The sequence below is a fragment of the Mauremys reevesii genome, linkage group 10 (assembly GCF_016161935.1).
Source record: "Mauremys reevesii isolate NIE-2019 linkage group 10, ASM1616193v1, whole genome shotgun sequence".
Classification (NCBI taxonomy): Eukaryota; Metazoa; Chordata; order Testudines; family Geoemydidae; genus Mauremys; species Mauremys reevesii.
Window position 1 is genome coordinate 3,349,133 of NC_052632.1, and position 144,179 is coordinate 3,493,311.

Sequence of the window (144,179 nt, forward strand, 5' to 3'; positions counted from 1 at the left end):
CTGAAGCTCCTTTGCCATATTGAACATGTTACCTGCTGACATGACGTTATTAAATGGGGATTAAGGCTTTTTTCCTTCCCCCTTTGCAGATAAGAGCTCTTGCGCTATCTTGTCTGTTTGTGCACAGAAGAGGAAAAACCAGCTCGTGATGAAAATAACATTCCGTATGGTACTGGAGGGTTAAGAAAACACCATGCCACCCAACACACACAGGCAACAAATAATCAAGCAATTAAATACCAAACATGTTCTTTTTAAGTCCGTGCAGGCTATGTATATTTACCATTAAAAGAAACTTAAAGTAAACCATCGCCATAGACTCGGAGATATAGTCCAATGGCAAGAAACAGTAATGCAAGAGCACGGTTAACATGAAGGGACCCTGATTCTGCTCCCACTTACATCAATGTCTATCTAAGGGCCTCACTCCTGCCACTGGATCAGTGCAAGAAAACACTTGCATTCAGGCGCTGATCCAACTGCAGGATCGGGGCCGAGGTTTCCACACTCGCAGCCCGGGGAGTAGCTGAGCAATCTACGAAAAGATAAAACAAGAATGTGACTCTTTGCTGCATTCTCTCCTCCCTGCCAGCTAGTGACTTCATGCTGTGCAAGTGAGAACCGAGGGAGAGCACAAACAGGCCTAGTGTTTAAAACCATCTTTTGATACATTCCCTGATAAGCTGCAGCCTCGTCTCAAGGCATGAGCATAACTGCTGTTAATGTTAGTGTGTGTTATCTGAGCAAACCAATGGGAGAAGAGACACCAAAGCCACGAGTCATTTAATTTAATTTATTTATTTATAGTATTAAAATCAGCTCAGAGAGTGAGGCAAACGAGTTCTGGGCCTACACAGGAATGTAAGAAGAATAATGAAAAAATGCTGGTGCCAGAGAAGATAGTCCACATCTCAGACCTTACCAAAGGCCGTGAGAAGGTTAGAGTCCTGCTAACGTTTCTTATTACACGTTAGCAATTGAACAGAATGAGTCAAATCCTGCAGTCCTTGCTCTAGAAAAATTCCAAGTGACTTCATTAAGAGCTGTGCCTCAAAAAGAAAAGAGGGAAGGTTTGGCTCAGTACCTGCATTCTCTCAAATACCATTAAACACCATAAAGTACAGATTCTACATTAGTTTGGCAGGATAGTTTTGGGCCATATATTTTATAGTGGACTGGTGGGCTCTATAGCAAGGGTCCTATTGTGAAGTCAGTGATTTTAGAGAATGGACCAGCATCAACACAATTAGCTCTACAATGTAGCTGTTAGCCCTAAAATTAGATACATTTTGAGTATTAGTTTTAATTCCAATGAAAGCAGTTTTGTTTGGGCTGGATTTTTTTTAAAACAAGAAACATTCCCTGTAGGAAGAACAGGAGTACTTGTGGCACCTTAAAGACTAACAAATTTATTGCAGCATGAGCTTTGCTACAATAAATTTGTTAGTCTCTAAGATGCCACAAGTACTCCTGTTCTTTTTGCGGATACAGACTAACACGGCTGCTACTCTGATTCCCTGTAGGATTTGCCATATCAGTTAGGAAACCAAGAAGAATTAAGAACTGAGAGTGAAAGTGACTAGAAACAAAAATAGAATGGTCCTCATTGACTTTGGTTGTCTAGGCTGAGAAAATGGGGAGCGGGGGGAGCAGCAGCAGCAAACATACATCGAGGAATGAATAGTAAATGAGATTTTAAAAATTCCTTTAGCCTTAAAACCCCCAAAAAATGGACGTAAGGAAATTTGTTTGTAACTGTTTGTGGCCTGATTCATCACCATCCTGTCCCTTCAGGAGTCCCATACACCTGAGCAAATTGGGTGTAAGACGCTACCAGGTCTGAACGTTACCATTTTACACCTACTTCCCACAGGTGTAAAGAACAGCACAAAGTGCCAGCCAGGCCGGGTAATATTTAAGTTGACAGTGTCCATTTAAACTATTATTGTTTGTATGATGGCAGCACCTCAAGGCCTCTGCTGAAATCCGAGCGCCATTATGCTCGACACGGTACAAACACACGTAGGAAGAGACACTAGCTGCCCTCAAGCACTCACAATCTAAGCGAGGTCTTTGGGGCAGACGGTCCTTTTGCACAGTGGGTTCCTGGTCTATTCCTAATACAAATAATAGACAAGACAGACAAAGGGTAGGAGGGGAAACAAGGTAACAGAACAGGTCAACCCCACAGCCCTGGTCTGGGGACGCTCAATCCAGTGCCCTAATCCACTGGACCCCGCCGGCCTCTCCAGCGGTACAAGTGTTTAACAGCTACATTTCCAATCTGCAGTTCCATTTTTTATAACAATAAACCACTGCCATTGTTTGAAGTTCAAGAGAGTTCATGGGAAAGCTCTAGGTGATGACATCTGTAAACACCAAGAGCTAAAAATAGAGAGAGAAATAGCAACGTGAACAAAGAATTTGAATCGTGCAGATTTTAATAAAAAGTTGGAACACTGGCCAAGGGTTGGTCAGTTTAAATATTAAGAGAATTCACATACTTTACTAGCTCCAGTTTTGCTGTGGGACACTTAAAGATATCCCCACCTATTCCATCTCTATACCTACATATAGAGTTAAATGTTCATTTCATTCTCTATCCAGCCGATATCTGTCCCAGCATTAAATACAGCCCAAGGCATACAGCAGTGCAACTGACCTCAAATGCTTTCCCAACAAATCCTTTCGGTGTGTTAGACTAAATATTTAACAGCTTTGTCAAATAAAAGGGTAATATCATGCCTAAACCGAGATTGGTCACAGTTTGCTGCACTCTTAATTGGTTTGCTGCTTTCCTATGTCCAACCCATAGAAAGAAAAATAATTTCCTAATGAAAAAGTGCTGCGTTAGTCAAGATTTGTCCCTTCGGTTAAGGTGAGCAGTAGGTCAGCTCAGAAAATGAGGCAGATTCAAATTCCAAACCCAATGCTATGCAAATACAGTAATGATAAATGTGAGAGGCTGTTTAGGTAGCAAGGACGTGCTGAGAATCATTTGTTTGGCTTTTTTAACTAGCTAGTGGTAACTGCAAAAACATATCTATTCACAGATTCATAGAGTTTAAGTTCAGAAGATCATCTAGTCTGACCTTCTGTACATCACAGGCCACTACATTTCAGCCAGTGACTCCCATACTGAGCCCAATAGTTTGTCTAACTAAAGCATCATTTGTTTTTGGCTAGAACATATCCTTCCAGAAAGGCATCCAGTCTTGATCTGAAGACATCAAAAGATAGAGAAACTACCATTTCCTTTGGTAGTTTGTTCCAATAGTTTATCATCCTCACTGGTAAAAACATGTACCTTATAATGTTGAAAACATATCGATCCTGGTGAATAGATTGCTTTCCATGTGGCAGGAAGGCGACTGCAACACACAAACACTGCAGGCACGGTTAGTTAAAGAGCTATTTTTTAAAATTATGAAATGACTGTATAGCACCTTGGCAGTATGGGTCCTTTATAAAGGTTGTGTTATACATGGTCTGCAGTCCAGATTTTGAGTTCCCTCAGCAGACTAGGTGCCAGGACTCAAGTTCTAGTTTTGACTCTTGTTTCTGACTTGCTGTGTAACTTCAAACAAGTCACTTTTTTGTGGCTTATTTTCTCCATATGTAACATAGGTACAAAAATACCTGCCTCACACAGCTGTTGAGAGGCTTTATTATTATTTATAAAGTGCTGTGATAGCCACAGATGAGAAGCACTTTGTAAGTGTCTAGCGCTAGTCTTTTAGGCTTTTTTCCGGGTAACTTTCTGCCCCAGACGCTCTGCACAACACTCCCCATTAACGCTTCACGGAGGATAGGTCCATCAATGGCTATTGGCCACGATGGGCAGAGACGCAACCCCATGTCCTGGCTGTCCCTAAACTTTGAGTGCCAGAAGCTGGGACTGGACAACAGGGGATGGATCCCTTGATGATTGCCAGTTCTGTTCATTCTCTCTAAAGCAGTGGTTCTCAACCAGGGGTCTGGGGCCCCCTGGGGGCCACGAGCAGATTTCAGGGGTTCCACCAAGCAGGGCCTGTGTTAGACTCGCTGGGGCCCAGGGCAGAAAGCTGAAGTCCCACCGCATAGGACTGAAGCTGAAGCCTGTGTAACTTTAGCTTCCTGGGGGGCCCCGTGGCACAGGGCCCCCGGCAATTGCCCTGCTTGCTACCCCCAATGCCGGCCCTGGCTTTTATATGCAGAAAACCAGTTGTTGTGGCACAGGTGGGCCGTGGAGTTTTTATAGCATGTTGGGGGGAGGAGGGGGCTCAGAAAGAAAAATGTTGAGAACCCCTTGCTCTAAAGCACCTGGCATCGGCCACTGTCAGAAGACAGGACACTGGGCTAGAAGGACCATTGGTCTGACCCATTCTGGCCAGTCTTACGTTTCCGTTTTCTCTTTGCTATTCTGCCAGTCATAACACACTACTTAGTTCACCTATGGCCACTGGTCTATTTGCCACCAGCTTCATCCTCTTTTTTATTTGTAACTAGCATATAAATGAGCACAGGCTTACTCCAGGAGTGAGTATCTCAGCTCTCCTGCAGACTGCATTTCCCTATGTGCGCTGGAGGAATTTACTTGTATTGGTCCAGTCAGGCATGCAGGTAAAGAAGACTGATATCGAGCAGAATTACTAAAAGCTTTAAACCTAGACAAACACACTGTTAGAGGTCCCTTATGCCCACTAAACTCATTTAGTCCTTTCAGCTTAGGACAGTAATTATTCTAAATACTGAAAGCAATATAGACTCCCTGAGCCTTGTCATCTTAGAAGTGCCACGTTTCCTACAAACCAGAGAAAAAGTGAACCATGTTCATTTTAATTGAATTGTGTGGACAGTGCTAGATCCAATTAAACTAAGGGTGTTTCAATCACAAGCCCCTTCATTCTAATAACAGAACTCGCATGCCCCCATCCCTATCTTCCAGCCCTTCTGTCATGCTACAGAATCTAGCCTAAAAATTGCAGTTCTACCACTGATGGTGGAAGCACACAACAAAATGAGAACCAGCAGTTGCCTATGAGTAGCATGGCAGTTCTGGGGCAACCTTGCAATTCCAGCTCCTGCCCTCAGAAACCTCAGCTACTTCATGCAGATTATGTGTTGGTTGTCCAGTGCACTTTACTGTGTCCCATATAATACACAGTGTAGCTTGGGGGTGGAGCGGAAAGGAGAGAGATAACAGAGTTGGCATTGCACTATGTAGCAACCTGCCATAGATCTAGAATTGACTCAGGGGATCCAACCCCAAACGCAGCATGTAATGCTATGCTGGGATAGTCGGACCTACCTGTGACAGATACCTGAGAGGTGTGATTCGCTTCCCCCCGCTTTTTTACACACACTTTGGCAATATTCCAATAGCTTGCCATGCCAATCAAACCCCACTGAACTGAGTTGTATTGCTGAGGACACAAGATGCTCAAGCATTTAGAAAACAGAATTGCTCCAAGACTGTTCAACCCTCAGTTTTCAATGCAGAAATGGCAGACATCCTCACAGGAACATTAAAATAACTACACATGCTGACATATTAAGCCTTTTGCATTATTTTCACCAAGTGCCAGCTGTATAATTATCAGGTAAAGAGTGTCAGGAGGGGACCCGTAATATAAAGGCGGGAGGTTGCGTGTAGCGGTACTGAAGATTACCCTTTGACACAGTAATTTTCATTTTAGCAGTGGCAGAATAATAGTGCTGCCAGGCGTGGAGAAATGCCATTCACTGAGTGATGTGCAACTGACAACCGCCGCTGACCCAAATTCAGCCCTGGTGGGTGTAATTCCAATGAGGTTAATGGAGTTATACCAGCTGCTAGCTTGGCCTGCTCAGTCTACTCCAAGTATGTGAGCATTCCCTGGCGTTTCTCCAACAATTATTAGAGGACAAGTGTCTACAGAGAGACACTATTAAAGTCTTGACTCAACACTCGATGTCTAGTTATTTGCAATAGTCACCATGCTGTGCATTAAAGTGCTGTAACCAAACAGCGCCTTTGCCCATGCTGTGCACTGTCACCGCCACAGGGGGAAAGCCACACAACTAATGAGGGGCTCAGCCATGGGCCCACGTGTACGGCCCAATTATAGGCCCAGATTCTGATTCCCTACCTTGCTCCAAGTAGCACCTTACTCCATCAATAGTTCCAGTGATGCCAGTGGACACACCATTTTTGGCATAAGCCACTATTCAACCTGGCCGAGGCAACCATATGCTAGCCTCCCAATGCCTTTCTGCACAGGAACGGTCGGGGAGCACTGCGGGACTGACTCTATGCCCCACAAGCTGGAAGCAGCCTCCAGCCAGGTACTAACTACCTACTGCTGGTTCAGGAGAGGAGAAGTGTACGTGACCCACTGCCCAACCTCCTATAGGGTTACCAAGTGTCCAGTTTTCAACTGGAAAGTCTGGTCGAAAAGGGGACCTGGCAGTGTCCGGTCAAATGTACTGACCGGACCTCAAAAGTCCAGTTACCATGGGGGTGGGTGCAGGGGGAAGGCACTGGGTCATCCACCCATGTCACCCCTCGCTTAGCCGGGACCGCCTGTTACCTGCATCTCACGGGCAGGCAGGCAGCAGGCTCCATGTCAGGCTGCAGCTCCTGTCCCCGCCCCGGAGCAGAAGGAGCCCAGTTGTGGGGAGGGAGGTGGAGAAGATCAAGCAACAAGGAAGGGGGAGGGGGAGGGGAAAGGGAAGTGAGCAGGGGCAGGGCCTAGGGGGAAGAGACAGGGCCAGTTTACAAAAATTAGAAAGTTGAGAACCCTGCTTCCCATGGAACTGTGGCTGTATGAAAGCCCACTGACCATACTTCTAGCATTCTGACCCTGAAACGAGCTACGAGGTGTCTCTCTGGCATATGGGCTGTTCAGAGGCCTCAGCACAGGGTCTATGTTGCCTTGATCTCGTACTTTCTGCATCACAATTAGATGCTCTTCGTTCTTCTGAGCGTGGGAAAGGCACCTCAGGCTTTATCTCAACAATCCCCAGCCTCGGAATGCTAGAGCTGGTTGGGAATTTTGACAGGGGTTGTTTTTTTGTTGTTTTTTTTGGGGTGATGAGGGTGGTTTGAATGCCAATTTGTCAAAACCAAAGCTTTTTCACAGGAAAGGGTCAGTTTTGACCCTTTTTTATCAAAAATTTTTAATAATAGTTTCAAAATGATCAAGAATGAAAAATTCCAATTTTCTGGTTCAACATGACTTTTTGTTTTGAAATTTAAGATAATGGTAATTTTTAAAATGGTTGAAATCAAATGTTTTGATTAGCCCAAACTGAAATTTTGTCTGCATTTTCAATTTCTGAACATTTAAAGATTCTGTAGTTTGGCCTGATTCAGGACCAGAAAATCTTTTGATATTTCAAAAATGTTCATGTTAAAGGAAAACCATTTCCCATCCAGCTCTACTAAATGCTTCCTACGGTGGATCAAAGCAATTACCACAGTATGTCAGACCAATAGTCCCGTAATTCCCATTTCCTTCCCCATAGTGGGACGTACCAGATGCTTCAAAGAAAGGTGCAAGAAACTTCATAAGTGGTCAAGTGCAAAATAACCTGCCCAATGGTAAAGTTCCTTCCTGACCTCAGGTAGGTAGGTGTTGATTTATGCCCTGAAACATGAGAAGAAGCTGATGGCATCTGGACATCATTAAGGTCAAATGGACTATGCTGGGTCTTGAAAAGCAACAAATCAGGGCTAAAGCTACACTGATCCTGTACATCGTTATCTTGTATATTCTGCATGTTAACGTTAGCTAATCTGCACATATGAAAGGAAACTCAAATCACAGAATGTAATTAAGATATGAATTCTGATTTATAGGCAAGGAGGAGGAAAATAATACATGGCCTTTCAAGGTCAAAAAACAAACCTAGACAAAAGTATTATCTCCAGTGTTGCATAGCTGATTGCATCATCTGCATATGAAATGAAATATAATTAATATTTGTCATGCATAGTCTGTTACAGAGTCCCCGCCTTCCCTTCATTAATCTGTTAGTGGCATCCACAGAGTTGCATATGGTAATAAAATACCGAGAACTGTCTCCAGTGATCTGAATTGGAGATAAATCTATTCTCTCGTCAGCAAGTCTAGAAGGCAGAAACTGTAACTTCCCCAGCAGTCAGCGACCTAGCTTGCAACAATTTGCTTAATTAGGAGAAAACAATATTTTTCACTAAATTGGGTGACTAATGTTTATCATTATAATCTGCCAAGGAGGTAGATTTGCCCTTCTCCAATGTGCCAGGAAGACAGCTGAATGTTATATTTACCTAGAAAGGGTCCCACAGCCCTATGTTAAAGAGGATGAGAGACAGATTATACCTTCATATTAATGGATGATGATTCTCTTACTGCATGCCTGGGAGGCCTCTTAGGTCTTACTTCCCTAAGACATAAAACAATTATTTGTCCCAGGTATATTTTTCATCAACCCCATAAAAACTTCCAGATGATGTTAATGGAGGATGAGTTTATCTCCAATGGGTCCCAGGCAAGCTCCTATGAAGGATGTGCCAAGTACCAATTAAACAATAAGACATAACAGGGCATGTGTTAGAGTGCAATCATGACACACCTAGTTGAGCAAGAGTGATTGCACTGATGATTAGAAAGGATTTTTCTAAATCGGTTTCATTCTGAAGATAGTTTTGTTGTTGTTGTTGCTGCTGCTGGGGAGGAATGGGGGGGCTTTGGGATACACAGAAGGGCCCCGTTGATTCTAGTTCTGTGCCTTTAACATCTCCTGCTCACAGAAGCATCGAAGAAAGAAAATCATCAGTGGAGACCTGGCTTCCTGCATCTCGCTCAGGTTGGGCCACACAGTCCAAACACTGAGACTTGGTGTCTGGGCCGCAGCACCATTTCACAACCCTTAACACGGCAGGCCCAGTTGCGTGTGGCACTTGTGAACCCTTTGGCTCTGGGGGCGTGTGTCCAGCGGCTGATTAGCATGACACAGAAACAGTGCTTTCAAAGCAAAGCATTATCGATTCCGTCCCCCACCGGTAGCAAGCAGGTAGCGCTAAGGGTTAAACACCAACAGACCTCTAGGCCTGGGTCTGTCTTACACCTTCCTCTCTGCAGGCCGACTTTCGTATGCTCCCCAGAGCCCAGTTAACCCCCAGCTCCGGCTAGGAGAAGCAGGCTGTCCTGCTCCTTAGCCCACTCTCTGTCTGCATGGCCTCTCGCCAACTGGGCAGCTTTTGCAGACGCTCCCTAGGCCGCCTCTCTCAGCTCTCTGCCCCCCCTCCCTTTTCTAGGTCCAGGGTCCTGTAATGGCTAAGAGTCTGTCTACACAGCCTGGCCTGATAGAGACCTACATTAGTGCTCTAAAAATTGATGGAAAAAACCACCCCCCGCCCCGCGTCTGTAGGCTTCAGAGCCCAAGCTCCAACCCGAGCCACAGCTTGAAAGCGCTGTCTACACAGCTATTTTTAGAGTGCTAGCACAATCCCCGCTAGCCCGAATCTGTCAGCCCAGGCTGGGAGGCTGGCTGCTGCAGACCCAGTGTGTACTTACCCTGAGCGCTCCCTTTGGTCTCTGTTCTCAGCCTTGGCTAACAGCTCTGTCACCAGGCGTGGGGCCTCTTCACAGCTAGAATCCTGGCTATTGCATCGGAGTGTTTGTTGGGATGCTCCTTATCTAGGCCATGGTTTTAGCTCACCGGCTTGATTCCTTTAACAACCCTTTTGATCTAAGGTCTGGTCTACACCAGGAAATTAGCTCGATTTAACTACATCAGTCAAGGATATGAAAAATCCACAGCCCTGAGAGACGTTGTTAAACTGACCTAAGTCCCTGTGTAGACAATGCTAGATTGATGGAAGAATTCCACAAATAAACATATAAGCAGCAGCAAAATGCCTTCATCAATGACCCTTTAGCCTTCCAGTGCCTTAACTGGATTTTTAGAAATTCATTAGGTTCAAAGGTCTGTTTCAACCATGCCCCTGGCAAATCATTGAAAATTTAGGGGTGACGGGTGTCACATAAGCCCAGCTTTACACTACAGACTTATATCGGTGTAACTACGTCGCTCAGGGGTGTGAAAAATCCTTAGCAATGTCGTTAGACCACCCTAGCCTCCCATGTAGGTGGCACCTTGACAACGGGAGAGCTTCTCCCGCCGCCACAGCTACCACTTTTCCCGGAGGTGGATTAACTATGTTGACAGAAGCTCTCCTGTCGAAATAGGAGCATCTTCACTTAAGCACTACAGCAGCACCGATGCAGCATTTTAAGTGTCAACCTCCCCTAAGTACCTAGATGGATTAGATACCTTTTTTACTTGGTCATTCTTTGGGTGTATGTTGAAGCTTCTGGCAGTCACATGGCACATCCCACTGAAGTCTATGGCAAAACTCCTATTTGGTTCCATAGTGCAGGATCAGGTCTATAATTCCCAATATCAACTGAGTACTTCAATCACTACAGTACTTATCTGTCGAACACCATGAGCTCATGTGTGAGGGTCTGCAGGGGAGCTAGACAAGAAATGCAGCTTTTTCTATAACTCTTTCCCTAGTTTATAATCCATTCTTCTGTGCAATTGGATTTGAAATTCCTTCCTGGGTTATTTTGACTGTTTGGGGAGCCTCATTCTCATTTACACTAAGAGCCTTTTCCGTGGCTCTGGTGGTGGAAAGGGACCACACACTGGGGGTACATGTAATTTAGATTGATTTTAAGGCCCCTTTCCACTGCTAGAGCAATGAGAACCAGGCTCAGGAACTCTACTTTCTTGTCCCAGTAGAGTACAAAGCATGCCCAAAGAGCGCCGTGCTTGTTTTCCTTTATAAGAGATTCCAACAGTGACATTTGTTCTGTGATTTGCAGTCCCCCCGCCCCGTCCCCAAGGACCTTCTTTTGAGCATTTTCTCAGTACTAAATCCTGAATTCCTACCTAGACTTGCCTTAGCTCGAAGTTCAGCAAAGCTAATTACTATTCTCTTCTTATATCAAATCAGAGAGCTTTAGAATTCTTTCATCTAATTTTCCCTTGTGCAGTGACTCTGTGTTAATTAGCAACTTTACCCCAACCTATATGTAACACTGAATTTTCCTGGACTGTGAATTTTCCACCTTATTATTTTTCAATCACACACACACAAAAGTTAACTGGACACATCACAAAAAATAGTCAAAACAAGATCCCTGCCTAAAAAGGAGCTAGAGCAGTCAGAGTCCCTGGAGCATTTACCTAACCCAGTAGTTTTAACAAATTAAAAAAGGCCCTCAGATTGAGGGATTTGGGGCTATGGAATGAAATTCCAGAGAGGACATGGCTTTTCCGGAATCTGATCATCTTCAGAGCATCCTGCAAGACCCTCCTCTTTATCTGCTAGGAAGTGAGGTTTGCCACATCATATCTCCCCTGATTTTCTGAGCCACAGATTTGAATTTTGTTCTGATCTTCTCTAAAGCTGACAGGGGTCCATATCTGATGCTCTGGTTCAGACCCACCTCTGAAACATGCAGGGAAATGAGCTACACAAGGGTTTTTTGCTTTCAGAAGGCCCACTTCCATTACATCTTTTCTTTCTCTTCTTCTATCTTTTATTAGCCCAACAAAAGCATTTGAGGTTTGGAAGCCATCACAGCAAACTTCTTATGGCGGAGGTTTAGGCAGGGAGACGACCTTTTCCTAGTGTTTCCTTTCTAACTGTCGCTTAAAGCCCAGAAAATGAGATTCAAATCCTTTTGAACTTGTTTTCTAATTTCTCTTCCCTCTACAAGTAAAAAAAACGGGTATTGCCCTTTTGTTACCACCTCATTTCAGCTTCTTTCAATGTAACTTATATCTATGGCCTCCAACTGACCAGCCCTGCAATGCTGGAATTACACACATTTCCTCAGGAAAGCTGGCATTTAACCAATTTTCTGCAGCCTTCCAGCTATTGCGCACACCCCCGTGTCCCCGGCCTGTTGTTGTGATTTTAATCCAATGGTGAGGAGCTGGGCAGGGGGTTACTAGTTTTAAGCTAAATTTCATAGTCAGTAAAATCTGAGCACCAGACATTCAAGGCGGAATTCGCAGCCAGCCTCAAGTTAGCTCTAGATTTTATACGCCCGCTTTGCATAGACATCTGATTACACATAACACTGCACCACTCTAGCAGATGGGCCCAAGTACCTGATGTGTGCATGGACAAAGGTGCACATCTGCTACTCAGAGCAAGATTCACTGTGTGTACAAAACCAGTCTAGGGATGTAAGAGGATCCAGTTTTATACCAGCTGGGACAAGCTGGGTGGTAGCTCTAGGAAACTCACATCAATTTTATTGTGTTGCAATAAGACAATGTCGAGTGCCTCTAAGCACTCAAAGCTTATGCATTGCTGTATAACCTCACTTCCTGCCGTGTATTTCAAGAAGACTAGGCTATCTATTCCCGTCTTGTTCAGGAGAATCGTTAGCCAATCAAATCCTCCCAACACAGTATTAAATTAGCCATGAACTCAACCCTCATTGCCTGGAAGATTAAATTTACCTATTTTAATTCATTTACTCATTCTACTAAGAGGCCACCAACAGCTTGGCTTTTAGATTCTAGCATGTTGCATTTTGCTGGTTCACAAGGTGAAAAAGCATCAGAGGGCGCAATACAATGAATGAGAAGCAAGGTTCTCTGTTCATTCAAATGGAGCTAGATTATTGCAAACTCCTCCACAGTGTGTACAAAGTGGAGGAAAGGGTCCTTGAATCTTCTCCCAGTCACAGAACCTGTGTTTGTGGGGAGCAAAGCACCCCAAAGGGGACCATGGGAGGAGACAGGTTCATAGCCCAGTTGCCACCCCAAAGCTTGCCAGATGTGCTGACGGAGCAAGGTAGACCACTTCTAAAGGCAAAGTGTTTCTTACTGCGGAGCTGTGGCTAAACAGCTCAATATAAATCATGAGCAGCATCCAGTGTGACCTGAATCCTGCATGTGATCTAAGGAGAAGATGCTTCCGGGTCAGTTAGAAAGAAGTTTTTCTTTTAATCCACAAAAAGCCAAGTGTGTATGGTCAGCGCATGCATACTATTGCTTTAATTCTGTAGCAGGGAGCCCCAAGGGAGGGTGATGGGGGAAGGTTCTAGGCAGAAGATCTACAGAGAAGCTGATGGAGAGATCCAACTGGAGTGTGCGCACATGCAAAACCTAACTTGCACGTGTGCATCAGGATGCATGTAGGTTTGGCTCTGAAGTGTGTCCTGCTCTTGTGAATCTCATCAGGAACAGAGACATATTTGTCTTCCAGGCTTCTGTGGGGGTTGAGGAGGAGAGGTTGAGGAAGAAAAATAAGATCATCACATCACACATGATTCAACAACACACATGTACCACTTCTGTAGAGAACAGGCCAGTTGTTGTTTTTTGTGGGGGAGGAGCAGGAGGCTTCCTTGTCTGTATCTGGCCTCTAACTCGGATTTAGAACAGAAGACAGTGCGTTTGGGGGAAAGATCAGAGAAGAAGATATGCCAAGGCAACCAAGTGAATTTCCTGGAAGTACTGAGTACCAAATGGAGATGCGATATTATGGAGAACCTGCAGCCTTCCTTTCCCACGTCACGTAGGAGAGCTAGATAAATAAATGCAATCCAATCACTTCCCGAAGGAAATGCTAATACTTTCCATGAAGGTTTTTTTTACTAAAACGTTCCTTAGGGCAGGTGATTCAGTCAGTTGGTGTCAAATTCACCCCTTCTTTATCCTTCCATTTTTGGAGTGATTGCATACCATCAATTTACCCTGAAGTTGGGCACGGGTCATAATAAGCTTTGCTTACTAATGATAGCACTTGGCATTTTTAAAGAGCATTTCAGACCCAAAACTGCTTAACAAGCTAGCGCTCCTCTCACTGATGAAGCAGCCATCAGTGAGGTGAAACACAGCAGCTATTTCCTAGCATGACACAGGATGTTGGGACAGGAAGGAAAGAAAAATAGCTTATTCAATTCAAACTTCAGGCAGAATGTAGGTAGGAAGAATGTAACACAGTCCAAGACCCCTTCTCCTGTCAGATGTGCAACTGGATCGTTAACCATCACAAAGTGTTCAATTTTAAATCTCGACTGAAAGACAGCACCCTTCAGCAGCACAGTGCTCTCTCTGTAATGGAGAGATGGGGGACACCCACTGAATCATCAACACCAATGATGGCAGAACCAAATCAAAGTGTTCCTTGATTGCTCTCCCAGCCTTGTACTCTGCTGAGTTATGAGGTGTCAGAGGAACACAGCACAAGACCTTTTTCCATTATCGTATTCTTGCTACTGTAAGAGGGAGGAACATCAAAGACCAGAAAAAAAATATAAGATGACCTAAGGAAATTGAATGTCAGATGCTGTGCTGAAGACACACCAATCCCGGGAAGCAAAATACATTGCAGCCTAGGATCTGTGTTCATCTATGCTGTTTGGAAAACACCTGATTGTACTGGATAGGAATGTGGGGGTTTTGAATGGCTTGGTGCTCTCACGGTCATTGTGGACCATCCAGAGCTAAAAATAAAATTGTGAAAATAAGATGAAGTGAAAAGAAAATATGCAAGTTCAAGAGACTTAGTGAAAAGAAATATCAGAATGAATTCAGCAGAGAGTTCACGCTTACAGATAAGCAGCATAATAGGGAAGGAAATTGAAAATGGAATTCCTTGGAAAATAATGTGTGTTCTAATCGGTTCCCTCTGTGCCGATTGGACAAAACCTCTCTCCATCTGGATCTAATGTCAGTGTTATCGTAGCACCGGTCCTGTCCGAGGCAATGACCTTCTCTGAACCAGTTTGTTTTGGCAGGAAAATGAACTACACAAGATTAATTTCCAGTTTAATAAAACTTCTGCATCTGACAAGTTTAGCTGAAGTTTTGGCCAGGTTCTCCATTCTGGCCACGTTACACTAAGCACAGGATCAGGAGTGGGGCACAAGTGGCTTTCAGCCCCTTTGAGACCTCCTATGTCCTTGACCTTGCCAAAGGTCAACCCAACCCCAGAACTGCTCTGAGCTCCAGAGCTGAACAGATTCATGGGGACATTCAGCAGCCAAGAATACTCCTGCCATGCCCCCTACACTGGGGTGGGGGCAGAACCATGTTCTGCCACATGGGCAAAATTAGCCCCTTGGGGCACAATATATACAGAACCAGTTCTACCCTGGTTTCTGCAAATCAAAACACTCTGGGTCTCTTTCTGACCAGCAGCATAAAGGGGCAGTGGAACAGAGGATCTGGGCTTTTCTATTTATCTTAGTTATTTCTAGGGGTCTTGTCACCATGAAGTCTCCAATAACCTGGACTGAATTCCTCCTTCTGTCACAAGCAAGTGACACTGCCTCTTCGCCCTTCGTAACATTAGAGCATAACAGAGAACAGACGTTATTTTTCATGCCCTATGTGACTGGACAGTCTTTCCTCACTACAGGATTCACTTGGAACAGTTCACTACCTGGTTTGGGGTTCTGTTTACAATAAGCGCTTGCAGGTTCATAGTGGAAATATATTATGGACTTGCCAGGTGGCAGACAGGGTCAGAATTTGTACTCACAATTTATCATAACAATAAAGCATGCAGTTGGGGTCCAGATAGGAGGAGTTGACATAACGTAGCAGCTTTACAATTAAAGGAAACACATACAGAGTATGATAGAAAATGTGCAATTTACAGGGTAATGGTGACATGGGCAGCAGCACTGCTTCTTTGTAGCTAAAATTATGACATTTCATGATCTAGGCGGAGTCCTGGGTTCGCCAGAGGAGGAAAATCGGCGTTTTCACAATGGCAACCTATTTAACAGCACAGGGGCCATTTTCCAAAATGCTTTTACTGTTGTTTTATAAGATTCCAGATGAGGCCAAAGAATGGAGCCATGAGGTTTCCCTGGCACTGGGAAAGGTGGGGACATGTCCGTAATCATCGCTGATAAGTGCAGGCGACTTCCATTCCCGAAATACATCTTTCAACAACCCTTCTTTACCATCAAAGTCACGTCAGTAAGTGCTTCTTCTTGACAGTTCTGAAGCCCAGCAACATAAAATGCACTTTGTCTGCCAGGTGATGCGCATTGAACAGAAGATGGTTTTTGCGGTAAAGACAAACTCATACTTTACGATTTTTGTATCGTTCTAGTTTGGTTGCCTTTCAAGATGCCCTTCCTGGGCTTGCGGGACAGTGCCAGAGGTGCTGGAACTAGGGGTGCTGCCACACCTCTTGGCTTGAAGTGGTTTCCATTATAGATACAGGGTTTACAGTTCGGTTCAATGGCTCTCAGCACCCCCACTATCCAAATTGTTCCAGCACCCCTTGAGAGTACACGAAGTAGTTAACATTAATAAAAGATTAAACGAACTATGGGATCAGAAAGGCTTTCAAGGAACATATAATGTTATACTAATCCCAGATTTATGGATTATTACACATATTACTGGATTTAAAAATTGAACTGAAACCAGAGAAGGAAAAAGGATTAGGCAACATCTGAACTATCCAAGCATGACTGTTACCCTGAGAGAAATAAATATTCTCAGCCCTTGAAGTCATCTCCTTTGAAGGAGAAGGAACACAAGTTCTTTCCTATTTAGCCAGTTCTGAACAGGGACAGCCCAATTGTCTGGCATAAGGCTCTGATCCAACTCTCAGAGATGCCAACAGGACTTTCCATTAACTTCAGTGGGTTTTGGATCAGGCCCTTAGTAGCAAATCCAGAAATGAAAGCTGCTCCTTACTAAGGCACAACTTAATAAATGCTACGATGAGCAAAGAGCTTACACCCAGGCTTCGAGCCGAGGAGCTCCGTGGCTCCGACGTACAGCACCCAGCATTTCAGGGCTCTGATCCTCACTAGGGCCTCTCAGCACTTCCAAAATACAACTCACTGACACACATTAGTGGAGCTGAATGTTGCAGGGGGAAAAACAAGCTTGTCAAACCGGGGTGTGGCAGTTTTCCTTTCGGCATGTCTGCAATCATAACTCTCAAGGGCAGGCAACTTCCACTCCAGGAACACATCCATCAGAGGTCCCTGACAGCTTGTAGCAAGGACGAAAAAAGCACTGGCACGAGACTGACTCTATGCACACGTTGAGCCCCATGTTAAGGGCCACATCTTGAGGTATTAAATTTTTATATACAGCAGCAGCACAATGCAGCCCTGGGTTAGGCACAATTCCCTGTTAAAGTTAATGGCCCCCGGCCCTGCACTCATTCCTTAGCGTATGCAGCTTTTGAACCCACCTCCTCTGGCGATTTTCTCAAGTGCGTTTTTTCATACTAACCAGGCTTTTCACATTTCTGCATGCTTTGTTGGGAATAATTGCCAGCCTACCTAAATTTCACTTTCCCCTCTTCCTCTTCCCCACCCATCCCCTGAAAAAAGTCAATAATTCCGTGGCAGAAAATTATGAGCAATTAACCAACACATTTTCCATACAAAACTTTCTACCTCCAATGCCCATGCTTAGCTCTCCCTCAGCGACTGTCATAGCTGGGTTAATCAGGACAGAGAAAGTCCTCCAAGATACTACATTAGTCAAAAGGATCAATTATTTTCTCCTGTTTTTGATTGTATCTATTTTGTGTGCAAGAAAACAAGAACCAGGATATTATCTAAAACGTTTCCCCATCTATCTATCGTTTCAAACAGATGGAAGAGAACTTGTGTCTAGGGCCTCATTTTTCTCTTTTACGCTAGTATAAAAGAGGAGTAGCTCTGTGGATCAGCAGAATCGCACTGACGCAAGACAGGAGCTAGTTAGAGGAGAATAAGGCCTCTGATCGGCTGGACATAGGTCAATGATTTTCTGGTTCCATTCATCTTTCATTGCCTTGCTGGGAAGCTTTCACTAAAGGACAAACACCAAAGGGTGGTAATTATCGTTTTGCGGTACAAAATACACAGAACTGCAGCAGTGCACCAGTTCCTCTTGCTCTCAGCAAACCAAAGTATTAAGTTACACGCTGAACTCAGATTTGGTGATGGTGCAGAAGAAGGGCTTCCATCTGGTTTTTATGGCACTTCATAAACAAACATGTAAATTCTTGCAGCACACTGACATCTTATGGAAAAAATATTTGTTACAGTTACAGAGCTGAAGGCCCAGCAATGTTATGCACCACTGTGCATCTTCAGTGTGAATATTCAGAATCGAATTTACCAAAAGGAGTTGAAAATCTGCCTTCTAAAAATATTGTCCCAAATTCTACCCTCAGTTTACACTATGTAAATCCAGAAAAGCTCTATCTTCAAATGGAGTTGTTTCCAGTTACACCAGCGTAAATCATTTGAGATCAATGATGTTCTCTGGACCTACACAAACATAACTGGGGCCGTAATCTGGCCTCCTCTGTATACACCGTATAGCAGAAAAAGATATAGGAGTTGTCATCTCCTGTACAAGTCTGAAATTTAACCCCAAAATATATTTCTTCCAATGCTTTTATTTAAAAAAAAAGTCTTTCTGCAAATGTCCGATCATTGTAAGAACCAAAATCAATTTTCAAGAGAAAAATGTAAGGAAATGGGATAGCACTGTAATTCTATATGTATGTGATGGTGAAAATATACATAGAACCTGAATGCAGCAGAGCTCATTTTCAAAGGGAGAAACATTGTTCGTCAATGTAAAGAAACAAGAATACAGATGCAGAAAATCATGCACTATGGAATAGTGTTGAATATTTTGTGTTATCAATTTCCCTGTTGAATTTCAACTTTATATCTGGGACACTTTCATGGGGGAGTGGGAATATCCTATCCGCTAGTAGGAATGCAATTAAAATTACTAGGAAATGTTTATCTAATTCCACTAGAATGCTTTGAAAACCATAACCGATGAGTAATGATAAGGAATAATTCACAACATTTAGCAAAGTTTATCCAATAAATTATTCAATGTATACTTTTGTAAACTACCCAATTGATAGATGAGTGTGCATCACCAGTGAGAATCTCTCTTGAGTATTTATATGGTCCCCTATTTCAATAGTATCTGGCTGCCTCATAATCTCCAGTGCATTTATCCCCTGGGTGAGGCAGGGCAAGGCTGTTATCCCCAGATAGGGGGGCATGGAGAGGATAAGTGACATACCCAAGGTCACACAAGATATCTGTGGTGTGGCAGGGAACTGAACCTGAGTTTCCTAAGTCCTGAGCCCTAACCTCTGTTCCAGGTATCTTCCTACATATCGTTACCCCTTTTGACCTGAGCAGCTAGCCAAAATATTCAGGGCCTAGTAGGCTGTTCTGGTTAGGAGGAGAAATTGGTGATAAGTGTTTCTTTGACGTAGTTTTATTTATCTAGGAAAACAGGACAAAGTCCCATGTCTTTGAATGCAAAAGGAATTAAACAGCAGGAAAGAATTTGTTATGCTCACAGCACCAAGAACCTCTCTTCAGCCTGCACCTGACTCAAAAACCTCTTCCCAGGTTTTTTTTCCAGGGTCAGCCATGGTGCTTTCAGCTGTTCCTTCAGGCTGCCTGTTCCCAGTCTCTCCCAGATTTGTTTTTGTCTGTTCTGCCTTTCCCCTTTCCTCCACACCCCTAGGCAAAGCAATACTAAACAAAAGCTCCTGGGTGGGATCACATACCCCTTTTCTCTTAGGTGAGGAAACATCCTTACAGTTACGTAAATTGAAAAGTGAGTTCATACCTATCAATTTCAATGATGTTTTAATTCAACCCATAATAAGGTTTCACCCAGCACTTAACCATAGTCATACCTCAGTGAAGAGCCAAGTGGGGAGGGTTTTCTGCGAGCCACTGTTTAACAACATGCACGACAAAACTCCCAAAGGCCGACAATGACAGATTTATGCAGTATTGTTGCAGCCATGTCAGTTCCAGGATATTAGAGAGTAGGGTGACCGGACAGCAAGTGGGAAAAATCGGGATGGGGGTGGGGGAGTAATAGAAGCCTATATAAGAAAAAGCCCCAAATATCGGGACTGTCCCTATAAAATCGGGACATCTGGTGTCCCGCTCACCAACAGAAGTGGGTCCAACAAAGATATTACCGCACCCACCTTGTCTAACAAGGACTGTGTCCTACCACATTTGAGGACACACAGCATGCACGACTTCTCCATGCCATCTAGCCGAAACCTGCACCATGCCCCAGCCAAACTGAGGTACCTGGTTGGTATAACATCAACTCACATCAGCTGTGCCATAGTCTTTTAAGCAGGCAGACCTGTATGCAACCTGCCAGAAAGTGCTGCAGTTTCTACTGCTTTCTTCTAGAACCCAACCTCAGTGTAGCAGCATACGAAAGAATGCAACAGAGGTGGTCAGAATCTTTCCACTTAGATTCTTTCCTCGTGCTGTCGAGCATAAGGTACCTGCTACCATTTTTGGAAAACATTGTCTGGGATTAATCTTTCTGATTAACTGCTATGACTATGAGAAGTACCATCCTAAGTGTGCTTTACAGAATGTTAGTTCCACTTAATTAATATTTGTGCAACAATGTGAAGATGTAGCGGGCTGCATAAGCACCAAATATTATTAGTATTAGTTGGGGGTAATGTTCTGTCTGTGTTCAGCTGAGGGGGGGAATGGAAAAGTGTAGTCTGAATTTGCCAGGCAGAGTGAGGAAACTTGAACCAAGACTACACTTTTCAATCTGGTCCTATTGAGTGAATGCTGACCATGTGCTCAGGGCAGGTGCAGATCTGGGAAGCCCTTCCACAGTCACACAATCCAGGGGGGCAATGGAGAATCTGCGCCTTCCACAATCACAGCAGTTAATCAGGAAGATTAATCCCAGACAGTGTTTTCCAAAAATGGTAGCAGGTATCTCATTCTCAACACCACGAGGAAAGAACCTAAATGGAAAAATTCTTAACTCCTCTGTTGAATTCTCCTTCAGGTCTCCTATGCTGCGCACCAAGGTTGGATGAAAGCAGTAGAAACTTCCTTGTTGTGTGTATTGATTTGTTGACTTTGGTGTGATTAGCAAGTACTACAGATTGCCTCCAACAGGAGAGAGACAGACATTTGTTATTTTCCTTTTGGCAAGAACATAATGGCAAATTCATCCCTGCTGTATTTCCAAAGCTGCACTTTTCCTTCAATACATTTACACTGCAGGTTTCCAGTGAGATAAAGCAGAAGAGCTAGAGTAGCACCTGACCTCAGACGGCAACGAGAGTTGTGTTACCATGCAGCACCGAGAGTAGAGGCTGGTATTGGACAGTGATTGCCTAAAGCCTTGTTCCAAACAACTCCCAGTGGCACCCAGCTAGGACCTCCTAGCAGAAAGGACGGGTAAACAAAGTGGAAAATAGTTCAAATACAACTTGGACTAACTTACAGCAGAATAAAAACTCCCTGTTAGCTTTGCCCACTAAGAACGGCCAGACTGGATCACACCAGTGATCCATCTAGTCTAATATCCATCTCTGACAGTGGCTGCAGTGAACGTTTATATCCTCCCACTACAATGGCCAGCACCAGCGGAGATCGAGGAAGATGCAAGAAACCCCAAAGTGGGCAATTATGGAATAACATGCCCACAGGGGAAGCTCCTTCCTGACCCCCACAAGCTAGAAGTCAGCTTGTGCTCCTCTTTTAAACAGGATGGTTTAACAAAAGAACTAGCAGGTCACCTCCTATCGGCTCAGTGTTACTGTTAACATACCTATAGCATTTCCAAAGACACTTTGCCTGAGGTTTTCTGGCGTAGTGAGAAAAAAAATTCTGGGGGTGGAGGGGAATAATCAAAAGGGGATGGAAGATCTGGAGGGAGGGCAAGCTCCTTTTTGTAGCTGAATCTCACAAACTCCAACAGCAAAAAGCTCTGCAATGCAGTTCTTAGCATCAGGATAGTTTTCAGGTGACTGGAGACTTCTAGCACATAGGGTACTGACTAGCCCACTCTATTGTCGCAACTTGCTGCTTCGTGTAAAGGGCTGAATACCAGCTAACAGGCGACCTACACGACAGTGGCACAGCTCCCTGCAGTGCTACAGCTGTGCCACTGCAGCACCTCAGTCATGGGAGGCACGTGATTGGAGCCTCCCCAAACCTCATGGCCCCGGGGTGGAGGTAGTGGCAGACTTGAGACCCCCAGAAAAATCTCCCCCTGCCATGGCCCCGGGGCTGGAGAAGATCTTCCCACTGGGGCATTTCCAGTCTCAGGGCCTCAGCAGTGAGGGGAGGTGCTTTGGAGGGGGAGAGGCAGAGTGGGGGTGGAACAGAGGCGGGGTGACGGAGGAAGGGGCAGAATGGGGCGGGGCTATGGGCAGGAGTGGAACGGGGAGGGGCTCCCACCCTGGCCAGGGCTAAGCTGTCAGCCCCCCACCACCCCGCTTGGGGTCATGGGTGGGGGGAGGCACTGGGCAGCAAGCGGGGGGCGTGGGGTCTCAGCCAGAAGAAGCAGAGCAGGGTGCTAACCTCCCCAAGGGGAAGCTTCGCCTGCTGCCCATGACCGCAGTATAGACGCCGCCTACATCCCTGGAAGGGGTTTTTCGGTCTCTGTGGTTAATCCACCTCTCTGAGAGGTAGTAGCTAGGTTGGCGGAAGAATTCTTCCTTCCTGAATCGACAGCGGGGGTTAGGTTGTACTAACTACATCACACGAGGTGCAAAAATAGTAACAGTCCTGAGCCATGTAGCTAGATCAATCTCATTTACATATGTAGACCAGGCCTACGTCTCAGTGCCTCAGCTTGGCTCTCGCTTGTAAAGGGCACTTGAGAGAGCAGACAGACACATGAAGGATGGTTTGAGGTGGAGAGGCCAGTTTCAATAAACAGAAACGATGGAGAAGCTAGCATAGCAAAGCACTGAATTAGCCAGGCCTTCACCAAGAGAATCCCAGCATAACATGGGTGTCTACATCACTTCTCTGGGGATACACGTTCAGTTGGATAGAAACAGGCAGTTGTATGGGCATGGATACAGAAGTAAATAAATAAACCCAGCCACCTGCTAATTAATGCAGCTCTGTTTTCTAGCTCTTCCGAGTCTACAGCTCGATGTCACAAACCAAAAATGAAAGAGTTTGCATTTCTGTAACACCTTCCATCCGGGGATCTCACAGAGCTTCAGAGTCACCAGATAAGCCTCAACACCTCTCATGCGGAAATTCAATACCATTCCACCCATTTTACAGCTAAGTGAGAGTTTGTATGATGTTTCCCCAAGTGGGACACTGAGTTGATGGCAGAGACCTGCCAGAGCTCTGCCCTAATCAATCACAAGGCAATGCTCCCTCCATAATGAGAAATTAAAGACAGTTAAACAGTATGTGACCAGCGACGCAAATGCCATTGGAAGCTAATCAGAATTGGGGATGCAACTTCCCTAGTCTGCTTTGAAAGTCCTAGCCTACAAAAAGAGATATTTTAACGACACTAACAATTTTCCTGATTATTTTTCAGATCCTGTGGCGAAAGCACATGACTTTCTTTTCTTCTGTCTCCTGTTTTGTTTAATACCTTCCATTTATATATAGGATCCCAAGCCTAGAAGATATTATTGGCTGGATCAAAAAAATATTGAACTGATGCAAACCATCTGTGAAACATTCCCTGAAAAAAATCAAACACTTGGGCCAAGGGCTATAATTCTAATGTGAATTATTTCCTCCTTTTCCGTTCACACATACACAGGAAATGGAAGGACAGTACAGCACCAGACTCCAGCAATGCTTCTATAGTCCTAGTGCTACCACCCTCCGGGGGCACCCCTGCCAAGGTAAGCAAATAGAGTCAAGTTCATGTCCACGACAGCCCTTAGATCTCCAGACCAACATCTCCCCAAGGCATTGCAGTTACATTTGCCGACACTCACAGAGACGAGCCTTTGCCCAAGGAAGGAAGTTTTCCTCCCATTCAATAAATGAACAGTTGTCACAGCCTCCCAGCCATTTTTGCAAAGCTTCGTTTCTTCATTTTTTCCCCCTACTAGAGTGTAATAGAAAAATAAAAAACTCAATCCCCCAGCTGCTGCTGCTGCTCAGCAGTGAATCCATTATAAAGATTAGAAGAAAACACTTCTCTCTCGCTCCGTGTTAAAAAAAAAAGGGGGGGAGGGGTGGATTTTGGGGAGCTCTTAATACTTGGTAGTTAGGGTTGATAAATGCTGGGGGTGAATTCCTGGCCCACTGACATCAGTGGGAGTTTTGCTTTCAACAAGGCCAGGATTTTATGTGCGGGGTTTTCAACAAGAAACATGTCTCAGAACTGGGGCCAGTCAGCTGCAAAGACATGCTCTGGGGTTCCCTTCATCACAACAGCCTTTCGGGGATGCCCTGAGGCACAACTCGCGGCTGGGAGTTGGCCCTGTGTAACAAGAAGTTTGCAGGAGAGCATGAAAGGGCACATTGTGTGCGATGCTCCAGTCACAAGGTGCGTCAGGTGTGCTGTGGGAAGCTAATGCTCTGCCTGAGCGCTACCATTAGCCACGAATCGGCCAAATGCCCAGACTGTACAGTTGCTGTCGGTGTATGGCTTTCCGTTTATTCTGAAATGTATTGGTGGGGAGGGGAGGACTTTGTTTCTTTATTTTATAACTTTGCCTCATTTCCGATGACCGTACATCTTGCTATCAGGGAGAGATTACATTTATCTGGAAGCTTGAACACCTGGCTGCAGCACTGGATTCTCTCCCTTAGGGGCCAGGCCTCAGTGTTCAAATCTGGGTTCTCCTGGTCCAGGCACAGCTCGTGCAAAGTTAAAATTGGGTTGTGTTCTGCGGCTGTCTGAGGAGGACTGCTCAGCTCTGAGGCGCTGTGCTCCTGGTGCCTTTCACCTGTGGGCCTTCGGTTCAGTTCTGATCTCTACTGAGCAGAGGGATAATTGAGGACTTGGCTGGTCTGGTGAGCCACTGACCGGGGGTGGCTTTTACGATGTGGACACCTGCTATGAGAAACGGAACTGAGCCCCTCTCTCATCTTTTCAGACAGCCTATTGCACAGCCACCAGAGGGCAGGGACTTCCAGCCAACACTCATGATTGCTTCCTACTTTTGTCCGATGTGTGGTTGGAGGAGCAACATCTCCTTCTCTGAGAAGCAAACCATTCCATATCCTGGCTCTGCTGGGTTTTAAAGCACTGCACAAACTCTTGTCAATCCACCCACCCCCAACTGTGAGGTAGGCCTGTATTAGCCCTGTTTCACACATGCTGTGCCAAGATTCAGATTAAATGATTTGCCCAGGGCAACAGAGGGAATCAGTGTCACAGCTGAGATTAGAACTCAGGCAATCCCCATTTCTAGTCCTCTGCTCACATTAACATGGCACATCACTCTCTAAAGACTGATTCAGCACTTCGGGCCTAATCCAGCAAGCGTAAGAGCACTTCCATTGAGCTGAACAGGAACTGGGGGCCCTCCGCATCTTATCTTGGAAGCTTTATCCTTGTCGATTGGAACAACTTGCTGTACTAGCTGCAGCACCAGCTGAGGTTTCTTGTGACACAGAAGTTCCCACTTACTGTATTTCTAGAACGTTTCCAACCCCTGTGAAGTTAATCCCTCCGATGTCATTTCTTTTCTTTCACGGCACAATTGCTTTTATTATATTGCAAGCCAAAATTATATTAAGATGTAAATATTTTGGGGCAAAGCTCCTTAATTTAAGGCAACAACATTAGAGATATTTGCAGTCTTACAGAGGATGGAGGCGGCAGTGGGGAAAAGAAGCCATATTTACCCTAAAGATAGTGAATGTTTCCTTAAACCTGAGTTATAAAAAGTTATCATGCAACTGTCTCTTTAGACCAGGATTGCAAAGATATAGTGACATTGCAGTTAATATTCTTTCTAAAGATTATGTCAACAATACAATGAGTCATGAAAAGATTCTGTTCTCAGATGACCAAGTCTCACAAGACAAACTAATGGACAGAATCTAGTCCAATGGAGAGCATTTTTCTCGGCTGCATTTGCAACCGCAGGCAACTGAAATTGCAGCCTGTTTCTGAGAGGTGAGTAATATACATCAGTGAAGAAAGCATCACAACTTTGGCTATGCCATGACCCTGCTAACCAGTGGGACAACACAACCTAAGTGTCATACCATGGTTAAAAAAAGCATACGTCGGTGAAACATCTCTCACTTCACTGACATGTGAGCATGCCACACAATATGAGGTTTTCCTGTGTTCTCAGTAAGCCAAGTCTTCTCTGCTGCATTTAGTCATGTGCAAGAAGAAGGGTGATTATGTTGTTAGGGCATATGATAGGAAGTCAGGAACTCTGGGCTCTCTTGCTAGCTCTGCCATGAACTCTCTGCAGGCAAATCACTGAATGGGGTTAATACTGCTTCCCTGTCGCACAGGAACTTAATTCACCAGGGACAACTTGTAATCACTTCTCTCACCCAAGCAGGCCCCAGTGAAGCAAACAGAACTTGCTCACATGAGTCACATGATACTAGTCTGGTTCTTATGGATGGTTTGCCAAGCACTTTGAGATGCCACTATGCAAGAATGATTATGTGAGTGGGTTAAAAAAAATGGAAGAGCGATTAAAAAGCTGTTCTTCCACACACACGCACACACCCCAAGGTGAGGTGGGAAAAGAAGGTGACAAATTCACTGCCACATTTTTTCACAGTTCATTCATGCCTAGAGAAGTTTGTTTTCTTTGTACATTCCAGAGCATTGAGGACAATGGGTCCAGTTTTATTTTACATACTGAAAAATATTGGGCCAGTCATCGGACAGATGTAAATACTTCATTATTTAGGCCTCGCTGTAATTTATTCATTGGTTTATGAACCCACAGCTCTCCAAGGAGCATGTCAAATCCATGATCTTCTCAAGTGCCAGATTCTGCATTTGGATCTCTCTGCTTTAACGGGCAGGAGCAACCAGACCCTACTCGATGGCCTACACAGCTGCAGAGGTGGAGACAGCAGGTTAGCCTTATGTTCATTTAGACTCCACATCACCCTCCCACCCCCTGCATTGTCTTTTGGGTTGATATAAAGCAGCTTAGTGCAGTTTGGGGCAGTTTGATACTGTTGGGGCTCTTCCAACATAAACATAAGAGACACAAGGATTGTATTTGTTTCCTTTGAAAATGTTCTTTTAAATTCTGCCTGCATTTGTCATGTCGTTTTGCACTGATTGAGGGGCCTTGTGGCAGGCCAGATCTCTGTCGGGGTAGAACCCTGGAAGTTGCTGGAGTTCTGCCGATTCACACCAGCTGCAGGCTGCTTCTGCACTGGGTTCGCCTCAGGCCTATTGCCAATTTATTGTAAGTTACGTTTTAATGTTACTGGCATGGGGGCTAGGGAACTGAGCTCGCAGGAGCCTTAGTGCATGGACTCCTCCTATAAATTATACAGTATTATATGAAGAGCTGCCCCTGTTGAAGCAGGACACAATACCAGGAGATTCTGGGTAAGATCTCCCCTAAATAAAGAAAGGGAGATTTGGACCAACTGGGACTGAGGAGACCTGTCAGTAGAAAACTATGAAATTGTTACTTTAAGGTCTCCAGCATCCAGAGTTCTGTTTTATTTTTTAACAGAAGAAAGAAGTCAATGGTGGGGGACATCCTACCTCATCTAGTTTCTCCCTCTGACCCCAGCAACTTTCCATGGGCATCTGAGCCAGCCTGGTTGGCTTGGCTTATAACTATGCTACAATTAAAAACCCAGAGCTAGAATGAGCCAGCTGTGGGTTTTTAATTGCAGTGTAGACCTACCCTTGGATTTGTTAGCCAAGCCTGGATAGGAATCCTCATACAACTCTGAGGAGGAGGAAACAAAACATATCCAGGTTTCCACAAAGTCACATGAAGATACCGCCCAGACGCAGAGATTCTTCAGTAAGTGACAGTATGTTTATCTGGGCTTCTCAAAGGATCCACATCAGCTTGATTTCCACACATCTGGATGTGTTCAGCAGCACCTAGCTAGGATACCAATGATGACAATAAAAAAAAAAAAAAAAAGCTTGGAGCATCACACGGGGCTTTATAAACTCTAATTAACTTATCCTTTTATGTGATTGCATGTGGGAAAACACAAGCCTGAAACAGAACTGCACGAGGATCCGACTCCAACATAGCTGGGGGAGAAACGTCAACATTCAGATTAAATAAGAGGGAGTCTCACACCTCGGCTACATTGAGGGCACACTGAAAAAGCAGGAAAATGTTTCCTTGTTAATGGGCATTCCTGTACCATTCGTCACGCAGCGTCGTGCCCGAGCGCCTCACCAGATGAAAGATATGAAGGGCAGAGCTCGGCGTTTATGTGCCACCTGTGTCAATACAACCTACACGCACCTTGGGAGGAGGCTCCAGGACAAGCAGCAGATCGTGTGTATTTGTTTGTGTGGATTTTCCTTTTGCAAAGAGCTGAATTAACAGCCCTAGAAACTGAATTCCTGTGATTATCCAGCAGAGAGATCCAACACTGGCAGTAGCAATGCTATGCTCTCCAGCATCCCTCACTCTGACCTGGAGCAGCCATGAGAATCATTCAGGCTGTGTCCAAAGACTTGGTCTCTCCGAGGTGGACAACAGGAGTGGCCATTAGCTCTTGTGTAACAAATATCTGTTCCAGTAGGTGATGAGCCAAGACCAAATTCATTTCATACAGGCTAAAGTAGTCAGAGCTTTAGGTCACTACTGAACTAGGCTGGATATGAGCCAGGAACCAGGACGTGAGCAGTCATTTATTTTATGACCAGTCCTCTGAACCACTCCGTCCCCAGTGTGGCAGATTTCGATCCTAAGTGGATTCTAGGGTTGTCTTAGTTTTGCTCAAAGTTTTTCCCCATTATAAAAATAAGTACTACAGTATTCTCCAAAACTGCTCCAAAACACTCTGTCTTACCATGCTTTGGGGGAGGCGGGGGGTTCACTGTAAAATGCTGTGAGTAAACATGCTCCTGTGATATGTGACTGGGTTGGAAGATTTCACTTGAGGAGATTAAAATGAATCACCTGAAGTGCCAATGCTCAGTCTGTCTTCCTCAAAAGGGTTCAGGGAAGTTACTCCAAATTCGCAACTAAGCGACTGAAAGCAAAATCCAGCCCCCTCACAGCCCTGGTTAACTGCAGATGAATCTGAAACAACACTCAAATCCAAAACTGCCGCAAACTAGCAGGTTTTGTAATCTGGGACCGGACCTCCTTGCTGGTTCTGGTTGGGACAGACAGACCAGAATCTTGTAAGGAGGCAGCTGTGAAGGCGAGGACTATAACAGGGTTTAAAAGAGAACTAGATACATTCATGGAGGTTAAGTCCATTAATGTCTGTTAGCCAGGATGGGTAAGGAATGGTGTCCCTAGCTTCTGTTTGTCAGAGGGTGGAGCTGCTTGGCAGGAGAGAGATCACTTGATCATTGCCTGTTAGGTTCACTCCCTCGGGGGCACCTGGCATTGGCCACTGTCGGTAGACAGGATACTGGGCTGGATGGACCTTTGGTCTGACCCAGTCTGGCCATTCTTATGGATAGCCAGAAGGATACATTTAGTCCCAAAATGATGGCAACCTCACTAGCTCACTGCTTATAAGATTTCTGCCAACATCTAATCGCAATCACTTCCATTTTGAGCCAAATTATTGTGAGAACAACTCATAAGATTTTGGAACCGTTGAATCTGAACTCCAGCCCTTGATCAACTTGGGGTTGTAGGCAGTGTAGGGTCCCTGAGACACACTTAAGCAGCTCCGACTTGTCCCAGAGAGAGCAGTGCCACACACACAGAACAGCGAGACCAGTACAATACAATTCACCATCTTACCTTCTCTCAAGGGTGAAACTGGCTCAGGTGCAGGGGCCTCACACGTGCCTTAGACACCACTTAAATCCTAATTTGAAAATTTAAGTGGTGCCTAGCCCTTGTGGTTGGTCCGCTGCCCAGGAGTGTATTTCACCAATAGAGCACAAGTCTTTTTCCATTGCAAAAAGAAACCTTGGCATGCTACTACACTTCTCTATACGCAGTTTGTTTGAGGAGACGCTCCTTAGATGCCCTTTAAAGCACTTGCCTTCTGAATTGGGAAGGGCGTCTTTAAATAAAAATTAAAAGGCAAACAAAGCCAATGTCTCCACTTAAAGGTTTGGAGATGATTAATGTGTTTAAACTATAAACTGTAGCTGTTTTAAGAGGAGATAAATATGAGATCAAGACTTCCAACTACACAAACAGTACAAAAGCGTAAGTAAACAGCCAGGACAAGTTTAGCACTTTCTTGGAGACTAACTTCTGCATACAATGCATGTGCTTCATGCCACAGCTCTTTCTGGAATATTTAAAGAGGAAGCAGCAGGCTGTCTCCAGACAGCAAGGCGTGATTGGCTTTCCTTTAGCAGAGACTGTACCGCACAAGGTCAGTACAAACTAGGCAGGTTGGTTTTAGAGAACGTGGCACATATTTGTACATAGTTTCCAATATAAAGCAAACAGAGAACAGCAACACCCAGTCACATTAAAAAGGTCGATAAACCATCATCACAAAGCATCCCTATTTGGTTTCAGAGATAGTCAATGTATAACTTAGCCGCATAAATATAGCAGCGTAGCTAAAGGCAGATTCCTCTCGGAATTCCACAGTCCATGGAAATGTTGCAATGCTGAGATTCTGCAAACTGCCATTTGCAGAGTAATTGCTGTTACTGCCAACTTCCCATTACAAATACAAACAGGCATATACAGTACATTAGCTTGGCTCCAGGTCTCCTTTTCAAAAGTCCTTCTCATCCTGGGCAGAAATTGGAGCTAACAAGATGGAGGGAAGCTGGCCTTGTTGGCACCTTGTGTGAATGTGTCGAGGATGTTTGCCATGAGCTGCACATTTTGCCAAGACCAACCATAGTGACAGAGAGCTGGAGAGTAGGACACAATAGACGCAGCTCTTTGCTGTTATTTTATTTATTTTACTGAATGGAACGTTTGTGTTACAAGGCGTTTGTTTTTTTTAAGGCTACAAACCTGTAGAAACAGATAATTGCATTTATACAAGACTTTTCCTTGACATTGTCTCAAGACTGGGACTTCTGGTGTGAGAAACAAGAATGAAACCATTCCTGAGCAGGAGCTAGATAGGATCATAGGAATTATAGATGCAAAGTCCAGACCCTCTGCATAAGGCATCATATTGCCTCCCTGACAGAGGATGTTTCTCCATAACGAGGTAGGGCCTGCTGTTTTGACTCTAGTATAAGTCAGATAGCAATGGGTACCATTGTGATAGCTTTGTGCCTTTTGCAGGCAACTGGTAAGAAGACCAACCTGCTCTTTTAGACCTGGGAATTTTGCCTATGACATTGGCAACTGGCGAAATATTCTGCCAGGGGAGGAAGGCAGCGGAGTAGCAGCAAGCGGGATTCTAACACAAATGAGTAAAGAACCCCAAGTCTTGAACGTTCTCTTGGAACATTTCGGGAAAGGGGTAATCACCAATGAACGCGTGTCACTTGACCAGGCTGGCACTGAGTTTGTGCACTGCTTTTCAGCAATCTCAGACATTGGACGCAAAGAGTCTTGTTTTAGTCTTGCACCCCGTGTTGTTGCGGGCGCGTGGCCCATCCTGTGGAAACCCACACATTTACTGCGTCCCAGTCCCCACTGCCTCCTGCTCAGCATCCCAACACAGCGAGGGAATTTTGTATCCGGAATGACATCTCTTTTATTGGCTCGCTCTCCTATAAAACAAGAGGATCCGTATTCAATGACCTTCTGCAACACTAGATCTGCCATTGATTTTCTGCATCATCTGCAGTTAAAGACCCCTTTGCCCTATACCAGGGGTTCTCAACCTTCTTCTCTCTGAGCCCCCTCCCCCAACATGCTATAAAAACTCCATGGCCCACCTCTGCCACAACAACTGAGTTTTGACATATAAAAGCCAGGGTGGCCTTACGGGGTAGCAAGCAGGGTAACCGCCTGGGCCCCACGCCACAGGGTCCCGCGAAGCTAAGCTGCTCAGGCTTCAGCTTCAGCCCTGGGTGGCGGGGCTCAGGGCCCCAGGCTTCAGCCAATCTAATGCTGGCCCTGTTTGGCAGCCCCCCCGAAACCTGCTCCCAGCCCCCCAGGGGGCCCCAGACCCCTGGTTGAGAACCACTGCCCTATACCCTCCAAGAGTAGTTCTGAGGGCTGTTCCCATCTGTGAAATCTCCACCCAAACATATGAGCCAAATTTTCCCATTTGCAGCTGCACGGCCAAACATGTCCAAAGACCAAATTGCTGGATTCATGACAGCCCATCTACCTGTCTTGCCACGCCAAAGATTTGCATGAAAAACCAGAAGAGCCCTCTGGTTCAATCAGAAGAGCCCTCATAGAATATCCACAAGCACAAAATGTAAACAACATTATGGAACATTCAATCGCAGCATAAAGGAACTTTTTGGAAAGCGCCACTGCAAGGAGCAGGATGGAAGAACCATACGTTTGTCTTTGAGGAATTAATTCTAATGTTGCTCCCCCCATGCAATAGATAAATGGGAACTTCCCCAAAATAGCCTCGTGGGAATGGTTCAGAGACAAAGGAGCGTATGTGCACCCATGTTCAATATAATGAGATATTGAAGCAGATGCCTCTTGCTGTGTGATAAAAATAGTTGTGCGGGATGATGGTGGGGGGGTTGGGGGATGGTGGGTTTTGTTTTGGGGCTTGGGTTGTGTGTTTATAACACATTGTGCCACACATGAAGCAAAATGATGCATTGGACTTTCTGCTGAAAGATTCATGTTGAGTTCAGTGGGCCATTTAGTAAGTAACTGTCGCTTCAAACAACATTCAGACAACAGGAAACAAGCCAGCAAAATGCTGTTCATAATCCTGCGTATGTTCAAACACTTTGACGGCTAGATAAACAGACTATTTAATTAAACCAACAAGTCATCATTTATTTTCACATCACAATAGGTTAAATGACTTTTTAGTCCCATTTTCCATAACAACAGAGCAGACTTTTCGGTCATAAAAGCTAAACTCTAATTAACAGCTGGTGTGGCTGTACTTGGCAGCATTGTGAGTAATTCAGTACAAAGCAAACACATTTACTATAAATGGCTTTTGATTGTAGAGACCAAGGTAATAGATGTTACACAGATCTGTGCCAACCAACGTCTGTTTATTATTTCTGAGGAGCTCCAACGTGGCCAAGGTGAAAGTAGTGATGGTTGTCATCAGAAAGATGGTAAATGGTAAAACATTTAAATTAGAACTGATTTGTATCATAAATAAGTAGTGGCATCCATGTGGTGCCCTTTGATTCACTACTAAAGGCCTAACAAGAATGCCAGACAAAGCTTCCCTTAGGTGGGACACATTTCTTACTTTGATGTTAGGAACGCTACTCTCTGAATTTCCAGCTAAGAAATTTAAACAAATGGCTCGTTGATTTCTCTGAATTGCCTACACACGTCCCTCTCAGACCTGGATGACAAACATTTCACATAGACCCTTTTCATGTGATGTTTGCAGAGTTCTTCATGGATTAATTGAGCTACAAAACGCCACCGGGCAATGGATATTATCAACCCCATTAGACAGAGACAATAGTGGGACACAGGTATGTGACTCAACCAAGGGCAGAGACAGAGCCAGGAATAGAATCCAGGAGCCACGACATACAATCCCCTTCGCTAACCACTAGACTTCACCTGTTTATAGCCTAAGAAGATATATACCAGGCTGTTGGGTTTGTTTTTCTCAGCACAGAAGTGTCATCCTTGCTGCGGGATATCAACAAATGTCACTTTGGCTTGAGATATAAAAATGCCCATCTCATCTTTTTCGTCCATAACTTTTTTTATTTGAAATCAGCACTTCTTTTATAAGTGCCCTGCTGTTGTTTCTGCCAGAGAGGAAGGAGGTTGAGTACTGTCAGCACTGGAGAATAAACAGTGTGTCAGCAGTGGTTGTTTACCTTTCTCCACCCTGCAGCAGTGGTTTAACCTGCCAGCAACATGATTTGCGTTGCTCCCCACACCTTGAAACTGCTCCAAGCCCAAGGTTTATCTGGGCATGCTGTCAGTCATGTCTAACTTTTTAATATATTTTATTATTTATGCAGAAATATTGACAACAGCTTGAAGCCCACAGCCATAAAAATTATTTAAAATCAATCTCTCATGCTTCAGTTACTGATTTTCAATTTAAATGGTCTCCCGGGTGATTTAAATATCTCGGTTAGCATCCAGGGCCCTGATATCGATCTTGTTTTTCAATGGAATGGTCCCTTCCTGCCATGCAGAAAAAGCTCTGGCCTCCTGGTGTCTTACAAAAGCAGAACTGAATTGCTAAAGATGAATTGTGCTGCCTGACATCTTTTATTTTCTTTTTTTCTCACCCAGATGGCAGTTTTTCTATAAAATTCTAACCGAGTTTATCCAATTAGATTGGAGGGGAACTATTTATTCTGAGATATTATAAAAGGACTTTGACCTTCAAATTAAACTGGGGATACTCACAGGGGTTTGAGCATATGATTTTTAGCACAATAGCATAGACCTCTACCATTTGAGCTAAAGGAGTAGTTGCATCATTAGCATGTAGCAGTAGTAGGCTGTTATCTAACAGTGAACCCGCACAAAAGGGGTACAACATTCCCAGTGTATGTTACACTAGAGGCTTGTCTACTATGGTTGTTATCCCTGATTAATTCCATTTGTGGTTGTTCTTAGTCTGGAATAAAAATACCTTATTCTAAATGAGTTTAATCCACTTAAAACTTATTCAGAATAAGGCACTCTTATTCCAAAATACATGTCCTCACATGAAGTTAATCAGTAATATTTAATCCACTTTAAATTCACACCTCACCATATTCCAGATTAATGTTCATGTGCAGACTACTCCTAGCAAGAGCCCAGGTGACCTTAGATTTCCTCGTTTTAGTTGTGTTATTTGGCAAGTCTACAGCATGTGTAGAAATCTGTTCATTAAACAAGAACTTAGACACAATCGCCTCCTTTGAAGGCAAGGCAGAATACAAGGTACTTTCCGACATATTTGGAGAGAGAGTCTAAACCGGGCAAGGAATATTACCAGCTGTTGAATGAGATCATGGACAACAACTACCCCGCCACTCCCCCCAGACCCAATTATGTTTTTTTTCCTGGCTTCCCATTTAGCTGATCCAAAAAACTGGGAAATTTTATTGCAAAAGGTATGGAAAAAATATCCATTTCCTTATTGAAATTTTTCAATTTTTTTTCCCCCACCAGCTCCGGTTTCCTAAAGGAAACCATGAAGGATCCTACATCAGTTGCTTAAACACAGTAGCTATGATATGAAACTACAACCAAAGAGAAGCAAAAAGATTCTGCTCTTTCTTGCACCAGTGTGTATGTGAAGTAATTCCACTGGCAATCAATGACATTTCTTCAGATTTTCATCACAGCAGAACTCTAGTGAGAGCAGATTTATAGAGCACTGGATTTATCCTGGTATAACTGGAACAAGAATTTGACTCGGTACATAGAACAATGGATTGCAAGACCACAAGGAGGTGAAATAACTCAACAGAAGAGAACAGGGAAAGTTAGCAAGGACTTTTCCTTGAGAGTTAGCAGTGTTCATGCATGCATGCTAATGTGTGCCTGGGTACACATACAATGCAGAATAAATGTAACAATCAGAATATAAACTGAAGACTTTCCAGCTTGGAGTTCATCTGTGGTTTCTAGACATGGAGCATGGCCTTACCAAAGGCATCTCCCCTCTCAAACGGTCCATGCAGTTACCTACACCTATTGGCATTACTGCTCAAATCATTTCCCTGACCACCTGAGCAATCTCAAACTGGAGTTAAGCCTTTATCCTCCATATGGGACCTAGCATTACCTCTGGAGTGACTCTCCATGATTTGTGATCAGAAAGTTGCCTTGACATTCAATCAGTATCTCCTGGCATCACATGGCAGTAGGAGCTTGCACATGTAGGCAAAAAGCTTTCAGTGTGACAGCATGTAACCTTCATAGAGGAAAGCACAAAAAATAGAACAATGCAAGTGTCGGAATCCTAGTGTCACTTACCAGCTGTCTAACTGGAAGGAGCCATTTTTATCTGCACAAGCAGAGTAATGTTACCGCTGCCAGCATTTGCTTCCTATTCTGGAAAAAAGAAAAGAACATAAAAGTTTAAAAGATTACTTTTTATTTTAATCCTTTGGAGGAGCAGAAAATAAGATAACTACTCAGAGATAGACACAAGTGTATGAACAATAATTATTGACATTTGAAATCTTGTTCATGTCAGCCAGGACATGGGTCCTATTTTAGAACAAATATTCTTTATTTGGGACATCAGTTTATAAATCCTGCCATGTGACTCTACAGAACCGCAAGGATTTTGCAACCGGGCAGTGTCAACTACACAGCCTGTAATGGGGAGAAAATGAGTTCAGCTCCCAAGTAACCCATTAATGACAGTAACAGCCGTGTGGAATATTATAAATACACAAACAATTCTGCATTATGGTGGGATTTATGTATTTTTACACTTTGGATCCTTTAAAGTGCACCTACCCCTGCTACACCCCAGGTCATTTTCACTCTCTGGACAAAGGGGAGTATTTTAATTTCCAATATAGAAGTATCTGGCTGAAACTAAGTGGTGTAATACTAACAACAGTCTGTACTTCCTTCAGGCCTCCTACCTGAAGAGCTCAAAGCACTTTCTGGATATTCACACAATACACCTGTGAAGTAAAATAATATCTTCATTACTAATACCACCTCAGGTAGGTTGTGTTTCAGTGAATCCCACAAAGGCCAGTGGTTTACCCAGGCTTTTAGGGAGGCTGATGGTGGGAGAGGAAAGTATTGTCTGGGCTTGATTGTATTTATTTTAGGGCTGTTGATTAATCGCAGTTTACTCACACAATTAACTCAAAAAAATTAATCGCGATTAATCACACTTTTAAACAATAGAATACCAATTGAAATGTATTACATATTTTGGATGTTTTTCTACATTTTCAAATATATTGATTTCAATTATAACACAGACTATAAAGTGTACAGTGCTCACTTTAAATTATTTTTATTACAAATATTTGCACTGTAAAATGATAAAGAAATAGTATTTTTCAGTTCACCTCATACAAGTACTGTAGTGCAATCTAAGTGCAACTTACAAATGTAGATACTTTTGTTACATAACTGCACTCAAAAAACAAAATATTAAACTTTAGAGCCAACAAGTCCACTCAGTCCTACTTCTTGTTCAGCCAATCGCTAAGACAGACACGTTTGTTTACATTTACAAGACATAATGCTGCCTGCTTCTTGTTTACAATGTCACCTGAAAGTGAGACCAGGTGTTCACATGGCACTTTTGTAGCCAACACTGCAAGATAATTATCTGCCAAATATGCTAACCATTCATATACCCCTTCATGCTTTGGCCACCATTCCAGAGGATATGCTGATGACACTTATTTAAAAAAATGCATTAATTTAATTTGTGAATGAAATCCTGGGGAAGAACAGTATGTCTTCTGCTGTTTTACCCACATTCTGCCATATATTTCATGTTATAGCAATCTCGGATGATGACCCAGTGTATGTTGTTCGTTTTAAGAACTCTTTCACTGCAGATTTGACAAAGCGCAAAGAAGGTACCAATGTGAGATTTCTAAAGATAGCTACAGCACTCGACCCAAGGTTTAAGAATCTTAAGTGCCTTCCAAAATCTGAGGGGGATAAGGTGTGGAGGATGCTTTCAGAAGTCTTAAAAGAGCAACACTCCAGTGTGGAAACTACACAACTGAACCACAAAAAAAGAAAATCAACCTTCTGCTGGTGGCATTTAACTCAGATGATGAAAATGAATGTGTTGGTCTGCACTGCTTTGGATCGTTATTGGACAGAACCCATCATCAGCATGGACACGTCCTATGGAAGGGTGATTGAAGCATGAAGGGAAATATGAATCTTTAGCGTATCTGGAACGTAAATATCTTGTGACACTAGCTACAACAGTGCCATGCAAACACCTGTTGTCACTGTCAGGTGACATTGTAAACAAGAAGCAGGCTGCATTATCTCCTGCAAATGTAACCAAACTTGTTTGTCTGAGCAATTGGCTGAACAAGAAGTAGGACTGAGTGGACTTGCAGGCTCTAAATTTTTACATTGTTTTATTTTTGAATGCCGTTATTTTTGTACATAATTCTACATTTCTAAGTTCTACTTTCATAATAAAGAGATTGCACTACATTACTTGTATTAGGTGAAATGAAAAATACTATTTTTTGTTTTTTTACTGTGCAAATATTTGTAATCAAATATAAAGTGAGCACTGTACACTATGTAGTTTGTGTTGTAATTGAAATCAATATATTTGAAAGTGTAGAAAACATCCAAAAATATTTAAATAAATGGTATTCTATTATTCTTTAATCACGCAATTAATCACAATTTTTTAAATCTCTTGACAGCCCTAATTTATTTACAAAAGGTACTGAATTGCTCACGCAATTATAATAACCACACATGCAAATTAAGCATACTACTGTACAGAATTTTTTGCATTCACCAAATGCGTTTTCTCCAAAACTCATGCCATAAAAACATTGTCTTGAATCAAGCAATGAGACATAGAAGGGTTACAAAGCACCTTAAATTATAAGCTTACTAGTAATGTTATTTAATCATAAGGTTTTCGTTTCCAAACCTAACATGAAAATGATTGAGCACAGCACAAGCACAAATGGCTTGGTATGTCACATGTTATGGAAATATCTCCAAGAGAACAGATTTTAGGGAATTTATTTGAGCGTAATAGCATTGTCGGAAAAGCAGCTGGGCTGTAACTTAGAATCCTGCATTTGGGGAGCTGGAGAAGCCAGATCCTGCTAATGGCCCGTTTTGTCTGCATTTTTCCAGGTACAAATGGACCAAGAATGTGGTGGACTTTATTAGACTGGTCACTGCGGGGGGGTGTGTGTGGAAGGATACAGTAAGGGAGCTCCGCGTCTAGAAAGGGCTTGTTACAACTGGTTCCTTGGACAGAACACCGCAGAACCTCCTGTCCCTGCTCTCTTCACGCAACCACCAGCCAGACGGCATTGTTATTTGGTAGATTCAAGCACCTGTGCATATGTATCTTATTCTTCTGGGCCCAGCACTTTCCAGTATGACATGGACAGGAAGAGCTCTCTTTGAGCTTGCATTAAGGCAGTTTATAATCTGCCTTCAGAGCCTGGCCCTGGGGCAGCTGGCAGGGGAAGGAACCAGGCACTTAGGAGACAAACAAACATAAGAACGGCCATACTGGGTCAGACCAAAGGCCTCCTTCAATTATTTCCCACAGCCTGGGCTCCACAGAAGTGGCAAAAACGACCAGCCTGAACCAGCTGCCAGCAAAACCTCCCCCCTGTCCAGTTTACGGGTGCCCCTCTCCTCCGGCCCTAGTTCTCTGTACTGTTCTCCCTCTTTTTCCCCCACACCTCATATGGCTTCACAGAAGCTACAGGAGCCAGGTGAGCAGCTCCCAGACCTCCTGCTGACAGCCTCTCCAGTTTGTGGCTCCAGCAGCGGGCCCCCATTAGGGGAGGGGCACTCCCCTACCCAAAGGCTGGGATCCTGCCTCAGCTCACTGCAAGCAGATGGCTTCCTTTCCCTACTATACTCCAGACACTCCCCCCCCTTATCTCTGGGGGAAGAAAACAAGTGAGGAAACCCCACCCAGCCTGTGCTACCAAGATCATCCACTATTGTATGTGATTTTTTGGGCAAAAGCACCAGCCTATTCCCCCTCCCCCCCCCCTCAGGATGTGGGGCTGGGAACAGACACAGCTGAATTTAACATTAGTAAGCAGCTCAGGTCAACTCTGCCTTGGCTCTTCAGTTTTAGGCTCTTTTATTTGCTACCAGGGCAATAAACCCAAAACATAATGACACCAACAACTGAAAAGAGCATTTACCCCCTTCCATCGCACTGGGACAGGTAGTAGCTGCTGCCTCCTCCACCCAGCTTTCACTTGCTAGACTGAAGGAGGTAGGCAAGGGAGCCAGTTTTAAAGGGCCTGACTCCTCCCCCTCCAGCCTGCTCCACGAATCACAGCTTGGTTCCTACAGTTTCCTGGTTTTTTTCCCTGAAGGGCCTTTTGTCTGCCCCTCAGAGCCACGCCCCCTACCTGCCTTCTTCCCGAATTGGAGGAGAGCAGGGCACATAGCAGCCATACATGTTCCGCCTTCCAATGCTATGGCCAGTCTCCTGCAGCCCAGCCCCCGTGCAGCCTCTCGCCAAGAGGAGGCTGGTAGAGGAGCCAGTATAGTGCTTTAGGACAGTTCCCCCATGCCAAGGTTTCCTCCACCAGTTCTATCTGCCACATTAAAGCCTGCTTTGCTCCAAGGTCCCTGCCCGAGGAAGCCTTAGTAGGCCCAGGAAGCCCACCCCAGAGCGTGGGCAAGAGCAGAATTAAACCCCAAGGGAAAAAGCTGCCCCACTTGGCCAACCTTTCTACTCTCCCCATTACACAGACCCAGCAAAGCTAACGCCAGCTCTCCCCAGGGCCACAGCGGCGTGGGCCTGACAGCGGGAGAGGGAAACCCCAAGGCCTGGCTTTCACTCGCCTTGTTCTAGTTCATTCTATACCCTGTTGTAAGTTGTCAGGTCAAAGCTTAGTTCATTTCACCTGACCTTGAAGCTGGTATGAAGACAGAGGGTTATTTCCCGCTTACTAACTGGACGAGGTGCTATGTGAGTCCAGGGTCACTCACGTGTCAGGCCTCATTTTCTCTTTCCCCCAGACAGTCTTGTAGCTCAGTCATTGTCTTTTGTTTGGTTTTGGTTTTGAACATAAGCAAAAAGGTAAGAAAGGGCCTTTGGTTCAGCAGAGATTAGCAGCAGTTAAAAAACAAGGCAATTTGTTTAGAAAGGCATCCTTTCTGGCTGATTTGGAAAGGCGACTTCAGTAATGAAAGCCAGCCTGAGAAAAACTGGCATTTACTTTGGGTGACCTGTAGCTAAGTCTATCGCTGGTGCTGAGTAAATACAGCGAGGAGAGAAAAACACAATGTCCTAAAGCAAACACCAAGGACAAGCTTGATGAGAGTATTTAAGCAGTTATTAGAGAGGATTTGATTGCAGGCCTTGTCAGAGCCCCATGGAACATGTGATGTTTGTTTTAACAGCACTTAGCAGCTATCCTGTTAAGGAAAAGAACAAAGTGTAGGTGTTATAAAGTCAATATTTTTACAAGAAGGAGTGTGACAAAGGTCCACAGAGCTGCAGTGAAATGAAATTGCTTTCTCATCGGTTTATACAGCTTAACTGAAGTTTGTATTATTTTCCCGTACTTTTCCAGATGTGTATGCCATAAAAGATTAAGATCACAGAACACAAATGATTATTTCCACTGATGAGATTACTGACCTTTTTATGTTTGTTTTATTTTATTTTTTTCCTTAAGTAGAAGATGGATTTGGGAATCAAAAAGCATATTATGAGACCGTGCAAATTTCTACTTCAGCTGGGCACCTGGAGTTCTTACGGTTGGGTAGTCACTTTTATTCCAAAGTCTTGTCTACTCTCAAGTCCTTAAAGACGCCACAAATAAAATTAGGCCTTGAGCTGAAATTTCTCCTGGTGGTTGTTAGCCAAGAGGTGGATTTCTCTGTAAAGCCCAGTAAAATTCCCTGTGTTTGGTTCTGAGTTATTGGAATGTGAATTTTAAGCCTTAAAGACAAATTTTCAAACACTTTTCTTGCAACTGGGACCATAAGAAAATGGATGCTTCTTAAAGCTCCTAGTTGCCTATAAATTTAGGGCCCTCCATAGCAGACTTCATAGCTGCTAGCCCCCGTGAGTTCTGCAGGACTCCTGGCCTTTAGAGCTACAAATGTCTCTCCAGAATTAGGAGCAGTTCTCCACAGCAGCAGATAGGATAGTGCCACTTGAAACATTACCTCCCAAACATTTCCCTACACACACCCGCCTCAAACGCCCCTCCCCACCCCAGTGGTCTTACTTACATGCAGTGCTGTAAATTTAGTCTTTTCCGACACTCCCTCTAAACTCCCAATTCCTGGGGAAATCCTTGTTGGCCTCCCACACCATCCCCAGGGTGCAGAATTACAGGCTGCCCTACACATATAGATCATCCTATCATGCCACCAGTGCCAAGGGGACTGGGTCAGATTTTTTGGAGGGAAATAACTACCACAAAAAAAAAAAGTTGAAATTTTCCTATATTTTTCAGGTTTTCTATGAAACCCTAACATTTTTCTATTTATGGCAACTGAAAAATTTCAGCCTTTCAGGCAACAATTTTTGGTTTTATTTAATCTTTTTGCCTGCCTGGTTGAATTTTTCCAATTTTGGTTTGCCAAAAAATAATTTTTTTAAATTTGTTTTTGTTTGCCCCAAAATGAAAAATCTACAGTTTGGCAGGTATTTGTGGTCAAAAATAGACTTCCCAGAGAAATTTCCAGTTCAATAAAATTAGCATTTGCCAATCTAAAAAAAAAAACAAAAACAAACAAAAACATAACCACCATTAAGACTAAATTTTCAACCAACTCCAGTGTTGGGGCTATGGAAAATTACAACAGCCCCTGGGATAAAGTTGTCTCCCTGCAGCATCCCTCTAGTTTCTGAGAGGCACAGGATTCTTTTCTTCATGCCTCTGACCCATAGACATAATCCAGCTCCCAGACAAAGACTCAGTCTGGCTGCTGGGTCCCTAGATTTAGCAAACATATGGTACTAAAGACTACTAAGGGGTTGGCATTACTTCCTACTTGCTGATGGAAACCATATCTCCAAGTGTTCTGAGCTTTGCATGTTTAAATTCACACCTGACCTTGCATTTGCAGATCTGTGCTTTTGGTGCATACTGTAGAGAGGATCAGCTGTATCCTTATTGCAGCTATTAACCTCTGCTTTTGAGGACATTGGCGGTAAATGAGTAACTTTTGATTCCATGGGCAATAGGAAGAAAAGTCACAATGTTGATGCCAGTGCACTCCAATAAATGATTTTGTTTCCTTGTATACATGTAAACACAATGATTTTATACACAGGAAAAAGTTAACCTGTCAGGTTGAAAATTTTCAAGCATTTTTAAACATATGTATGTATGTAACCCCAGAGATGGTCCCAAACCAAAACTCCGATTGGAACATCTCCAGATCTTAAGAACTTTGGAATCCAACCGTAGATCCAGATCCACATTTTGTGAAAGGCCTCTGTCTTTATAATGGGCTGAACCAAAACACTGACATTAAACAATCTCAGGTTTTCACAGTCAGATGGAAATCCAGACTCAGATATCAATACTGCAGCATGAGTCCATCCACTGTATTTTATGGTTTATTTATATGGTTTCCTTCAAACGTCATTTAATCAGAGAGTAATATATATGCATTGCCTAGGAACAAAGCAATGGGTTTTCCGATATCTGTCTTTTCCCAGTCCCTGCATGCGTGAAAACACACACACACACACACACACTGCCACAAACATCACCTGCAGGTTTTACTTTTCCAAGCAACACAGTTTCTATTAGCATATTAATCCTGTCATAAACGCCAGAGTCTAATTTGCAACTTGCTACCTCACATGCCAAAGGACTGAGTTAAAAATAGTAAACTGCAGCGAGGTTTCCTTGTTTATAAGGCTCTGATTTAAAACTAGGCCAGACGAAAAACACATTGGAGGTCTCTGGTCATTTTGTTCTTTTCATCCAGGCTTAGCTGTATTTTCTTGCCATTCTGGTCCCCATGCTGACTTTGTAAATAGCAACTCTGTCTTGTTTACAGAGCTAATGTTGGCATTTTGTTATAAATGGTAATACCAACATGATAAAGTTAATTACTTATTAGTTGGAATCTAATTTGTGTTGAAGGCTGAATTCATTAATAGGTAGAGCTTGTGTTTAACCAAGTGTTTTTCAAAAGCTCCTGAAGAACTAGCGCTGGTTAATTCACAGCCCTAGAGCGAGGTCCTAGTCACTCTCAGTGGATGTGGAGGCCACAAGGAGCACAGCATGCTCAACGCCCTCTGTTAGAAAACTTATTAACAGGACAGTTGAAAGCATTAACGTACTGGAGCTAAGAACTCCCAATGCAATATCTAGTTCAGCTAGGCCAAGATCAGGTCAGTGTTTACATTGTGTTATTTTTCACATGGATTTCTCAAAGTGGGTGTGGAAACACATTGGCATCCTAAGTGAAGCAAAGCCCAGTCCTACTTCCATTTCAAGTCAATGGCAAAACCCAGCGTGGTTGTAGTGTGTTGTCAGGTCCATTTAAGTGCAGTTCTGAAAATAAAAAATAAAGGTTTAAAAATAAAGGCCCATAACTGTAGAGAATGATTTTCACAATCCCTTCGTTGGTCCTTCTCTCAAACAGGCCTTACAACCATCACATCCTACAGAGAGAAAATTTTAGCATTATATTTGAAGAAAAAAACAAAAAAAAAACCCTTCTCCACGAAGCTGTTCCGAGTTAAAAACTTGCTATCTGATCTAGCGCTTTGAGCTCCATTTCACAGAGATTAAATCCCAGAGTGATTTAGACACCTAAATCCTATTTCAAGGGGAGCTGGATGATGGCTGACTCGCCTAAGGTCAGGCAGAAAGCCAGAGACAGAAGCAGGTACTGACCCCACGTCATGCCTTTTTTAGTACCATGCCTTAACCACAAGGCCAATCATCCCTCTAGCTTGAGAGAAATAACTATTTCCTAGTGAATTCATTTTTCCCCAAAACCTTCTATGCTGCTAGATGTAACATTAATACCACACCAGACAAAACATTGTCCTTAAAAGACTCTTGTTACAGCCTGTTGGCTGGGATTAATTCACAGAACTCTACATTGTCCGTGATTAAAAAAAAAACAACTGGTTTGTTAAGTAACCAGGCCAAGAAAGTCAGCAGAGGTTATGGTGTATACACGCCAGTGGCTACATTCAACATCAGACTGGATTATATAGTGTAAAATAATTCTTCCCCCGCACTCGAGCGTGACACTGGCCCAGCAATGGCACACAACACTGCCAGACAGGGCAGCGAGGGACCTGACGTGTTCTGTCTCTACGATCATTGCCAACGTGAACAGTTTCTGCCAGGGATAATGTTCCACATAAGCCAGTCACCAGTGGGCCATGTGCACACAGTGATGAGGGGATTGTTTTCTGCTCTCTTGCTAGTCCCACGGAGTCCTGTGGCCTTTGGCCTGTACATTGAGTGCGATGCAATGATCCACCAGGAGGATGCCGCAATGCAGAAGAGAAAGAACAGCAAAGCCCCGCCTCCTTGACTTCAGCGCAGCAAAACCAGCGTTCTGCCAGGAAGGGGCCAAGATTTACCCCCCCCCATGCCCCCAAATTCCCAGCAGCTTTGTGGGCAGGGCCAGGCTCTTCAGAAACAGATCTGAGGAACCCCCCACTCGGTCAGAGAAATAGCCTAAAACAGGACTCCCGCAGGGGCTCCTGGCCGGCTCCCATAAACTTCCCCCAGCAAAATCAGCTCTCCTCTGGTTGGGCCCTGGCAGACCCCTACCTGTTATCTTCTGGTGGGGAAACCTTGGTGGCCCAGCTGTCCCACCAGGTACAGCTAGGGGAAGACAATACGCTGCTGGAGGTGGGAGCAGGCTTATTTGGGAATCTCCCCATTCTCTCCTCACACCCAAACTTCCCCTTTCCCGGCCATTTGAAATAGCAGTGGAATCGCTACTCTGAAATTAGCTAGCATAAATGTGCAGTCCTACGTGTAGGGCTACAGGCCCAGGTCTGGGAGAGTAAAGGGGGCTGTAAACCTTTAGCCTGAGACCTGCTGCAGACAGGTTTGCCCCCAAGCACAAGTTTAGAGCAACCCTAAAGCTGCTCTAACTTTCCCCTGACCTGACTCCAATGGCCCTACTCCTGATCTTTTAAAGAGAGGGGGAGCAAAGAGCTCCCTCCATCAGTCCCTACCGGGTCCCTTGGGGAAGAGGAATTCTCAGGCAACCAGCTAACCCAGTTTGTAGTTGCTTTGCACTGGCAGCCTGGTACAAAGTAGCAACATTTATTTTAAATTTAAAATGGCCCTGGGCCCCCACCCACCACAGGCAGCGCAGGGGAGCTGGGCAGCTTCTGCCTGCTCACTCTACATGGCTGCTGGCCCCTCCCTGCAGCCCCTGGGTGTATGCGTGGGGATCTGTGTCCACGTATGCTGCTCCCATCCCTGCGGCCAATAGGAAACTGCAGGGGCAGTGCCTGGAGGTAGCAGCGCATGGAGGCCCCCCGGCCCCTCCCTGCCTAGGAGCCCCAGGTAAGCGCCGCACTCCCCCCCACCCTCCCCAGATCCTGCACCTCCACCCCTCTCCCATACACCCCCTCCCGCCCCCAAACTCCCTCCCAGAGCCTGCACCCCCTCCCCTTTCCCACACACCCCCTCCTGCCCCAAACTCCCTCCCAGACCCTGCACCCCCTCCCATCCACAAACTCCATCCCAGTGCCTGCCCCCCCTTTTCCACACCTCCTCTCCCAGAGCCTGCACCTCCCATTCCCAAACTCCTCACACACACACACACACACCCCACCCCCAAACTCCCTGCCAGAGCCTGCATCCTGCACCCATCCCCTGCACTCCAGACCTCCTCCCCCCACCCAAAGTCGCTCCCAGAGCCTTAGGCAGGTGGGGGGGCAAAGTTTTGAGGGGGTGGCTCTGGGCATTCTGGGGACCACCAAAATTTCTACAAACCTGCTGCCCCTGGTTGGGTCTCTGTGATGCAGGAGCAGCTGCTCCATGGCCAGTAGGAGAAGATTTTTTCACCCCCCAGCTCGGCCAGGGGGGTTACCAGGATGTGGGCCATGTATGGCGCAGCAGGATTTGAGCTGGTATGTGGCTGAGGTGCAGTTCGACCCATCACAAATGAGGCGCCAAGTGCCCAGAACTTAAACAGGGCCACAGTGGAGCCTGCACTTTGTGTTGCTTTCTCCACACTTCCCTGGCTTCAGAGAGAAAGAACCTAGGTGCAAAACACAAATATCACACGTCAGGGAAAATGCAGAGAAGGCTCCACGCTGACGTCATACCATTTTTTCTCTGCCTTTCAACAGCCTTCCTTACCATAGATGTGGTCAGGCCCTCTCAGAGGCCCAGGCCACTTCCAGCTTTTGAGGCCCCGAGCCATAAGAAAAATAAACGACCCCTGAAAATAAAGTAAGGCGCCAAAAAAAGAGAGAGACATAATTTGAATTTTTTTTATTTAACAAATGCTTTTCTAGCCTTTTTCTGTGCAAAAAAGAAATATGTCTTAACAAATCACCTCTCTTAGTTGCTTAAATTTGCAATTCTAAGCTGAGAGCATGTCACATTTTGGTCCAATAGGGATGCGCATAAAAACAAGCTGCGAAACTTATCAAATGCCAAAAAATTAACAAGTGTCTAAATTTGAGGCCCAGGCCAAATGGCCCTCCTGGTCCCCCCCTCTGACTGACCCTGGATATGGTAATATGACCTAATGGGCTCACTTAAATCCTACAGGCAGATTAGACTTAATTTTGAATTTCCTTGCTTTTGCAGGCCTTTAAGAAAGGCAACTTGTTATTTGCACAGTTATCAGTTATCTACTTTGAAAACATATGGAATAGAAATGTTTCAAGAAACCCTGCCTGTACCACTGGTGCATTTCCAGCAGTACAGAACGCACCCCGCATTACTGGCACGGGAAGTTCTAGCGCTGTGGTTCTCAACCCGGGGTACGCAGAGGTCTTGCAGGGCGTACATCAATTCATCTAGAGATTTACCTATTTAGCTACATAAAAAGCACTAGTGAAGTCAGTACAAACTAACATTTCATGCAGCCACAATAAGAAAGTCAGCAATTTTTCAGTAACTGTGCTGTGAAACCTTTGTCTTTTCATATGTGATTCTGTAAGCAAGTAGTTTTTAAGTGAGGTGAAACTCATGTACACAAGACAAATCAGACTAAGAAGGGATCCATTGCCCTAGTGTACTGCGGAGAACTGCCAGCAAATTAAGCTCAGAGCTGTAGCATGAGACCTATAATGATTCACACAGCAAATCTCAAGAGGCTCCGTTTTGTGCATGTGTGTTAGATGGGTAATTTCCTTAAAGAAAAAGGTGCAGAAAGGATCCATCTGTGCTACCGTTTGGAAGAGGACTCTCAGAAAGGTGGGCCAGACCGGCACTAGTTCCCAGTGCTTTTATAATACAAACCTGGGCCTCCCCCAGCCCCATAACAAACGCTAAGGTCCCAGGCCTGCAGCTTGCTGAGGGATTCCTGCAGATGCCCTGTGCCGTCAGCTCCCAGCGCTGTCCATAGATGTTAAGGATTTGAGAACTGAGCCCCAGTTAGGGAGCAACTCCTCACCGAGAGCTTTGTTGGCTTTAGTCAGTGTTACATCGCCACCTGCTGCACACACGTTTTATTGTTTTCTGCAAAGAATTTTCTGTGCAACATGAGCTTTCTAAGAGCCAGTTTACTGAGGGCTTGTCTACATCAGGGCCTTTTGCTCCAGTTTGAGCTAGCAGGAAAGGCACTTAGTGCAAGCGCAGTCCACGTCCAGCAAGCCTTGTGCAAAACCCCCTACTGGAGCTCCAGAGTCTATAGGTTATCATGTCTCGCTACTAAATCCTGAAGCCAGGCCGAGACATTTATTTTCAAGGTAGGAAACATCGCTCTTATGACAGGATTCTGTCCAAAAACCTTTCCGCTATTATTCCGTCTGACCTGATGGAAGGGTGAGGACAGCTGTTACAGAAAGTCCGCTGGTCATTGTAAAGCCTTCTGCACCACCTACCTCTGATTTAGAGCAATGTGAAAGAGGAGAACCAAACCTGCAGAAGTTAGCAAACATTTTCAAAAACCTTAAGTACTCCAGAAGGGCTAGTTAACCTAGAAACAGTTACTCTTGTATCCTATTCTATCTGATTCTCCTGTTTGCTTACATTTTGTCTGATAAAGTTTGTAGTTGTTTGAGCCAACAAGGAACCAGACAGATGATCCACTGCTGTAAGGATTCATTTATTCCATTTCTCTGGTTTTCAGCTCCAGAACACTTTCCAACAATAAAGAACAAAAAGTAGAGTTCACATTTATGCACTGGATTCCACTGCTGATGGAATCCAGTGACAAATTCCATCTTTAATAATCCAGCCAGATCATCATCCAGAAACTTGGAACAGGCTTAGGAGTAGGGCTTTACTCCTGTCTGAGAACTGTATTTTAGGGCTTTCTTCAATTGAAAAAAAAAGATGGTAAGAGAACTTGATGGTGTGCATAAAGATAGAGAATAATTAAATATGATTATAGCAGAAAAAGTGCCGGGGAGAGGGGTGTGCAACTAGACACCTAAAACTCAGCACACTGGAAAAAAATTGTTCACTAATTAAAATGTTTGCATCTGAATTGCAGATTAAATATTTGTTCAACTCCAGCACTTTCAGCAAAGCAGACATGGGGAATTAAATGGAATTCCTCTGTGGGGAAATAATGGTATAAGTAACTGTCTTCTCCTGTGAACTAATTCATAGCAAATCAGCTATAAGGAAGCCATATCTGCTTTCTCCCTGGCTGAAGAGGAGATTCCAGAGCAAGTGGCAAAATCAAGAGGGGAAAAGTAATGTTTTCCAGGGGAAAAAAAAGTATTTTTTTTAGAGCAGCAACCTTTTTATGGCATCTTTTCTGTAAAACTGAATGTAGCCACAGGCAGTGTAATTTTAGCATGTGATTGGATTATTTTTAACAGCATAGTAATTTAATATCAATCATGACAGAAAGACAAGATGAATTGTATTTATGGGAAATACGGTGTGACTTGGGGGAAAAGGATAATTTACTTACCTGAAATTTGGAGTCTGGGACTAGATCATCAGTACAGACCCGTACTCAGTACTTGTCTTCTGTGGTCTGTGCAGATACATCCCAGGAGTGGAGGTCTGTACTGACAGCACTTGGAGGAGGAAGGCAGGGTTCATGATGTATATTGGCACATAAAAATGTGACTTGCTTATAACAATGGATAAAATCCTGCCCCTTGGCTGCTGAAGCGATGCAGCGGTAGTAAGAGCTAGTCATTTTAGAAATTATTTTTCCCCATAAGATGACTTCTGACGAGAATTATGCAGCCCCAGGTGGAGGTGAACGTCTGGCACTAGAGGAGAGGACCAGTGTTTGAAGATGAAGTGGTATCAACACACCCATCTATTAATCCAGGTGCTGATATGTGTCGGGGGTCGCTAATTTTTATAATTTAAACAAGCTACAGTTTCTCTTGCGTGCCATTATTGCTGCTAATAATTATTCATGCTATGCAGGCAAACAAGCCAGCAGGCTTCCCCCAAGGAGTTTACAATTTATATCCTGATCCTGCAAACTCTAGTGGATCAGCAGGCCAGAGCTATGCTCCTGCAGTGCCAGAACACGAGAACCAGAAGAAACGTAAGACACTGTTCCAGCTCCCCAGAACAGGGCCACAATGGCTTCCTGGAGCATTGAAGCAGGACTCCAGCACTAATGAGCATTGTTCTTACTACCATGACAAAGATCATGGAAAAGGGGAGAAGGGAAGGGGAAGAGGCACAGATCCCTACAGAGAACTGTGCTGTAACAGGTTAGATGCAGCACTCTAATCCCAGCATTGACACCATGGCCATCAGCAAGTTACTTTGGTCAATGTTTTCAGGAAGGGTCCCTTTCTGAGTTTGGGTGCCTCACTTTCGGGTGCCCAGCTGTAGACATCTTTAATTACAACAAGCTCGGCTGTGGCACTTTTCATCCATAGATCTTGAAGTGCAGTACAAAGAAGAGTCCCATTGTCCCTATTTTACAGTTGGGGAGACTGAGGCAGAGAGAGAATGTTACTTGCCCAAGGTCTCACAGCAGGGCGGTGGCAGAATGAGGAATGTGAAGCAGGTCTCCTGAGCCCCACCCTAGTGCCTGATCCTCTGATCCACTTTGCCACTCCCTAACCTGGCTCAGGGCAAGGATGACATGATGGGTAAAAACACTAGACCTCTGCTTCATGCTGTCAGGCCCCCTGCTGCCAGCAGGATGGAGCTACACTCTCCACGAAGCAACGGTGGGAGATCTGCCAGTTCTCAGCGTGAAGAAAGCCAGAGAGCAGACATGTCACCCTGACTGGGATGTTCCATGGCAAGGGGTAAGTGACAAGCTCACCTGCCCCGCAGGAGACCTGGGTTAGCTCCTAAACGACTGTCAGTTTTTCTGGCCACATCCTACAGCCCATTTCTGCAGGTCACAAAATCCACTTGCAGTTTGGCAAGAGGCAGCGAGACTCGGGGCTTGCACTGGGCAGAGGTCACGCTCAGAAGAGCTGCACTGGGTCAGGTCAGGGCTACAGTAGATCAGAGAGCTGAGGGAAGCGTGCCCAGAGCCAGCCTGCATCAAAGGCGGGTTCCACGTTAGCATGGTCTTTCTCCTGGCCCAGCTCTCACTAGCAGACAGCTCTAGTGCACTAGGACGGCTTTACCGGAAGCAAAGCTTTTGGAAAATAGGGTGTGCACAAGTCTAACTCTGCTCCCATCAAAGTCAGTGGTAAAACTCCCATTGACTTCAATAGGCGTCGTTAGGCCAATGCTGAACGCTTCTGAATGTCCCACCTGTGACAGGGGCCCTGTGTGTCAAGCTGGGGCCCCCCCATCAGCCCAGTGTGGGGTTGGTACACCCTGGCACCCACTCCTCAGGATTCCCCATTAAGCGGGTGATTTTAGCCAAGTAGGTCCCAGCCCCCGACAGGGTCATTTAAACAAATAGTTCGTGGTCTCTGGGCAGGCAAAACCAACCAGTCAAGCCCTGCAGCCTCCTGGCTGGGGCAAGCAGCATTACTGGGGGAATTAGCCCCCTGGGCAGGGCAAAACAAACAGTGCATAGGCCTCACTTCCCTCTGGGCTGGGACACAGAGCAGGCAGCAGTCTCCTCAGCAGGGGGCCGCTGTCTCCTGGTGGGTATTCTCCCATAAGATATACCAAACCTGCAACAAAAAAGTTTCACCACGCTGGCTAACAAGAGGTCAGAAAAGCAAAGCAGTCTCCTTAGGCATTCCAGTCCTTGTATCCCCACCAAAAACACTAGACTTCATGATGAGTGGTTATTTAAAACCAATTTCATCAACCAAAAGGGTTCTTCTGATCCCAAAGGGCCAGCCACACATCCAGGTCAATATATAACTTAGATCTTACCCAATAATCACACGGTTCCCAATCCTTTAGTATCTAAAATCTAAAGGTTTATTTACAAAAAGAAAGAAAGGTGAGTGTTAAAATTGGTTAAAGGAATCAAATACAGACAATAATTGAAAAGTTCTTGGGTCAGGCTTAGAGCAGTGATGGAATAAACTGCTGGCTTAAGTCAGGTCTCTGGCTACTTCCAAATCATTGAAAGATCCTCAGTCCGTTGGTTAGATGCTCCCATTAGTATAAATTCATAGTCCAGAGGTTTGAGCAGGAAAGAGGCCAAACAGAGGTGTTTCCAGGGCCTTTTTTAGCTCCTGCCAAGTGAAGGGAATCCCATTGTTCTCACTGTGGAAAATTACAGATAACAAGATGGTGTTTGGAGTCACATGGGCCAGTCACATGTCCATGCATTATTTCGCTTAGTCACAGCAGACGCCATTACCTATCCTCCAGATAGAACGTTCACAGGAAAGTCCGTTAAGTGTAGATAGGCACCTTCCATTGTGAGTTAAGGGTTCTTTGATGGGCCATTTAACTTGAATAGTTCCTTCGCAATGGGCTGGCTAAACACCATTGTGGTGTTTTCACAGGAGCCAACATTTGAAATACAGGTACAGAGCCAATACTCAACTTCAAATACAAAAATGATACATGCATACAAATAGCATAATCATATTCAGCAAGTCATAACCTCTCCATAGACACCTTACTTGACATACTTTGTACAAGATTTGTTGCAATTATATACCAGTGGTTGCAACAATGATCAACATGGTCATATTTTAATCAGATAACGTCACATTGAGTATGTGTGGTAACTAACTTAGACCGTAGTTTACTATGGTATAAATTAGTTAACTCAAAGGAAAAGACATGGGCATGGTTTGCTTGAGAGTTTTCACATCTGCTGTCACAGATGCTCTAAGGAAACTGAAAATAAACTCCTTCTTGGTTACAAAATTCCTCCAGACATTAGACCATGTCTAGAGAGGTGTTGAGCACCTACCACTCCCCTTTCAAGCAGTTCACTGATTGTTTTGGGGGGAGGGGAGAGAGATGAGTGGAGAGTTGCACCTGAACATCCCAGTGCTCAAACTCTGCCAGTGCTTCTGGGGCCGAGAGTAACAGAAGTAGTAACAACTTATGAGCTTCTTTGGTCTTTAATTCTAATAGACAACATACCTTTGCAGCAAAGCAGCATGAGGAACGATCAAAGGCAGAGATGGAGTCTAAACAGCATCACCCCTCCCCCCCCCAACTCTGCGGAAGCCTCTTCCTCATATTTTTACCCTACAGTGGGGGAGGCGAAGTTGTTGGATGCAGAGGGGATGGAACTGAAGGTGGGAGCAGTGCTCCACAGCATCCATCCACATGAAACCAGCAAGGACTTTCCTCTTTAGGATTATACTTATCTTGTTCACCATACAACAGAGCATTCCTCATCCAGAGTTTGAGACCCCTTCCACCCACAGGCGTCTCTGGGAGTGGGGAGGAGGGCAAGCAACATGGAGGATGGGTACCTCCACACAAGTATTCTTGTTGTCTACAGCTATGGTGAGATATGGCGACAACCTTGGGCTCGGAGAGCCATTTGCTCCTGTAAAGTCTCTGGGGGCAAACCATCAGCCATATGACTCCACTAAGACTCCATGAGACCTGGTGGAAATTCCTGACCTTCCCTCAAGTTCCGCCCCCCCCCCCCCCCGCCCCCGGGGATGGTGTGGCCCTGTAAAGTGTTACATTAAAGTGCTAAGAGCGATTTGTCCCTTAATTTCAGCAATAAGGGTAGGTGTATATAACACAACCACATACAACTGAAGAGGAAAGAACCTTTAGGGGATTGGTCAAGAAAGTTTAAAGATTTCCTTCACTACGGATATTCTTTTCCACATATATTTACAACACACTGAAGGAATGTAACCCTGACTAAACCCGAGAAGGCGGCCTCCATTCAGACATCTTTCACTGGAGAGCATTGGTCCATGCCGCTGTCCTACTGCAGGCTGCTGTTTGTTTTAACATTTCCCACTGAACGTCAATGGAGACTAAAGAAGATTAATAAACAAAGATACCCACAATAAATGCCAAGTCTTGTTTGCAGAGTAAATTGTGTGCTTAGACTTAGAGGAATCTTTGCAGGGTAAACACTGCCAGTGATGTGAGTAAGTGAAGAAAAAAGAGCAGACATGAATGGTGACTTCACTGGAATGGGATTTCACTGACAGGAGGGAGGCAATGGGTGGTTAAAACGGGGGGAGGGAAAACAAGGGACACAAGATCCACATACTGGAGTCTGATTTTTTTTCTGGCATTTTTCACAAATGAAGAAATCCAACCTCTGCCCCATCCCGTGAATTAGCGAATGACTTGAAGAGTCCCTTCTGAAATAATCTGATTTCTCTTCCAAGTTTTTCCTTCAGTCTTTTCTGTTTAGAAGGAAACATTCTAACAAAGAGCCATTTGTTCTCATCTGTCATCAGGTTTCATTATTTAATTTTCCACTCCCTCCTTTCCCCCAGCTTGAAGAGAATAGCAACAATTAAAGGGAGGGGCTCCCACGTTCCGGAGGTTTTGGTTTCAGTGGCTGCGTAGAAGCAGAAATGCAGACGTCAAGTCCTCTGTCCTCACCGAGACAATCATCTAAAATTACACAGCCAGGGCTAACATGGCCCTTCCTGGGCAGTAATGTACAAGATTGCCAACAGGCTCTGCTCAGCAGAGACCCAATGCAGCACACAGATAACACGGAGAAAGATTCCATCCCTACAAACTGCTTCTATGGGGCAGCACTGGGCCAACTCATGAGTTGCTCTTCCAAGACCCATGTACCCAGGACCTGGTCATTTCATGACAGATTATTGTTGCCACATTGCTCGTTCCCTGTCTCCACCGCCACACCCCTTACAATCCAATGATGTACAGACACATCCTTCTTAGTAGTAAGGTCTTAAGTCTGCCAGTCATTTCAATCCCACCCGACTATGTTCTTTCCATTGATGATGCACTTCTCAGCATGTTTCAAACTCTTCTCACTGGAATTTGTCTGGTCTTCAGTTTCAAAACAAAGAATTTTCCCCTCATAAGAAATGAGGCTGGAAGAAGTTTTGCAGCGTTTAAGGCTGGGTGTCCATGTGTTAAAGTGTTCTGCAGCCCTTCCCACCAGTGGTTAAAGAGCACTCTGAAAGCTTTACGGCAGGGCACAGACAAGGGAACAGCAACCCAATGAAGAGCACCAAGAGTCACACTCACGCCACAGCTAAATAGTGTTTCCTACAAAGATACTTTGTATCTACAATAAGAACAGCCAGACCGATCCATCTAGTCCAGTACCCCATCTTCAGACAGTGGCCGGTGCCAGACGCTTCAGAGGGAATGAACAGAACAGGGCAATTATTCAGTGATCCATCCCCTGTTGTCCAGTCAGAGGCTTAGGGACACCCAGACCAAGGAGATGCTCAGACAGTAGTTTCCCATCATATTTTTCTGCTGTTGCTGATGTGTTTAGGTGGCATATGGCCTGAATGCTGCTTGTTAAACAGCGACACACTTAGCCCTGTGATTAACACGAAGAGGTTAACTGGGATTGGGGTGAAGACTTATTTTATTCCCATTCTAAGGGGTTTTCTTCAAAACAAAACAGAATAGGTGGCGGCTGCCCCATTGGACAGTTTTATTGCTAATTCCACTAGCTCAGATCCCCAGCACCTTCAATCACTGTGAAGCAGCCAGGCTGATGCAGTTAGACTCCAATTCCTCTGAGACAGCTCAACACTGAAGTTGGTATTAGTAAGCGATTTTCTTCAACTGGTACTGCTCAAGATCTTAGCCTTTCAGCAGAGGTACTAAGCAATAGGTTTCGGTTCACATAGCCTGGATTACGCTACACAGAATCTGGGTTCCAGACCTGAAACACAAGGATCTGTGTCTCCAATGCACACCGTGCACCAAGAAAAAAAAAGTCTTGACCGACTGACTGACCAGAAAGTACCAGATTCTGGCCCAGACAAAAGCCAAGTGCGCAATAGCATAACTTATCCACACACAACTCAACAAAATCCTCTAATCGCTCCAAGTACAGAGCGCATTTCCCCAGCTGCTCCCAGCCCTGGAAAGGAAGGAGCCTTCTATAACCTGAGCAAAAGTCATTTGGTATAAGCAGAGGGTGCTGGCTCAGGGGAGTGGTTACAAGGGTTCTAAAGCCCAGCAATGCCGGAGGGAGGAGGCACATCTCACAAGTGGGAACAGACAGAGGCTACCTCAGAAGAGTTAAGTTGTGGGGCTGGGAAGAATCTAAGGTCACATACTGTTTCCTAACACTGGCAACACTGCTACTGCACCCCCCCAATGACACTGGTTCAAGATGCACAATGTAATTTATTGCCTTTTTAATACAAGTAGCTGTCATCTCCAGTCTAAGCTATTGATACAATAGCCCTTTCCCTTCCATCTCTCCCTTCGTAGAGGTTTAAGGGACAGAAATGGATGTACTCCTTCCAAAAGGCTTCCTTACTGGTTATCTGAATCCTTGCTTTCCTCTTCTAGTATTTAGCTATAAGTTACAGAAAGGCATGAGGACCCACAACAAGGTCTGTACCCTACTCCTGAATGGGTCATGGGAGAAGTAATGACACAAACAGTGGTGCTGCATATTTGCCCATGACCTCTGTAAGAGCGATGTGTTTCAACGTGTCTCAACCCATTTTTAAGGAGTCCAGTCCCATGCCAGGGCAGGCAAATGAATCATATAATCCTGTTCATAAATGTATCAAGCCGGGGAGGAGCAGACACTCTAGATCCCCTGGACTTTGTATGTGGGACGATCACTCACTCCCTTGTCACCTGGGGAATCCTGCAACTCCTGGTCAACTTTTCCCACTGTGGAATTGCAGCTGCACAGCGCGCATATACACACACACACACACTCTCTCTCTCTCTGAGATATACCTATCTCATAGAACTGGAAGGGACCTTGAAAGGTCATCAAGTCCAGCCCCCTGCCTTCACAACAGGACCAAGTACCATCCCTGACAGATTTTGCCCCAGATCCCTAAACAGCCCCCACAAGGATTGAACTCACAACCCTGGGTTTAGCAGGCCAATGCTCAAACCACTGAGCTATGCCTCCACCGCTTAGTCCAGCCCAGAGTGCAAGGACTGGTACTAAGTAGAGCAATTTGCCCTCAGAAGCCTGCAAATGCTGCCTCACAAGCAGAGCAACTTTTGCTCTTCACCAGTCAGTGCTTTGGGGCTGCTCCACCATTGTGGGGTGGGAACTGGGTTTGTGGTGTTACACCAGCAGACCCAGAGAGGTTGAAGGCCTCATTTTCGGTTTTCCCAGCCTAAGATGGAAGGGCTTTGAAACGTGACCTGCTCCGCTGTCTGCTCAAGGCTACAGGTAACAGCAACAAACATCTGAGTGTTAACGTCTATCATTTTCCTCAGGGAGAGGTTTATTATGATGAAGGCTCACTAAGAATCGGAGTTGTAATATTAGCCTAGGAGGGGGGTGAGGGGTTACCAGAGTTGGACAGGAGTCCTCAATCTGTAGCACCATTTTTTGTTTTACACACTACACATTTGGTTCAGATTCTAAGGCCTAGTGTCGACTAGGAAATGAGGTACGTTTAGCAAATGCGTTAGCTAACACAAACATGCATATTTTTAAAACTATTTAACAGCCAGTGTAAACAAATGCTGTTAAAACCGTGCTTACTAGGTGTGGTCAAACCCTGTTTTTAAAAGCCATATTTTTGACAGTTATTTAAACATATTAGCCAACATACTCTCTAAAGAGACCTTTTTCCTACTCCTAGTCCAAAGCCCAAAGCAAGACGACCCTTTCATCAAAAGATAAGGCAAGAGACTGAAGAAGTGGAACTGGCTGCCTTGAAAGGGAGCCTAAATCAAATCCCGAAGGTCTTGTCTGATGCTTTTAACGTATTGGAATTCACTGTAATCCCCTAGTCAAAGTTTCGAAATGCGCCAAACCCCCACTTCAAAGATCCATTACTGCAGGATATTTTCGGCACGGGAGCTTTTAAAGACCAGACAGTGCAAGATGGTCTCCACCGAGAGGAAGCCCAGATTACACACACTAGAAGTAAAACGCTAGCCAAAGTTAACAAGTCTACACTGAGTAAGAGCCATTGAATAAAAGTATTTATTTTAACACATTTGCAGATCCATGCGTAATAGAATTGTCACCTAACAAGTGAGCATATTACCTTCACCCCCACATCTGCTGATGTAATCAGCATCATATAACAGTTACTCATTGCACAGAACTGAATAGGTATGATACCAATTCACGATTATGCACTGTTTCAAGATTCCTGCTGTGTGTCATTAGGCTGTCTCAAAGACGGAAATGAGTTTCAGAAGACGATTGTATATGTACAGAACACTGTCAGTCCAACAATTAAGTCCCATCTCTTACTGGATAATTGCTCTGATGGGTAGTTAATATTAATAATTGTTGCTAAGTATAATAAAAACCTGAACGGGCATAGAAATATTTCTAAAGTGCATTACTGCAGCTAAATAAATAGCAGCAATTGTGTATTTTTTTTTTTAAAACAACAACCATACAAAGGATTGTGACCAAACTTGAAAAAGTTTTACACTATAAAAAGAAAACCTGGCAAAAACACAAGACAAAGGCCTTGCATGATTCAGTCTACAGGAGATATAGAATATCAAGAGGCTCACACACACACACACCACAAAAGGCTCTCTTCAGAGTTATCCATAATACACAGCAGGGCAAAAAACAAATACGTTGGATACATGTATTTCCTCAGAATTGTGAAAAAAAAAAAATCTTTCCCTTAGCTGCTTGCTGTTCAGCACACGCTGTTATAAAATGCAAGTCTGCAGCGTTAGCATAGCACTAAATTTACCAAGACTTCACTGGCAGCAAATTCTGAAGAACTATTAAAATCCCCATTTTGTGAACAGTATTCCAGTACAACAGTGAATTCCAGCTCATGGTTTTCTGCGCCTGAAATAAAAAACACACACAAACACACTCAGCTCAAAGTTTTGATTCTCACATCATAACTTTCTATAATAGTGGTCAAGAATGTTACTTAGATTTACATAGTCTGTTGTATGAATACAAGTTTTAAGCATATATAGTGATGGAAAGAATCAATGGTTCAGTGATACAACTATGCTATAAGAAGCAGCAAAGAGTCCTGTGGCCCCTTATCGACTAACAGACGTCTTGGAGCATGAGCTTTCGTGGGCGAATCCCCACTTGGTCAGACACATGCTGGTATTCGCCCACGAAAGCTCATGCTCCAAGACGTCTGTTAGTCTATAAGGTGCCACAGGACTCTGTTGCTTTTTCCAGATCCACACTAACACGGCTACCCCTCTGATACTTGACAACTATGCTATGGATTTTATTCAACGCATCAGATCAGGGAGCAACAACTGTTAAGTTCACAATGTGCTTTTGCATAGAGTTCCTACACACAGTACAACGTAAGACTGACCCAATAGGCAAAGTGAAGACTTGCCCCTGCTCCTCTAAAAGGCAGTGACAAAGCTCCCGCCCACTTCAATCAGGCCCCAAGATTACACGGAAGGGGGCTTTGAAGAAAAGTTTGTACCATAGCAGGATTACAAGGGAAATGTTTGTAAACAGATCTAAAATCGCAAGTCTTCCGGCCAAACATTCCCAAAAGCGCCAGATTTCAAATGTATTCCAGCACTGCTACTGGACTTGTACAGACAAGTGTTCCTACTTGTAGCAGTGTACACCATAGAGTGAAGTCTAATGCATTAGCTTCTTACAGTTGTTTAGCCTCTCTATTTCGAGCTGAAATTTGTCAAGGTTGTTTGGTCATTATGGTATCACCAATCTGTTTCTATCCCCCCAACCCCCTTTTTGCTTCATGAAAAGCACTTTTACCTCTGAAGCCCTCTCTCCTGCCTGTAAACATCGTGTAAAACTGCAAGCTTTCTTCCCCTGAGCTGAATGGATCACTTCCACAGCACTGCCAGCACCTATCTGCAAAAGGCCAAATCTGCAAGTGAACTCTGTTCTCCAGCGGCTAGGCTACCAGACTACCTAATAAGTACTTATTCTGTCAGCAAGTGTTTGAGACCCAGTCTTGCTGCTTATGAAGTTTCATGTCTAAACTATCATTTGTTTGAACTCTGGTGTTAGAAACCGGGACTTCTACATGACTTCAGGCGAGTTTTCTATTTGTATAGCGAGATGGGACCTTTGGATTCACAAATTCTCCAGGCTGAGATTGAGCTACCCAAGGAGCCTCAGGCTGTCATCTGTGAATTCAGTAGGTGGGACTCCAGACTCTGAACAGAAGCAGGGCTTCTCTGCCAGGGCTAGGGCCTGTGCTTCTCCGCTAGAAGCTTTAGGTACCCAGTCTGGCAAGCGGTAGTTGGAATTTAACATGAGCTACATCAATTTTGCCATCAGATTGTTGAACACCATCCTCCTCTCCAAGGTCCCTTAAATAGTTTTTGTAAACTAAAAAAAATGTATTTAAATTATCCTCCCCTCCCACCATCAAGCAGAGATCGCGGATACGCCCATTAGCACTGCAGCGTGTTACTAACATTGACAGGCACTGAAATTACTTTAATCCTTTGCAACCTTAGATGTATAATGGCCAAAGAAATCAGGGCATAATATAATAACTTCTCTTCACTTCTGCCCCGATACACTGCTCCATCTCTGAGCTGTCAGGGAAGCCAGTGTTCCAGCACAGGCTTGTGGGACCACTCAAACTGCCGCTGAAGACATAAGGTATTGATGTCAGATTTTACTATCACGCCTCAGGCCAAGAGTTCCAAGTGTGACCGGTGATTCTGGGAGCCCAGCTTGAGAGGTTTTACAGGAAACTGATGTTCAAAAAGTCGGCCCAACTCTGAACATCAGGCTCCTTTCAGGCTTATCAAGTTGGGTACCCAAAAAAGTCACTGGTCATGCTAAATTTGGCTTCAATCGCCGTATCTTAGGCCACTTTGTCATTCCAATTGCCATGGCACTTAGTTGTCTCCAGTTGTTCCTTTGGTGACATATCACTGCTACTTGATAATCTGAGTCACAAGAGAACCCATTCACACCAGCAGAGGAGAAAGAGTAAATGGCTGGAACCACAAAGGCACAAAGTGGCAATGCCACCAGGTTTGACATTTCAAGATTCAATCCTTACCTTAAAGCTGGTAAGACTTGAGGGGAATAATATTTTTCCAGCCAAAGAGCATTTAGAGAAAGAAAGCCAGACGCTCCAGTTATGATAAGTTAATGTGACACCTACTTGGGCTGAGCATGATGCTGATATCCAGGTCCCAGACTGGATCCTGCCCTCATCTCCACAGCTACTGAACACTGGAAAGACACGTGCATTAGTCACCGCTGCTGCATGAAGCCAGTGAAAAGACAACAGACTTACTGGCATTATTCCAGATTCACACCAACGTAAGAATCTGGCCCCCTACTTGTAACTTACTCTGGTTTCTACATCTGTCCATTCAGATTCCGCAGCGTCTTCAGGTGGAGTAGGACTTGAAGGCGATGATCTTCGCTTTCGACTGAAGGAGGCAGAGAGACGAGTTAGTCCTGAAAGACTGTTATATACAGCTCAATAGACTGTCAAACAAGTGACTACACAAGCCGTTATCTAGAGATGGTTCGCTCATCTGGAGATGATGAATAGCTTCCTGTACCCCAAAACCCCAGCAGTGTGCCCGCACTACCTGTAGCTGAAGGATTTACAAGAAATCCTTACCTCAGTTTTACATACATTAAGCCAGTAACTCGAGTTCAAAAATCTCAGCAACTTCATTCTTCTGAAATTTCTCACCAGACCATTGATGGAATTAGAGCTGTGCGCACATTCTGGGGATACTAGGTTCTTGACATTATTGCAATTATAAAACTAAATGTGACTGACCCAGTTGGTGATTCTTGTTTTAGAGTCTCTATATCCGTGAATTGGACTGCCTGTCCACCACCTCTGGTTCTGTAAACATCACCCTGAGGGAAAGAAACAAACAAGTTACTTACAAATTAATATAATTACTTGGATATTATGTTTGCACAGGAACGTGAATTGTGGCCAACTAGTACGTGACCTCAGCATTTGCAATAACTACCATTTCTTTCAAGGAACCTCATCGATCAACCCAGAGAGCACAAACACTTGAGCATGCACTAGAGTGAACCATCAGCATGTGATATACCCAGAGGTTGTCAGCTGCCCCCCGAAAATGGGGCAAGAAATTCCCAAAACAGCAGATTACAAACACAACCGAGCAAGGCCCAGTTCCAATACTTTCATTCGGCAGTCTAGACAGGACCGTAACTGTCGGCAGGTGGGATAAAGCCTGGGATAAGTGGGGTCAACAAGCCCTTGGGGTAGCATGGAGGAATTTTATTTTTAAAAGTGACAATGACGTAGTAGTCAGAGCTAAAGGAAAACTGCAGCTGTTTTCTCCAGTTTAAAGTTCACCACAAGAAGTACTTATCAATGCGGTTTCTTTGGGGGATTTTTAAGTGACAACAATTGGCATTTCCAAGAAACATGCTGAAAGCGGCCATCTGGCTGAAGAGACGTCTTTTGTGAAACTAGCGGAGCCCCCTGGCACTCAAAGCCTACGCTGCAACCTAAAGCAAGTTGGGAGTTTGCCAGACTACCACTTGGAAGCTACACTCTGAAAGCGTTAGATTTCATATTGCTGCGGCAAGATGGGAACTGGCTCACGCTGCCAGAGGAACGAAGCGACATCACTTCAACAAGATGGTCAAACCTCCACAACTAGGCTTCAGAAAGCCAGTGGCACTCACAGGCTTGACACATCCACTGATTATGGATGGTGTCTTACATAATGGGCTAAAAGATCATTTTATTATTGTAGATGTAATTTCTTTTTAATTAAACTGATGCAGATGAAACTTTGCATGCAAATAGCTAGAAGAGCACATTCAAGTATGGTAAGCTTACTAGAAATGTTTTCTAGGAACTGAAGTGTCTCCTACCCCAACATGCAACTTCCAAAATCACAATCAACAAAAACACTTTAAGTCAAACACATCCTTATGCAACTAAGATCAGAAACTCAGGATCAGTTAAGTACGATTTGACAACACGAAGGTATTTGGCTTTACCTTAATCAGTTTAGTTTCAATCTCCCCATCAGAAGCTAGCTCCTGGTGCGTCAGCATGTACTTATCACACTTAGCTAGTGCCTTTTCGTTTGCAGCTGCTACTGTGATGGCATGGGGGACATGGGGCTGCATGACTGTTTCAGTGGGCACATTAGAAGGTGGCTTATGATCTACCCATCTCTCCCCCGCTGAGCGTGATCGTCTGTGTCTGAGACGAACTGGAGGTGCAGTCTGATCAGAGTGGAAAAGGAACCAGAAGAAATAAGCATAATCAGTAGTTAAAGTGCAGTTTTCAGGCCTGGTTAAAATATATTTAGATGAAGACCAAAATTTCATGTCTAAACTTTTAAACAGAATTGATCCTTGCAGGGAACCATTACTGACACACTTACACAAAATTGCTATTAACACACCCCTTGGGCCAACTCGTATTCTTCGCAGTTTTAATTAAGTTCTATGTAGTTGGATGGATTCCTTACCCAGAACTTCAGACAAAAGGATTTGAATTTTTTTGCAGCAGCTCTCAAATGTCCAGCCAAACTATGAGTTCTACACATATTAAACAGGCCTGAAAAAGCAGTTACATGAGACAGTTTCCATGGATACATTCCTGGGTCAAATGGTCTGTTTCTCAGGTAATCAAGGGAGCAGATTCATGGAACAGATTTTAGGAGGTGTTACTTCAGCAGAGTCACTCAAAGATAGGAGACCTTAACTGTGTTACTGGGTAAATACTGTGGAGAAGGAAGAAGTTTGACATCAACCCCCCTTTCCAGAGCGAGATTTTGACCCATCCAAAGTACACAAGATCTCTATTCAGCCACATAGTGCACTGTCCCCATCAAATTCAGCTTTTTTCTCCCATCATGCGAGAGTTCACACTGATGAGAGAATGGCACAGGTTTAAGAGAAGTAAGATGAAACTAGCGAGACCACTAGTATGGGTAAGTGTTCCTCTGCCATCAGGCTCTGGGAACTAATAGCTGTAAATAGTAAGGGGAGATTTTACACTCCTGTCTCACATATACACCCAATGAAAATCCATTTCACTAGTGACATGTGGCAAGACCACCTAACTCAGATCCATGGATACTAACCCCCATCCACTGCACTTCCAAGACTTGAGTGTTGATTACATTGTATTTTAGCAACAGGTATAAGGCTTACAGTGCACCCTCTTGGTAGGTCTCTTCTCAGTAGCCCCAAACACTGTTTATAAGCATCTACGTTCTTATCAAAAACTACATGCTGCCAGGATGCAGAAAGCAACATTAAGATTTGGGCAAATAGAAGTTTTCAAGGCTCACCTAAAGCTACCCACAGAAACCATTTTTTTTTTTGGATGGGCAAGTGAAGTGTTCATTTTTCCATTGGCAATTTTTTGAGACAGTTCTGAAAAGCTGCCTTAGGAGTTTAGATCCTTAAAGAAGGGTGCACTGTATTTGACAGTAGACAATGTTCCTTAACTTGCTACCAACAGGGGTTAAGATAGACTTTAATTTGAACGGCATTAGTATGAAAGCACGTCACTTGCACCAAAAAAAGTCTCTCTGTAACAGGAACTTTGATGAGCAAGTGTGTCTAGATTGTCTAATATAATTAAGGGAGTCCAAGATATGGATTCACAATGTAATGGAGATTTTGCTCCAGTTTAGAACATCTCAGAATAATCTGATATTTGTATTTGTCTATTAGTTTTACCTGAACCCCTGTAGCAAGAACGTGATGATAAAGCATAGAGTGTTAAGACAAGCATCTCCTTGTGATGAACTGGTACAGAGAAGAATCACTTAGACCAATTAAAACTGACTGAGAACTGCAAGTAAAACCACCACTTTTATTACAAATATTCAAATTTAGTAAGAACATTTTAATGGTTGTATGAATCCCAGACTCAGCTCTTTACAAGCGAGACAGCTTGTCCAAACAGTTTCCAGCTGATAAATGAAATTTGCACAAACAGCTCATGAGACCTTTAATCTGCCCAAAAATGACTCTGGCAATTTGCAGACTGCCAAATAAGTTTAAGAGACAGACAAATGGAGACACAAGGAAGTTTATAGTCAGAAAAATTGACTATAATTGTTGTTCCTGGAGAGAGCCACACACACGCTGACAAGACACAGACAGACATACTCCTTTAAGGGCTTTTATATGCTGACTTTAGAAACCAAATTAGACTGTTTTGCAAGTGCCGTGACACACAACTTGGAGGCAGCAGTCAAGCATGGAGAAAATTTGTAAAATAGGGTCCAATTCCATTTCAGGGGTGAGCTCTCATATGACAGAGCACACTAAGCTTAGCAGTTGTTTGAGAATGGTAATCTTCTGAGCCATGGCAACCAAGCACTGCTACATGTAGCCATTGCTAGGAGTAGCACTAACCCTGCAGCATTGGTCCTCTTCTATTTCTATCTCATCTCTACGGCTGGGGACCTCAATGACTCCAGTCCAGTGCATCCCTCGCCTTCTGTCTGACACATTACAGTTTCTATTTTGCTCTGGTTCCTGTTGTCTACTCCTTGCCTTAGGTGTGCCAATGGTATGCTTGTTGTATGGAGGGATTTTCTGCTCCCACTCCGAAATACAGGATGCCACAGAAATGCTGCTACAGGAGTTAGAGCGTCTATGCAGCTGTGGCTGGCTCATGAGAGGTTGGCTGTTAGGGACTTGAGTAACAGAGTTACTAGAAAACTGAAGAAAACGGGAGAAAAGTTAGTGAACACATACAATTTTGAACTGGTAACAAAGTATAACACTTCTCAGAAATCATCCTGTATGGCTGACTTGCGTATATGCAGAGAGTAATCAATGCAAGTACTTCACATAATTAGGTGTTTCATGGTCAGCTTTAAAAAGCCAGAACACTCTTTCAATTAGAAAAGTGTAAGGTAAGAGAGCATGCAGAGACACACCACACTGGAGGAAAAAAGAAAAAAAAAAACACCTTAAGGAATTTAGTAGAGCCCAAAACATATACTCATTCCGTTGTCCCATTCCCAACAACTAGACAGGAAAATAATCAGCTACATTTAGCTTTATAAAACCTGTTTGTCTCTGCACTGACATACAAAGAGATTCATATATAACATACTGGTGCTGGCGGCGGGGACACGGATCTCTGAAAAGCTTTCTCCCGGTCCTTCTCCCGTGAAGGCCTCTCTGGTTTTTCATTCTTTGGTTCAGTAACAATAGCTTTCAGTTGCTTTAGTTTCTCGTCTTTGACCCAGAGCTTGTTCTGCATCTCCAGCTGTTTTGCTGCCACACGGCGTTCCTGCAGGTGAGAACAGGGTGAAGGCTATTGTTTTAAATAAAGACCAAATTATACAAGCATAAGTTATTGTGATGAAAATTGAACTGAGGAGAGCTGTGTATTTCAAATGGAATGAAGTCTTTCCAGCCAAGATGTAGACTCGTCAAAGCACTCACTATGTAAACTAGGCCTGGCCAACTTTCAAAGCTATCTAGCATCTTTAATGTCCTAATTGAAGAACAAACTGATTACATTCATTTAGTAGCCCTCATAGCCACTACAATATGAGTGAAGTCTGTAGCTCAGGTAATGGATCACTATAGCAGGTTGATTCCTCGGAAGCTATTTCCCCCCCACACACACACGAAAATTTGCTGTTGCTAGTGTACCACGGGAAGAGTAGAACCCTTGTGGCTAGGTCAATCACGACAACTGACAAAGAAAATCTGATTTGAGGAGGCAAAAAAAGTTATGAACCAGAAGGAACCAATGCTAAACTGTTTAAAAAAGCAAATATTTGTAAAATAATTTTTTAAAAATTATTAAGTTTACATCAATACTCTACTAGAAAAATTCTACCTCAGCATAAGATCACACATGTCAAATTTTAAGATAACAGTGGATGGTCTGGTCTCTCTCAAAACTGGATACACAAAGAAAAAAATAACTTCAGCCTTAGCTTGGTACAAGCAGCATTGCTCCATGAAGCATTTCTAACAGAAACGCTAGCGTACTTACACATTCCTTCTCCCATTTCATTGTTGTCTCTGTCACCATGCCTTGCAACCGTGCTTCCAATCGACGCTTATCAGAAGCCTGCCGCTGCAATTTCTGACTCTTGCTTTCTAGCTCTTGCTGCAAATTACGTTTGTCTTCTTCATAAATTGTGGTCGTTTTCTCTAAAATCTCAATCTGGAGAAAAGACCATAGCAATTTCTTTTACGTTTCACATTTAATTGCTCATGAAGAATTTTCTTGCAGAGGTGCACAATAGAGCAGAGGAGCTAATCGTATTTTAAGATGCTTTAGGACACAATCAGCGATTTCAGTACAGACATAAACACTCCAGTAAGATGCCTTTGAAATGTCAAGACAATTTCAGAAGTTTGTAACACATGTTTAGCGATTTCTGGTTTTCTTGAAAGAAACTTAACCGTAACCACATGCTAAAGCCAAAACAAGACAGACATTTTGAGTAATATCCCCACCAAATAAGAGAAAGGAAAAAAAACTTAAATTATTTTGAGAAAGCCTTATGGGGAAAAAGTTCTGGCTTTGATTTAAAAAATTGCCATTTGCTAAGTAGGGTATAAGTTTTGTGCCTAAGAACTGAGTAATCTCAGATTATGCAAGAACAAACCTTGTACTCTAATGTTTTAGTTTTCTTTTCCAATCGTTCAATCTCCATTTTCTGTCCTGCTATAATTTTCTCCTTTTCTGTGAGTTTTCCTTGAGCGTAGTTTTCCTTGGATACAATGCTGCTATCAAATTCTTGCAGCATAGTTTTAAATGCGAGCACTGGAACAGATTCAGACATTGTAATCCATATAAATTCACTTAGGGAGAATCTTTGCACTCCCGCCCCAGAACACTAAACTAGATCAACTTTTGCCTCTTCCCTGCTAGCTTGAAATACGAAGATTGCCCTATTTGCTTGCTGACGCAACCCTGCCAAAAGTCTGATTTATTACATCAAACCACAATGAAGTTTTTGAAGCATCACTTGCAAATTTAAGCGAACAAGATATGTTCCGCCACGTGCCTACTGGGATAGAAGATTAGCTATTTTACTCCAGATGCTTTGCACAACTGCCTTTCATGTATTAGATTAGCAGAGGAATGCTTTCACATGGAGAATCCATGCTCACCATTTTTGGTAAACTCTTCTGATAGCATCTGCCGCATTCTGTGGCGTTTCTCAAGGACTTCAATCAGCCTAGGAAGTGTTTGGTCATCATTCACGTCCAATAATTCACATGAGGGTAACGGAGGGAAGTTCTGCAGAAGCATTTCTGCAACAGATTGTTCTTGTGTTTCTGTAAGGATTTAAAGCAGACAATCCATGACAGCAAGCTATTCTAAAAACACGTCAATATTATAGCGCACAGACTGAAGTCACACACTCACTCCTCTCATCCCAAAGCATTTTGGAAATATAAAAGCCAGAACATTTTAATCAGGAAGAGTTTCCACCACCTAGATGCTAGCTGATCAGGCACAACTGTACCAAAAGAAGGGTTTGAATGTGACATTACTGCATATAAGTGTTTCAATAAGAGAAGTTATAAACAAAAAGGTAGGCGTAGAGGGAAGCTCGGAAATTTGAGAGAGAGATTAGAAGTCCTTTGAGCATAACATTTTTTTTTATCCCGTTTAAAAATTATTTCTTTGTCCAAATATTGCTGTATTTCTATATCCATGACCTCCCTCAAGGGACAGGGTAAGGGAAAGTTAATCTAAGTCTATCATCACTATATTAAAAATTGACCTTGTAACTAGCAATATGTGCACTAAATCCAACTGTATTCATTATAATTCATAACCCTGCAGTATAAACACAAGGTAACAAATATGACTTTATTGTATAGGTTAAGTTATAGATTATGTAAGAGATTTTGGTTTTATTTTAAATGTCTTTTCTATTAGTCAGACTGGACTAAAAGTCTGTATTATGAAACCATGTAACATCATTCCAGGTTTTACCTCCGCTGATTGGGCCACCTCGAATCTCAAGTTTTCGTGAGAGTTCATCCTTAAAGGCCTGGTTTCTAAATCGGCGTCCAGGGGTTAAGCCAAAAAGTGGTTTATCAACAGGTCTCGCAACTTCAACTTCTTGGGTCATTTCTGCAAATCGCATGACTTGCTATGATAGAACAATATTCAGTTTTAGATACTCTGTATTTAGTTATCACAATCTTTAGCCACACTGTGAACTCGCAAGTACTAAGATACATATTAAAAAGGACATTATCATATTGAGATGGCTTTTAAAAAGCAAGTTACAGGTAGTTTCAACTACTACAGCTCCAGCCCAGGGGCACGCACATGTGTCTTCCCCGCCCCCCGCAACGCTGCCAACAAGGGAACCAGTGAAAGTGACTATACAGAGTGCTGGCAAACAGTTAATGCCTAGAAGAAATGTGATTTCTTTCAGTTATAGTATTCTTCAATGCCATTTCTAGGAGTAGGGAGTGTGATTGTTAGGTTGTGGGTTTCCCTTTAAAGTTTCAGTTTTGTTCCTTGTGAGACGAAGTAAGAAATTCCCTCCCCTTTATATTTTCTTTCTCTTTGTATTCATTTCATCCGTTTAGTAGGGATGGGATGGGGAGGGAGAGAGAAAGAGGGGAAATCACATGCAAGTTACCAAGCTCTCCTCATAGTCCTCGGCCTTGGGGTTAACGCACACGATCATACGCACTTTTCCTTCTCCATCAAAGTAGTTCTTGAACAGGTGGGTTAATTTGGAGTCTCGATAAGGGACCATCTAAAAAATTTGAAAAAATCTAACCACATTCTCAAGCAAAAGTCTTGACAGGTTAGAAGACAGTCAGGAGGGGGGCTGTTGTATACCTTGTTGGTTCCATACATTTGGTTCTCCCGTAGAACTTCAATACATGTTCTTAATGTCATAAGTGACTGGTTAATGTTACCTGGAAGAAACAGAGCGAGTGTTGAGCACTCAGTTGGATGTTGGCCCCTCTCCTGTTACAATACTCCAAAATTAGTGACCAGGTTATGCCTAAAATAGCATTGTTTGGGGGATATTCCTAATCTAATCAGAATAGTTTATCTCAAGCCTTTTCTAGTTACATTAATGTATATGAAAATGTAGAAAAACATCCAAACTATTTAATACATTTCAATTGTAGTAAATGCTACAATGAGTGGTGTCCAGCTTTCCAGACAAGGCGATTTAAGAGTCATTTGACTTAATAGAAAAAGAAAAGAAAAAAAACACCCCCAACAGGATTTTCCCAGGATATTTATCTTGAGCCAGGAGGCATTACCATACAACCAGCTTTCTAGTCCACAAATAGTTGCATATAAGCAACATAGAACCCAAACCAACTATGTACCTGCTTCCCGTAGTCTGTTTCCTTCAGCTTTAGTCCTATTCGTTCTTTCACTTCCAGCTAAATCAACCAAGGACAGCTGGCTTAAAGTTATTTGTTCTCTCTCCTGTTCAAGAAAAAAATAAAATGTTTAATGCCATTTGCAACACTTCCCCAATATAAGGGAAGAAATAAAATTACATGGGACTTTTAAGCCTTACATAACTGTTGTAAGTTAATACTTAAAGGTTAGAGAGAGAATTGAAGATCTCTCTTATAATTACGTGAGAGGCTATGAGCACCTAATGGTTTAGTGCTCTAGCATTCCAGGTTCTGGAATTCATATTCCACCTCCGGCAGTCTCAAACTATTAATGTCTTTCACAAAACCTCTCCCAATTTCTACATGCCTAGTTTTTGCGTAAGAGTAGCCAAGACAAAGAGCAAGAGAATAACAAGCTTTGCTTATCTCGTTAATGCTCACCTTGATAGAGGGAGCTTTGACTTATGAGGCATTTAAAAAGTGCACCTGGAAACTAGTAATTAGAACATCCCAGACAGGAGCCTTGTCTAGGTAGGTCTCTGCCCTGCCCACACCCCCATTGTGCTCTTTTAAATAATTAGCCTCTGAATTTCACCTGCAGGACATTATCTCCATCTGCATCCAGTGGTGCCTGAGCCAACTTAATCATAAACACACTATGAGAACGACTAGATTCGCGATTCAGCTGAGTGTTAGCAATCCGCCTCTTCTTTTGACCTGTTAAACAAGAGAGCCCTTTAATCAGAGTGGCAGATCTGTAGAGGTCATGTAGGTCTTCATGCCACAGGGTTTCTACTGTACATGAAGAGATCTATATGACTAAAGTGACCACTACTTCTGAACATTTCTTACCTCTCCAAAAAACTTCAAAAGCTTCTTCAGTAGATTTTACCTCTACTTCGGTGCATCCTATAACATACATGTTGTGATTCTGGTCCTCACGGAGTACTTTGGATTGTGGAGGTCTGCAAAGAGCATGGTTTAGATCAATCTGACAGACAGCAAGGCTTTTAAAGCAAGCACCATGCAAATCCTTATGTTTAAGGATCGAATTCAACCTGAACACAGATGTCAAACATTCTCCCACACCAACAGGACTCAGAGCCAATACAAATGCATGGGGAAATATTTAGGCGGGATTAGTTACACTTCTGTTATTGCTTTGCTTTAACTCATAAGCCACAATGAATTGCAATGCACAGTAGGCACTAGGAGGCTGGAGGGCTACTGCTACTCTCCTACATGCATAAGCTCATACAGAAGCGTGTAACAGATTTCAACAGCATTATTCTGAATTTGCTAGAGAAGCAGAGAGAAAGAGATGGGGTCTGAATTTATTTACAGCAACACCATACAATAAATTCAGCGCCTCCAATTTTAATAGAAGGGACAATATGCCGGGCACATACATAAAATCACCATTCCGCACAGGAGTGTTGCAACTGTTCCACCTATCAAAGGAATAGGGTAAAATATTACAGCACCCAAAGCAACCACCTAACATTTTAATCATTGGAGTTCGCACAATGGAAAATAACATAAAAGTTAAGACCAATTTATGGAAATGTTCAACAAGATGGTGATCCTCTAGTGAGAGCTTAACAAGAGGTTAAACAAAATAATTGTAACTCTCCTCTTAAAACCTCATGACATAGCCAATATGTTCTATTGGTTTGTGGACCCTATTGAGAGAAGGAATCCAAAAAGATTAGATCCAAAAACCTCAGGCCAGAGTGATGGCAAATCTGTGTGCATTAATTGTTCTGCCATAAGTGTGTCAAGTTTCACAAAGGTATTTGTACACCAGTAGCTTTTTGTGAGAACCTTAATTTTAGACCCATTTAAACCGCAGCACAAAGCGGAGAGTTAATGACAAAAGTTTAGAGGTGCGTTTGTTTTCCCAAAAGTTCCCAAACACTGTAGCAGTGGGAGAGAGCTCATCCAGAGGCTGCCTCCAAAAGCCAGAGTTTCAAGCTGATTAACAGAGAGTCATGTTCACCAAGCCAGTATCAGTTTATTTGGAAACAGAAGTAGGAATGGCAGCTAAAAAGTTGTATAGATTGCAAGTTGTAGTCATCAGTTGAGAGTGCTGTTTGTCAGACAGCATGAACAGGTTTGGGAGTCCTGCAGATTCCAACAGCCTGTGCCAATATAACTGAAACTTAAGTTCCTCTTTTGACATTCCCTCTAGAGTGGGTTACAATTTAGCACCAGCAACGAGACACCTATTCTACAGTTTTAGACCCTGCTGTAGAAACTTAAACAAGCCAACTCTACACGACATCACAGCAAGTCCCCATTTTTCAGATGAGGTTGAGGCAGACTTGCACAAGGCTACAAAGAGTCAGTGGCAAAGTCAGATTTAACTGTCTGGTTCACAGTCTTGTATCCACAGCCCTGTACCCAATATTCCTTTCTTGAGTAATCTCGTTTGGACTCAAGACAAAAGTGGTGGGGGTTGTGAGCATGTCTCGAGGTAACCCAATATTAATTACAACCTGGACAGGTGATAATCACTCAAAGAGGCATATTAAAAGAAACACTTACTTTGGTTTTATTGGATCGAAGGGAATTTCCTCCAACAAGTCATATATGTAGTTATTGTAGATTTCAATATATGAGACAAACACACTGTAGACACTGTCTTCTTCAACCTCTTCCGCTTTGCAATGATCTCGTACACTGATCATATCAGCAAATTCTGGATCTATTTGTCGTCTGTTGTAAGAATGTCATACATGTTTTAATAGAGCATCCCTCACAAGCTGATAACTCACCACATATACTCTATAATTAGAAGCTATATTGAAAGCAGCACAGTATCAGGACACAACTGTCTAAGGCTATGTCTACACTGCAATTAAAAACCTTAGCTCAGGCTAAGGCACCATTTAAATGCAGTGTAGATATTTTCAGGCTTGGGCTGGAGCCCAGGCTCTAGTACCCTGTGAGGGTCCCAGGGCTTGGAATGCAGCCTGCGCCCAAACGTCTACACTGCAAGTAAACAGCCCCTTAGCCAGAGTCAGCTGGCATTGGCCAGCCACGGGTATATAATTACAATGCCAAAAATGCCCACATTGAACACCGATGCCAGGTCTCCTCCAAAAAGAAAGATCTAAAGCACTTGTGAAAGCAGTAAAAAGCTTAAATATAGTCATGATTATTATTATATATCGTGATATAAAATTTTCAGATGTCATTGTGTTACCTAGTCAATTACCAAGCAGTTACAGTCAGTCAGCCCTATGCAGAGCTCATTAATACTTTGTACTTGTAGCATCTTCCATTCATTGAACTCGAAACACTTTTTAATTTAACATATCTTTTAGTAACAGGAAAGACTAAAGCATGGACAGTTTAAGTGACTTAACCAAGGTAATGCTGTGAATCATATTGCAAAGAATAGAATCTAGCTTGCCTGCCTGCAAGTACTCAGCTTTAAATGTTGACTAGACTATCTTTATCTCACCAGAAGATAAAGGAAGAGCAATATATTAACGCTTCCTGAAAATGGCGAGAAGTGTTCATGAAGGCCATCTAAGTCATCAAAACTCAAGTTTTAGGACATGTATCAATAGAGACAAGGTAGGTGAGGTAATCTCTTTTATAGACAAATTTATGAGATTACACAGAGCTGTCCTTCAGGTCGGGGAAATGTACTTTGTGTGTCACAGCTACATAAACTCTCTCAGAAAAATGAGAAGCCAAAAACACCATATCACCTGTGGGTGAACACGTCTCACCTCTGTATCTGACATTCCAGTCCTCATCCTCAAAGGAAACCTGCACAATACCGTCAAAAGTAGCCTGGGAGCTTAAATGCATAACTTTTCTAGATACTAAAAATCATGGACTGAAGCCATAAATTCAGTGTCTCTGTTATTACAACAGTCTATAACCTGCCTCCCCCTCCCCTGCCAGTTCACCACCACCACCACCCCTCAATGCATGGAGAGGTGTTAAAGGGCCACTTTACCTTGAATGGTCCCTTACAATGTGTTAATTACTAGGGCTGTTGATTAACTGCAGTTAACTCACACGATCAACTCACAAAAATAAATCACGATTAAAAAAATAATCACAATTGTCGTTTTAATCACACTGTTAAACAATAAAATACCAATTGAAATGTATTAAATAGTTTGGATGTTTTTCTACATTTTCATATACATTGATTTGAATTATAACAGAATACAAAGCATACACTGCTCACTTTATATTATTTTTATTACAAATATTTGCACTGTAAAAATGATAAAAGAAACAGTATTTTTCAATTCATTTCATACTGTACCGCAATTTCTTTATTGTGAAAGTGCAACTTACAAATGTAGATTTTTTTTTGTTACATAACTGCACTCAAAAAACAAAATGTAACCTACAAGTCCACTCAGTCTATTTCTCGTTCAGCCAATGGCTAAGACAAACAAGTTTGTTTACATTTACCGGAGATAATGCTGCCCGCTTCTTATTTACAATGTCACCAGAAAGTGAGAACAGGCATTCGCATGGGACTTTTGTAGCCGACTTTGCAAGGCATTTACATGCCAGATATGCTAAACATTCGTATGCCCCTTCACGCTTTGGCCACCATTCCAGAGGACATGCTTCCATGCTGATGATGCTCATTAAAAAAAAAGTGTGTTAATTAGATTTGTAACAATTACTTTTGGGGAGAATTTTTTGTCTCCGTCTCTATTTTACCTGCATTTTGCCATAAATTTCATGTTATGTTATAGTAGTCCTGGATGATGACTTGGCACATGTTCATTTTAAGAACGCTTTCGCTACAGATTTGACAAAACACAAAGAAGGTACCAATGTGAATTTCTAAAGATAGCTACAGCTTCAACCCAAGGTTTAAGAATCTGAAGTGCCTTCCAAAATATGAGAGGGATGAGGTGTGGAACATGCTTTCTGAAATCTTAAAAGAACACCACTCCAGTGCGGAAACTACAGAATTCGAACCACCAGAACAGATAATCAACCTTCTGCTGGTGGCTTCTGACTCAGATGATGAAAATGAACATGCGTCAGTCCGCACTGCTTCAGATTGTTACTGAGTAGAACCCGTCATCAGCATGGACGCATGTGCCCTGGAATGGTGCTTGAAGCATGATGGGACATACGAATCTTCAGCGTATCTGGCAGGTAAATATCTTGCAACGCCGGCTACAACAGTGCCACGAAAACACCTGTTCTCACTTTCAGGTGACATTGTGAACAAGAAGCGGGCAGCATTATCTCCTACAAATGTAAACAAACTTGCTTGTCTGAGCGATTGGCTGAACAAGAAATAGGACTGAGTGAACTTGTAGGCTCTAAAGTTTTACACTGCATTCAAAAATAAAACCATTATGTACAAAAAAATAATTCTACATTTGTACATTCAACTTTCATGATAGATTGTGCTATAGTACTTGTATTAGGTGAATTGAAAATTGCTATTTCTTTTTTTTACAGTGCAAATATGTTATAAAAATACATCTAAAGTGAGCACTATACACTTTGTATTCTGTGTTATAATTGTTATAATTCAATATATTTGAAAATGTAGAAAACATGCAAAAATATTTAAATAAATGGTATTCTATTTTGTTTAACAGTGCGATTAATTTTTTTAATTGCTTGACAGCCCTATTAATTACTTATTCTAAACAATCTGTTCTTCCTTGTATTTAGCTGTGACACTGACTACCTTTCCCAGAACTGTATCTCAAAAACTTATTTCTCTCCCCAACAGAGGTTAGTTCAATAAAAGATATTGCCTCACCCACCTTGTCTCTCTAATATCCTGGGACCGACACAGCTACAACATTTCATACATATGTATTAATACATTATTTCATTCTACTTACTTGCCAGATGGAGTCTTTGGAATTGGCATGGCATCTCTTTTCTGACGCTCTAACAAAGCATCAACTTCACACTGTACATCCACACCGTTCTTGTCATCAACTTTAAAAACCTGAGGGTAGCAAATGGAGTTAGTGTCATGTGACGATCTTAAACACTGGAAAAGGCAGGTTGTGGCGAGGGTTAGCGGTGATAAAAATGTCAGCACAATAAGAGTGAAAATACGACTAATGATCTCTGGGATAGTCAGACCAAACTACTTCATTTCATTGACATTCCATCCTGTAGTCATTCTCCTTTTTGACCAGGCTCTGCTTCTGATGCAGATGTTTTGTTAGATTAATTTATTTCAAAGGACTGTAAGGTTACTCTTACAATTTAACTATTTGGAACAGAGAATAACTTTGACTGTGGTTTATGCTGTTACTGGGAAAGTTTATCTTAAGACTTAAAACAAAGCAACTCACAAATCGCTTGGCCTGAAATGGTCCTATGCTGTTGAATATCATGTCTAAGCACCGAGGAAGAAGTCCTCCATCACCAGGAGAACCTGTCATTGTGTGTGTTTTCCCACTACCTGTCACACCATAGGTGAAAAGGAGACCTAGGAGTAAAACAGTTACAGTTAAATATTCCTAATTGGACCTTATTAACTAGAAAACGTTCAACTTGAACTGTTACTTGAGCCTATCCGATAAAGACGGGGGAAGGGGGAAGGGAGGAGACACACGACTTCCTCATTTGGAACGGTTGGCACGAATACTCAAGACATGTTGGTACCATCCCAGGGGTGGGAAAGGAAAGAGCTGGTCCAGAGGAGGAAAGACCACAGCTGCACGTCTTCAGTGCAGTGACTGCCCAGATAGCAGGACTGGGCCAGCTAGTGTGAAGACATTCCCCCAGCACACTGTAATGCTGCTCAGGACAAGGCTAGCTGGCACTAGCGGACAGACCTAAGGAAAGTACTAGAAACAATCCGTTTTTAATAAACTCTAGCTGCTCAGAGTCCCTCTTTCTGGTTAAGTACATTTAGAATTGAGAGTGAAGGCAGCCGTTTTGACCATCACTTAAAACCTGACTGTGGGAAGCTTGGTTGTTTTATTCTACTCTGAAGAGCTTCAGATACAGCAGCCAGATGGACCTGAAGAACCTGGCCTCATGGTATCACTTAGTTTTTGATAGTTCACATGAGCCAATCACCAAATTACCACCACCATCCAGCTCTTCAGTAGTACTTTTCATCCTTAGATCTCAAAGCTCTTTTCAAAAGAAAGTTGGCATCATTATCCCCATTTTACAGATGAGGAAACTGAGGCATGGAGTGGGGGAGTGACTTCCCAAGGTCACCCAGCAGGCTGGTGGCTGAACCCAAAATAGAACATAGATAGAGCACTGGACTGGGATTCAGGAGACCTACTAGGTCAAACTGCTTGCCAATCAAGACTCTAGACTATTTACCAAAATGATACAATGTCATGGTTTTGTAGACAAAAGCCTCTACAGTTGACTGGTATGCAAGAAAATTAAGCCTCAATATAAAAATCTTGTACGCATCTGAAACAGGAGTAATTTAGAATTGGAGGTGGGGGTTCTTTGCACTTTGTTACAAGGAAGTAGTCCTATTCTTTCATGAAAATAGGAACAATTTGAAGACTTGTTTTCAGCAGGCAAACTGAGAATCCTTGATAATTTGGGGGAGTGCCAGAATAAGTGAAGTAAAGCTGAAGAAAATAAGTACACCTCTACCTCAATATAATGCTGGCCTTGGGAGCCAAAAAATCTTACCGTGTTATAGGTGAAATCGCGTTATAGCGAACTTGCTTTGATCCGCCAGAGTGCGCAGCCCCTTCCCCCCCCCCCCCGGAGCGCTGCTTTACCGCGTTATAGCCGAATTTGTGTTATATCGGACCGTGTTATATCAAGGTAGAGGTGCATCCTTAAGTTTTGAACAGCCTTAACAGTGGTTTAAAAAAAAAAAAAAATTCCAGAAGAAAGGCGACCAAACAAGAGTAAAAAAAATGGTTTTAGCTATGCAGTGCCACTACAGCATGTTAAATACAAAACAGCTGCATACCATTTTTCCCATGAATGAGATCTTCTACTAGAGGTCTAGCCACCACATCAAAGAGTACTTTCTGAGTGACAAGAGTTCCAAATACTTCCTTAAACGTATACTGCGTCTGGGGAAAAGAAAAAATACTGATGTAAATCTGGTTTTTAGATCTCTCTCTGCATAACTAAAACTCTGCTTTTCACTAGCCTAGCAAAAGGGCAAAGTAGATTCTTTAGTGTAAGATTTCATATATAATGTGATTGTCTATATGTGTATAGGGCTGCACACAGAGTAACCGTTCAAATTCTGGTAAAGTCTAGTACTAAAGATAACCACATTATACTTAAACACATGCTGTATTATCAGGACATACCAATCACCACCATGTTGTTCCTCTCTGCCTGTCATTTTTTTTAAGTTAGAATACATGCTCGTTGGGCCTTTGTGTGTGTTCAGGAAGTACCTAGCACATTCCAGACAGAAGGAAAAGCCACCCTCCTTCCCCCAAGATAATAATAAGAGGTTAGAATTGTGTTTGAGGAGGATGAGGAACTGGGATGTGTGCACAGTGTGTGGTCCCATGATGGAACTGAAGAGGAGTGTGTTGTGAAGCTGCAAAGCTGAAGCCTGTTTCAACATGCATTGAAGTCAAAGGGATTCTTTCCACTGACTTCAATGAGCATTAGATCAGGCCCTTGATAGTATGTTAACATACTATGTTTGGGAATTAAAGGCTCGCGAATTGAGGTTATTGTGGATGTTAATTGGTCAGTTCTCTGATTTTTACAAATTGAGTTTAAGCCATTTAACTGTAAATTAAGAACAAATACATAGTTTAATCAAACAGTTTACAAAAAAGTGAAATACAAATTTTAGAAGCCAACCCTCTGCAGATTAATATACAAACTGTATGGCAATCCTATAATAAATAGATTAAGTCCCAAGTTTGCTGGACAAAGTCAGCATGAGCATTAGCTATCAACTTGCCCATTTTAAATGTGTTTCTACTGCTAGTCTTAAAAAGTACTATACCTCCCTGTATTCCCCATTCCGGAATATTCTGTATCCATCAGGAGGATGAATCTGAACTGTTGTTTCACTGATCACTTCTATGCAACACTCCTGATCCTGAACACTTAGAGGACGCACCCTGCAGTACACCTGATGGAACAGAAGTAAGTTTTCTTAGAATAAAAAGTAGTAACAATAATAAAATAAATAATAATAATAATAATAAAAAGCCAGTCTACTCTTGTTCATTTTTTTTTGACACAGTAAAGCGAAATTAATATTTTGACTTTGCCACTACAGTTTACGCGCACCTTAGAAAATTACAAAACATTTATACACAAAGTTTATTTTAATGCCCCAAGACATTTGGTCAATTGAATCTCCATTAGCCAACCATTCCCACCTAGTGATATTTTTGCCACGTACTTCATGCTGTAGAAAGCTTAATTTGTTCTACTTTAAAGTCACCAAAGGAATCGTTTTATTTCAGCATCTTATAATTGTGGATAAGGAAAAGTTATTTACTTATTCCCATAATACAAGAACTAGGGGTCACCAAATGAAATTAATAGGCAGCAGGTTTAAAACAAATAAAAGGAAGTTCTTCTTCAGGCAGCGCACAGTCAACTTGTGGAACTCCTTACCTGAGGAGGTTGTGAAGGCTAGGACTATAACAATGTTTAAAAGGGGACTGGATAAATTCATGGTGGCTAAGTCCATAAATGGCTATTAGCCAGGATGGGTAAGAATGGTGTCCCTAGCCTCTGTTCGTCGGAGGATGGAGATGGATGGCAGGAGAGAGATCACTTGATCATTGCCTGTTAGGTTCACTCCCTCTGGGGCACCTGGCATTGGCCACTGTCGGTAGACAGATACTGGGCTAGATGGACCTTTGGTCTGACCCGGTATGGCCATTCTTATGTTCTTATGTTAATTATGTACCAGATCATGTGTACTTGAAAGTACACGTGATTTACCCCAAAAAAAGAGCCACATGAAGAAATTCCCTGGCTGCTTCTCTTCAGAGAAATTCCTACTATGACAGTGACAGGAGAATTTTAAGACAAAAAAAAAAAATGTCTAGTGCCATTAGCAGATTAACAAAGTTGCTCTTTTAACAGATTTGTATCCACTTCTGTCACTTGCCACTGCATACTGACAGTGCTGCCCTTGAAAATCTTTCTACTCTAAATTACCACACACAAGAGTCACACATTTAGATTCTGGAGCACACACTGCCCTTGTGGGAAAAGGTCTGCCTGTCAAGTGCCCACTGTCAACCCAGGAGTGCCATTGACCGATTCTTATGCCAATCCTTGTAGTAAAGTTATAACTCAGGACCTTGAGCCACCGCGTCAGCGAAAGATGAGAGGGGAGTAACTCTGCTGGGGATAGGGAAGGAGAGAAAAATTGAGGGAACAGTTTCTGCCACTACGTGGCTTTCCTCCCCCTTCATTCCCCAGAACCACAAATGGTATTCACCAGAAAGCAAGCAGAAAAAACACTGAAGAAATGGATTAGAAATGCATAAGCCTGATCGCAACAAGTGGATTCCAAAAAGACTTAAGCACGAGTATAAATATGCATGTACAACAGGAGGGGAGGTAGGGGCTGCTTTCACCTCATCAGCATTATGTCAGGCACACACAAACCAAGGAGACCAGTAGAAAGTTAATCATAGAAACTAGCCTCACAAAGCTACAGCAGGTTTGCTTTCCAGTTGACCGCAAAAAGAGCAAGAGGTGAAAGCAAGACACCTTACCCCAACTGGATCTTTCAGACTTGTGTTGGATGACTTCTTTAGCACTGGTTTTCTAGGAGTTTTAGTTCTACTGAAAATAAAGAACTGAAAGTTAGACTTGTCATCCAGTCACACGATTCATATATTGATTAGCATAGTTCTACCTAAAGAATATTAACCTGCCTCCCCCCAACAATCTTTTAGATTAACTTTCCAACAGCAATGATCTACCTACATCTCTTTAGGAAAACTTTGGTCACTTATGGAAACAGGACACCATTGCTCCAAAATGGCAAGTCATATGCTCCTGAGGCCTTGTATTCACTGTTGAAGGCTTTTGTTTTTGATTCTTATCTCAGGTAAAAAAAACATGTGCGCTATACAAAGGTACATACACAGTGAAGACAAGGCATTTTACTTTTATCTGAGGTAAAATAGGAGAGGTCAGCATTGTACTGTAATACGTACTTAAAAAGGGATTTATTATAACACTGCAAGCACACACAGGAAACTGAACTTCTTGCTACACCTCCCCACCAATCAGATATAACATAGCTACTAAACTTGGACAGATTAGATTTTGTAATCGATAAGTGTCAAATATCAATTTAACCATAAACACACAGACTAAACAGATACTTCCATCATCAAAATGTACAGATAGGCAAAGAAAAAAAATGCTGCCTGAAAACTGTTTGATTTAAGACTATTTACTTAAACTTTACAAGTATTTTGACATGTGATGTTGACAATGTGTTTTAACAGTATAAAGCATTAACTTTTTGAATCAACATCTGTCATTAATTATTGTCTGACCAGCTCCCCATAATTTCCTGTAATTGTGAAAACTTAGATAAAAACGCTCAAAAATAAACATTATATATAAAAAATCAAATTCTGCCAAGGCCAATAACAGAGAAAATAATAAATAAAAATATGTTCAGAACCCCCTCTTCTGGTCTTTAAACAACCCCCAACCTCATCATCACAAGTAAGTTACCCACAGACCAGGACTCACCAACTCAAAGCAGTAACAGAACCTGCCAGAATGACAGATGCAAAACCTGCAGACACATCTCTTCTGTTACGAGCATCAATAACCCCACATCAAACCTTTCAAGATCCAGGGGTCCTACACATGCCTATCACAACATGTGATGTACCTAATCCAGTGCACTAAATGCCCCCAATAAAAATTATGTGGGCGAAAACAGCCAATCACTACGCTCTCAAATGACATACCAAAAAAAGATGAGACAAACACACTATCACCCAAGGGCAAACATTTTTCACAATACAATCACTCCATAGCTGATCTCTTAGTCCTCATCCTCAAAGGAAACCGGCACAACACCTTCTAAGACAAGTCTGGCAGTTTAAATTCATAACTTTGTTGTACACTAAAAATCGCAATCTTAATAAGGATACTGGCCTTATGGCTTATTACTGCAATCTGTAACTCACTAACCCCCCTTTTTTGTCTTATGACTCCAGTGGTGTTAACAGCCACTTCACCTTGAATGGTCCCTTACAACATGTAACTACTTATGATAAACAATCTGTTCCACAATGTATTTAGTTGTGACACTAAGTACTTTCCGCAGACCAGATGAAGAGCTCTGTGTAGCTGGAAAGCTTGTCTCTCACATCAATAGAAGCTGCCCCAGTAAAAGATAATATCTCGCCCATCTTGTCAGACTCTAAGGTTTGGTCTATACTAGGGGGGAGGGATCAATCTAAGTTATGCAACTTCAGCTACGTGAATTACGTTGCTGAAGTCGACGTACTTAGACCTACTCTCCGCAGTGTCTTCACTGCCGCTCCCCCGTCGACTCTGCCTGCGCCTCCCGCAGCGGGGAGTACAGGAGTCAACAGGAGAGCACTCAGGGGTCGATTTATCGCATCTAGACTAGACGCGATAAAATCGACCCTTGCTGGATCGATCACCGATCTGGCAGGTAGTGTAGACATACCCTAAGGCTTGGTCTACACTACAGTTAGGTCAACATAAAGCAGCTAATGGTGACCTAATTATGTCAGTGTACATACTTCAGTCTTGCTCCCATCAATGTAAGGGCCCTACTACGCTGACATTATAACTCCACGAGAGATGCAGGGTTTATGTCGGTGTAGTTAGGGCGACTAGTAATCTGTGTAGACCAGGGGTAGGCAACCTATGGCACGTGTGCCAAAGGCAGCACGCAAGCTGATTTTCAGTGGCACTCACACTGCCCGGGTCCTGGCCACCGGTCCGGGGGGCCTCTGCATTTTAATTTAATTTTAAATGACGCTTCTTAAACATTTTAAAAACCTTATTTACTTTACATACAACAATAGTTTAGTTATATATTATAGACGTATAGAAAGAGACCTTCTAAAATTTGTTAAAATGTATTACTGGCACGTGAAACCTTAAATTAGAGTGAATAAATGAAGACTCGGCACAGCACTTCTGAAAGGTTGCCGACCCCTGGTGTAGACACTGCATTACTTACATCCACTGTTGGCTGTCGTTCATGCAGGAGCCGTGAAACTGACAAGAAAGCTGGGCTCCTGGCCACAGGGGAGCTGGTGTGGGGCTGACAGCCCAGGCTCTCAGCCCCCCACGCTGCCCCTGTTAAGTCAGTAGAAGCGCTGCTCGTGAGGATGTGCACCATGGACAAAAGGAGGGCAGCATGGACATGAACCACTGCAGTAATCACTGTGATGGTTGTACCTGGACCTAGATACATTTCCAGTGTAGACATACCCAGGGGCCAACACACAAACAAGCCTCATAACAGAGACAAGGTGGGTGAGGGAATAGGTTGTACTGGACCAACTTCTGTCGGTGAAAGAGACGGGCTTGCACGGGGCTCTGTGTGTCGCTGTCATCACCACCACTGCAAAGCCGAAGAACACACAAAGGCAGGGGCCTAACCCGCGGCTCACGATCCAACCCCCTCTCGTGGGGAGGCCGGCGCTGATCACCGCACTGCCCGCATGGGGCTGCCCGCACCGTAGAACTGCAGCGCCGGTTTCCCCTGGCGGCAGCGCTGCTGTAGCCGGCTGGCCCCAGCACCTCAGAGGGACAACGGGGGAGGGGGGGCAGGGGGTTTCTCAGGCCCCCTCCAAGGCTGGACGCACAGGCGGGGCCCTTGCCGGGGGAGGGGGTGGACAGGGGATGACTTTCGCCACGCCAGGCCCCAGAGCCCCCCCTGCCCTCGGCGGGGCGGCTGGATCGCGGGCTCGGCGAGCGGCGCAACCCACCACCAGACCCCCCCCGCCCCGGGCGCTGGGGCATTTCTACGCGCCGCCGCCGCCGCCGGCCTCGAGCGGGGCAGGGGGCCGGAGACCCGAGGCCCCCGGAGGGCCGGGGCTGTGGGGGGGTCCCGCGCGGGGCCTGCCCCCTACTCACGCCGCCTTCATGGTGCTGCTCCCTGGCTGCGGGCCGCTCTCTCGGGTCCTGGGACGGTGGCCGGGCGGGCTGGGGTCGGATCCCGGGACGGTGGCCGGGCGGGGCCGCTCCCTCAGGTCCCGGGCGGTGCTGGCAGGAGGGTCGGGCTCGCTCTCCTAGTGATCATTCGATTTGAACTTTCCCTCCGCTCCCATCGGCCCGCGCGCTGCTGTGATTCAAATCCGGCCAATCAGAGCGCGCCGTTCGGCGAGCGTCGCCACGCAACGCGTATTGCGTGCCAGAGCGTCACGGACCATCTTAGTCGCCATGGAGACGCCGACAATATCGCGCAGGCTCCAGGTGGGTGGGCAAGGCCCGGCGGGAGGAGGCCGGGTCCTAGAGGGGCTGCGCAGCGGAGAGGGGACTCAGGGGGGACGGGACGGGGTAGCTGCGCCGCAGGCCCCGGGGGTAGCGCGCCACCCGGGTGGGTTGGGGAATCGCTGCCTAGGGCGTTAGCCTGGGCGGGGTTCCGCTTTCAGGGCTGTTTGTTTCCCTTCCCTGTTGGCTGCAGGGTAGCTGGAGCCGGGTCGGCCCGGCCCCGGGCTGGGAGCGAGACGAGGTGGGGGCGGTAACAGCTTCTATTTACTTATAACCTATCAAAGATGTTCCCTCCCGCACCTGGTCTCTCTGCTCCCCTCCAGTCGCGGGCAGGCGAGAAGGTGCGATCCCACCAGCAGCCTGAGCCTCTGCCCCTGCCTTCCCGGTGGTTCCATGGCTACGCCTGGAAGTTACTGAAGACAACAGTACATTGTTAATTTCTTTTGGCAACGGAATATCCCTTAGGGAAGTATCCTGAGTGCCGAAACCTAAAGTGTGGTTGTTAGGACATGTGACAACATCCAGAACGTGAACAAGCCCAAGGAGGGCCCCAAAGGAGGTAGATGAATGGGCTAAATGCCCTAACTTCGTAAGTATTTAGTATAGTAGTTAGCCATCATTTATTTAGATTTATACAAACTATAAGAAGAATAGTCCATCCAGTGCTCTGGGCACCCTTGATATATCTATATTTAAATGCACAACAATAAGCTGATGTATCAGTTTCCCTAGATCAACTTACACAACAACAATATGAATATAGCTGAAGTTAATCAATCCCGAGTTCCACCCTCTGCCCTACTTGTTTCTTCTGGAGCTAGGGAGAAAAGGTGGGCTCTGTAGTAGGCCCTGAAGGCTGACAAAGTTGGGCTGTTTAAGAACTGGAGAGGAAGCAAGTTCCAAAGGCCCAGTACCCTAACAGAGAATATCCTGCCTGCTAGCCAGCCAGGACCTCCTCCTCTCTTGTATTGAAAGCACTACGGGTGCTATTACTAACAAGAGCTGCAGTAGTACGTCATAGGGACAGCAGAATTTCTTAAGTAAGTCCTAGGAAATTTAGGGCATTATAGGTCAAAACTAACCTCATAAAAATGAGAAAATAGGCCATCAGTGGAGGTCATAGAGCACAATTTAATATGCTCATGAGAGAGCGATTGCTTAAAAAGAAAGCTGCCAAATCCTGCATCAACTGCAGTTTCCAAATAGATTTATAATATGTAGAGCGTACTCCAGTGTCTAATCTCAAGGTGACAAAGGCATGGGGGACAGTTGCATAGCCTGCATCCAAAAAAAAAAGTTGGGGGGCATTACCTCCTAGCTCTCCATAGATGGAAAAAAGGCTAACTTGGCTATAGCAGCTACCTGATCGTCTAGCAACAGCCAGGATCTGATTGCTCTGCAGATTGCAAACCTTGGCCACAAAGGCCAGAACCACAGCTCAGTCAGTGGGCAGAAATAACCCACCCATCTCTTCTGATTGCTTCTGTCAATCAACCAACATCATCTCAGCCAGTTAGCCCTCATTTATGCCCCAGTTTTCCCTCAACATTAAGTAATACATTCAATAGCTCCTGATAATCAGTGGGGTGGAGATGGAGATGGAGAATATTGGACCTAAGAGGTGGACGAATGTAATTCTCAGACTGAGGATGGGATTAGGGCTAGGCATAATATCATGGGAAGAGAGTTAGTGTTGGGGGTCTGGGGCTAAGGTAAAATAAAGACTAGGGTTAAAAGTAAGGTAGAGGTTAAATCCAGGAGAATGTTCCCTCTAATTTTTTACATCCATGTGCAAAATGAGTTTTATTATATGCACCAATATGGAGGTGATGTGTGGCCGGGATGAGGCCGAGGGGGTTGGAGTGGTGGGGGGGAGCTAAGTGCTGGGGCAGAGGGTTGGGATGCGGGGCAGTGAGGGCTCTGGCTGGGGGTGTAGGCTCTGGGATTGGGCTGGGAATGAGGCATTTGGGGTGCAGGAGAGGGCTAGGGCAGAGGGTTAGGGTGTGGGGGGGGTGATGGCTCTGACTGAGGGTGCAGGCTCTGGGGTGGGGTCAGGGATGAGGGGTTTTGGGTGCAGGCTGCAGCAGGGAGAGAGGATTTCCCCCAGCCCTCTCTTACCCACAGCAGCCCAGGACTGGGGAGAGTGCCTCTCCCTGATGGCAGCGGCAGCTTCGGAGGGGGCAGGGCCAAGGCACCTCTCCCTGCTGTATGGCTGCACAGCTTAGAAGGAACTTGGAGCCTGGCACTGGGTCAGGAATGGATAGAAATGACAGACATGGGATCATATCCCAAACAGTGTTTAACTTTATCCTGGACAGATACCTGCCATGGCTGTCTCTTTTTTACACTTTGGCAAAATTTGTATAGCTTGCCATGCTAATAAAGTACCACTGAATTGAAATATATAACTGAAAAAATGTTCTAGATTTGGTCTTAAAGTTGAAGGGCTTTGCCTATTTCTTGGTTGGGGGTGATGAAGAGGATGCAAATTAAGCTCAGTGTTTGGGACGGGTTATGCCAAAGATTGCCCTTCAGTTTGCAGGACTCAGTTTGGAGTACTGTACAGACATGGTAGAGAGGCTGAAAGAAACAAACAGTTATTCTGGCATTCTTCACATGTAATAATATGACAAGACCAAGTCTTCATAAATAGACTTTATTTCTTTACAGCTGTATAGCTTAATTCATGGTATGGTTTTGAATGTCTCTCTCTCATTATAATTAATCTGGCTTCTCTTTCCAGCTGATGTTTCAAGATCAGAAAATGTTGGAATGACAGTCAACTAATTTGCTCTATTAAAATGTGTGTCAGACCAGATCCCCATGTGACACTGCTGTAGGGTCTAGAAGGATGAAGGAGCAGACTACCATGTCGAACAGAAATGTGTTGTTTTACAGGTAGTTCTCCTATGAACCACTGCTTATTTGAAGTTACCTAATTGTGTATGTGTAATAGTCACAGAACATGGGACCTATTGAATCTGAAAAGTTAGACTACCAACTGAGAAATAAATTAATTAATTAATCCTGTAGAATCTTAAATCACTTTTTCCAAACAAAGCCAGACTTTCCCAGTTATACTAAAAGACAAGATAGATAAACAGATCAGCAGCCCATATTAGCGCTTTTCTTGTCATAGTTATGATTCTTTTAATTAAATAAAATGTTGGATAAAAAGTTATGTTCCAGTGGTAATAAACGTTAATAGAAATCTTGATCAGCTTTCAGAAGAAAGTAAGATCATTTCCAAGTTGTGTTTTCCCAGAATATATTTAAAGATTGTGTTGTACTGTCAACCTAAAGTGCATCTATTACACCTCGATGGAGGCTACTATTTACAAAACATATAATAAACCCATACAGTTATCAGGAAGCTTGATAATCTCATTGTAATTTTCTGCATTATATGTTTATGTACTTAATAAAAATGTATTCCAAGGTATTAGATAATCTAATATGCAATCAAGTCACAGATAACCTCAAAGCCTGAGACATTTGAGTACCACTCCTTTGTATAAAAAACAGTAGTGAAATACTCTGACATTATAACCTGGCCTAGTACCTCTCTGGTCACCAGCTGAGTGCAAGTCGGTCCAATCGCAGGGTGCCACCTGCTTCCAAGCCAAAATTTATGACCCCAGATTGCAATTTTGATGGCTTCTCAGTGATAGTCTTTCAGTGACGTGTAATTAGAAGCAATGGAGGCTTGATTCTCCTCTCATTCACATTACTGTAAGTCAGGAGTGTAACTGATGAAGTCAGTGGAACTACCCCAATGTAAGACTGATATAAGGGCCTGAATTACAGCTCATTGTACTCAGTGGAAAACACCCACCAACTGATCAGGCCGTAAACAAGTGCAGAATCAGGCCAAGGAAATTTAGTCTGAATATTGGAAAAACATACTAACAGTGAACTCAGACTGGAGTAATCTCCCGAGGGAAGAACTGAAAGGCCCAATCCTAGGAACACTAGGATTCTAGGGTGAGATCTTGGCTCTTATTGAAGTCTGTTGCAAAAGTGCCATTTACTTCAATAGGATCAAGATGTTACCCCATGTATTAAATATATAAAATATAGACACTTATGCCTATGAACTGACATAATCACAATGTACCATCATGTTATAATCAAAATAATAAAGTTTCCTGGTTCCACCCTAAAGCAATCAACTGAAATCAACACAGATAAATGGCCATTGACTTAGAAGATGGTATCACAGTGAGTTTCATCATTTGGATTAAATCTGCCCTCAAATACTGGCTTTCAAAATATTACACTTCTCCCTTTTACAATATTTTAATTTTTTTCTAAATAATTTCATGCTAAAATATCAACTTGACCTGATTTTAAACCATTTCACAATCTGTCTCCAACTTTAAAGTCATATGTACAAAAAGCAGTGCAATATAAAATGGTTCACTCTTGAAAACCCCTGGAGTATCTTCCCCAAGAAAAACATTCATCAAAATACCTCATCACCTTCATTGATCCAGTACTAAAGTTACTTGGTATTTCTCATTTGCAGCAATGTAACTAAAAACCAGTCTCTACTTAAAGTTTAATGCCTATGTAGTTTTTCTTTCCTACAGGACTTTGGTCTTGAATAGAGAGCCAGTGAGAAAGCCACAATGATAGTTAGGCTAATGATAATGGAGATACCAATTGAACCAGCTGTTTGAGAGAAAGCGAGAAGAGGTGAGGAAGCTAAGAGCCAGTCACGGCGAGCGTTCATGTCTATAAAGATGGCCTCCATTTGGAAGTGTGTGCCAATGATCCCACATACATGGAAAAGCTGGTGGCTGTGCCCTGCAACAGAGTTAAAAATATTTAACAAGAAATTTCTCGGTTTCATTAAAATACACCTCTGACAGCTTAGCAAATCTTATGCGCAAAAAATTCAATTTATTTATTTTACTAATTTATATGGCTCTTATTGTGATGCTGCTAAACTAAGGCCATTGTCCATCTGGAAACTCACTGAATCCCTGCCTACTATAAACCAAAGCTCTGCATATACTGTTTTGTGCTGTTATTCTGCCAGAGCATACAAGCTAAATAGAACTTGGCCGGATCACTGCTTGTATGGGAGACCACCAGGAAACACCTGTGTGCTGTAAGAAGTGGTATTGATGAGTCAATCTTTCTTCCAACTCAGTACTGTATAGCATGGCATGATGGTGTAGATCGGGTCAGCAACTTTTCAGAAGTGCTGTGCCGAGTCTTCATTTATTCACTCTAATTTAAGATTTCGTGTGCCAGTAATACATTGTAACGTTTTTAGAAGATCTCTTTCTATAAGTCTATAATATGTAATTAAACTCTTGTTGTACATAAAGTAAATAAGGTTTTTAAAATGTTTAAGAAGCTTCATTTAAAATTAAATTAAAATGCAAAGCCCCCCTGACCGGTAGCCAGGACCCGGGCAGTGTGAGTGTCACTGAAAATCAGCTCGCGTGCCGCCTTTAGAACACATGCCATAGGTTGCCTACCCCAGTATGGATTTTTGGATGGCAAAGGACCACTTTGTGGTCATTAGAGATTCTATGATACTTCTTGAAACAACAGGTCATTGGAGATGGCTTCTTGCACAACTATGCATGGCTACTCTAACCATGAGCGTGAAACAGTGAATGCATTTTCCTGATATGAACCATTTACTCTGCTCTGGGTATATTATATCCCTCATGAGATGCCCAAGCTTCTGTGCTCTTAAATGCTGGAAATAAAAAATAGTAAAGACAAGAAATCACAGTGTTCTGCACTCACCAATATAGTCAAAGCATCCCGGGGCAAGTCTCTCAGGCAGATGTGCAGCAAAAATGAAACAAGTGAGGAAGGCAAACACACAGTGCTTGTAGTGGACTGGGATTACACTATCCATGCAGCTTTCCCCAGTACACAGATATAGCTATGATATCAAAAGGAAAAATTACACATGAGGTACCAAGAAAAGGAAAGTTAGAGAACTACTGAAGAATACCTCTAGATTGGGGCCAGATTTGCTGCTATGCTAAGGTCCCCCGGCCTCATAAAACGGCTAGAGGTGGCTTGTGGAGTAGTCACCCCACACACCAGAATGCTCCACTAGCAGAAAGTTTGCATAGGCAGTTGCCCTGCCCCCTGTGCTAGCCACTTCTTCATTTCCAGTGTAAGCTGAGAGTGGGGCTGGGGCAGGGGCATTCATACATTGGGGCATGGGTGGGATCAACAGTGAAGTGGGCATGGTTATATCTGAGTCTTATTCGCCACTGGTGTAAGGTCCCTAAGGGCCCTTATGCCAGTGTTGTAAGTTAAAGCCTTTTTCATGGAGCTTCAGTTTAGACTAGCTGGGAATCAGGTAGCCTCAGTCAGCTCCTGTGCCCTCCCTGCTGGGACACAGTGGAGAATCAAGCCCAAGCTGTCTATATATAACGGCTTTCTTGTCTGTCTGTTGCATGTTTCCAAGGAACACACCACCTATCCCTGTAGCCCTATATACCAAGATGATGATCTTTGACTACTAGCCATTTTAGTATGAGGACTACAAGTGGCCACTTAGTCGGGCTGGATTATTGTACGCTGGGATCTGGAACACTGTGGGCAGAACCCAGTAGTAGATATGAGAGCAGACGCAATCATCTCTATTTTATGCAAATTGGGGCCCAAATACCGATGAGCTTACTCAGGCAGAACTCCCACTGACATCCAAGAATTGGGCCAAGGGCAGCTTTTGGGCTCATGGTAAATTGCCAATATGTTTGAGTGCCCCAGTACTGAGCACAAAATCATCTGTACATCAGCAAATATTTGCCAAAAATAGCCACACACTGTTTTCTAGCTCATATCGTTTTCCTTTTAAAAAAAAGTCTGTAGATTTTCCTAAATACGCTCAGTCTCATGTTAATAGCCGATAGTTACTTCGCTGCAGGAAGCCAATGTATTTTATGGCATCTTAATAAGAGTTGAATGTTCAGTGCGTACCCTGTAGAAGAGAGGGGTGCTGTCGAACAGGTACGGATATGCAAAAGCCAGGGTGCGAAGAGTTTTACTGAGCCTGGGCTGCTGTATCTCGGGGAACCTGCATAAAACGCATTTCAAATTACAAAATTAAGGCAAATAAGGATTGTGCAACTGCCAGGGATATTTTCGAAGGAACTGTGGCTTGCAGAACATGCTTTTTATGTAAATTTTTTTGCACAGCCATATTTTCATAGCTGTTGTAATCTATACTAGTATACAAAAAGCTGTCCAAATCCAGAAGTGGGGCTGGAGAAATTAAACCCAAATTACAGCCATCCTCAATTTGTTTTTGCAACTAATTATTGTAAAACCTGGTAGACAAACAAGCCACATAAATGTCCAGGTTTGTTCTAACAATGACCTTGTTTATAACGCATCAATCAGCTGAATTATGCAAAGACTGGTTAAAACTGTGGGCCTGGCCCAACTCTACTGAAGTCAATGGAAAGACTCCCACTGCCTTTACCATGCATGGATCAGGCCTTTTGAGACAGGGCACCCACAATCATTCCCCATTAAACTCCATTGATTCCCCACTTCCTCGGCTCTCATGTTGTAGATAAGACAATTAACAAACTGCAAATAGCTGAATCTTGCACTAATACAGGAGCATAGCAGGCCAGTCATCATTAATAATAAGGAATGATGAATGGAGCAGAGGGATATCTTGATTCTACAATTCAGCAAACTTCCATGTTGGGTCTCCAGCCTGATAGCTAGTATTGTGGGGTGCTGCTGTGTCACTGAGGTGAGAGAGTCCAACATAAACAGACACTGGGAGCAGCGTTGGAAGTGCTGGTTCCTTGTGTGATTCACTATAACAATCTTTCCAATTGTTTTCTGCAGGCCACTGTGGAATTAGCATCATATTGAGGAGTCTGTAGCCATTTCCATGATGGCTGAATCACACACATTTATTTCCCAGATTACAAGATTCCTACCATTGTGTAAAATCATTGAACAGCAAACAAATCAGACACAATTTTCTAAACTCTGATTGACTAAAATGGATGTCTTTTCTAGATGTAGATTAGCATGCACTGGGCTCTTCAACACAGACTCTGAGAGCAGCTTTGAAAGTATAAAATCTTTTTACATTATCTTGGCACACATTTCAAAGCAGTATTAATGGCCTAAGGGAAAACACTGAGAAAGTGCATCCTTTAAAATTTAGCAACATCTACCATATGTCAGTTGGAAAAAACAGAGTTTACTTCTTTAAAAGTTATAGTTATTTTGACCTCTGAGTTTTTGTACTGCTTCATCACAGGGGCTAGATATTGAACTCAATGTTGTCATAAAAAGAGATCTATTTATATTGGATTACAAGATCTTGTAAGTAAAACAGCATAAATGCCATGGTCATGAATGTTGATTCATTAAGTTGAATCACAGTTTCAGTTTACAATGCATGGCACATGTCTCAGAATACTTATATTTTGCATCCAGCCAAGATTTTGTAAATGCAGCATTTCAGGGAATACAAACATATCAGCTAAAATTCAAAATAAAATAAAATAAATCTGACCCTTATTACCTTTCTATGACATCACTGTTATAATGGAGGTATGGAGCACCAAGCCTGTTGATTACAATCATATGGTAAACGAGAAGAAAAGAGTATGTTTGGGTGGAGCCATATATGCTGGAATTTGTTAGCAATACAAAGAAAATTGTTGAGATGCACTTTATATTTTGTTGGTGCAAAGTCTAAACATAATTTACCAGTCCTCAGAGCTGAAAGAAGTGGTAATTGTGCCAAAGAGGAGAGTTAGAAAGAACACCACACCTTTCAGCAGAAAAAACATGTTCATAGGTGACTTTCATTTACTCAAATGAAGAGCTTGAGATTCCAAACCAAGACAGAACTAGAAAGAGAGACATTACTGCTCAGCGGTACCCATACACAGTTCATAGTAAATGCGATGCATTACCGTTCTACCCAGGTCAGAAATCCAGTTGGAATATCAGGGATCACAGACACTTCACTTATCCCTTAGAGTCAGGGCTTGATCCTGTAAATCCTTGAGTGATGTAGCACAAGTGGAGGCTGGTTCCATGTGAGGGCAAGGAAAGATAAGCATGGGGTGTAGTATGGCAAAAGTAAGCCTCAAATCTCCTTCATCCCTGCTCCCAATGTGGTTACATACAGTGTATTGAATGGGTGTGTCTTGATGCTAATTTGGGTCGTCTTAACTCTGCACTTCTTCCTTAGGTCTTATTCTTGCTATCAAGGAGAACAAACTTGGTAGCTACAAAGCAGCTGTTTCATTACTGCAAGTTCAAATTTCTCACTGCTCCTTGTCCTTGCACCTTCTACATGCAGCATTCTGTGCTCAGGTCATCTAAGGCTCCCTACCAACTTCTCAGCTCTTTTAACACCCTGTCCCTGCAAAACAATTCTTTGTAACTATCCAGACTTTCTGAGCAATGAATAGATCAGTGTTTCTCAGACTTTCGCATTGGTGACCCCTTTCACACAGCAAACCTTATAAATTAAAAACACTTTTTTTGTATTTAACACAATTATAAATGCTGGAGGCAAAGTGGGGTTTGGGGGTGGAGGCTGACAGCTCGCGACCCACCATGTAATAACCTGGTGACTCCCTGAGGGTTACAACCCCCAGTTTGAAAACCCCTGGACTAGATACTGACTAGTGCTTTTCAGATCAGATGTGAAGCTGGCCCCCAACAAAGCTCTGACACAGTTTGGACCTCTGTGAAAGCCAATCATATGGTAAACGAGGTCTGCAGACTTTGGGTATGGAAAACGATGATGATCCTATTGGCTTTCTTTTTATCCTCCTTGTAGGGTGCTGAGCTTCGGTGCAAGTGTAGATTCCATCCCATCCTGCATGTCCTCATGCACCCATTCAAATACTGCTGTGCTACTAGTTGCCCTGCATTTTGCTACTTCTTTTTAGCAATGTACAAATCTACATTTGCTTCCATTTCTGAAACATAACACCAATTCTTCAGCCCAGGTGCGCAGTTCTGCAAGTAAAGTTTAAGTGAGATGCACCAAATCCCAGAAATACTTCTCTGTTTTCTTCCATTTGTCCAGTCTTTATTCTAGATCCATGTAGGAATCTGAAGTGAGAGCTCTTGAGATGCGACTGCTGCACAGATACTGATTCAGTGGGTGAGAAGGATATGGGAAGAAGTAGGAAGTTCTCAGTGAGACAGCAATGGAGGCATCCTGCTTCCCCTAAAAGTCAAAAATAAGTTCGTTTTCAGCCATTTTTATACACTTTCACATTTGATAATTCAGTATTCGTAAAGTACATAAAAGGGAAAAAATGCTTTATTACCGACTCACCAATCAACTATCCAGTATTGAAACAAATTCCTGAGAAGCTGGTAAGAGCTGGTATGCTAGATTTATAGAAACACATTAACTTTTTTCTGATGACCATGATAAAAGTTCCTGCCTTCATCAAGAAGTTCCATCTTCATGCTGATACAATGATTCATATTCCTATTAATCTTCATGAGGAACAGTATGAAGTGGTTAAGATGAATGGGTACATAGAATCATAGAAATGTAGATCTGGAAAGGATCTTGAGAGGTCATCTAGTCTAATCCCCTGTGCTGAGGCAGGACCAAGTAAACCTTATTCTGCTGCTCTCGCATTCCTTTCCTTAGGAATCATAAAATCTATCATTTCACATGGTCACTTTCACCCAAATTGCCTTCCACCTTCAGATTCGCTACCAATTCCTCCCGGTTGGTCAGAATCAAGTCTAAAATGGCTCTCGCCCTGGTTATTTCTTCCACTTTCTGAAATAAAAAATTGTCCCCAATACATTCCAAGAATTTATTGGACATTTTGTATTTTGCTGCATTATTTTTCCAACAGTTGTCTGGATAAGGTGCCCCATTACTACCAGGTCTTGCATTTTGGATATTTCTGTTATTCTAGAAATGTCTCATCCCCTTCTTCCTGATCTCGTGGTCTATAGTAGCCCCCTACCATGATATCCCCCCTATTTTTTCCCCTTTTATCTTTACCCAGGAATTTTCAACTGATATGCCTCTCATCTCCTTCTAGACCTCAAAACAAGTCCATATATTCTTGATATATAATGCAACATTTCCTGCCTTTTTCCCTGCTGGTCCTTCCTACACAATCGCTACCAATATTCCAGCCATGAGATTTAGCCTGCCAAGTCTCTGTGATACCAATTAAGTCATAATTTAGCTTATATCCTAATACTTTCTCCATTTTTAGTTATTGTAGAGCAGTGGTTCCAAACTTTAACAACCTGTGAACCCCTTTCACTAAAATGTCAAGTCTTGCAAACCCCTGCCTAAAAATGAATATTTCCAGGGATTTTCTCCTTTACCTGAGTATAAATTAAAAAAACAGTGATCTTGGAAATATAAAATTTGTTTTTATGACATGCTTATTACACAGTATTTATTATTAATTATTATTTATAATTACAGTATTTTTATTACATTATGAAAACGGCAACACTCTTCCAAGATCTCAATTTCGTAGCTTGTATCACTTTGAATAAGCCTGTTATAATACAAGGCTCCTATGTTTCATCAAGGAGTATTGGATGTGAAACAGCATGAAGGTATTTAAGAAGCCAACTCAAAGAGTTTCTCCTGCACAAGCATTCAGGTCTTGAGCAGTCCAGGCAAACAACGCACGTTACAACAAAGCTTAAACTTGTTCTTCATAATAATTTTAAAAACAAGACTAGCAGCCTATTTAATTTAAAAAAAGCAAAAAATATCCACCTCCCTTTCCATTTCTTATAAGGAGTCTTGAAGTTTAAATCTCCTCAGTGTGATGGATGCGCTTGCTTTGATCTGCTTAGCTCTTGGAAGTCCAGGGGCTCCGGGCTGCTGGCCTCATGCTGCCCGGAGTCCCTAGGGACAATTCTGTCTGCCATTAGGGAATTTTTTCCCAAGAGCCCCCTGTAACATTTCGCGAACCCCCGGGGCTCATGAACCCCAGTTTGGGAACCACTGTTTTAGAGCAAGTGAAAATAGTTGCCAACTGCTTGATGTCCCACCCGGACAGGTTAATACTGTGCTGGCTGTAATCTGGAGCTGTAGGCTGTTTGATGGTAATGGCTACAGATTTAGTTTTGTTGGGATTAATAACCAGACCCATGCAAGCTACTTTCTGTTTACAACCAGCTCAATATTAACCTGTCCTAATGGGACATGGAGCAGCTGCCAGCTGTCAGATCCTTGAGTAGCGTCAAAGACAATGCTGAACAATGCTTGAAAAATGTGGATGCTTGTATAGCAGCATCCATGGTTCAGGCCCTTCAGCGGCCTCTGTGGGGACCTCATGACATCAAGCTTTCTATGAAGCTGCAGGTCTATAGAATGACAGTTACACCAACTCTGTTGCACGGAAATGAAACGTGGGCGCATCGGAGGGCTGAAGATCACTGGACTGATGGTTCTAATTTTCATTGTCTCCGTCAGCTGCTCCATATGAAGTGGCAAGACAAGATCAGAAATGAAGATATTCGAAGCCAAATCCAACAATCATCTCCATCAGGACCGGATCAGTTCCAGCAGCTTTGTTGGTATGGATATATTATAAAAATGGAAGACCAATGAGTTCTGATGCATGCTTACCAATGAATGTTGCTACCCCGCCGGTGACCATGTGGGTGCGAAATGCTTCAGTGGCATGACAAGGTTGCCAGTGATGGACAGAAACCTCAATATACAACCAGACACCCTTAAGCACCATGCCAAAGATCGATCCGGATGGCGATTGCTTTACAAGAAGGCTACGTCCCTTTGGGATTTGCCAAGATGATGATGAAGTGCAAATGGCCTGAGTATTAATCAACCTGAAATCGTTATACTGTATTGTTGCAACTACATAATCTTTTACTCACTAAAATAATCTGCATGCCTATGAAAGTTAGTGCCCAGTTCATTTGGAGCAGTGGAAATATATCTGCTTATTGGTAGATATGATTGTGACGGGATCCCCCCAAGGTGCAGCCTGAGACTGTGGGACCGCTGTGCCCCCTTAACCCTCTCCAGCCTGGGCCGCCTCTCGCAATGCCTTGCTAGTGACCAGCAGCAAACCCCTCCAGGCGCTGTGATCACTCAGCACAACAGCATGTCGAGTCCACACCCACCCAGATTGCATAGCTGCTCCCAGAGCCACTCCCGAATCACACAGAGAAAGGCACTAGAGCCAAATCCCCCCAGCTCCCAGCACTGTGCCCCAGGAATATACTGCCGCACACTGCTCAAGATGGCAGTGCAGATTTATTAATTGGTTCACCACTTCATCAATGGAAAGTGGACATACACCAGCCTTTGCAAAACCTGAGCAGATTTGCCACACACTTCATACAGACTCACTGGTAAAGATAAACAGTAAAACAAATGTATTGACTATAAAAGGTAGATTTTAAGTGATATTAAGTGATAGGCAAAAAGTCAGAGTTAGTTACCAAAAGAAATAAAATATGACCACGCAGTCTAAACTCTCAGCCCTATTAGACTGGGCAACAACTAGATTAAGCAGTTTTTCTCACCCCACTGGGTATTGCAGTCCTCAGTATGCAGATTTCCCCCTTGAAATCTGGGCCAATCTCCTCTGTTGCAGTCTTGTCTTCTCAGTGTTTTAGTTACTTGCAGCATAGGTGGGGGAAGGAGAAAGGCCAAGCATGTGGCCACTCTGTCTGTTTTATAGCCTCAGTCCATGTGCTTGGAAAACACAAGTCCAGCATGTCTGGGTCGGCCTTGCCGAGTCTCTAGGCAAGACTGAGCAATTCCCCTGGTGTGGTCTCATGCAGGTGAGTCATTGCATTGTAGGTCCCTTGCTGGACAATGGTTGTTGATGAGTTGATTGATACCCCACCCGGGTGCTGGCCACTTTCCTTGCTGTTGCCTCTGGGGAGCTGATGTCTGGCTGATTCCCCAACTTACAGCATGTTTTAGTGACCACCATACTACATAATTCTCATGCATCAATGATATACACATATGGACAGAGAAATGACTTTCAGCAGGTCATAACCTTTCCCCTGATACCTTACAAGGCATGGTTTATACGTAAGATCACAATCATATGTAAATGAGGAATATGGGGGTTCCAGGACACTTCCCCAAGGTATAGAATGTCACAGTGGTTTTTCTGTGAATGGTCATAAAAGCTATGGTAGATGTGGATGGCCCAAGATTGCATTGGCCTACTACTGGGAGTGTTTTTTTTTTTAAAAAAAGACAAGAGAGAGAAATGGCTGCACTTCTAAACGTGTTCGACTGCATTGCTTCCAACATTGCCCATTCCGCAGTGTGGACCAAGTTTTGCTCTGACTCGCATTGATTTTTAGGAAGCATTGCACTGGCGTAACTCAGCAGAACCTGGTCCTTTAGCTATAGTAATTAAGATTATGGAAGGATTCTGTGTTGTATGAAAGCAAATGAGATTTCCTGCTGTCACTGAGCACTGCATTTCCTGCATGGTGCTGAATGCCTTAAACTCCCAGGGAATCAGTCAGGCCCTTAAATTCTCTCCCATTTTCTTTCCAACCTTTTCCTGTTGAAGCAGGATCTCTACCCCTTGCGTGGCTCGTGCACCCTTTGGGGATGCAATCGTGAGTTAGCCACTTACATAAACAAGGAAGAGGACTTTGGCGAAGAGACATTCACAAAACTATGGATTTTACAGAACTGTGCACTCCTAGTGTATGTCAGTGAACATCAAGCCCCCTGGGGAAAGTGATTCTGTGCCACAGGGTGGCATTGCTCTTCCTCTGCAGCTGCGGGCCTGAGCCTAAAAGAAAAAAAGAAAGGAGAGAGACAGACAAACAGAAAAGAAGGTATGGAGAGTCTGGTAGCTACCAAAGTCATTGCTGGCACAGGGTAAGCTGAAGTTCCAGGCTGCTGCAGCTCATTGGACAGGAAAGCTCTATTTTGCGTGAATGAAGTTAGGGAAATATATAAAACTTCCGATAAGAGTTCAACGTCAACTGCACAGAGATATTCTCTGATTTTATTACATGTTTATTATGGACAATAGAGAAGTTACCTACACACAGGGGACAACATTGCACTGCTGATTGTGAAGCAACAGGATGGTTTGGTAGGAAGAGGAAGATGTCTCTAGGATTCAAGAGCTATTATCCCATTAGAGATGGGAATTAGAAATCAGTGGGCCTGATTCTCCACTCAGGCTGGTGTAAATCAGGAATATATTATTTGAGCCAATGGAATCACCCTGGTGTAAAGTTAGAGCAGAATCAAGCCCACTAGTCACAATTTCTGCTTACTCGGGAACCTTTTTTTGACTTGTTAAAATGGTGACATTTGCTGGCGGCACCACAGATGCAATTGACACTTCAGCATTGCTGAGACAACAATGTTACACGGTCTTATCCGATCTATTTAGTGCTGTAAAAATTTTTTACATGACCATATCTCCAGTTCTGCAATTGGAGGATGCTGGCATTTCAATTTGTAAATTAAAAAGAATTTAAAATAGGTTAAAAAGCTACACGTGGACTGGTCAAACTCATTGACATTTCATAACTGGGTTAGCCTGGTAATACTTGAAATTGTAAAAGCTAGAGTTAACCCACTGTCACCTGTCTTTATTTGTCTAACCAGACAACAGAAATCAAAAGTCAACCAACACAAAAGAGGAGGGGAAAACAAACAGAAGAAGAGAGAAATAGAGTTAAAAAAGAAAAAAGGACAGGGGAAAAAAAGGCAAGACAAGTGGGATGGTCTAAAAATATCAGTTCCTAATTCTGCAGTTCACATAATACTTGGTACTAAAATTAAAATGATGGAGGCAAACCTGCAGCCCTGACTCTAGTGAGTAGTCAGTCCTCTGCGAGTACCCTACAGAACTCAGCAGAGCTACTTCTGTAAGTAAGTGGCTGGATCAGGACCCATCTGGGACACCCAAGCTTTGCAGCATGATTTTGGGTAGACCCAGGCACTGCTATGCTATCAATTTGTTCCCCCCTGGAGTTGCTTCTTTTCTCTGCTACAACAGAATCACCTCAGCTGCTGTTCCATTTTGTTTTGGTGTTTTACCTTTGGGGATTCGGCTCTCCCTGTTCTATGGCAATATCATTTCAAACATATTACATGCCAACGAAGGCCCCGGGTCAGGAGTGTACTTAGAGCCACTACAGCTGATCGGGAAGCACTCCTCAATAGGCAGAAGCTATTGTGGTGCTTTGTCCTGTAATGGACACACATGCTAACAGGAAAAACTGAGATCACTCCTCCAGTAAAAGGACAATTGACTAATTACACTGAACTATTCATGCAGCTCCAAAACCAAAAATCAGTTGCAGAGGCAAACTGCGAGTTATCCTAATGGTAGAGATTAACCTTCTACGGAGAAGGCTTTAAAGAGGATTTCCGTCATGAATTAAGATTAAAAAGATCCTTTTTGAGATTTGGTAGGTAATTCATAACCAGAAGCTAGCTGAGTACTATGGCAGTTTTTAGAAATGTTGCTCAAATCCAAATTGCATGCCAAGATACTTTCAGTTTATAATAAAGTCAGATTTTCAGGGCAGTTAGATTTGAATGGTTTTCTCATGGTAAGCATACAGTACACGTCATGTTTATTACCCTTTACAAAGGAGGCAATTGGGTGTGAGGCCCCAATCCTGCAACCCCTTACGCCCGTTCCTAACTTTATGCCCATGAGCAGTCCCCTTGACTTCAACGGGACTATCTAGGTGTTTAAAATTAAACCCATGCTTAAGTGGTTGCAGCACAGGGGCCAAATTTCTTTACCCCATATATCAGGCACACTGTAGTTAAAGAAAAAAACAAGTTACTTTAGGCCGACATATTAAACATAGTAAGTTAAGATATCAAGCTAGCTTTCAGCAACTCTAAAAATAAAGCTTTACCGATAAGTTATTTCACATGCTTTCTTGTGAAGCTGCTCTAACTTCACTGTGTGACATGGTTCTAAAATTAAACGTCCTTTCCCCAGTGCACACAGTGTTGCATATGCCAAAGCTACATTTGTAAATAAACCTGCTTTCACAGTCACAGTGGGATAATCAGGAGGTAACTGTACCTGGAGTAGCAGGAAAGACCAGTGCTAATGACCGTGTTAAGCACAGCAATGGGTACATAACAGTGATGGAAAGTGCTATTGATCCATTCTTCTGGGAAAACATACGTTGAATAAGCAATCGCAGAACCTGAAAATAAAATCAGTGCCCAGGTTAGTTTTGAATGTTATTAGTGCCCTTCAGTAACCTCCCGGGTAATTTGGTGATCTTGCAGGTTTCAAACAAGCAAACCTATGTTATCCTGTGTATCTTGTAGGCAGATCCTAAATATATCTCAGAGGTAATGAATTTCAGAGGTGATGAGCACCTGTAGCTCCCTCTGCAATTAAAGAAAGCTGCAAGGAAGGACAGGATTTCAGCATGTTGGAAAATGCAACAATTGATTTTTAAAGAAGCCTCCAGATTCAGGGGCAAAACTATCAGAAAAAGGCCATTGTTGTTTGAAGCTGACTGATACTGGATATGTAGTGTTGTTGTAGCTGTGCTGGTCTAGAGACAAGGTGGTTGAAGTGATATCTTTTGCTGGACCAACTTCAGTTGCTGAGAGAGGTGTCTGTCTCTCTCACCAACAAGAGTTGGACCAGTACAAGACATTACTTCACCTACCTTTGTCTCTTTGATAGTGGATAGTCTGCCATGGACTTGATCAGAGGTGTCTGCAAGTGGACTAGGGACCTTAATTTAACACATGTAAAAGACAAAATAAGGAAAAAAGTTTCATCATTTCAGATACTAGGTTAAACAATTAGAGCTTTGAAGTTAGTCTGTATCACACAGGAGAGAAACAAATTGACTTAGGACAATAGCATTCCCCTATACATTGGCAGCCCAGCCTGATAACATTCTATTCTAGCTACGTTTATACATCTTTTTCTCTTAGAAAAAATTAAGTCAAATTATGTATCCCTGGGCTGATTCTGTTCTCACTCATATTGGGTTTTATGCCTGTGCAATGCCATTGACTTGAGGGGAGTCCCTCTTGACTGACCCCAGTGTAAGCAAGAGAAGAATCCAGCCCAGAACCTTTTGTTTTTTCTTGTTGTAAAGTGACAGAATTGTAGTATGCTTCAGCCTGCTCCTTTCAGGTATTTTACAAAAACCGAAGAGCCCAACCCTGCAACCAGTCCTAAATCAGGCATTTCCCCCCGCAGTGACTGCTAGGGCTAAGTCAGGACTGCACGATCGGACCCTTCAATGGATTTTTTTAAATTGCAGTGGAGATGTTCTTACGTTTCTGTTGTATTTATGTGGTTGCCAGTGTATATGATTTCTTTACTGTCATTCCTATTTATGCTTGAATTATTTCATTAAGTGCTGAAGATAACTTTATTGTTCCAGTTGCTGTCAGCAGGACTTCCTTGTAACAGAGATGACGCATCCCACGGGGCCCATTCCTTTACAAATGTAATAAATAAACCCAAAGGCAGTAACTTCATGTCAGGGTATCTCTGATTTAAAGCAAGACAGCCAGGTCCCTCTGGATCCTTATGCAGATTAGACACATCACAGAGGAGAAACTCTGATTCAGAGCAGGGTACTTTCAGCAACCCCTTGTATGACTGTGCACTGATAAGAATTACCAGCAACTTCAAAGGAGGCTGGACATGTCCCGTGATAATAGATATGTGCTATGTTGGCACTGCAGGAATGCAGAACATCTGAACCAGCAGGTTAGGGCTAATTTACCTTACTTTGTTTTTCAGGGGGCTATGGGGATATGGAGCTATTTGGATCGTGCAATTTCATCCTTTTACTCTGGGCATTAGCAAAATGGCAACATCTAAAAATGTTGGCGACAGGTGTTTTACAAGCCACGGGCCACTCTAAACCGAAACAGCAGGTGTAATCCACTGTAGACAAAAGCATGGAATTAATTCACAAATGGTGAGATGGCCTGCATCTCCCTCGATGGTATCAGTAAAAACACCAGAGCTATTCTCACACGGGTTGCACGTACTCAGCATTCTTTCTATAGAGCCATAACAGTGTCAGGCCACTGCTTTGGTCCCCTCTACCCCCAGGATTAACCATTAACACACAGCACTGATTCATGGTAGAAAAAAGTCACAGTTTTTACTTCAACGCTCCCAGACAGAGTGACTTTACCAAATGTTAACATGCAGGACTGTACTTCAACATTCTGTGGATGGTAGTACAAGTATCTAGCAAGCCTCGTCTTTGACTTCGGCAGGCATCAGAATTGGATTAAGTGTCTGTCTGTCTGTCTCAAGTCCTGGGTGTGTCTTCAACACAGTCATGTTGCAATAGTTAAGGACAAGAGGTCCTCCAATCTCCCCTTGCTAATTGGTGGAGCAGGATTTCAAGGTGGCATGTGAAGGAAGCACTAGTGAGATGGACCCAACAGCTCCAGGGAGATGTCATCCACCAGGCAGGCAGCAGGACACATCCCCCAGCTGGCTGTTCGGCCACAGCATGCACCAGCCAGGGCAAATGCCATGTCTTTCCAAAGGAACAATTGTCCCACTGTGCCTCCCATAGTCACCCCAAAGAACCCAGCCCTGGGCGTCAGGATTCAAGCAGCAGAGCATGAACCACCAGAGCCCATGCTCCTCCTCTCACTTCCAGCCCAGGTAGCATTTGGTCCCTAATTTGCTGTGGTTGCATAAAGGGAAAGGACCCCAATTCTTGGGTTGATGCAGGACTTGACTCGGGGGGAACAAAGGTAGCTTTAAGCCCATTTTCAGCTGTCAATCTCTTGGTTCCTGGCATAAATACCAGCAGCCTCGGGACTTCCTGTGTGACTTCAGGCAAGGCATTTAAACTCTGTGCTTTAGTTTCTGTAACATGGGTATGAAAATACTTCCATACCTCATGAAGGTGTTGTGAGCCTTACTTCATTAATGTTCATGAAGTGATTTGAGATCCTTGAACGGAAGGTGCAAAGCATGAATTATTATTAACTGAAAAACACCTACAGCAATCCTAAAATACTTAAAGCATTAAAGACGAATGAGAAAAAAAATGAGACATTGGGCAACTTTTTCAAAAGTGCCTAAATGACTTAAAAGCCTAAGTCCTATTTTCAAAAGTGAATTAGGAGCCCATGTTCCGTTGACTTTTAATTAGATTTAGGCTCCTAAATGCCAAAGTCACTTTTGACAATGGGGCTTAGGCCCAGATCTTTAAAGGTGTTTAGGTACATAATTCTTATGGATATCAGTGGGAGTTAGGGGCCTAAATACCTTTGAGGATCTGGCCCCTAAGTCACTTGGATGCTTCTGAAGATGTTGCCAATGATTCTGTTACATATTTAACAAGACAATGTTTGGAGACTCTTACCTAAGCTGTACATACTAAGGGCACCATAATCAAAGAAATAACAAATATGTCTCGCCTGGATGGACATCGTACTGAATGTGTGGGCACAGCTGGATGTGAAAGGATAAATACAGCACGTGAGCATGTAGGCAAGGAAGGGCCAGGCATACGTGTCGTTCCAGACATCCAGCGAATAGGCCAAGGCAAACAACTTCCATAGGAAGTACCTGAAATAGAAAACACTGAGTTAGTATCTTGTGTGTTACTAGTGAAATCCCGCCCCACTGTTATTATTTGAGTTCTCAGTTATATTTTCCCTGTCCCTCCGTTGGAACACGGTACATTTCCCACCCAGGTCCCCAAATCCTTCAGTCGCCCCCCATCACAAACAGCCATCGGCTTAGGGTGAGTTTAAACATCTGAAAATACAGCAGTTAATAAAAACCAGCTCAGGTACCAGGCAGGCAAAAAATGTGTCCATATATTTAGTGTTTCATTTGTCATCTGGAAGACGCTGAGGAGACAGTCTGCTGCAGAACTTCTTGGATGGCGATACCCAAACAGGATGCCCTGCTCTCGAAACACCTGCAAGGGGATGATTAGAAGCGCGTCGTTTAGATGGACTGTACAGTCTGTATATTTCATACTGTGTCACAGGAATTGAAGCATGAGATGCCCAGTCCTGCAGCAAAACTCCCACTAAACATCTCCCTGTAAAAAGAGAACTTTATCAAGCTGCAGTGCAGAATACTGGTAACTATTTAATTCAGAAAGCATGCTACAAAGGAAGGAGAACACATGTTTGCAGTGCAGTAGGGTTGTTGCAGAAACATGGTCGCATGTTCTCATCTAGGACATGGGCTCAGGGGGTGAGGAACAATCGAGGTAATAAACAGGGTCATAAGAATGGCCACACTGGGTCAGACCAAAGGTCCATCTAGCCCAGTGTCCTGTCTTCTAACAGGTGCCCCAGGGGGAATGAACAGAACAGGGAATCATCAAGTGATCCATCCCCGTCGCCCATTCCCAGCTTCTGGCAAAAGTGTGAGGATCATAGGGACATTCTTGATGAGGACCATGAGCTCAAAGGACATGTACATATAGGAGCTGACCCTCGACCTGCAAGCCTGCAGCAGAACTGTTGGCAATGGCTGGTCCCCCAGCTGCTGGCTGCTCCTGGCCTCTGTCCCCTCAGTGGCATGTGGAAGCTGGGCTGCAGCTCAGCTCCAGCCAGCCCATTAGGTCATTCAAAAAATGTGCAGTGCCTCCATTTGGGAGCCACATGAGAAATAACTTGGGGCTGGTTTTCAGAGATGTTGATGAAAATAGCAGCTGTTGGGTCCTCAGCAATTCCGAAAATGAGCCCATGTAGTTAGGTGCCCACATCTGGACTACGGGTATGTCTATACTGCATGTGGGAGGGAGCCTACCAGCCCGAGTCCACAGACTTGTGCTGGCAGGGCTTGCGCCAGCACATTATAAATAGCAGTAGGGCTGTTGCGGCTCGGGCTGGAGCTGGCTTTCAAACCGGCATGGTGGGGGAGACTTGAGAACCCAAGCGCTAGCCTCAGCCACAATGTCTACACAGCTCTTTTTTAGTGTGTTAGCACAAACCCTGCCAGCACAGGTCTGGGAGGCGCATTCCCAGAAGGGTCTGGCTTCGGGCACCCATTTCTGAAAATCTTGTCCTTTAAGTTCAGACTCTTCCAAAAATTAAAACTCATTGCAGCACTCCACTATCACAGTGAAGAGCAAGCAATGTCCACCTAGACAGCTCAGAGATCAGTGTATGATAGTCTCCTTTCCAAAGGCTAGATTATGCCATCTTTACACAGCAAGTCGTCTATTGAAGTCAGTAGGACTCTTGTTTGGATAAGGTGTTATTTAACATGAGCAATGATGGCAGAATGTGGCACAAAGAATTAGTAGCTAATGTTCCAGACAGACTTCAAGTGTCTCCAGTAACTTTATATGTCCTAACATTTTAAGATCAGGAAGGAACATATAATTGAACTGCATCTCAGTGAAGAAGGTTATAAATGTGGCACAACTCTGAAGACAGCTGGGTGCTGCTATTGTTTTAACAGAGATCTTACCTTATGTTAATGAGCCCATTACTGCAAATAATTCCCCTCACTATCCTCCCAGTGTCTTTAAATAACTGCGCTTGCTAGATGTGACTCTTTCTAACATTACCATGCCTAGGTCAGAGCACTGAGCTTGCTTTTGAGATACTCAGACAGTTCCTAAAATGAATCTGACTCTTCTTTATCTGAAATTCAGGGTCTGACTCTGATTCTCTAACCTAAGCGAGTGAAATACTCTCCCTGCAAGAACAGATGTTTTCTTTACCTTGATGTGACCAAAATCAAGTGAACATTAAACTGCAGCGTCTCCTCAGTTTTTCTTTTAAATCTAAAGTAATCATGGTAAAAGCCAAATCTGTGTGTCGTCTTCTTGTAAATAGTTCTACTATCCTCAATGGGAAGATGGGCCAAATTTCATTCTCCACCTCTTTTCTGAATAATTAGGCCAATTTTTTTTTTAAAAATGGTCATGAAAATTGGTCAACATTTTTTTAACTAAAAATATTTTCATCCAATAAATGGCTTTCTTGTGAAAACAAAATTGTATGCAACAAAACTCAACATTTTTCCTTTTTCACAAATTTCTTTTTTGCTTTTAGTGTGTGCGCATACAGGTATTTAAATGAATTCACAATATTATTGAAAATCATTATCAAAATATTTGATCAAAAACCTGGTTTTTGATGAATGTAAGTTTTATAACCATTTTATAATGTTTTCAATTAAAAAAATTAAAAATACACTGAAAAAAATTCTCTGCACTGTTTTTTCAATGCCTCTCTTTCAAACGCTTCAAAACAAAAAATTACACCAAACAAAACAACTTCACCATTTCAAACATTTTCCACAAAAATAGTTTTTTTTCCCAGCCAGGTCGAGGGCCACTGATTTGGACGTAGGGTTTGGCCAACACGCTTTAATCAAAAGAGTCACATGTAGAGCATTAGAAGAAAGTTATAATTAAAAAGAGACGCTGTAGCTGAGGTTTTATTAGGCTACTGAGCCCACACAGATCAGCAGCCAAATGGGAGATGCATTTAACAAAACCTTACTTACCTGAGGCACTTGATTAATACTGAGTTGCCTGGGCAACTTCCAGCTCAGCATTGTGTGTTGGGCTAGGCGGTGTTGATTTTGGCTTGGATGCTTGTTAAATCTTCACCTCCTTAGAGACAGACTCCTGCATAGTCTTCATCTATGGCCTCAGGCCAAACTCATCGTTATTTACACCTTCCTGTCTCCTCACCGGGCTTGTTGCCTTGAGACCCCCAAGTGCTTTGGTGCTAGGGAGAGCAAGAGAACAATACAAGGGGGATTGCTATGCAAGAGAAACAAACGAGGAAAGGGCCCCGGGCCAGGTAACTGGATTCAAACCATCATTGGCAGCTCTAGCCTGTGACACATCAGCTGCTCTCTTTTCTGTTTCTATACCAAGTTAGGGTGCCAGTTTGGGATTCTTGGGTTTAGTGAAGGCAGGTGTGATGTGGCGGGCAAGACAGTGACATTCACCCCTGTGCAAAGCCTATGCACAGATTATGTCGCATGTAGGCCATCAAAATGGGCTGACGTGAATCCTATGCTCTGTGATGACCTTTTGCATGAGGGAATGTCACCCTAACGGAATAAGTACATAGAGAGACTCAGAACTCAGCACCAGATGCTGCAGGCTTTACTCAGGGCTTGGTCGGTCCCACTGCTTTTGAGAGCAGAGGGTACCCAGAGCTGGAAGAACCAGCTTTGAGGCACAGAAAGGAGAACGGGGTCTCCATGGCAATGCCCTTCCTCCTAATCCCAGGGAAGCCTCTTCACTGGATGAGGTACTACCAGGCTAGGCCCAGCCCTCTGGAAACTAGCAGGAGTCTCCAAGAAGGAAAGCAGGATGTTGTGTAACACAGATCTCCTGCAAGCGAGTGAAATCCCTGCAATATGGGCCAATCGGCAGGCCTCTACAGCACGGGCACAGGGGCTGGGAAACAGGGTAGAGGTATTGGATCTCAGCCTTGAATATTGCGTGCAGATGTGGTCATCCCAGATATATTGGAATTGGAAAGGATACACAAAAGGGCAACAAAAACGATTGGGGTATGGAACAGCTTCCGTATGAGGAGAGATTAACAAGACTGGGACTTTTCAGCTTGGAAAAGAAATGACTAAGGTGGCATATGATAGAGGTCTATAAAATCATGACCGGTGTGGAGAGAGTAAATCAGGAAGTGTTATTTATTCCTTCTCATAACACATAACATAAGAACCGGGGTCACCAAATGAAATTAACAGGCAGCAGGTTTAAAACAAACAAAAGGAAGTACTTGTTCACACAATGCACAGTCAACCCGTGGAACTCCTTGCCAGAGAATGTTGTGAAGGCCAAGATTATAACAGAGTTCAAAAACAACTAGATAAATGCATGGAGGATAGATCCATCAATGGCTACGAGCCAGGATGGGCAGGGATGGTGTCCCTAGCCTCTGTTTGCCAGAAGCTGGGAATGAGCAACAGGGGATGGATCACTTGATGATTCCCTGCTCTGTTCATTCCCTCTGGGGCCCCTGGCATCGGCCACTGTCAGAAGACAGGATACTGGGCTAGACGGACCTTTTTTTTTTTTTTTTTGACTGAGACTATTTGCCAAAATCTAGCTGAATTTGCAGATTTTTGTGGTCACCCCACAACTGCATTTTTTGGTGGGGAAAAAAAAACTAGTCTAATGAAAAATTCTACCCAAGTCTAGTTTGGGCCCTGCCTATTCTGTCATGGGGGTCCAAACTCCCCATCATGGATGGAAATACTGGGAGGAAGCTCAGATGCCCACTTGTCTTGACATTCTGGGGCCTGATGCAGCCAATCAGCCCACACTGAAAGCTCCCATCGGCATTGACGTGTGCTCCATTCAAGGCAGGATTGGCCCCTTTGCAGAATGTCACTTGTTTCCCATATTCTTCTGTGGGTGGTTCCCGTTAGGACTGGGTGTCAAGGGGAATACGCAGCACAAGTGCCATTTATTTCCTTAACACTCCATCTAGCGGTGTCTGAAATTTCCATTTATCATCACACAAAAAAATCACCCAAGAGAGAACCGGCGAAATGGCAAGAGGACCAGCCTTCCATGTGCAGTACTGTGCTACCACGCAGATGGTCTCTGCTCAGTTATGTCCTTGGACATCAATAGACTGGGGAGGTGAGATGAGGGGCAGGGGGGCTCTCCTTAAAGGAGTGGGGAGATGGGGGGATCCAGGCAATGCTGCCAAACCTGCAGCTGTTTGGGGTAGTCTCAGTCATGGGAGCCCCTCCTCGTTCCAGCCAGTATCAGCTTATTGCTCCCGGTCCAATGCCACAAGGTGTGGAGTACAAACTCCTCCATGCCCAGTGACAGCTCAGTGGTGTTAATAACATGCAGCCCCTGGGAAATCAGTATGTCTCCCTCTTTATCTCAACCCCTACTGGCAATCTTCCCTAACAGTCAAACTCCGTCTGTCCGGCCCTCTGGCCCAGCTGGCATTGCTGAGGAGGTTGGGAGGTGGGTGGGAGACGGTCAGATGCTGAATCCTGGGCATTGGCAGTTTAGGACTAGCTTAAATGCCCTGACAGGGAGGCCCAGATGTGCTGGAATAGAGCCTGGGGGAAGAGATACAAGCTGCCGGCTTCTACAGCAGCCAAAAGGGGCCACTCTGCGCTCCTGATGTGGGAAAATGCAAAAGGATCAAGGGTGGGTGTTGCAATAGTCTGCAGCTGTTTAGAGGCGCAAACTCAGGACTCCTGGGTTCTAATCCCAGATTTGTCACAGACTCACTTTGTGAGCTTGGACAACTCCCTTCACCACGCTGGGCCTTACCCTCCTTGCACAGCTGAGACGCTAACAAAACCTGCCTCACCAGGGTGCTGGGCTGCTGAATAAGCTAGTGTATTTAAACCTGTCTGGGCCAGGGGCAGGGGAGAGGAGAGCCCCTTTCCATGGTTTCAGCAAACTCCCAGCCTTTAACAGGCGCAGTGACGGTCAAAAGTGCTCCTTAGCCTTTCAGAATTAAGCAACTTTGCTGTCAGCTTCGCTTAGGCTACAACAGAAACAGAGCATTGAAAGTGAAGGCCTATGGAAGGTGTTTGTAGCACCATCTACAGGACACCCCTTGGCACAGAAAGGCACTGAGGTTTCCCATGCTGTCCCATAACTTGCTAACTCACAGATAAATGAAGCGAGTTCATTAAAACAAACATTCTGCTGAAACCATTTCAGAGAACACTCTGTTTTCAAACCACCTTTTTTAATTTGTTGGCTCACAATTGGCACGTTGCTGTTACTCCTGACATGGGAATGATTTTCTGACAGCATTTCCAATCATGTTCATTTATTCCCAAGCACCTGTTTGAAGCCTACCTGCACAGGGCTGGATTTCCTCTGAGGGGTGGGCACGCTGGGAATGCATCCAGAGCCTGGGGATGCCCCTCTTTGGAATGGCAGGTGAATGCTGAAATGTCTGTGTACTGCTCACAGTTCCCCAGAGCTTTTTTTGGTGTCTGTTTCTGCAAAACCTTTCCAAATATCTAACTCAAGCAGCCTCTTCCGATTCCTAACAGCTTTCTTTCTGCATTACAGAGACCGCTTTCTTTCCTTTTCTGGCCACTTCTCACAGCGTGCAACTGCAGAGCCCTATTTCCATGCTCTGTGCTAACCTATTGCAGGCTGCTGGAGTTGAATCAGCAGGCTCTCGAGCTCCAGGTCCCCAGACTTCTTACAGCCTGAACTACCGTGTAGTCAAAGATTGTGGTGAAGGGTCATTTAAGGGTGAGTATCCAAACATATATTTCATCAGCTTGCCTCGCCTTCCAGTAGGTCTGTAGCCAAGTGTTACTAGCACGGTCACATACCAGTCGCAGTGCCTGGACAATATTTAAAGCAGTATTATCCAAGTGACAGACAAACTGGCACCACAAACTTAGATTTGAAAATGGCAGTTTCATTATTTTCTGTATCAATACACACGTCCTTTGACAGACAGCCCAATTATTCCGTCTTCCCCTTTTCTCTTGTGCATAACGTCCCCGTCACAACCTCACTAAGAGCTGAGGGGCATCGGCCCAGGACAGGATCAGACTAAGTGCTGGACTGATTCCATGTAGACACACAGCACCAGTGGTAGAGAAACCCCATATCAAGCAAAGCCTTTGATATCCTTTTCCACCCTACAATTATTCTCTACCCGGAGAAGTGAACACACTCCCTTTTTATTTGCCTGCAAATGCCCCACACCTTATCATGAGAGTTTGCCTCACTCTCTCATATCCAGCCTTCCAACACTATTAAACACAGTCTGTGGCTGTGCAACTCCTGAGCTGCTCTGCATAATGGGAGTCCTCCATGCAAAGCAACTTCCCAGAAAAAAGGGTTCGATGGTCACTCACCTATTTTAAACGAAGAAAATGAACCTATCCCAGAAATGTAACACGTGACATAAAAACCATCAGAAATGCTTTTGAAGTTTACACATCACGTCCGATTTTTTCCATGATCTGTAATTACTTTACTTCTTTCAGATTTACAAGCAGGGTCCTACAGGCTCAGAGTTTTGTCTTGTGACAGGCAGCGTCTGGTCTGCTAAGGTCCCCTTTTTAGTTAAGCGTTTTTCTCACTGCAGTCCAAGCGATGGGTCAAACCCTGTGGGGCAATGCTCCAAATCCCCATTGAGAACATTCCCCACCATGCAGAACTGGGCCCTCCAGTGCTCACCCGGACTCTCAAGGTCTGGAACAAGCTCTGCTCGTTCCTGTCCTTTGCCAGAAACATTTGCTATGAACACGACTGAAGGGAGCCACGGGACAGAAAAAATACAAACTCTTATTTTAGTGAAACTGGAAAAGTCCTGTGAGCAGCTCCACGTGTTTGCTACATGGCGACATGGTTTACATGTCGGATCGTTGATCAGCACATGACCCACATTTTTAGTCTCAGACAAAGCCGAGTGTCTGATACGCTGAGTTACCACGATTGCAAATCAGGTAATCGGGCGTACAAATAACTAGTCACTGACTCTGTCTGTGTATCTAGGTTCTTGTATCGGCATCCATCAGTGTAGTATCTAAGAGCAGCTGATAGTTCATTTCAGAAACGTGTCCTGGATGAGCAATATGCCCTCGCTAGCGAATTACTGTGTTGTGTATCAATATATTACAAATTGACACAGGATTGGAAGGAACCTCCCATCAGAGTCACCATGTCCAGGCCTGTACTTTTCCAGGCAGCCCCCTCATATAATTCCCTTCTGAAATTTATCAAGCTCCATCTTCAAACTAGTTCATTTGTTTGCCTGTATTAGGGCTAATGAGAGGCTGTTCCAAAATGTCACTCCTCCAATAGCTGGGAACCTTCTCATTTCTAGCCTTGATTTCGTCATGGCAAACCGTTCTCCCTTGTGCACCACTAGCTTGCCTGTTCACCCTCCAAGCTGGCATTCACTGCTGACCAGAGAGAGAGTCAAAGTACCCAAAAAGCTATGTTGATATGAATACATCTCATTAATTACACGCGCCTGAAACAGCTGAAATGTCTTCTGGTCTCACTGGCCAAGTGTCAGAAATATAGTCCCCTCTCTAAAGCTCAGAGTCAACTATGCACAACTCTAGAACCGATGAAAAGACTAGCAAGGGCAGACAACCAACCCTACGGTCCCATTTCCCTCTGCTCCCACAGCAAGACCCCTGTGGCCTCTGGGACGCTGCCAGTGGTACTAGTAGAAATCATTTCTTGCCGGTACTCTACTCATGGGAGGGACATAAGGGGAGGGGACACATGACCTCCCCATGTGACCCTCCATGTGCAAAGTTCTTGGCAGATTCCTGAGGCAGCTGGTTTAAGGCCGTCAGTGTCCGGCATTATAATATTCACTTATAGTTCTCTCACCCACAAAGCTGGAAAATGAGGCATTTGTTTTCTTTGTTTTGCTGCTTCCGTTCCAGTTAGCAAAATGGGAGAGCTCTCCCAGCGCTGTAAAAAACCCCACCCCCATGAGGGGAGTAGCCCCCAGTGCTGTAAAAACCCCACCCCCATGAGGGGAGTAGCCCCCAGTGCTGTAGCTCTATCTATACTGCCACTTTGCAGCTCTGAAACTTGCATCTCTCAGGGGAGGGGTGTTTTTTCACACCCTTGAGAGAGGAAAGTTTCAGAGCTGTAAGTGGCAGTGTAGATAAGCTTTTAGACTAGTTCGGCTGCAAAGAAGAATTCTGCGTACACTGGGGACAAGATCTGATTCCCATCAGGCTGCAGAACTGGGCTGACATCAGAACCCAAACCTCCTCTAGTCAGTGCAAGCAGAGGCATTCCTCTACTGATTTGGACTTAATGTGATGCAGTATGGATGTCATGGATAATTCAGACCAATGGGGAGAAACAGAATAAAAAACACTGTTTAAACCTTCCGTCCACCCCATACACCTCCCTTCTTGAGGACTCCTGACCAATGTAACAGCACAATACATAAGCTAACAAACTTAAACAAAGCCTTTGTTTAGGTTTGTTAGCATATGTATTGTGCTGTTAAAGCCATATAAAGAATGAATGTCCTCCCTAGCTGTGTTCCGTTCCTTTAAGGAGCAGAGTGCAGCCCCTCCCCCCCATCTTTCTGGTACCCCGTACCCACTAACAATCTCTTGCCGGTACTGCGCACTGGAAGGTACCACCCTACTTGCACTCCTGGACGCTGCACTAATTTGAATAAGGGAAACATTAACAAGCAACCAGAAAGTGGCGTATGAAGGGTGGTGAGATGCACATGCAGGTGAGTGCTGCATGCAGTCATGAGGATAGAGAGATCTTTGTAAAAGTTACGACTTCCCTCCCCAAAAACAGAGACACAAACTTTCTCACAGTTCGTCCAATTCCCTTTAACACAACTTCCCCTTGTACAAGCCTCATGTTACTCTCCACTGAGTTCCATGGGAGCAACATGCACCTAAGGGCTTCAAGATCCTGGTCAAAATTTGGCTTTGAAGCTTGAATGTAGAGAAGCGTCTCCCTGCTTATCTTGCAAACTCAGCCAAGCATATGTCCACACACGCTGAGTAGATTTTTTACAAAACACACTACATATGGTGCACGCCCACATCTCCAAGGGCAGGAGCCAGCCGTTCTTTTGCTGTTAAGTTTACACAGGAATATTTCAGCCTGACAGTTTAACTTCCAGTTTTTCAAGATGTGTTTCTCTAAATGAGAAGCCCTGCCATTCCCCTATAGAATCACCTCTCTTCTACAAGGGAGCGCTTTTATTCAGGAAAACATGGGCCTAGGGTAAACAGGTCTGCCTGAAGCACAACCTTCCATTGTAGAGTTTCTATAGTTACATTTATTAGCACTGGCTGCATGGCAGACACAACCAGAGTTAAAATACAACAGTGCACACAGGATGATTTAAATTCAAGAGAAATATTTTAGCTGTTAATTATTAACTTTTATGATTTACTCTGTACAGCACAAGAGAGAATTGTTAAGCTATAAAACCAGTGACTGAGCCCTCCCGCATAATCACCACTAAAGGTAACAACCTAAGAATTGCCAAAACCTTGTAGGCAGAACGGTGAGGAATTTATAATAGGTTTGTTATATCATTTATTACTGGTTAGGGCCCAACACAGCAAAGCATTTAAACACAAAGAAAACGTTCTAAGTGTTTGCTGAAGTCCCATTGAAGTCACTTTCAAGCAGACTTAAGCATGTGTTAAGATGCTTTGTTGAATCCAGGGTGATCAGATTTCTACTGCACACCAGAGATGGCTGCATTTCAGTGGCGTATGTCTGCTTGTAAAGTGTTTTGGAATGACAGCACAAATGGTATTATACACTTAAGATATTATTGTTACAGTATGAATGAACGAAGGAAGCGACTTCTTAAAATAAACGAATTGTTCTTATGACACAAAATACATACTAATTTTCCATTGCTGTGTGTGTGTGTGTGTGTGTGTGTGTGTGTGTGTGTGTGTGTGTGTGTGTGTGTGTGTGTGTGTGAGAGAGAGAGAGAGAGTTCAAACTTTCTTTTGCAGATTGCAGATAGTTGGGCTTGGCAGAATCTGATTTTTTTAAAAATAATTTTGACAGATAATATTGAGGTTTATTTTTAAAGTTATTTATTGGTTTAAATTTTCACAGTTGTGTGAAATTATGGGGTGGTCAGACAAGGGGGGGTTAAACAATTACTGTCTAACGATAAATGTGGGTATTCAAAAAGTTAAAACTTTATAACCATTGAAACACAAATTTCCAGTATCACACATCAAAATATACAAAGGAACTATCCTGACATTAAATGTGAATAAATACTCATGCAGCATTTTTCTTACTTTGTCTAGCTGTAAAATTTGATTATTTTCCAATGGAAATATTTTTTCATTGGTTTCTGTGTGTACAGTGAAATCGACATTTACCAATCTAATCCTTCCACGCCTAGTTACAGTCAAAAGTGCTGTTTGCATTTATTATATAAAAATTCAGTATATTTCACTACAAGCAACATAAAAGACCATCAAAAAAGCTGCATAAAAACCAGAAGAGCTGCTGGGAAGCAAATATGCACTGTACTTACATCTCTGCCTCTGGGAGCCGGGATGCACTCGCCTATGCCCTAATAACCAGAGGAGCTGGCAGCCCCCTCAGCACCAGGATGTCAGCACTATTCTTCTCTGTACAATGGAAAGTGCACAGATCAGCCCTGTGCTAGAAATGTGGTAAGTAGCAGAATTGTTTGGGGCTGAGCTGGGGCGTAGACAGCAGCTCAGTGAGAGTAAGTGGGCTGACAGGTTTGCAAAAGAAACAAAAACAACCTGTTGACCTCTTAAGGGCAGGGCAACAGAAGCAGAGAAGCTCTGAGTGAGATATGCTTGCGGCAGCCACTTGGCCAGGCAGTACATACACATTAGCCAGCTGTGGGGTGGCGCGCAGCATGCTGGCGCAGGGCAGGGCACAGCGGTTAAGCATGCAGGCTGCTCTCTGGGATTAGGAGCGAATTCATTCTGATTCACGTTTTATTGGAAGGTTTCAGAGTAGCAGCCGTGTTAGTCTGTATCCGCAAAAAGAACAGGAGGACTTGTGGCACCTTAGAGACTAACAAATTTATTTCAGCATAAGCTTTCATGGGCTACAGCCCACTTCATCAGATGCATAGACTGGAACATATAGTGGGGAGATATATATACACACACAGAGAACATGAAAAGGTGGGAGTTCCCCTACCAACTCTAAGAGGCTAATAATTAAGATGAGCTATTGTCAGCAGGAAAAAAAAACTTTTGTAGTGATAATCAAGATAGCCCATTACAGACAGTTTGACAAGAAGGTGTGAGGATACTTAACACGGGGAAATAAATTCAATGTGTGTAATGGCTCAGCCATTCCCAGTCTCTATTCAAGCTTAAATTGATGGTATCTAGTTTGCATATTAATGGGGGCGCCTCTCTAAGCCGAGCGCTGCGGCAGCCGCCGCGCTGCGCGCGCGGCTTCCCGCTCCTTCGGTCCCCCCCTCTTCCGCGGCTCGGTTCTCTCCTGCCGGCGTGCCTGCGCGCCAGGTCCCGGACGGAGACCAGCGCAAGCGCACGCCTGCGCTGCGGAGCTCAGCTCAGCAGAGCGGGGGGAAGGCGGGGGCGCCCATGCCTGCGGCCGCGTCCTGCGGTCCCGTCCTCCGGTCGACGGCCCATGCTGATGCGCGCCTCCACCCTCCGAGCCAAATGCCCCCGCCCCGAGCCGCCCCCGCGCGCTGCTTGGCTGGGGTCTAGAGCCGCCCCTGATATTAATTCAAGTTCAGCAGTTTCTCATTGGAGTCTGTTTTTGAAGCTTTTCTGTTGCAAAATTGCCACCTTTAAATCTGTTATTGAGTGGCCAGAGAGGTTGAAGTGTTCTCCTACTGGTTTTTGAATGTTATGATTCCTGATGTCAGATTTGTGTCCATTTATTCTTTTGCATAGAGACTGTCCAGTTTGGCCAATGTACATGGCAGAGGGGCATTGCTGGCACATGATGGCATATATCATGTTGGTACATGTGCAGGTGAACGAGCCCGATGGTATGGCTGATGTGATTAGGTCCTATTATGGTGTCATTTGAATAGATATGTGGATAGAGTTGGCATCGGGCTTTGTTGCAAGGATAGGTTCCTGGGTTAGTGTCTATGTTGTATGGTGTGCGGTTGCTGGTGAGTTTTTGCTTCAGGCTGGGGGGCTGTCTGTAAGCAAGGACTGGTCTGTCTCCCAAGATCTGTGAAAGTGAGGGATCATCTTTCAGGATAGGTTGTAGATCCTTGATGATGCGCTGGAGAGGTTTTAGTTGGGGGCTGAAGGTGACGGCTAGTGGTGTTCTGTTATTTTCTTTGTTGGGCCTGTCTTGTAGTAGGTGACTTCTGGGTACTCTTCTGGCTCTGTCAGTCTGTTTTTTCACTTCAGCAGGTGGGTATTGTAGTTTTAAGAATGCTTGATAGAGATCTTGTAGGTGTTTGTCTCTGTCCGAAGGATTGGAGCAAATGCGGTTGTATCTTAGAGCTTGGCTGTAGACAGTGGACCGTGTGGTGTGTCCTGGATGGAAGCTGGAGGCCTGTAGGTAAATAGAGCAGTCAGTAGGTTTCTGATATAGGGTGGTGGTTATGTGATCAATGCTTATTAGCACAGTAGTGTCAAGGAAATCCCACCATCAACCTCAGCCTGGACCAGTCCACACGAGCGGTCCATTTCCTTGACACTACTGTGCTAATAAGCGATGGTCACATAAACACCACCCTATACCAGAAGCCTACTGACCGCTATACTTACCTACATGCCTCCAGCTAACAATAGCATGTCCTGCTGACAACAGCTCATCTTAATTAATTAGCCTCTTAGAGTTGGTAGGGGAACTCCCACCTTTTCATGTTCTCTGTATGTGTATATATAGATCTCCTCACTATATGTTCCATTCTATGCATCCGATGAAGTGGGCTGTAGCCCACAAAAGCTTATGCTCAAATACATTTGTTAGTCTCTAAGGTGCCACAAGTCCTCCTGTTTTATTGGAAATAATATCAGTCCAAAATAATATCAGATTCTGTTCTGGATTCAGTTTACCGAGACCTACAGGAAGCAGCATACAGGTACTTAATGTATAAACCCACAGGCCTCTTTAGTGTCCCAAGTCCTATCTTTCTGTCCCTCAGTTTCCCCACCTCTAAAATGGAGATAAAACCAGACGCCTGCCTTCCTTCAAGGGTCTGGAAATCTGAAATCATTTGTGTCAAAGAGCTTTAAGAAATCAAATACTATAGAAACAGAAGGTAATATTAGGCCCAATCCTGGCACATCTATACACGAATCAGACCATACTTCACACGTAGTTCCACAGATTTCAGCGGAGCTAGTTGTGGAGTAAGGGACTGTTCAGTGTGAGTAAGAGGAGCAGAATCTGTCCCATTGTGATCATCATTCAAACAGAAAGAACAGGGGAAAGAGCCCTGCACATCTCAAAAACTGGTCAAACAAACGGAAATCGTCCATTTTGAAATTAAAATGTGCTTACGACGAACTCAGCAGCTGGGATCAACCAGAACCTAAATTGTCCCTTTGCACAGAAGCCTATGTTTCCGGAGAACAGCAGGGAGGGGAACACAGGGCAGCACATGGTCACGGCTCCCTTTTGTAACATCCAAAGAGGTTACAAAACGGGGATTGCTTAAAAGGGCAGTTATGGGCAGGAAAGTGACTATGTGAAAACGGCACAGACCGGCTCCCTGAGTTTTTGAGTGACAACAGCTTGTTTTATACCCCTGTCAGCCGCGGGAGAGTGAGCCAGATTCTGTTCTAGGGCTGCCCACGCTGTATTTCAATATCATCACCACCATGGTTAATAATAAGAAGCAGGAGTCACATGCATTCGCCAGGAGTATTTCTTGCTGCTTTTTGCACCACTCAGCAACCCCCGATCTTGTTGTACAGAGAAGAAAAAATCAGGGAGGTCCCTTGTAATTAGGGACTGTTGGCAGCCCTAATTCTGACTCATGCGCCATCAACAGAATTGTTAACTAGGCTCCAGCCTCAACATCCTTCTTTGACAGGTAGCAACGGCAGGTGAGCCAGAGACCCCAGCTTGCGTCTCAGAGCCGGCAGTTAAGGGGGGTGGGGAATAATTCAAATCATCATTTTATGTGGAAACTGCACCGACTTGTGCTTGAGCCACTGAGACGCAATCGATAGGAGATCTCCCATCACGGTTCCTCAGAGTAAAACCACAGAGTCCGGCCTCAACCCTGCTCCTATAGAAGTAAATGGCAAAACGTCCTGTGACGTTAATGGGACAGGATTGGGCCCTTAAAAAGATAAACATAAAATGCCAGAGAAGAGATGGATGGGGCAAAAGAGGGTGGGCAGGAGGCAGGGTCATAGCCTCCCTCCCCACTGAGCGGGGCAGGGGGCGGAGCTAGCACGCCGTGGGGGAGAAGAGTAATCAATCCCATCTGAACGGCTGGGCACAAGGAAACTCTGGAAGCGCGGTACCTGCCTGCAAAGCAAGGTCCCTGGTCGTTCTGCCCATCTAGCCCTCCATGCTCACAGCGTCAAAGTTACTGTAAGCAAAACCAAGCGCGTTCTTCTTCTCTTTGATAAGGCCCCTATATTTACTTTTGCCCTCTCAGCCACGAGTAACACATTTCACAGTATTTGAATATAACAACAGACTAAGAGCCCTGAATCACTGAAGTGTGATACAAGGTCATTACTCTCGTATTCTTCAGTAGTTAAAAAACTAGATCGAGGCACAATGCATTATTCACAGATCACGAAGAGCAGAAATAATGGTCATTTTAAATCAGGCCTCATGAATATGCAACAATGTCCCAGGTTTTAATCACAAGGGGGGAAAAAAATCTTGACATAAATGTAAAGTCTGGGCATGTTAATCCTCCCTTTCCCAGCTCCAGAATTTCAACCCTAGCTTTTCCTTGGCTGAGAATTACCTAGTGCTCTTATTGCTGCTTTTAAAACCTTTTTCTTTTGAACCTCAGACTGAAATACACAAGCCTGCATCGCATCTGTTCTGCAATCTCTTTTCAGCATCATTTCCTTCAGTTGGACTATAAAGTTATCTGCACAAGGCAGCAATTTCAAATACAGTGCCAGCAAAGTGCTAAGGACAATGCAAAACCAAAAAGCAATATTCTTCAGGGTCTCACTGGCTCTGAATTTGTACAAGAAATCACACCGACGATTAGCTAGCTAAGTATTCCAGACCTCCTGCTAAAGGCCTCTGTCATATTGATGACCTAGATCTAGTAAAATCATGACAAAACAGATCTATGGATACAGTAAACAGCTCACATTCAGTTCCGTGCTCCTTGGGGGGGACATGCTGGTCAGTATTTCTGAACATTCAGGTGATCCCTGGGACTTTCAGAAAACGTTTCCCGAACCCTGGGGGTTTCGCACACTCACGCCAGAAGCCCGTTTTTTGGCATTTGATGTTGTCCTGCTAAAAAGTTTGTCATCCACTCAGGAAGCAGAACCAAATGTCATGTGACCAGCTACACACTACAAATAGTCCAAATGCACAATTTACAAACAACCCCCCATTGTTCCAGTTAGTCGCACAACCCATTTTGTGCTAATACTTACACCTTGGCCCAGACTAGCGCCAACAACTGCCGACTGCATCCACCGCTAACAGGACTGGCTCCCATATGGCTCACAACGCTCATATCAGAAAAGGCGAAACCCTCTGATTTCCAGCTGTGTGACTACAACATGACCAGAATTGGTATCATGGAGCGATTGAAGAAGCTTGGTCAATCACAGCAGTGAACACTCGCCTTTGCTATCAAGAATAAATGAAAAAAAATTCCAGACATACCAAATGCTCCACCAGTCAAACACTGAGAGCTGGGTGTGTCTCCAAGGTGCTTATTGTTAGCTCAGCATTGGGGAAGTACACACAGCGCAGCAGATCAGTACCCAGGAAAGGCAGCTGGAGTGGGTGTAGGGAAAGAATGCAGAATCCGGCCCATTATGTGGTTAATGTTGCACACACACCCTGCGCCCAGGGCACAGAAAAGCCCGACGGCTGAGAAATCAGTGCAGGTAGTTTCCACTCCATGGAAACAGTAAGCTTGCAAAAGCAGATGCCAGGCTGTAAATACGGCCCGTGAAGCAACAGTTGGATCCTGGCCAAGTTACACAGTCACGTAAAGCATTTTTTTCAAAACCCTGGGAAATGAATTTTCCAACTGGAGGTGAGTCACCGATCCCATTAGACAGATGGATGTCTCTGGATAAAGGTCAGGCCTGGGCCTCCTTTTGGTACAATCTGTAAACAGCCAATTTATTTGGATTAACAAACTCAGTTCATCCCCCATGACACACACACCAACATTACACCACAACATCCTTTCATTCTGGAACACGGTCCTGGAGAACAACGAAATGCTCTTCGGCTGCACAAAGCCGATGCATTTTTTTTTTTGCCCCCATTAGCCAGCAAATTGGCACGAAATACTGATTTGCTAGGAAGCAAATTGATGAGTGAACACGTCATTGGGGAGCTGGACATTTGGCCAGTGCATCTGCATCCAGCTGTGGTTCAGAGCCCACACGTCTGCTCCCAGGAAAGCCAGTGGGGACGCTGCCATTAACTTCACTCAGTGGGAGCAGGATTGGGGCCCAGCTTTGAAAGCGCTTTATATTCTTGTGCCCCAAGTTATATCGCCCAAGAATGCGGAGAGCAAAGGCAAGACGCTGGCCTTCTGCCCGCTCCTTGCGGTCAGTGTGGACTGTATATGTCAAATCCATTTCCTGTACTTCTGTCTATGTTCAGCCATGCTCTCCTCTGAACCATTTCCTGACCATTCATCAGACCTCGGTCTTTTGCCCCACAGCTGCAGCTTGAAACTGGGGGCGCTCCATGCCTTACAGGGAAGGGCGCAACGTCCCAGAAGCCATCATCTGCGCAATCACATTTTAATATCAGCAGACTGGACTCTCCCAGACACGGCTAAGAGAGCCCCCTGGGTAAAACATGCTCCGAGTCCACTTCCCTCTCGTGCAGGCAGGGGATAAATGACATTGCACATAGTTATGCCGAATCCAGTCTGTGCCCTGGGAGCTGATAAACAGACGCACCATATTTCTGAACCAGATGATAACCACACTGAAAGGAACACGGAACAGGTGTTAGCCATTCAGTATTGTGGGGCAGTTCTGACCTGTGTCATACAGGAGGTCAGACTAGATGATCACAACGGCCCCTTCTGGCCTGGAAGTCTGTGGGTCCATCTGCACTGCAATGAAAAACCTGGCACCGAGTCTCAGAGCCCAGATCAACTGACTCAGGCTCCCAGGGCTCGGACTGCAGGGCTGAAAACAGCAGGGGAGATGTTCAGGTTCGGGCTGCAGCCCAGGCCCTGGTGGTGTCAGAGCCCTGGCTCCAATCCAATCCTTACACTATTTTTAGCCTTGCAGCCTAAACCCAAGTCAGTTGGCCCAATGTGGTGCCGTGGGGTTTGGGGTTTTCTCCCCTGTGTAGACAGAACCTCTGTCTCGATTAATCTGCTCAAGTTGTAGGTAGCTCTCTGACTCGACTTTGCCTCTCTCTGAAAATCTAGGTGTAGATTTATGCAACCTACTTCCATCTATTCTACCACGGCCAATCAAACAAGCTGGAAAGAATAAAACCTGGTGCTGTATCGTGATAAACCAACTAAACACTTAAATGATTCCTGGTGATTTTTACACAATAGTTGACACAAACCCACCAAATAATTCAGTCCAGTGATTCCCAGTTACTAATGGAGCAGCAGCAGTTTTTCATGTTGCACTGCCAAGAACAAATAGATTTATAACAGACTGCTGGATCCAGCTCAGCTGGTGACAGAAAGACTCCGCCTTTCAGATCTAGACACTTGCATAGCCCTTACCGCTGTAGTAATGAGTAATTCAGTCATTAGCAGATTGTTTTCCTTACACATTCTTGTAAGGCAGGGAAGAATTATCCTCCTTTTCCAAAGGGGAAACTGAGGCACAAAGAAAATTAAGTGACATGCCCAATGTGTCACAAACTCTATGGGTGAGCTGAGAATCGAAGGCAGGTCTTCTGAGTCCCAGTCCAGTGCATTATCCACTAGACGTTCTTTTCTACCCTGGGATCTATTGTGCCCTTTTAAGATCCCATACGTAGGGTCTAGTCATGTTCCTGTGACTGTTCATATTTCCAAATTAACTGGACACACACATGCGTGTGTGGGGAGAGAGCGCTAGTCTCTCATGTAACCAGAAGAGGCTGGGAGGGGTATCAGAGGCATGCCTTGGGAACTAGGAACTGGTATAACAAGTTTTGATTCAGTGGAAATCTACCAGTTAAACATTGTTTTCAGATGTTGATAATAAACTTTTGGCACCACCTTAGCTACAGTTTTTGCGAAAGCAATGCTGGAGTCAAATTAAGACTCGAAAGAAAACCGGGTTAGCAGGAAGTTCTAAGTACTTGTAAAATAGGAACAAAAGCAAAAGAACTTGGAGGTCAGGCTCTCTCTTTCCTCAGGTCATTAGCCGTTTCCTCCGGGGAAATTGCAAACTGTCCTTGGATTTCCACACTTTAAACACCTCCCAGTGCTATTACCTTCAGGTTACAGCCCTTTTCAGACACAATACAAATTCAGTGGCCGTGGGGAAATATAGCTTTCAACCCATGTCCTGGCGTATCTGGGCTGGCTTATTGCTACTGGAAGGAAACGGTATCTGTATGTCATGATTGCTCAGACAGCGTCACAGCCTCATCTAGGCAATCTTGCCTTCCGCTTGGATCTAGCACGTCAGCGTGATGCACAGCGAGCGAGCGCTTTTATTGCACGAGCCCGTTCACACTAACGCTGCCCCTTTAAACTTAAAGACTCTTTGACGTGGTGCAGCTTCTTTTGTGCCCCACTGCTGGCAAAATCTGCCCCTAAAAAGGCAACTGGCCCAGCCCTGGAGGGGTCATCGCCAGTGCCGAGATGACCTTCCAGTAGTGTGGCTCTGGCAGAGGGTCCCTTACGCTATTCTTCTCCCTAAGGCCTGCAGAACAGGCCCTGGGCGGAGGGGCAGGGGCAGCAGCTTGAAGGCGAGGGCTGGGGCCGCGCAGCCTGGGAGCTGCCGGCAGGGGCGCTCTGGAGTCACAGGGGCAGCGGCCAGGTTTGTGCTGCCGTGGGGATACGGTTGTCAACCCTCCAGGATTGTCCTGGAGTCCCCAGGAATTAAAGATTATGTCATGGGATGAAATCAACAGGAATTTGCCCAACCAAAGCTGGCCACTCTAGATGGTGGAGCGGCAGGCACTGGCTGTCACAGGCTCCCCATGGTGGGTGTGGAGCCGGCGAGGTGGGGGCGGCTCCAGCTGGGACAGATCAGTCTGGTGTAGCCTGTGCTGGGGGCCGGGGCCTGGGACAGAGCCCGGGAGCAGGCACTGATCACACCCAGCTGCAGGCTGGGAGACAGAGGGGGAAGCGCAGACACAGGGGCAAACGCTCACAGACAGACAAAGGCGGGGACCAGACAGATAGACATGGGGAAAGAGACACTGACAGACAAAGGGGGAAGAGACAGAAGAGCTGGGCTCAGACAGGCAATGACACAAACACGGCGCCTGCCCCCAATGACTTGGGAAGAAGAAGAAGAATTCATGATAAAAACACCCAACTCTTAGATAGAGCTTTGCCACAGGAGAACATTCCAAAATCCCAGGGGCCGATTCCAGCGGCGCCTCCCCCACCCAGAGCTGCCAGGGACTCGGCTGGGTGGGACTGTTTGTGGGAAGAAGGCACTCGGGGGCCAGAACCTGGCCTGAAAAGCCTTTTTGGAGCATCTGCACAGCTTCCAGAAATCAAAGCCTGGCTGGATGCTACCATTATGGTTTGGAGTTTTTTAATGGAAAAGAAGGGAAGGGAGGAGGGGTTCAACTCCTTTGTTGTTGTTTTTTTGACTCTGAAGTACATAGAAATTACCAGATTGTCAACACAAGGATCCTTTTCGACCAGAATCTTGCCTCTGTCGGTGGCCAACAGCAGATGCTTCAGAGAAAGACACCAGGATCCTGCAGTGAGCAGTTCTGGGGCAAGCTGCCCCCAGGGAAAGTTGCCTCTAACCCACAACACAGTCACATTTTTAAGTGCAAACTTGCAACCCCTCAATACCGAGTGGCCCGTAGAACAGTCGCTGTGATTTTTATAGAACCACATGTGATAGCGTGACCTGTGCTGACTGTTCCAACACCAGCTAATCTCTTTCTGTCTGCACATGCCGCTGTGGGATCTGGGTCTCGCTTTACATTTGCGTTGGATTTTAAAAAGCCCACACAAATTATGCTAAACAAAAGGCAGCAGCGCCTAGTACCTGTGCACTTGTATTAAGTGGCTGCAAACGAGAGGCATCCACTTCACCCATCGGACATAAGGGCATTGCCATAGCTGCTACTGCCTGAGCAGAGGAAAACAGCCCAGAGCAACAGCTCTCCAGCCACGCTGCGTAATACGGGGCTGGATGGCGCTCAGTCACTGCAGTGATGAGTGTGGTGTCAGAGCCGATACGGGACAGGACAGAAGGTAGCAATCAGAGTGAAAACCAGAACTGTAGCTACGAGTCATCGGTGTCAGAAATCCCGAGGACGTCCGGGAACAGAGCAGTAGGGAGGGATGCATCAGTGAATGTCATTGACAAAAGGTGATTTTTTTTTCTCCCCCAAGATGGAGCCTAATAAAGAACAGCTCAGCTGGTGCTCCCATCTCTCCTAGGTGATGATGCAATTGAAAGGAGGAGACCTGGGAGCCCCATTGTCTTAAGCTATGGCAGAAACACTTGAGAACACAGTGAGTCCCCCCACCACCACCACCAAGTACTCACCTGTCGGGGACAGTCTGTGTTTAATACTTCTCCAGGCCGTGTTTTACTCACAGCCAGCTAGCAAGTTGTTCCTGCAGACGGTCTCCACAAAAAGGAAAACTTTTACCATGGACAAACTTCTGCCCTCAGAATGACTCTTCTGGGTGCTGCAAGGACTTGCACTGAGGGCACACGTGGGCCAGTATATAAATTCATATCAACAGACACTTGGGTTACAACCACTTGAGGTTGCTGAAGTACCAAACCCATCCACACAGACGCGTAAAGCACAGAAATAGCAGGTTGAGACTGACTACTCACCAGCTCTCAGCACCCTCACATCCTGGTAACCACAGACACTGGCAGATTCCAAACCTCCACAAGGAAGTGCCTTCCATCTCCAACCTATAAACACACACAGCAAATTCCTACAGCTCCCACCAACACAAAGCCTTGGCTAAATCCTAAATTATATTAACATACATGTAACACAGACAGATGTGCTTCAGGTGTTTGTTGCTGAGGTAAGGTTTCATATGCATTTTTGGATGCTTACAACTTCAGGCTGAAATTTTTCATGTTTGGTCTCTGCCTCCGGTTGGATCTTTAGGAAAAGTTTGGGCCAGAACTCTTCAGCTGATTTTGAGACTGAGATTAATGAAATATATATCGTTCACTATGTAGAGAGAGTGAACTTTTGCCAAAGATCCAACCTGAGGTAGAGACCCAGTGTGGAAAATTTCAGCCTGAAGTTATAAGCAACGAAAATCAGAGTTAATAATGGAAAGTATTGCACTGTCTTAACTATAGGTGTCACTGCTGCTTCTTCTATGTGTGTGTGGACTACAGGGTTATTTTCAAAAGCACCTAACAGACTCAGGAGTGAAAGTCAGTCAGACATGTGCTCCTAGCCCCCCTTGGCACTTTTGACGATCTCCCTTTAGATACCCGATAAACACACAATCTTAATTTACTGATAGCCAGGGAGTGGGACACACCACACCAACGCAGACCCTGAAAAGGGAAAAGTCCCCAGCATTCCTTGCTGCTTGCACATTGCCCGTAACAACCCTGTTGATCATACCCTTCTTCAGGAGACTTTCAGTTCCACCGCCGACAGAAAGCAATAGGTGCCCCAGCTTCAGCGAACTCTCAATCTATGCAAACCCTTAGCAGCAGCCTCAGACCTTCTTGTACCAGCAGATCTGTACATCTGTCCCGCATTCCATGCATTATCCTGGCGTAACATTGCTGAGTCACCGGTGTGCGAGTTTGATGAAGGTGGTTGTGACAATCAGGGTCCAGATGCCCCAGGGGGAGAACAGAAGGTTTAAACCCCCAAAAAGCAAGATGTTAAACCAACTGATTGCATACTATGTTCTTTTACTGTAAGAACTTATTGAGTAAGATATTTTATAAAAGCTTTTAATGCACAGAACTTAAAAATCATTACGAGATCCACATACAGGTGCTAGCTATGAAGGGCCGGGGGTGTATACATAGAAAATTGTAACTGTGCTCCAACTTCAGCATCACTTCACAGAAAGACACTGAAGCAATCAGGCAGGGAGGGGCTACATCCCCATCCCCAGGAGACTGGCTTCAAACACCATTGTCCAGCCAGAGGAACCATGAAAGCAAACGGAAACCAAGAGAGGAGGGAGTTTTCCCCACTTTGAATATCTGTAGTGAATGAAGAAGAAAAGAAAAGAAAAGAAACAACCGCAAACCCTTTTAAATGGAGGGGGCTGAACTGAAGACCCGACAGAACTTGGGGGCCAGTCCTGGGGCAGGAGGCTGTCCATGAACACTGGATCTCTCCTATCACTAGGGGTTACACTGGGGAGCTAGTTGAAGGCAACAGGTAACTCTGATCAGAAAAGGGATTTTATCTAATAGGGAAATGTAGAGCCTGAGGTTGTCTCTTCATGTTCATTTTCTGTGTGAGTTGTATTTTGTTTGCTCTTCCCTGACTATTCAGTCTTTGAATCTGTGGTTTTAACAAACGTTTATTTTTCTTGCCAGCAGGTCCCTGGTGTGCAAACGGTGTGGCGTGTGTGTGCCAGAGAGAGCTGGTAACTGGGGGTGGGGGGTTCACAACTTCAGGAGTGCTAAACCACAGGGGATTGATCTGAGTGTCTGGTAATTAAGAATTTGGGGAGGGCAGATTAGGGAAGACCTGGCCCCAGAAGGGATGTTGGTGTCAGCCTGTTTAAGCTGGTGAGAGCTGTGGCCTGGCTACTGGTGTGGAGGATCTGAACCATAGCCACACAGCACACAGGCCCCCTTACTCTCTGGGTGGATCCCAAAATGTCGCAGTGGTAAGAAGCCTCATCATCTAACCCTGCTTGGATCCGGTCTAGACAACATGGCGGTGCAAATACCACAGGCTGCTGGCACTTTGTCCATCAGGAAGCTTCCACTGACTTCAGTGGAAGATGGATCGGGCCAGTTATTATTTCATGTAACAGAGCGCAGGGCCCCATTGGGTGAGGCACAATACCAACATGTAATACGAAACAGATCCTGCCCTGCAGGCTCTCAGTATAAATAGACAAGGCAGACAAAGTGGGAGAAGGGGATTATGATCATCCTCCATTTTATAGCTGGATAACAGGGCACAGTAAAATTAAGTGAGATTTAGAAGTATTTTATGTTTGTTTTAATTGAATCATCACACTCCATAAACCCTCCATTGCATACACTAGGAGTACACTAGATTTCTCCTGTGCTATTAATAGTAATTGAGCGTGTTGCTGTGTATTTCTCTAATTAAACTAGTTTTTTAAAACATTGCAAATGGATTTTAATGCATTTGACTTGGCCTGTGCCTAACTCTGTCAATTTCTCCATATTACCACTTACTTCCCTTACCAGCTACTTAAAAAACACATTGTTTTCCACAGAGTATCCATTCAAGTTAACCCGTTTGTTAATTTCATCCAGTAAATAACATCTGAATGGAGCTTCCAGTAGAATTCAATTCGGTATAACCTCAGTGCACGTCAGTTTTGATCACTTTGCCTCAATGCAAATTCATGGCAACCGATTAAAGAGAAGTGAAATAAAAACAACTAACTTGTTTCCCTGTTTACCAGTTGATCCCTCCTCGTTGAAAAAGCCCAAGAGCCTTGTGTGACTACACCACGCATTAGCTGTTATCACGGCTGGTGCTTTGACTCTGTAAGGGATTTCAGTTCGGCACTTTACAAGGTGAGGAGTGTTAGCTCCAGCGTCCAGAGGGGGACAGGGTGGTGCAGAGGGGAAGAAACTTGCCTGCAGTCGCACAGTGACTTAGGGAATGTCTGCATCCAGGCGGGAGGTGTCATTTGCAGCTCAGGCACACGTCCCCGGGTGAGCCTGTCCTGCTGCCTGTCTATCTGCCCCGAGTGCAAGCCCACCCGACACTCGAGCTGCGCACTCAGGTCAGCCAGCCCATCCTGCTGCCCATGCCGCCACGGCAACTCTTCATCTTCGGCAGGCTAGCCCAAAGCTGGAAGGGACACCTCCAGTGTAGACATGGCCAGAACCTCTGCCTCCTGATTCCCCATCCCAGGCACGCTAACCCCTCGAGGTCACAGGGCCATATTAAGTGGAGGCCGTCTGCCATTTGACATGCAGCGCTACTGAGAGAACAACTCTCCTCTAGGAAGGGCCCCGTTCCAGCAGGGCACACAGGGTTTGCAGGAGCAGCCTCGAAGTGAGGAGAAGTTATTGTCATGCCACCAGCACAGCTTCCTCCATCAGAGTTGTCTCCTGCTTCATCTCAGCTCGCTGGACTGCCACGTGCTGGATCCAGAGCCCACTGAAGTCAGAGGAAATCTGTCCATTGACCTCAGTGGGCTTTGGATCAGAACCTCTGCGAGTTACATTTGAATCCTCACCTAAACGAACACAACTCCTGTATTGTTTCCCCATCCTTCACTCTTCCTTCCTGTCTGTAAGCGCAAATTGCCAGGAGCCCTCACATGCCTGGAATGCTGGGTTCTGACCCCCTACCCCCAGTTCTGGGTTAGGGTTTGCACAGAAATGGGGCATCTTTCAATGGGAGCGACCATGCCTTCTTCCCCATGTTATTCCAGGAGATTTTGGGCATAAGGAATTAATGCAGGGAGTGGAATAAGCAGCCAACATCTATGCAAACACATGCCTATGTAAGTAAATTTATGCACATTTGTATTGGGTTTTTTATTTGCAAGTGTGGATGGGTATGGATCCTGCCCTCAACCAAGCACGGGCATGCACCATCGTGGTCTTCTTGAGGAACGTAGAAAATATAAGCTCTTTGGAGCAGGGATTGTATTCATAGATTTTAGTACATCAGCTAGCCCAATGGGGCCCTGCCTCAGGATTGGAATCAATTGAATGCTACCATAATACAAATCCATTCATAAATACTGATAACATCATAACCTCCGTGCTTCTTTCTCCTCCCATTAATGCTGCTCCACCCCCAGGCTAAGTTCAGCTGTTTTGGAGAGTTCACTAGCTGGATCATTCAGCTGATATTAACTATCCATCATCACATTCACAGGCCAGTAATAAGTGTTGCACAGCCTTGGGCCCTGTTTGATTTCACCACAAATGCCTGTTTTGTATCAGACAAATATCACCGCAGCCTGGGCTATTTTTTTGCAAACTATCCAGTTATTTAAAAACCATCCTCAGCCCCACCCTGAATAAGTCAAAAGAAGAAGGGCAGGAAGAACATGCAATTGTATGTGGACATGGGCTACGTTAAAGGGAAACATCATCAAGAAAATGTAGGTTTAGATTTCACTCCTTCCATCCGCTCCTCTGAGGACTCGTTGTTGGTAGCAACTCAAACGTCCTACGAGCCAGAAATCCGACAAGCTCCTGAGTTATAAATTGTGTATGGAAATATTCTAGCCTCATAGGGGAGTCACTAAAGGAGAAGTGAAAGGATGACTAGGTTAATATTTAATTTAGCCCTAAGCCAGTATCTTTAATAATGTACATTTAATTCTTTGCCTTATTATTCAGAGTCTAACCTGACCTACTGGGCTTCATAGAATCATAGAAATGTCAGGCTGGGAGGGACCTGGAAGAGTCATCAAGTCCAGCTGCCTGAGCTGAGGCGGGACCAAGTTAACCTAGACCATCCATTTGTCCAGCCTGTTCTTAAAAACCTCAAATAATGGGGATTCCACAACCTCCCTTGGAAGCCTGTTCCAGAGCTTAGCTACCCTTACAACTGGAAAGTTTTTCCTACTATCTAATATAAATCTTTCTTGTTGCGTATTAAGCCCATTACTTCTTGTCCTACCTTTGGAGCACATGGAAAACAATTTGTCACTGTCCTCTTTATGACAGCCCTTAACGTACATGCCGGCTGTTATTAGGGCCGCCTCAGTCTTCTTTTCTCAAGACTAAACATGCCAAGGTTTTTTTAGCCTTTCCTCATACATCAGGGGTGGGGCACCAGGCCACAGCGCAGGCAGGTGCACCCCCCGGCTCCCCCCTCACCACGCTTGGGTTCTGCGGCTCCCGGGAGTGTGAGCCACCGCCGCTGTCCCTCCCACAGCTCCCCCCGTCCCGCTGCCTCAGCACTGACTGGCATGGGCCTGGCAAGGGGAGTCCCGGGGGCAGTCAGGGAGTGCGGGGGGGGTTGGATGGGTTGGGGGTTCTGGGGGTCCTGTCAGGGGGTGGGGAGCGGTTGGATGGGGCGTGGGAGTCCCCGGGGTCTGTCTGGGGGCAGGGGGGGTGGATAAGGGTTGGGGCAGCCAGGGGTGGGGTTCTGGGGGGCAGTTAGGGACAGGGGTCCCAGGAGGGAGCCGTCAGGGGACAAGGAGCAGGGGGGTTGGGGGTTCTGACCGGGGCAATCGGGGTGGGAAGTGGGAGGGAGTGAATGGGGGCTAGGGCAGCGCTCTCCCCTCTTTTCTGATTGTTGAAATATGGTAACCCTAGGCGAGAGGGGAACTGGGGGGCGCATGGGGGCTGACGCCTGCATACATCCACTGCAGCCTGCAGGAGCCCCCGGGGGGGGCACCGGGCCGCAGCCTGGGCAGGAGGGGCGGGGGGGGCTCAGCTGCTCCCCGCTAGCGGCGCCGCCACCTTTGCAGGGCTGCTGCCCCCCTGCACCGCTCCGGCTCCTCCATGGCTGGGGCTCGCTGCTGCCGCAAGCAGGACGCTCTGGCTCTCTGGTGCCTCCGGAAGGTGACTCCTCCCTGCCAAGCTGCTGCAGCAGCCCAAGCCCAGCAAAGCCAGTGAGTGAACTCGGGTCAGGAGCCATCTGGGTGGGGTGGGGAGGGCTCACGGGGGAGGGGGGGCTGTGCACCCTCCAGGGGAGTTCAGGGGGCCGGGAGGGGGGCACCTGGTCTGGGGAGCAGCCCCTGGACATGTCTGGCCCCTAGGGTCTATAAAGGCTGGCTGGGATTTGCCCCTCAGTGAACCGATGTGCAGTGCGGGGGGGTGCAAGGTGGAAGTTTCGCCTAGGGCGCAAAATATCCTTGCACCAGCCCTGCCCCAGGAGGTGCCTGCGCCCCAGGTTAAGAACCACTGCACAAAACTGATAAGATCTGCATTTTAATTTAATTTTAAATGAAGCTCCTTAAACATTTTAAAAAACTTGTTTACTTTACATACAACAATAGTTTATAGACAGAGAGAGAGACCTTCTAAAAACATTAAAATGTATCACTGGCACGCGAAACCTTAAATCAGAGTGAATAAATGAGACTCGGCACAGCACTGCTGAACGGTTGCCGACCCCTGATTTAAACAAAATCTCCACTGCAATGACAGGGTTCAAATACAGAGAGAAGCAGCATGGCCTAGTGCACATAACTGGAACTTGGGACAAAGGATCTATCTGCCGCTGACCTGCTTTGGGGTCACGGTCAAGTCCCACCTTTCCGCTGTCCTCCCCGCACCGCACTGTTTGCCTGTCTTGTCTTTTTAGATTGTAAATGCTCCAGGGCAAGGGGACGGGCTCTGACTTTGTGTGGGGGGGCGGCCATCTTGGTTTGGATCTCCAGGTGCTCCACAATCTGAATAATCGCTAAGAGTCGCTGTAAGGTGCTGCCCAAAGAAGGCCATTTGCAGCGCACGGCAACCGTTTATTGAGTCTGCAAACCCCAGGGATGCAGCTGTAGTGGGGTGCCATCTACGGGCACCTTATGAACTATTTCCTTATATACAGACCCAGAGCTCTGTGGTAACAGCAGTAAGTGGCTTGCGCTCATGCCTGTTGACGCCAAAGAGTGTTAACCTGGATTTTAATGGAAGTCGGAACAGACCTTTTATCCACGTTGTTTTGTCTTTTCTGGGCTGTCAACAAAAGGCAGCTGCAGTTTTTCCTTTTTTCAACAGTTTCTTAGCAGTTTTTGCTGCTGATTCCACTTTGTCATTTCTCTGAGGATACCCTAACGAAGATGTTCTGTGATCAACATCCCAGTCCTTACTGAACTTCCAGAACTCTCCTGAAAAGAAACGGTGGTCTGTTATGGGAACACACACTATCTGGTATCCCGTACTGTGCAAAGTGTGCTTTATCTTCCGTACGACCATTCTCAATGCTGTGTCTGGTCAATAGTCTATCTCCCAGAAATTGGAAAAATAGTCTACAATGATCATGTATCCTTTGTCTCTAAAGGTAAATAAATCCACTCCCACCTTTGTCCCTGGGCTTTCTGGAACTCCATGTTGTCACAGAGTCTCCTTCGGTTGATGGTCTTCCCAGGATCTGCATACATCACACACTTCCATAAAAGGTCATAATTGCTCATTCATTCCTGGCCAGTATATAGTCTCTCTGGCTTGCCTTAAGCAACTTTCAATTCCCAGATATGACAAATGAACTTTGTGCATAGTCTCATTCCTACGAGCTGCAGGAATAACCGTTCTTTCTCTCCAAAATATAATACCATTCTACGCACACAAATCAGCTCTTATCTGAAAGAATATTGTTCTCATTTTAGGTCTATTGTCACTGGCCATCCTTGTAGGATCATTAGTTTTGTCATGCTCTGTACCTTTCAGCATCTCTCTCAGCCTTTCTTCGGAGACAGAGATGTACTGTACCATATTTATTGTCTGCACCTCAGCCTCTATGGACCCTCCTTGCTGGATTCTGTCGGGTATGCACAGCCCAAGGTGTGCATCAACACCAACTCTCTGCCTGGGCAATCCTCGATCTGTACGTTGTACCTCTGCAGTCCTACTTCCTGTATGCCCTTTGGCGCACTGAGCGATGGCTTTCTCCAGATGCTTTTAAGCGGTTTGTGGTCAGATGGTCTGTCCATGGTGCAACTCTAAGTGCATTGGTGAAAATTTTCCATTCCAAAGAGTATTGCTAGCAACATTTTTTCAGTCTGAGCATAGTCCTTCCCTGTCATGGACAACGCTCTGCTTGCGAACACAACAGGTTGTCCCACTTGCAGCATAGTAGCTGTCAAGCTGTCTGGACTGGCTCACAACCAGAAGTGCCAACCTCCGGGCAGACCGTCAGGAAGCAGGGCACAAACCCCAAGCTGGTGCTGAGCTCTACACTTCGATTGCACCAACCAAGTATCAAGTCTGAACTCCTCAGGCACTACAACAGCCTTAACACGGAGTCACAGACAACGTCCTTGAGTACTCCTGTCCATCTTACCACCCAGGCAAGCCTGCCTTTGTGATAAATGGTCCCTTACTCCAAAAATCACAGCAATATTTGGGTTATTTCCAGTCCCAAAGGACCAGTCACTTACCCCAGGTCAGTTGTACTTCAGCTCTCTCACCAAAGACAAACACTTGTAGCCAGTCCTGTAATAAACGAGCTAAAGGTTTATTAAGGAAAAGAAATGAGCGCTCTTTACAAGGTTAAAGCAGGCAAACATCCACACACAAATGAGTTACAGTCTCACGTTCCAAAAGAGGATAGAAGCTGTTGTAAGACCCAAGCTAAAGAGCCAGGGATCCCTTGCTTATGCCTCAAAGTCTTGATTTCTCCCTGAAGTCCAAGCAGCACAGCGATAACAATTGCTCCTTGACAGGGATATTACTCCCTTCCCCTAGAGCTCAAACTGATGGGGCGCGTGTTCTTCATGGGTGTGTGGGGGAAGCGATCAACAAGGTCTTTTGTCCACTGATGTTCCACAAAGGCCTATGGGCCTTCTTTCGTTGGGCAAGAGATGACAGCTCTTGCTGTAAACTAGCATTTCACACTTGGTAAAGGTTCTTACTGTCCAGGGGGGAGGGGGACGGCGGGTGTTACAGTTTCAAAGCAAACATTTTTATGGTCATGGACCAAACCCTTAAATATTCCCTTATAACATGATACAGATATTATACATGAGATTACTGCATGTAGAAACTCTCAAGTATTTCATAAAGTCTAAACACGTTCTATAAATCTAATGCCTATTTTAACGATGCTAACACACAGGTGAGCCAGACTGGTTTCTAGCTACGCATTTGTCAGTGTTCAACAGAGTCCTAGAGGCCTTGGCATGAGCTAGCACCTAGTCTGCTAGAGAGCCTCCCCAATCATCTCTCTTCCTTTTTAGAAAAAGCTCGCTCGTGGTGGTCCATCCACTCCCATAGAGTGTCTTGATGTGTCAGCTGTTTCACGATTTCACATCCCTCAGACACATAGGCGCCAACTCCATGGGTGCCCCAGGGCTGAAGCACCCACGGGGAAAAATTAGTGGGTGCTCTGCACCCACTGGCAGCCAAACTCCCCTCACCTCCCACCCCACCTCTTCCTTCTCCCCTGGGCACCCCGCATCCCCACTTCTCCACCTACCTCCCAGCATTTCCCGCCCAGCCACCACCAAACAGCTGTTTGGCAGCGTTAGCATGCTCCAGGAGGGAGGGGGAGGAGTAGGAATGTGGCATGCTCAGGGGAGGAGGTGGGGAAGAGGCAGGGCCAGGCAGGGATTTAGGGAAGGAGTTGGAATATTGGCAGGGAGGGGCAGGAGTTGGGGCAGGGATTTGGGGGAAGGGGCATGGAACAGGGGCATGGAACGGGTGGGAAGAGGTGGGGTGGGGCCTCCTGGAAGGGGTGGAGTGGGGGCATCCTTAACCACTGGCTCCCAAATGAAGTTGCTAAGGTTGTCAAGTAACTGAATTTTTCATCCAGTTCGATGAGCCAGAATCTATTTTTTACATTGCATACTGGAAACAGTTTGGGTTTAGACAGATCTGGTAATTTGTCCTCAATTGTAGGCAGAGGGAAATGGTTCCATTTCAAAACGTTGTTTAAAGGCTTTGAGTCTGTGCATATTCTCAGTTTTCTGGATGGCTCTCTTACCACCAGAAGACCACTTCTCCAGTGTGTGCTCTTCTCTTCAGGCTGGATAAATCAGCAATTCCATGGGCTCTGTGGTTTGGCTTGAGGGGGTTGTAATAACGCAATGGGTACTTTGCTTTTGGGCATTTAAATAGCTTCACAGTCTCTAAAGAAAGAGTGTCAATGTCTAGTTTATAAACACTGTCTAGCTGTCTGTCTCCTTGAAATATCATCTCCTGGTCCCAGGTAAACCATCCAAGGTATCTCCAGTCACCGTCGTTCCCTTTCTTCGTGTTCTGGAACTGTACTTTTCTCAGGAGCATTGCTTGCACAGCCTTGCTGCTGTCTCATCTAGGACCACAAAGTCCAGACTCTCTCTCTTTTCATTCCTTTGATTTCTTAATTTAATTTTATATTTCCCAATGGGCTTTAATGTGGTACGGTTGTTAACCTCTTCCAGCTGTATGTCTGGGTTCACCAGACTGGTCGGCATAATGTTACAACTTGTGCCACGAGCTAATTGAAATCATATCACTTTCTTCCCAAGTAACACGGCTACATACAACTGTTTCTGGTGCTTACTAGGGTCTTCTTGCACTGTGTTTCCCAGCAGTTTGGTCACTCACATTATGGCCTCATACTCACTGTTGCTCTCTTCAGTTACTGTGTGTACCTTGGATTGGTTTTTCTTCTCTCTGGATAAACACTTGGCTGCAAAATGATTAAATTTGCCACAGCTATAGCACTTCCCCTCCAAAGCTGGACACTTTTCTTTCTGACTTGTATGTATGTATGTACGTACATTTGTCTGTACTCCTGTCTATTGATGATGTATCTGGTTTCCATTTCTCTTTCTTACGTATTGCATGGACAGGTTCTGCCGACTGCCCTGCCAGGTTCTAATCCTCTCTTTGGACAGCCCTGTATGGTGCCAAGCTTTTCCCACAGGCAAGTCAGGTTCTCTCAGCAACTGCTCTTGTATTTGCAAATCTCATGTCCCATACACCATCCGGTCTCTTATCAATGAATCTTTAACAGTTCCAAAATTGCAACTTTCTGCCAGCACTTTACTCAGCTATCGCCTCCCCAGCTGCTTGATCCCAAGTAAAGAAATTCTATCTTTCCACTCTTTCATTCTTCCTGGAGTTACAACGAGCATCAGAACAGCCCAGTACTGCTTCCGAGGTGTGCTGAGCTTGGGGAATTTCTGCACACAGAGTCTGACTAGCTCTCGCCCCTTTTCTCCAGTAAGGTAACAAACCAGGTTTATTTTCATAGCATCCTCGTTATCGGCCATAGCAATGTCTACATAGAGGTTGAATTCCTCTTTCCAGCTCTTCCATACCCGAGCTTAATTATTAGCCCTGGTCTACACTACGAGTTTAGGTCAAGTTTAGCAGCATTAGATCGATTTAACCCTGCACCCGTCCACACGACAAAGCCATTTTTGTCAACTTAAAAGGCTCTTAAAATAGATTTTTGTACTCCTCCCCAGCGAGGGGATTAGCACTGAAATCGACCCTGCTGGGCCGAATTTAGGGTAGCGTGGACACAATTCGACAGTATCGGCCACTGGGAGCTATCCCAGAGTGCTCCATTGTGGCCGCTCTGGACAGCACTCTCAACTCTGATGCACTGGCCAGGTAGACAGGAAAAGCCCCATGAACTTTTGAATTTCATTTCCTGTTTGGCCAGCATGGCGAGCTGATCAGCACAGGTGACCATGGAGTCCCAGAATCGCAAAAGAGCTCCAGCATGGACCAAACTGGAGGTACTGCATCTGGTCGCTGTATGGGGAGATGAATCCGTGCTATCTGAACTCTGTTCCAAAAGACAAAATGCTGGAATATTTGAAAAAATCTCCAAGGGCATGAAGGACAGAGGTTATAACAGGGACCCGCAGCAGTGCCATGTGAAACTTAAGGAGCTAGGGAAAGAACCAAAGAGGCAAATGGCCACTCTGGGTCAGAGCCCCAGATATGCTGCTTCTGTGGTGAGCTGCATGCCATTCTAGGGGGGTGCCCCTACAACTATCCCACCCCGGTGCTTGCCTCCTCTCCCACCCCTCCCGGGCTGCCTTGGCAGTTATCCCCCGCCCCCATTTGTGTGACGAATTAATAAAGAATGCATGAATTTGAAACAACAATGACTTTATTGCCTCTGCAAGCAGGGATCAAAGGGGGAAGGGGAGGGCAATTGGCTTACAGGGAAGTAGAGTGAACCAAGGGGGCGGGTTTTCATCAAGGAGAAACAAACAGAACTTTCACACTGTAGCCTGGCCAGTCGTGAAACTGGTTTTCACAGCGTCTCTGATGCACAGTGTGGCCTGCTGTGCTCTTTTAACCGCCCTGGTGTCTGGCGGCACATAATCAGTGTCCAGGCGATTTGCCTCAACCTCCCACCCCGCCATAAATGTCTCCCCCTTACTCTTACAGCTATTGTGGAGCACACAGCAAGCAGTAATAACGATGGGAATATTGGTTTTGCTGAGGTCTAACCGAGTCAGTAAACTGCACCGGTGAGCTTTTAAACATCCAAAGGCACATTCTACCACCATTATGCACTTGCTCAGGCTATAACTGAACTGCTCCTTACTATTGTCCAGGCTTCATGCGCCATGAGAGCAAGGGGTAGGCTGGGGTAGGTGCGACCATGTGGTGCTGCCGACCGGGAGAGCATCCTGAGGCAGAAGCCTCCAGCTGGCATGATATTCCAGGCAGGACTGAATCTCCATTAGACAAAACGTAAAGAAGAGAATGACCTGGAGTCATTCTGATTTTTGTCCAGGTGCCCCCGACCGACCTCACTGAGGCCGGCCAGGAGCACCCATGTCTGCCCAGGTACCCTCGACCAACCTAACCGAGGTTGGCCAGGAGCACCCATGGGACGATGATGACAGCTAGCAGTTGTATTGCACTATCTGCCATCCGCAAGGCAATGCAAGGGGATGCTGCTCTGTAGCACTGCAGTACCGCGTCTGCCAGCAGCACCCAGGAGATGTACAGTGACAGTGAGCTGAGCGGGCTCCATGCTTGCCATGGTATGTCGTCTGCACGGGTAACCCAGGAAAAAAGGCGAGAAAAGATTTTTTGCTGTTGCTTTCAGGGTGGGGGGAGGCTGATATGTACCCAGAACCACCCGCGACAATGTTTTTGCCCCATCAGGCATTGGGAGCTCAACCCAGAATTCCAATGGGCGGCAGAGACTGTGGGAACACCTGGGATAGCTACCACAGTGCAATGCTCCGAAAGTCGACGCTAGCCTGGGTACTGTGGATGCACTCTCATGACTTAATCCGCCTAGTGGGGACACAATAGACTGTATCAAATCGCTTTCTAAAAAATCGACTTCTATTAAACCTAATTTCGTAATGTAGACATACCCTTAGTTTGCAGGTTTAATGTCTTCAGCCCCTCCATATCCTGTTATCAGCATGGTCTTGTCAAACAAACTGTGCACTCAGACGTATTCTGCTCTCCACAGTGCAGCTCTGAATGGTCTCTCCCGTGGTCTAGGGCTCAATTATCACTGCCACCATGTTATATGCTTCATTGTCTCTGGATCATCTGCCTTATAGGAGCTCACTCTGGCACATGGTTAATTAACCAACTCCAGCTTCACTGTGGCTGCTTGCAATTGTGGCTTCTGCACTCACATGGCTTCGCACAGCCTTCCCAACGGTTCCCTCCCTTCAGCTGTCTGCTGCCTGAACGCGTCTGCTAGCGCTTCCATATTGGTACGTGCAGGAGGGCATGCAGCACCCCCCGGGGGTGGGAGGCTAGTGGCTGCTTTGCAGCTGCCTAACAGCCAGGGCCGGCTCCAGGTATTTTGCCACCCCAAGCAAAAAAGGTAAGAGCGCCGCCCCTTGAAAAGTGCCGCCCCCAAAGGGCCGGAGCGCCGCCCCTTGAAAAATGCCGCCCCCAAAGGGCCGGAGCGCCGCCCCTTGAAAAGTGCCGCCCCCAAAGGGCCGGAGCGCCGCCCCTTGAAAAATGCCGCCCCCAAAGGGCCGGAGCGCCGCCCCTTGAAAAGGGCTGCCCCAAGCACATGCTTGGACCGCTGGTGCCGAGAGCCAGCCCTGCTAACAGCAACAAGCACCAGTGATATACAGCAGCCAAAACACAAGTGCACATTCCCCTGCTTTCTCTAGGCAGCAAGGAGACGCCAGACGGTGATCCCAGATGGCGGCTTTTGCTGCACAGTGCAGGAGCAAGGCCAGCACCACCCACTGATCTCAGACGAGGCTCATACCACTGGGAGGGAGCGGGTTGACGGAGCTGGCTTAGTGTGGGAGTAGCTCCCCTTTGTCCTCACTCTCTTTGGGGCAGATTTTTAATCTATTTTATTATATTGTTTGTTCCTTTTAGCAGCTGGTGTCTGTAGTTCCTGTTCGGGGCTTAGCTTTACATCGGTTTCCTTCGGTGCCCCTCTCCAGATGGCGCTGTTGTTCAGATCATGCTATTCCACAGCCTCCACGCGGCTAACACTCAATCAAGCTGTTTAGTTCGCTGGCCATTGCACCTGTTTCGACAACACACTGCTACTCCTGCAGGCTGGAAGGATATTCTATGGCCTATCAGTTTATTGTCCCTGGGCAACCTTCCTTATGGGGACAGGCAGGGACTTCGCTTCCCCATCAGACCGTCTAGTCACACGCTGCACTAGTAGATCTCACCAAGTGCCCTCTGTGGGTTAGTGACTGGTGTTCGCACAGTGGCTGCGCTACCCTGGGGAGAGTACTGACCAGGGATAGCAGCTTGGTAAATGACTGTTGAATGGATCACACTGGAAACGACAGACCTCAGATATTCACTTTCCTTCAGGTGGGGAAGCATCTGATTAGCACCTGTATAGTGCATGCCAGTGACGTGCGAACACCTTAACTCGAATGACTTTGGTCAGGCACATAACAGCGCTTCATGGATCATGGTTTGCTGTACAAATAGCTCCACTGCACTGGCGCCATTCCCAAGTCCCGTTCCAGCATGCACTGAGCTCACTGACTCTTCTGGTCTGGCCCTGGGCACAGTCTCCTCTTTGATTGTCCTGCTCAGGAACATCAGGCCTTGCAGTGAGCAGTGGAAGATTTTTCTGAAAATAATTCTGGTGAAGGGGGACAAAATGGTCTGGGGAAGGGGAAAGTCTCTGGCTGCAAGAAAGCAGACAGTATCAGAAGACAATTGATTATTGTATTACCTGGGGCTTGGGCAGAGATCCTAGAAGGGGACAGAATCACTATTTGACATTTACCAGTGAATCAGGGATTGAGATGAGATTCCACACCTAGAAGGGGGAGGGAGAGGCGCAGAGAGAGAGAGTGATATAGTTATTAGATAGTTCACATGATATAAAGGCTGATGGCTAGTCAAAACCCGGACAAGGATATTCTAAAGTCAAAGGACTTGAATTTTGAGAGTCCAGCTATCAGAATGACGATAAAGATGGTGACATGGCTGTGTATCTGATTTCTGGAAATTTAGGTTCATCACGCTGGTTTCTGGTAAATTATTAATACAGCCCTTAGGAGGACAATCCACTTTAAAGAGGAGGCATTTATTAAAAGAAAACAAAACAAAACTACAACCACCAATACATACACAATTTTCTACACAGCTTGAGTTCCCTCTTTGTCTGCAATGTTTACCAGGGACAACCTGTCTAGAAACTTTATTCAAACACAGAGACAATAGTGAACTGTAAGAAAACCTATAATCACAAACCAAGTTACTTCTTGCCCAAGTTCACCAGTAATACAAACTTATAGCTGACCACCCAACAGGTAAATGGCAAAGATACAGTAACCTGGCAGCTGAATTTTAGGCTCTCCCAGGCCACTTTTTGGGCCGTCATGTTTCAACGTGACAGATGTCCTTTGGCTCATCCATTCTCCATGTTCTTTGTGCTTTGAGAAAGCACATCCTCTACCTGGTGAGGTTTCCCCACCTTCTCTCTCCTATACATCTCTTTTGCTGGTGTAATGTTTGAGAAATTGTATGGATTTTACAAAGAATAAAACTTCATCCTGATCCATGAGTGGCAGTCGTCCAACGGCATATGTGGCAGTGAGGTAGGCTGATAAACCTGCAGTAGATACGTCAATCCATTTCCCTGTGACAGCAACAGCAGACTGTCAGTGATAACCCAGGATGGGCCTTCCCTTTGCTATGTATGTACAACCTCCCTCGTTGGGTCAGACAAATTTCATCTTGCCGCTGGGCTGTGCTCACACTTTTTAATTCAGAGTTTAAGGCCAGAAGGGACCATCCGACCATACTGTCTGACCTCCAGCATTTCAGAGGCCATTACACTTCACCCAACTGAGCCCAATTACGTGCATTCTGCTAAAGCCTATCCTGCCAGAAAAGCACCCTGTCCTGATTGGAAGATGTCCAGAGATGGCGACTCCACCACTTCCTTTGGTAGTTTTAATTGATCAGTGAGGGGTGATAAGCCATTACACCAATTGTGCTTTTCTTCCTATTGGAATGTGTCTGGCTTCAGTTTCCAGCTGTTGGTTCTGGTTCTGCCTTTCTCCCCAAGATTCGAGAGCCCATCAGTCCCCAGTGGTTTTTTCCCTGTGAAGGTTCTGAGACAATCAGCTGGCCTCTCAGCTAAACAGATCCAACTCATTAGGTCTCTCACCCAAAGGCACATTTTCCAGCCCTCAACTCATTTTTCTGCCCTTCTCCCCAATCTTTCAACATCCTTTTAAGAATGTGGAGACCACTCT

The 144,179-nt window shown here is 44.5% G+C and overlaps 2 protein-coding genes and 2 long non-coding RNA genes across 14 annotated transcripts; 1 reads left to right on the forward strand and 3 right to left on the reverse strand.

Annotated features, from left to right (window-relative positions):
• Positions 1–30,642: 30,642 nt before the first annotated feature.
• LOC120373973 lies at positions 30,643–39,892 on the reverse strand. The gene is made up of 3 exons (XR_005585833.1): positions 39,835–39,892; positions 35,939–36,016; positions 30,643–31,596 (listed from the first exon to the last, which is right to left on the reverse strand). It is a non-coding gene; the product is annotated as an uncharacterized LOC120373973 (long non-coding RNA).
• An 18,304-nt stretch (positions 39,893–58,196) lies between these two features.
• Positions 58,197–84,812, reverse strand: KIF23 (kinesin family member 23). Of its 7 annotated transcripts, none has more exons than XR_005585500.1 (24): positions 83,706–83,743; positions 81,232–81,301; positions 79,491–79,619; positions 78,480–78,585; positions 76,873–77,009; positions 76,408–76,517; positions 73,097–73,267; positions 71,402–71,514; positions 71,145–71,266; positions 70,532–70,634; positions 70,026–70,105; positions 69,820–69,939; positions 69,159–69,318; positions 68,324–68,491; positions 67,816–67,973; positions 67,194–67,367; positions 66,297–66,476; positions 65,588–65,896; positions 63,203–63,433; positions 61,989–62,071; positions 61,545–61,626; positions 61,353–61,423; positions 59,978–60,076; positions 58,197–59,059 (listed from the first exon to the last, which is right to left on the reverse strand). XR_005585500.1 is itself a non-coding variant. In XM_039491669.1 (24 exons), the coding sequence occupies exons 2-24, from the start codon at positions 84,616–84,618 to the stop codon at positions 59,044–59,046; spliced, it is 2,904 nt and encodes a 967-aa protein (XP_039347603.1). In that variant the 5' UTR covers positions 84,619–84,655; positions 84,690–84,770; the 3' UTR covers positions 58,197–59,043. The 7 variants fall into 7 exon arrangements, 6 of the variants coding, with proteins under 6 accessions (XP_039347603.1, XP_039347604.1, XP_039347601.1 ...); XM_039491669.1 differs by lacking the exons at positions 59,978–60,076; positions 83,706–83,743 and adding exons at positions 84,608–84,655; positions 84,690–84,770; XM_039491670.1 differs by lacking the exons at positions 59,978–60,076; positions 83,706–83,743 and adding an exon at positions 84,608–84,812 and having other exon boundaries at positions 81,232–81,298.
• Positions 84,813–84,988: 176 nt separating this feature from the next.
• LOC120373350 lies at positions 84,989–97,966 on the forward strand. Of its 5 annotated transcripts, XR_005585504.1 has the most exons (4): positions 84,989–85,523; positions 87,708–87,862; positions 95,031–95,191; positions 97,422–97,966. It is a non-coding gene; the product is annotated as an uncharacterized LOC120373350 (long non-coding RNA). The 5 variants fall into 5 exon arrangements; XR_005585505.1 differs by lacking the exons at positions 95,031–95,191; positions 97,422–97,966 and adding an exon at positions 89,557–90,220 and having other exon boundaries at positions 84,997–85,523; XR_005585503.1 differs by lacking the exons at positions 95,031–95,191; positions 97,422–97,966 and adding an exon at positions 89,541–89,673 and having other exon boundaries at positions 84,997–85,523.
• Positions 89,395–117,111, reverse strand: PAQR5 (progestin and adipoQ receptor family member 5). The gene is made up of 8 exons (XM_039491673.1): positions 116,952–117,111; positions 108,442–108,668; positions 105,756–105,883; positions 105,320–105,525; positions 102,022–102,148; positions 91,928–92,024; positions 90,734–90,875; positions 89,395–89,773 (listed from the first exon to the last, which is right to left on the reverse strand). The coding sequence occupies exons 2-8, from the start codon at positions 108,490–108,492 to the stop codon at positions 89,526–89,528; spliced, it is 999 nt and encodes a 332-aa protein (XP_039347607.1). The 5' UTR covers positions 108,493–108,668; positions 116,952–117,111; the 3' UTR covers positions 89,395–89,525.
• Between the last annotated feature and the right edge of the window lie 27,068 nt (positions 117,112–144,179).

Coding starts and splice junctions, on each gene's coding strand:
- KIF23 (XM_039491666.1), bottom strand. CDS start 83,728: ATGAACGACAGCCAACAGTGGAT. Junction 77,010..78,479: donor TCTCATTCATGGGAAAAATG/GTATGCAGCTGT, acceptor TTTTACTCCTAG/GTCTCCTTTTCACCTATGGT. Junction 63,434..65,587: donor AAGAGGACCAATGCTGCAGG/GTTAGTGCTACT, acceptor CACTCTGATCAG/ACTGCACCTCCAGTTCGTCT.
- PAQR5 (XM_039491673.1), bottom strand. CDS start 108,492: ATGCTGAGCTGGAAGTTGCCCAGGCAACTCAGTATTAATCAAGTGCCT. Junction 105,526..105,755: donor ACACATTTTTTGCCTGCCTG/GTACCTGAGCTG, acceptor TTTCTATTTCAG/GTACTTCCTATGGAAGTTGT. Junction 89,774..90,733: donor GGGATGCTTTGACTATATTG/GTGAGTGCAGAA, acceptor ACTCTGTTGCAG/GGCACAGCCACCAGCTTTTC.